The 135130-nt window shown below is 51.4% G+C and overlaps 11 protein-coding genes across 32 annotated transcripts in view; 3 read left to right on the forward strand and 8 right to left on the reverse strand.

The window, feature by feature from the left end:
• UNK (unk zinc finger) overlaps positions 1-640 on the forward strand; it is a 46572-nt gene extending 45932 nt beyond the window's left edge. For all 8 annotated transcript variants that reach the window (XM_027654280.1, XM_027654274.1, XM_027654278.1 and 5 more), the window contains one exon: positions 1-640. This exon is cut by the window's left edge and continues 3624 nt beyond it. The gene's annotated coding sequence lies outside the window, so the exon portion shown is untranslated.
• Positions 641-2665: 2025 nt separating this feature from the next.
• Positions 2666-16876, reverse strand: UNC13D (unc-13 homolog D). Its single transcript, XM_027654532.1, has 32 exons — positions 16820-16876; positions 14352-14384; positions 13977-14084; positions 13529-13588; positions 13251-13317; positions 12990-13167; positions 12818-12862; positions 12386-12454; positions 12118-12187; positions 11703-11807; positions 11310-11402; positions 10954-11057; positions 10605-10722; positions 9948-10072; positions 9586-9676; positions 9246-9302; positions 9062-9159; positions 8822-8873; positions 8421-8551; positions 7933-8053; positions 7224-7367; positions 6976-7074; positions 6399-6605; positions 6159-6227; positions 5882-5961; positions 5553-5658; positions 5407-5478; positions 5213-5296; positions 4810-4930; positions 4052-4175; positions 3500-3705; positions 2666-3397 (listed from the first exon to the last, which is right to left on the reverse strand). The coding sequence occupies exons 1-32, from the start codon at positions 16874-16876 to the stop codon at positions 3279-3281; spliced, it is 3213 nt and encodes a 1070-aa protein (XP_027510333.1). The 3' UTR covers positions 2666-3278.
• Positions 16877-25047: 8171 nt separating this feature from the next.
• Positions 25048-33161, reverse strand: WBP2 (WW domain binding protein 2). Of its 2 annotated transcripts, none has more exons than XM_027654574.1 (8): positions 33026-33161; positions 31156-31264; positions 30483-30618; positions 28857-28949; positions 28451-28567; positions 28110-28232; positions 26868-26944; positions 25048-26705 (listed from the first exon to the last, which is right to left on the reverse strand). In XM_027654574.1, exons 1-8 carry the CDS (start codon positions 33082-33084, stop codon positions 26652-26654), a joined length of 768 nt encoding a protein of 255 aa, XP_027510375.1. In that variant the 5' UTR covers positions 33085-33161; the 3' UTR covers positions 25048-26651. The 2 variants fall into 2 exon arrangements, with proteins under 2 accessions (XP_027510375.1, XP_027510377.1); XM_027654576.1 differs by having other exon boundaries at positions 26584-26705; positions 33021-33154.
• A 1622-nt stretch (positions 33162-34783) lies between these two features.
• On the reverse strand, positions 34784-44676 carry TRIM47 (tripartite motif containing 47). Its single transcript, XM_027654572.1, has 6 exons — positions 43984-44676; positions 42147-42242; positions 41370-41600; positions 40609-40804; positions 39840-39914; positions 34784-38641 (listed from the first exon to the last, which is right to left on the reverse strand). The coding sequence occupies exons 1-6, from the start codon at positions 44674-44676 to the stop codon at positions 38016-38018; spliced, it is 1917 nt and encodes a 638-aa protein (XP_027510373.1). The 3' UTR covers positions 34784-38015.
• A 634-nt stretch (positions 44677-45310) lies between these two features.
• TRIM65 (tripartite motif containing 65) lies at positions 45311-50764 on the reverse strand. Its single transcript, XM_027654573.1, has 6 exons — positions 50169-50764; positions 49492-49587; positions 49184-49417; positions 48733-48904; positions 48336-48416; positions 45311-47229 (listed from the first exon to the last, which is right to left on the reverse strand). Exons 1-6 carry the CDS (start codon positions 50607-50609, stop codon positions 46655-46657), a joined length of 1599 nt encoding a protein of 532 aa, XP_027510374.1. The 5' UTR covers positions 50610-50764; the 3' UTR covers positions 45311-46654.
• Positions 50765-52510: 1746 nt separating this feature from the next.
• MRPL38 (mitochondrial ribosomal protein L38) lies at positions 52511-58008 on the reverse strand. The gene is made up of 9 exons (XM_027654634.1): positions 57917-58008; positions 56348-56527; positions 55631-55759; positions 55341-55549; positions 54933-55005; positions 54342-54387; positions 53842-54000; positions 53378-53514; positions 52511-53109 (listed from the first exon to the last, which is right to left on the reverse strand). The coding sequence occupies exons 1-9, from the start codon at positions 57981-57983 to the stop codon at positions 52973-52975; spliced, it is 1137 nt and encodes a 378-aa protein (XP_027510435.1). The 5' UTR covers positions 57984-58008; the 3' UTR covers positions 52511-52972.
• A 1104-nt stretch (positions 58009-59112) lies between these two features.
• ACOX1 (acyl-CoA oxidase 1) lies at positions 59113-79421 on the reverse strand. Of its 6 annotated transcripts, none has more exons than XM_027654283.1 (15): positions 79354-79421; positions 79177-79323; positions 77876-78035; positions 69566-69726; positions 67743-67850; positions 67114-67233; positions 65894-66009; positions 65535-65704; positions 65071-65233; positions 64214-64404; positions 63811-63990; positions 63072-63177; positions 62842-62985; positions 61858-62064; positions 59113-60877 (listed from the first exon to the last, which is right to left on the reverse strand). In XM_027654283.1, the coding sequence occupies exons 2-15, from the start codon at positions 79289-79291 to the stop codon at positions 60827-60829; spliced, it is 1992 nt and encodes a 663-aa protein (XP_027510084.1). In that variant the 5' UTR covers positions 79292-79323; positions 79354-79421; the 3' UTR covers positions 59113-60826. The 6 variants fall into 6 exon arrangements, with proteins under 6 accessions (XP_027510084.1, XP_027510085.1, XP_027510083.1 ...); XM_027654284.1 differs by having other exon boundaries at positions 79177-79298; positions 79349-79399; XM_027654282.1 differs by lacking the exon at positions 79354-79421 and having other exon boundaries at positions 79177-79353.
• A 16-nt stretch (positions 79422-79437) lies between these two features.
• On the forward strand, positions 79438-82946 carry TEN1 (TEN1, CST complex subunit). Of its 3 annotated transcripts, none has more exons than XR_003529515.1 (5): positions 79438-79620; positions 80738-80841; positions 80977-81134; positions 82322-82522; positions 82745-82859. XR_003529515.1 is itself a non-coding variant. In XM_027654295.1 (5 exons), the coding sequence occupies exons 1-5, from the start codon at positions 79567-79569 to the stop codon at positions 82836-82838; spliced, it is 519 nt and encodes a 172-aa protein (XP_027510096.1). In that variant the 5' UTR covers positions 79438-79566; the 3' UTR covers positions 82839-82946. The 3 variants fall into 3 exon arrangements, 2 of the variants coding, with proteins under 2 accessions (XP_027510096.1, XP_027510097.1); XM_027654295.1 differs by having other exon boundaries at positions 82322-82430; positions 82745-82946; XM_027654296.1 differs by having other exon boundaries at positions 82322-82860.
• A 1218-nt stretch (positions 82947-84164) lies between these two features.
• Positions 84165-89606, forward strand: CDK3 (cyclin dependent kinase 3). 5 transcript variants are annotated; one of them, XM_027654290.1, is made up of 8 exons: positions 84165-84372; positions 84922-85103; positions 85832-85909; positions 86261-86381; positions 86863-87033; positions 87292-87393; positions 88108-88311; positions 88707-89606. In XM_027654290.1, exons 2-8 carry the CDS (start codon positions 84976-84978, stop codon positions 88830-88832), a joined length of 930 nt encoding a protein of 309 aa, XP_027510091.1. In that variant the 5' UTR covers positions 84165-84372; positions 84922-84975; the 3' UTR covers positions 88833-89606. The 5 variants fall into 5 exon arrangements, with proteins under 5 accessions (XP_027510091.1, XP_027510089.1, XP_027510090.1 ...); XM_027654288.1 differs by lacking the exon at positions 84165-84372 and adding an exon at positions 84395-84778; XM_027654289.1 differs by lacking the exon at positions 84165-84372 and adding an exon at positions 84395-84679.
• A 2377-nt stretch (positions 89607-91983) lies between these two features.
• Positions 91984-115877, reverse strand: EVPL (envoplakin). Of its 3 annotated transcripts, XM_027654509.1 has the most exons (24): positions 115813-115877; positions 112921-112954; positions 112392-112393; positions 109745-109844; positions 109093-109247; positions 108285-108408; positions 107565-107690; positions 107240-107278; positions 106332-106493; positions 105634-105741; positions 104935-105030; positions 104570-104695; positions 103519-103665; positions 103219-103373; positions 101776-101873; positions 101000-101181; positions 100103-100281; positions 99536-99674; positions 98776-98969; positions 97894-98044; positions 97340-97423; positions 97144-97254; positions 96454-96546; positions 91984-95682 (listed from the first exon to the last, which is right to left on the reverse strand). In XM_027654509.1, the coding sequence occupies exons 1-24, from the start codon at positions 115875-115877 to the stop codon at positions 92233-92235; spliced, it is 6120 nt and encodes a 2039-aa protein (XP_027510310.1). In that variant the 3' UTR covers positions 91984-92232. The 3 variants fall into 3 exon arrangements, with proteins under 3 accessions (XP_027510310.1, XP_027510309.1, XP_027510308.1); XM_027654508.1 differs by lacking the exons at positions 112392-112393; positions 112921-112954 and adding an exon at positions 110312-110337 and having other exon boundaries at positions 101000-101168; positions 101760-101873; positions 115818-115877; XM_027654507.1 differs by lacking the exons at positions 112392-112393; positions 112921-112954 and having other exon boundaries at positions 115804-115877.
• A 9927-nt stretch (positions 115878-125804) lies between these two features.
• Positions 125805-135130, reverse strand: part of SRP68 (signal recognition particle 68) — a 14114-nt gene continuing 4788 nt past the window's right edge. The window contains exons 6-16 of the mRNA XM_027654309.1: positions 135097-135130; positions 134645-134727; positions 134272-134412; positions 130899-130997; positions 130520-130584; positions 130054-130213; positions 129312-129406; positions 128939-129068; positions 128444-128519; positions 127560-127612; positions 125805-127136 (exon numbers count right to left, since the gene is read on the reverse strand). The exon at positions 135097-135130 is cut by the window's right edge and continues 76 nt beyond it. Of these exons, the coding sequence (XP_027510110.1) occupies positions 126909-127136; positions 127560-127612; positions 128444-128519; positions 128939-129068; positions 129312-129406; positions 130054-130213; positions 130520-130584; positions 130899-130997; positions 134272-134412; positions 134645-134727; positions 135097-135130 (1164 nt within the window). The 3' untranslated portion in view covers positions 125805-126908. The remainder of the gene's footprint in view (positions 127137-127559; positions 127613-128443; positions 128520-128938; positions 129069-129311; positions 129407-130053; positions 130214-130519; positions 130585-130898; positions 130998-134271; positions 134413-134644; positions 134728-135096) is intronic.

The raw sequence follows: 135130 nt of genomic DNA on the forward strand, positions 1-135130 counted from the left end.
CTGATCCCCTGCTGAAGGGTTTTACACTTTCTGTACATCTCTGAAGCTGAACCTGAGCCACTTGCAAGGCTTGTGCAGCTGAGACAATGAAGAGAATTCCTTACCCTGGGAGGAAGCCCATAACACTGAATGGACTCAGTCATCCATTGCTGTTCCACCAGCCTCCAAACCTCCTCTCTTCCTCCTTTTCCCCCATCTGAGAAGGAAGAATATTACCAGTGTTTTCCTCCAGAGTTGTAATAATCCTTGGAGTGATGGCCAACAGCAAAATAGATGTTACTGATGTAAAATCTAGTATTTTAAAGGTGAAATATTCCTGCAAAGTAGTGACTGCATCGGAGAGATTTCTGGGGCTTCCCCACTCCGTAGCTTCCAATGTTAAAACAAAATAAATACAGTATACGTTTTAAAAAAAATAATAATAATACACACTGCAGTATTTCTGGTGGCAATTCTTGCCCAGTCCCTTCCCTGCTTTCCCCAGGAGGAAGGGCACTGGGCAGAAGCGCCCCTAGTCCGTGTAGAAGTTGGCAGAATGGTGATCAGTGGTGTAAAACGTGTTGTTGATTCCATGTATAGAACTGTGATTTCAGCTGTCGTTCTCTCGTACTCTGTAAATATGTGTTTTGGCTGTCGGAAACCTGGTTTAGACTCTTTTCTTGGCAGAGTGAATTTTGCATGTGGGGCTGGAAAGAACTCAATCTGTGTCACAGTTTCCAAGGGCAGGATGGATTTTTTTTTTTTTTTTAGAGGACAATAAATTTTTATTTTTTTGCTAAGAAAAAAAAAATTATAAACCAAAGCGGTGTGTGCGTGTGTGTGTGCGCGTGCCTGCCCAGGTGGATGTGGGGAGGGTGGGGAAGTCTGGGCTGTGGAGCCCTCAAAACACCAGATCCAGGGCCAGTTTTGCCTTTTCCCTTTCGCACAACCAATTTCTCCCTGAGCTCCCTTCTGGATCAAGCCCCTTTTTCAGGGGGTTTCTTTTCACCTTTCTCATCGAGGTGCTGTGGAAAAGGGGGAAAACCAGTGGGGTGCAGGTAGGTTGGTCAGAGATCCCTTTGGAAATGGCAAAACCACAAAAAAAGAGTGGTTTTATCACCCAGATTCTTGAACTGGATGTGGATTTCTGTCCTGGAAGAGCCAGGCTGGGCAGAGGTGAGCCAGTACCTCTGTGCCTGCGCAGGAGATACAAACAAGAGTTTCATGTGTTGGCACCAAAAAGAACATGCCTTACCTATGGATCCAAGAATTACCTTTTAGTTTAGGTCTAATTAATGCTTCAAAGATGTGTCAACCACTTCCCATCAGTCCAATCACAATAATCTGAATCACCCAGTTTATATTAGAGACTATTAGTAACACAATAAAAATCAGTAAATGTGAGTGCCAGTCCCCTTCCCTCTTGTGTTCCAGCAGTCTGTCTGTGTCAGGTTCTTCACCAGGATGAGGATGATGATTTCTTCCTCCTCCTCAATCTTGCATTTACCAGGAGCTGGTTTTTTGTGCTTCAAGCCATATTTTCTCATGCTTGGGCTGTTCTCTGGTCCATGGGGTTAGTGACGCCCTGATTGATTAAGGTTTATTAGTCCTTCTCTGTAAAAAAAGATATGATTTCTTCAGGAGTGGGAGAAGACCCACCCAACTGCCTGGAGCTGAGCGAAAAATTAAGCTGAAAGACCTTGAATAATACAGTGCAAACAACCTCAAAGCAGAGGTCAGCCCGTGGCACCTGCTCGCTGGGACACACCTGGGTGGTGACAGCCCAGGGTGAGTTAGAGCACAGTGATTTTTAAACAAAGAGCTAAAAATTAAGCTAAAAACACATTAAGACCTACAGCCTCATAGAGTTAAGCCTTGTAATAAAGCATGAGGTTGGTTGTTAACAGATGGCAACTCCAAATGAGCTGCAGAGCTCAGGCTTGGGGTGCTGAACCTGGCTGAAATGATGCCCCTCGGGACAGATTCTCCACAATCCCAGACCTGTCTCTGGAATATTATTTCTCTGCAGTGAAACGAGTGATCTAAGCCAGCAAATGGCTTCCTTGGGAGCCTTAATCCCTCCTGCTGTGGGCTCTGTCTGTCACACAGATACCAAAGGAGCTTTTTTTTTTTTTCCCACCCCCGCATCCAGGATTTGACCTGAACTGACCCAGCGGCTGTTCTGCCCACCGAGGGAGCAGCTGCTGCTCAGGCACCCATGAGGGTGATGGTTTTAATACCCTGGCCAGCTCCCAGGGACCCTCTGCAGCTCAAGCACAGCCACCCCCTTGCAGAGTGGGGACAGAGGGAGCTCCAGGTGTGTAATTAGTACTTATTGCAGCTAAAACAAGCACCAAAAAAACCCAACAAATAGTTACAACGACCTGTCCTGCCAGGCGTTTTTGCTGTCACACTGGGTCACCCCACATGGAGGCACCCTGCAGAGCTTCCCAGCACTTCCAGAGGGACCCAGGTCCCTGGCAGAGGTTGGGGGTGACACTGGGGACCTGCCCCCTGTGTCTGCCCTCCGGCAGCCCCAAGTGCCTCCTGGTTTGGCTGCCAGCACTGCGATGCTCTTTATTGCTGCCCAGGCTCCAGCAAGCTCCCAGGCTCCCTCAGCTCCAGCAGATCAATACAATTGGTGGTAAAATAAAATAAAAAAAACCCAAACAGACACAAGACATACCTCAGCAGCTCCCACCACATCCCAAATGCCTTGTCCCACCCTGCTGTGCTGCTGCCACAGCTGCCCCCGGCACAGGGCCACTGCACAGACTCAACCCACGCATCAGCTTTGTGGCTTTTCATTTAAAATAAGAGGCTTATCCACAAGAAAAAAAGGGGAAAAAAGATTTAAAACAGTAAAAAAAAAAAAAAATAAAATGAAGGCAGCTTTGGACGTGGTTGCACTCAGACTGAATCAACTTGGATGTGTTTGCATTACCCTAATGCCTGTTGCAGGCAGGAGGGTTGGGGACAGGGCCAGGAGATGTGGCACAGGCAGTGACAAGCTCCTGAGGAACAGGCAGGGACAGTCAGTCTTTCACATCCCTCTTGTAGTGTTCCTAGTCCAGGCAGGCGAAGAAATCCCCTGAAATCCGTGTGCCCACCCTCCCCAGGCTCATGGGAGTGTTGCTTCCCAAAGGTGGGGGTGAGATGGGTGCTGGGAGGTGATGGGGGGCATGGGGGTCCTCTCTGTCCCCCCTAATCCCTGCGGATGGCTCTTGCTCCAGCACCACAAATCTCCTGGGATCCACTGGCCAGACCCCTCATTTCAGGACCCTCTTCTTCTGCCTCCCTCACTCTGCCTCCTTGGACTGTGTCTCCTTGGACTGCTTGGCTCGTTGCTTACGGAGCTTAACAAAGGCCTGAGCCTCTTTGTCCCCTTTCCTGGACTCCAGCAGCCGGAGGATCTCATCTCCTGCCAGAGAAGAGGGGAATGATGGTGGGAGATGCTCACCACAGCCCCCTCCTCATGCCACAGGGCCAGCAGTGTCTTGGCAGGGCACCACTTACTTACCAGTGGGTTTGGGGTGGGTGAGGGGGAGGCGGGTCTGGGGCACCCGTCCCATGTCAGCCTCATCCTCATCATCATTGAGGCCGGGCAGGTGGCAGAGGGGGAAGAAGGCTTCGCCCTCCAGGTCATTGGACCCCAGCGTGTCGTAGTCGAACACGGTCAGCAGCAGACAGGCCCCCTCCTGCCGGCACTTCTCCGGGGGGATCAAGCTGCAGGGGAACGGGATGCTGGTGCTCATCACATCCCATCCCCTCCATCCCGAAATGCAACCTTCCATGCTCCCTGGGAAGCCACCCCCCCTGCACTGATCCCAGCACCTCAAAGCACAGGGCTCCAGCCCAGCCTTGCACCCACCAACAGCACCCAGGTGTTTGGGGTCACCCCCAGCCCAGCTCCCACCGTGGGACCCCCCGGCTGAGCCCCCGCTGGGGTGCAGGGGGTGAAATCCCCAGACAGGACCCAGTTCCTGGAGCAGCAGCCCCATGGCAGGGGCTCGATTGAAGCCTGAGGGGCTGCAGGGACTGGGGGGGCCAGTGGGTGTCAGCCCCTACGTACAAGTCAAAGGCTTCGTCAAATAGGGGGTGCAGCTCGTTCCTCTTGCACTGTGTGGTCCGGGCCACCACCTCGGGGAACTCGTGCCGGGGCTCCAGGGTGAGCTGGACAAAGGGGTCGCTGGAGCCTGGTGGGGTGCAAACATCAGCCCTGCCCACAACCCCTCTGCCCTGGCACAGCGGGATGAACCCAGATGGGGTGACTTGGACACACTGGGGTGGCTGGGGGCGGGGGGAAAGGGGGGTCAGGGCACCCTCACCACAACCCCCAGCCCAGCCCATGCTCCTGGGAAGATGCAGGAACATCTCTAACCCTGCCCACACGTCCATCGGCCACAGGTGGCTGCAGAAGGAGTGACCTCTCCTGGAGAGCTCCCCGAACGACAGCCAGCCCGGGAGAATGTCCCTCGTCACTCTGGCATCATTTTTTTTGTCTGCAACTGGGTTGCACGATGAAGAAAAGCCACCTGCCCTGGCTGCTGCCTTGTGCCTCAAGGTGAAGGCAGTGGGGTGTAGGCACAGTGTCCTGCCTGGTCCTGCCTGCCACACCCCAGACCACCCTGGATCAGCACAATAACCCTCCCTCTTCCCCAGATCCACTCCTTGGATGCAAAAGCAAATCAAGAGAGTTACTTCAAGCACTGCCAGTATCTCTCCTACCCAGGGGACTGCGGACAGGGGCTCCCCCGGGCAGTGGGGCCCCCCAGCCCACCCACAGGAGGGTCCTGGGTTGGTGGGGCCCCCCAGCCCACCCACACCCACCGTTGGAGTCCAGAGGGATGAGGTTGGCAGCGTTGAGCACTTCCACGCGGAGTTTCTGCTCCGAAGGGCGGTACAGAGCCTTGATCGTCACGGCCCCAAACTTCTCTGAGCTCGTGTCCAGCTGAGCAGTGGGGTACAAGAATAAGGGAGCTGCCCTTCAGCACACCCAGGGAGGGCATGCGTGGGGCCTGAGCAGAAATTTTCGGGTACCCAGGAGGTGATGGAATCCTCTGGAATGCAATTGAGCCCCCCCTGGCTCAGTTGCCACCACTGGGGCAAAACCAGCCCAAACAGCCCCAGGGTGGGGGGAAATTCCACGTTTCCACAGCAGGCTGTGCTGGGCAGGCTCATGAATGCGAGGTGGGATGTGGGAAGGGGCTGGGAGCACCATCCAAACTGCTACCTGCTGCTTGATCCTGTTGCTGAAGTATTTCTGGATGAGCTTGCGGCTGCTGGCGGAGCAGAGGGACAGGTGGGTCTCCAGCGACTGTGGGGAGTGTGAGAGGTGATGGTCGAGCACACGGACAGATCCACAGCCTGGTGTTTCTTCCTCCCAAGGGAACTCTTAGGGAGCCCCCCATCCCCACCCCTCCGTACCAGGAAGGCTGCAGTGTGCAGGATCTCCAGCGGCAGCCCGCAGCCCTCGCCGTAGAAGCACAGCTCCAGGCTCTGGGGAGAAGGATCCTGTCAGCCACCAACCAAACCCCCGTCCCTGCCAGGGACCCTCTGTTCTCCCTGGGTACCTTCAGGGCACAGTGCAGCCTCTTGTAGTGCTGGGCTGAGGGGACCTGTGGTGCTGCTGCTGCTGAGAGCACAGACAGGGTGTGGTGCCAGAGGAGAGTGAGGAGGCTGCAGGGACAAGGGAGGAAGGCTGTGAGCAGGGTCCAGTGGGTGGGTTGAAGGGATGGTCCTCAGCTCAGGGGCTTTGCAAAGCCCCAGAGGGAAGTGACTGATCCTGCTGGGCTGAGCAGCCCAAAGCAGGATGTCCCTGTGCCCCATGGAGCTGGGGGGACACTCCAGCCTGAGGGACGGTGACACTGGTGGCCTCTGCCATCCCCAGTGCCCTGGTCACCTTTTGAAGTTCTCCTGGACCAGATGCTCATTGAGATACTGCAGTTCCGACTCCAGGAACTTCATGAGTGGGATGATGGACTGCAGAGAGAGGAGGGGGGTGTTGAGGAGGGCACGGGGGGTCGTATCCAGCAGGAGAGGATCCCAGAGGGGCTCCTTCCTACAGGACATGGGCAGGCTGTGCCTGATCTGGTCCTGCTGCTAAGACAGGCATCAAGCAAAGCATTATGGATGGCCCTGAAAAAGATGGTCCAGAAGGGGCTGAATCAGGTACTTACATCCTCAGGCTCCTTGGTGTTATTGGAAGATGAGAGCTCCTGGATATGTCTGGCAATGCCCTTTTCCAGCTGCCAGGGAGAAACACAGGAAGGCACTTAAGACTTCGCCCTCTGCACCAGCCTCCCCACACCCAGGTCCACATTGTCTCCATCCCAGGAGCATTATGGGCTCCAGGACGCCTTGGGTGAAGCTGCTCTGGGCCAGGCAAGGGCCAGGGGGGGTCAGTGACTGGTGGTCACCTTGGTGGCCAGGGCCTGCACCACGTCCCGGACCTCGTGGTCCAGGCAGGACACGGTGCTGTCGAGCTGGTGGTGCAGCGTGTGCTGGATCTGCTGCCGGTCGATGACGGCCCCCGTGCGCTGCTCCAGCTGCGCCCAGTCCAGCTGCGTCGGGAGCCTCAGGATCAGCACCCGCAGCTGCTTGATGTTGTTCACCACGATGCAGAGCTGGGGGAGGTGGGTCTCCTTCAGGGTGTCCTCTGGTTCATCCCCATCCCAGCACTACCTCATCTTCATCTCTGTCCCCATCCCAACACCACCTCATATTCATCCCCATCCTCATCCCTAGTCCCATCTCCGTTACTGTCCCCATGTTCATTCCCATCCCCACCCTTATCCATGTCCTCATCTCCATCCCTCTCTCCCCATTCACACCATTTCCCTTCTAATTTTCCAGGACTATGGCTATTGGGGGCCCACTGATCCCTATGAATCCCAAACTGGGGATGTCAGCTGGGTTCTCAGTGGCTCGTCTCCCCCTTTGCCCAGAAACCGCAGGTAAATCCTGCCTGTCTTGGAGCAGTGCCCCCATACCAACCCTGTTGGCTGCTTCGCCTTCATTCTGCTCACTCAGGGACAGAGCCTCAGCCCTCTCCTTGATGAGCCGGCAGTACATCAGGGAGATTTTGCACATATCCTGCAGGAGAGAGAAGAAGCCAACGGGATTGAATCAGGCAGCACCGGGACCACCACAGGGTCAGGGGTGGGACAGGGGCCCTGTCCAGGGAGCCACATCTCCAAGAGCAGGAGAGGAAACTCTGGGTGCTGATGCCCAGGCGTACAAACCTCCACGAGCTTCACCATGATCATGAAGGCTTCCTCGGGGTCCGGCCAGTTGAGCTGCTGCCAGGTCTTCACGATCTGGGCGTAGCAGGTGGACAGGTCAACAGTGGAGGTGCTGTACTTGTTGTGCTCCCCAAAGGGCTTCAGCTGAGGGGCAGAGAAAGCAAATGCAACTTGTACAGAAAGATGCCAGCCCAGAGAGCAGAGCTGCTCCTTTGCTTTGTGGCTCTCTGGCCCATCATCAGCCTCATATGTCCCTATGTCATCACACAGCCACTTTGGAGAGAGGAGGACATGAAGATGGGTGGAGCAGCTCCCTGCTTCCCTCTGTACTCCAACCCAGTGTTGCTGGACCCCAGTGAAGAGGAGAGAGAAGCCTGTGGGCCCGTGGCTGCCTTCCCTCCCCTCTTCCTAGAGGTTGGAAGCAAAGGGGATGCTCATGGCATGGCCCAGATGAAGGCTCCTCAGCTCACATGGGCTGAAAGAGAGCAGCGAGGGAAGGGGCACAGAGACAGTTTGGGGCCAGGGTGGGATCAGCTGGTCCAGGAAACCACATCCTTTGTTATGCATTTGGGTGAGGAACCTGCTGCTGGGCTGCAAGAGACACCTATGTGGTGGTCTCAGTGCTGTGAGCCAGGCACAGGAGGAAGGAATGGAGGAAAGCTGGAGTGTCCCCACAGGGAAGAGGGAGATCTTTTCTTCCCCACATTACCTGGTCCATCTGGACAGCTCTCTGAGCCCTCTCCAGCGCAGTGTTGTAGGCCTTTTGCAGCCACTGGGGCACAGCTTCCTTGAACCACTGGTGGAAATTGCTCAGAGCCAGAGGTCCATCCCTGTGGATGAAGGCACCAGCTTCTCCAACTGCACAGCAACGGCATGGGGCTGTCACCCCTCCTGCTCTCACATCACCCCTCCTGCTCTCACATCACCCCTCACACACAAGCAACTGCCCTGGGGTGGAGGCAGCACTGTAGCAACTGATAAAGAGAAACCTCCCCTTGTCTGGAAGTTGAGGTCTCCATCAACCCACCCAGAGATGAGCCTGAAATCCCTCTGGTGATGCTCCCATCAACACCAGACACCAACAGCCTGGTCTGCCTGGTGTGTAACTGGTGATGTAGGTGAACGGGAAGGATTTGGGATTCCTCTCAACTGCTCGATCCCTCCCTTTGGCATCTCTCCTCTCTCTAGGTTGGATACCTCCTCGGGAGGAAGTCCTTCATCCGATAGAGCTCCTGCAGGTTCATGTAGAGTTGGAAAAGGCTCTCAGCTGTGGGCTTGGACATGCTGCTGTCGACCTCGTGCAGTTGCTCCTGGACATGTTCTGCAACCTGGGAAGAGGGAACTGTCAGTGAGGGTCTGGCTGGGAATGCTCCTTCTGGAGTCACAGGGTGAGGGCCAGCTCAGGGGATTCCTCTTCCTTTTTGGTGGCATTTCAGGAGATTCACTGGGTGAAGTAAGCAGACCATAGGGCACTTATGGGCATGCACAGAGAGATGGGGACTTTCCCTGCCTTGCTGTTTTTCTGTTACCGCCTGAAGAGTGGCCAAAATCTTGGACTGGCTTTAGACCTTAGTCCCATGAGTGCAGAGCTTGCTCACCAGGCTCTCCAGCTCCAGGTAGGCAATGGAGAAGATATTCAACTTGAAGGTGCTGCAAGAGAGAAATGGAGCATCAGGAGGCTGCCAGTCCCAGCCCAGCAAACCCTCCCAGACCACGCCCTTGTCCTGAGGGCAGGGACAATACAGGTCTGAAGGGCAGAGGTGGGACCACAGATGCTACCTGTGGGGCCCAAGGGCCAAGGAATGAGGCATCAAAGTGCCCTGTCGCTTGGAACCTACTTAATGAAGAATTTATTCCAGATTTTGTGGCACTGCTGGAGATCTTCTATCACCTCCAGGAGGAGTCTGGACAAAGCTTTTCCATTCTCCTCCATGCTCTGCAAAGGAAGGAACAGCTTGTTTTGGATGCTTGGACATTTTGAGGTGACTTTACCATGTCAGGGATGCAGAGATGGGAACTGACCTTCACTATGGGCTTGAGGTGCTCCTTCTGCATGTGAAACCATTCTGTCGTGCCTGACTGCAAGAGAGGAGTCCTGATGGGATGTCAAGGAAGCAGGAGGAGCAAAGACAGCTCTGTCACTCCCTTCACTCTCCCTGTCCCCTGGGTGGGGTCAGGACCCAGCTCCGTGTGGTGGGAACCACAGGCTGGGACCACCAGTTTGAAGAGGGGTGGGTATTTCCCCCTCCATGGTGGTCCATGTGGATTTGCTGAGGCATGGGCATTGGGTAGGGGACGTAAGGGAAGGGAGACCCAGAGGATCCCACCTCACTGGGTCTGGGGTGGGTGAGACCCCTGGTACCTTCAGTGCCGTGGAGATCATCTGGGGCAGGTCGGGGCTGAGCGTGCACAACTCATGGAAAGCTTTTGTTTTGCACATCTGGACCAGCACCCTGCAAAGAGAGAACCTCAAGTGAAACCCAGCACCAGCCACCAGAAACAACCACCTCTCTCCCCAGAGACCCTACCCAAACAGACCTTCCCCTCCCAACAACATCCCCCACGGGGAGCCCAGGATAAGGGACAGGACAGGACAAGTGTTACAGCAGCCTAGAAGGAGTCAGGAAGGGCTCACAAAGGTTTTTGCTCAAGCTCACGGGTTTGTCCATCACGGTGGCAAAGTCCTACAATCCCACACTCAGCTGGCACCGGTGCCTGACTCACCGGAGCAGGGACTGGAGCCTCTCCTTGGACCTCGGGACAGAGAGGGGGAAAATGATGCGGTACCTCCGGATGAGGGAGACCCCGTAGGTCAGCAAGGACTGGAAGGACTCGGCCAGCTCTGCTTTCTGGAGAGAAGGAAAGAAACGTCCCCCTCAGTGACAGGCAGATGCCTGCAGGACCACGGCACCACCGCGGAGGGAGCTGGTGGTTCCCATTCCTTTCCAGTCGGCTCCAGGGATGGGAAAACCCCCTGATGCCTCGATTAGCTTCTCCCTGGAGGGGCTGAACTGATCTTTGTTCTTAAATCTCATTGCTATGCATGAACAATTCAGGGTCTCAGCAGGGCGCAGGGATGCTCTGGGAAAACGGGCAGGGAAAAGTAGGAACTGGGTCATATTTAAGTTTTGCGGGGCGTTGTGATCGACTTGATGGCAGGGATGGAGGAGGGGAAGGTTGCACAAAGGGGAAGAGCTTCTCCACGGAGAGGGGGGGAACAAATCACCGGGAAATGTCCTCCAGCTGCCCCGGCACCCCTGTGCCCTTCCTGGAACACCAGGAGTGAAATGGCCCTGGGAGCTGGGAGGAGAGGCTCAGGGTTGGATGCATGAGGCACCTTTCCCTGATCTCTGCCCACCAGCGGTGCCAGAGCCCCCTCACCTGCTCTGGCCTGAGGCGCTCCTGTGCCCACTGGTACTCGATGCTGGTGATCTGGTGCAGGAGGCAGTTGCTGTTGAACTCGATGCTCTGGTAGAGTTTGCTGTATGCCAGCCACTTCCTGGGGAGGAGGGAGGGCTGGGATGAGCCCCCAGAGTCTGGGGGGCATGCAGGGGTCAGTGTGGAGCTCCCCTACCCACAGTCACAGGGGCAGGACCCAGGTCTCCTGGGTGCAGGGGGCAATACCCACCACACTGAGCTCATGGGAGACACCAGCTGCAGCCAGACAGTTCCAGGGAAGGCACTGGGGCCCTTAACCCCCCAGGAGACTCCCTGAGTGTGGGGTACTCACGCCATGACCTGGTGGAAGTCAGAGATATCCTTCTGTGTGGCGTGCAGGTACAGTATGGTGCTGGCGTGGCTGCTCAGCTCCCCATCCCAGGAGATGCTCCCGGCCTGTGAGGATGGAAAAGGGGTGATGTGTCCTGGAGCAACACAGGATGAGCAGGAAGGGGGAGATGTGGGGTGTATTTGCAGGACCATGGGAGGAGTGTGTGTCCCATAAGGATGCCAGGCACAGGCAGGGATCATCCTGACCCTCGTTCCCATCACGTTGCATGATGTGTCAGGGGTGACAGGCTCCAAAGGAAGCCCTCACCCAGCCCAGCTGCTGGAGGGCTGCTACTGGCACTGGTACAGCACCAGTACCTGGTGCTGAAGGATCTCGTAGGACACCAGCTGCTGCAGGAGGTGGCGATGGACGGTGTAGCTTGGCTGTGTCCGGCTGCTCGTGGTGGCCCTCTGGGAAGAGACAAGGTAGAAATAACCATCACCTGCCTGAATATGCAGGGGCACAGTCAGAGTGGGGATATAGGATTCAAAAAGCATGGAGATGGAGAGCCAAGGGGTGCAGGTGCACCAGGAGCAGGGTCCCCGTGCTGGCACAGAGCTCAGGGAAGGGCCCAGCACATGCAAACCCTGGTGCTGGCACCTCTGGTCCTGGGGCAGGGATCTCTGACCCCAAGATAAGCCCCAAGGGGTGGGAAACTTCCTATCCTGCCAAGGTATTGGGAAGGGAAGCCTTTCCCCTCCCTCTCCCACCTTCTTGTGGGTCAGTAGGAACTGCAGGTGACAGTCTCCCCGGTTGGGATATGTCTCCGTCCGTGGCTCCAGCTGGTACCACTGGTCATTCCAGCAGTGCAGGTCCTGGAGGCACAGAGACAAGGATGAGCTTCAAGCAGCCTTCCTGGGGGAAGGATCCCACTCAGGGACCAGGGAATCCTGATCTGCATTCATGGGACAGAAAGATTGTATTTGATTAAAAATACAGGATGTACAGTGACTGTGTTGTAGTGACTGTGGCACCTGCCACCACAGAGAAAGACCTGGCATGTGTCTGTGGCTCTGAGCCAGGATCCTGGTTGTGCTGGGTGCTATCACAGCGCTGGGATCCTGACTGGACCCCTAGAGGTTTAACTGGCGCCTGGAGAAGAGGATGATGCACCCTGGCACTCACCTTCAGGCGAAGGACCACATTTCCCAGGAAATCATCCTGCCCTTTGTCTTTGCAAGCGTCTTTAAAGATCCTGAAAGGCACAGACAAAGGAGGGGGTCAGAAGGTGTCCTGCAGCTGTGACCAAGCCACGGCTGAAGGGAATGAAGGGTGGCACAGACCTGCCGCCCTCCCTCCCTCCTTCCAAAGGTGATTTTTAAAATCCAGCAGACAAACAAGCATTTTCCAAGCCCTCTTCCCTCAGCAGCCTTGGGGCCTCACCAGCACCAACCGTTTGAGGCCGTGGAGGTCTGTCAGCTCCCCCAGCTTGTGCCGCATCGACTCCACCACGTCCGAGTCCCTGCCAGGGGAAAGGGGGAAATTCAGGGAGAAGCAACGGCAGAGAAGGCAAGGTACAGGAGAAGGGAAGTGTCAGGACAGATGCCACCCCTAAAAGCAGCCAAAATCTGCAAGCATGTGGCTTCTTTCCATAAATAGAACCCGGGCTCAGGATTGGCCCTGCCGGGGCTCTCTCTGCTCGTGCAGGTCACATCCTGCACTGAGCACTGCTGCAGCAGAAAGTGATGGGAAAAGGGGTTCCCAGCTGGTTTCTGGGACTTTTTAAAGGGCGCAGCTTGGAGGACCACCTCAGGGACCCTCCTAGGAGGCAGGAATCCCTCAGGGCAGGCTCTTGGGGTCACTGGCCGGGGATGCTGCCACTTACCACATGTCCAGGTGGAAGCTGGCTGTCTCCACGTCTTCAAACTCCCTGCAAGACACCGGCAGGATGCTGTTACTCGAGTAGCATGAAAGTGGTAAAGCCCCTCATCCACCCCCAGGAGCCCTGGTCACCCCATCCAGCCCCCCAACAGCAAAGCCAAGGGGTGTTGGATTACAGGATAAACGTCTCGTCCCACACCGGGCTGAGGGTCTGGCTTATGACTTGAGTGCGATGGATCTGGTCTTCAGGGATGAGGTCTTTGACCACAGCCTTCATCCTCTTCCTGTGGTCGGGGTGGGCTGGCTCCTGGCTCTTGGCCTCGATGCCCAGCAGGCAGTACGGGTCGCTGAAGCCTGTGAGGGCAGAGCCGTGCAAGTCCCAGTCGGGAGCAGCAGCTGCCCCTTTTCCCATGGGACACCCATCCAACCCCACTTACCACTGACATCTTTGCCCAAAATCCCCTTGGCTTCCTTCACAGTTGCTTTCAGGCAGTAAATTGGGCTCTGGAAGAATGAAAAAATAGCTACTGATGTGCGGGGTCACCAACCCTGCGAGGAAGGATGGGGCTCGAGCAGAACCACACCATCAGCTTCTACCCAGGCAGTGACAACCCCAGGGTACCCCAAATCCCAAACACAGGGGCCAGGAGGCATTGCAGCCCCCCAACACCACCCCAATACAGGCCCCCAGCAGCATACTGGGGAGAGGCCATACCTCCAGTTCCATGACCTGCTGCATGATGACACTGTGCTCCTTCGCATCCATGCCGAAAGCCTGTGTGGATATCAGGGTTGGTAATGGATGCTGCCCTCTTAACACGGCTGGAGAACAGCCAGGGGCTTCCCTCCACTCCCTGGGAGCCAGCTGCAGCTCCAGGAGAGAGGAGAGGAGCAAAGAGCCCAGCAGGAGGGCTGGGGACCAGCTGAAAGCTCTTGAGGGAGAGAGCCTTCTTCCCACCATCCCAGGCCTAAGATAAATATTTCTCCCTAGGGCTAACATTTCCCAGCCACAGGCTGTCCCAGCCCTCCAGCTGGATCCTGCTGCTACATCTTTTGAGACACTCGTTAAAAACTCCCTCCAAGTGACCCTCACCATCCCTTCAGCTGGGAGGATGGGCACATCAGGGGACAGGTTTGGGGGACCCCGTCAGGAGGGAACCTACCTTTTGCACGTAGGAGTAGAGCTCCTGGGAGTCTGCAACCTGGTGGGGCTCGGGCTTGCCCAGGCGGTGCCGGATGGTGTAGAGAACCTCCTCATAGAGCTGGTCCAGCTGTGGAGGGACAGTGCTGACACCTCATGTGGGGCCAGGCTAGTGGGGACTTGCTCCATGCGTCCCCCAGGATCAGTGGGGTGTCCCCCTCACACTTCTCAAAGCTCCCACTGGTCCCTGCCACCCCCCTGAATCAAGCCCTGCTCACCCACCACTGCCTGTCCCTGAGGAGGAACTCCAGGAGCTGAGCCATGTCCCCAAGCCCCAGCAGCACTGCCACCCCCTCCAGTGCCACCAAGGGAGACCATGGTGGTGCCTCGCTCATACCTCTGCCTTGGAGAACCGGTGGGACAGATCCATCTAGAGAGAAAAGAGAAGCAGAGAAGTTGCCCGTAAGGTCTTGTGGTACAGGGTGGTTTGGGGAGGAAATCGTGGCCAGACAGGGCAGGGCAGCCAGGAGGGGGTGGGATCATACACAGTCCATAAGGGTGGGATGCCCCAAAGGGTGCTGTGACACCCCACAGGCACCCCTCAGCCAAGGGACCACTTTCTCTGTCACCCCCCAGCAGGGCAGCAGTGGGATGTCACCCCCAATCCCTGTTAATTGAGGAGGGGGCAGCAAGGATGGCAACAGCCATTTCGGGTGACCCTCAGGAGGCTTTAAAGGCCAACTACCCTCCTCTCACCCCACAGAGCTGCTTGCTTCAGCAGGGCCAGGCTGGAGAGCAAAGCAGTTGAGGGAGAGGGCAAGTGGCCAAAGGACAGCAAGGAGCTGCAGGCTGGGCAAGGAGATTCCAAAAAACTTTGGGATTTGATGCACTGCTCCATTCCCTCACTTGAAGGATGACCAGCAATAGCACTGCCTTTCCAAATGGGAATTAAATTAAAAGAACCATGTGATGAGGCACTGCCTGACTCCCATGGCACTCATTCAAGGACTGGCTGGGTGGGTCCTGCTGCCCACGCAGCCCCTGCCATTCCCCACCTAAAATGCCACCTCCCACTCATTCCAGCTCTGTGTGGGTCCAGCAGGGAGATCAAACCACTTCTGCCAACCACCTTTTCCCTAGAAAACCAGCTCTCAGCCCATCCTCACCCCTCTTCCCCTCCCCAAGGCTGAGCTTGTCCTGCATCTGCTTCTCTCACCACGGCCTGGATTCAGACACCACCACAGCCCAGAAACTTATTCCTGCTGCAGAGCCTGGCCAGGTGACAGTGACTTTGCCACTGCCACGAGGTGGGCGATGCCACCAAAGGAAGGGGACCAGTGCTCCTGTGTCATCCGTTATGGATCCCAGAGCTGGAGCCTCTGGGAGTACAAGGGGGTGACACCAGAAAATATAACGGAAATTTTTGAAATGCATTTGGGCCTTTCTGTGTCAAGCAAAGTTCCTGTGCCCGCTCAGCCAGGGCTGGCAGGGCTGCATGAATGGATGCACGAGCCCTACCTGTGGGTCAGCCCAGGCCCCAAAGTGACCTTAGGACACCCCTGATAGAAAAAACCCAACCCCGAGCTGGAAACATTAACATTTGCTTATGGCAAATCTAGGGCTGGCATAATCCCCCAGCCATCTGGACTAAATTCAACTCTTCCATCCTCGACAAATTTAACCCTTGAGCTACTTCTCTCCCATCTGCCTCCTCGTACCTTCTTTCACCTTGCTGATGGGTGCTGGGGGCTGTGGTGGCTCCTGGGAAAGGTCCCTGGGAAGGGCCCCTGGAAAAGGGGGACCCATTGCATGCAGGAGGATCCCAGCCTGCTCTTGCCTGCCCCTGACCAGGGACCATCCACCTTCCACTGCTGCTGGCACTGTTCTGCCTTCACCAAGGAATGGGGGGTGTGGCCCCATCCCAAATCCTTCAGCATCACCAAGGGCAGTGCTGCCCCATAGCAAGGTCATGAGTGCAGAGGGGAGAGAAAAAGGACATCATTCCTCTGCTGCCGTCACTTACCAGCAAGGCACAAGCATCTGCTCCTTGCCCAGCAGTGGGGTAGTATGAGGAGTAAGGCAGGGGGAGGAATTGCTGCTGATTTGGGGGCAGGTCCCTGCTGCTCCCTTCTGCCATTGGGTGCAGTGGCTGCAGGATCTGCTCTGTGTTTGCCCATATGTGCATGGGACCAGTTAAGCTAAAGCTGAGCTGAGCCACCAGGATGTGTTTACTGTTGCTAATCCCCACGCCAAGAGCCCAGCTCAAATCCAGGAGTGTTGCTTAAATCCAGGTCCAGATACAGCCACCAGCATCACCCCACCCCAGTAGCTGCAGCAGCGTCAGCGGTGCAGGAGGCCAGCCTGGCTGTGGAGATGGGGGCATTTGGGAGGGAGGACAAGTCCTGAGGAGGGGTGGGTCATCCCAGGAATCCAGCACAAGGGATCAGGCCCTCATGCTCCCAGCAGCACTGGTCAGAACAGACTCCATCTGTCTGTCCACTGCAGAGGAAGTTGGTTGGCTTGGTCCAGGGCAGGGCTTTAGGGAAGCTGCTGGCAAGAGAGAGCCCAGAGGGGCTGTGAGGCGCTGGGAAGCTGCAGCTGAGCTAACAGGGGACCCTCAGTGCCAGCACAGAGCTGCAGCCAAACCTGCACACACCCTTGGGTGCACATTTACACGGGTTTGGTTCCCCCATCCCTCGGTCGCCCTTGCAAAGCATCACATCCGGGACATGGACTCCATCCCTTTTCTCTCATTCCCCTTTTACAGCCTCAGCACCCAGCTCTGCACCCCAGGGTGTAGATCCCCTCCTGGGGCCATTGCACCCCAAACACACTCCCCAGCTCCCCAGGGTCAAGGCCACCTACCTCGGGGCTCTCGTCCCTGGGGAGGGTCCCCGAGGGGGTCTGGCCAGCAGGATCCATCTCTGGGCGAGGCTGAGCACGGCAGGGGAGTGGCTGCAACTCTGCCTGACGCTGCTGCCTCTCCCACTCACTCTCTTGCTCAAAGGAAACCACAGACCTTATCTCGCCGTGGCCATTTTTGCAAGCGGAAATGCACACAGGGCAGCTTTCCAGCACCCCCTCGGTGACAGGGACCTCATGGAACACATGGGATGGGGGCAAAAGAAAGGTGTCACACCCAGTCTCTGCTGTTATTTATGAGTAAGGAATTGGGAGCAAGTGGACAGAAATAGTCCTGAGATGTCAAAGCCCAGCAGGGAATGGGGGTGATGGGGAGGATTGGTGGAGGCAACATGGAGGATCTGGGCTTCGATGTGTATTTGGGATCTGTCATGCCCTGTGAGCACAGACAGAGACTCTGCAGAAAGCAGAAGGTGTCTTCAGCCCCAAAGGATGGAGGGGATTAAAAACCCCATGCAAAAGTTGCAGGGTGGGAAATCCTTGTGACAGCCAAATGTGTTGGGCTGAGAACTGACGCAGTGAGTGCACGTTCCAGGGACAGCACTGGGAAAGGGCGTGTGGCCTTCTTCCCAAAAAGACTGTCCAGACAGAGCTGGTTACCGAGAAAAAAAAAAAGCAGCAGGAAAAGAAGTTAAACACTCGTGCTTTACCATCAGCTTTCATTGTTGTAAACACTTTATCTGATTGCAGCTCCCCAGGCAGTTGCCTATCACAGACCGGCAGCAGTGCCCTCCCCCGTGCAGATCCCTATCGGAAGCCTGGGCTGGTGGCAGACGGGGGGAAGGCATGGGTGGGCACCAGGAGATGGCCAAGGGAAGAGCAGGTTTGCTCCTGGATGTCTGGCATACCCTACAGGCACATGGAAGAGCAGCATCGCTGGGGGTCCCAGGGGCTGTTGAGCTGCAAAAGCATTTACTGCTTAGCAGCCAGACCCACAGCCCAGGGAAGGACAGGGACAGCAGCCTGTGCTCAGTGTCACTGCTGGGGTTTGGTGTCACTGCCGGGGCTGCTGAGGAGCCACAGGCCCTGTGCAGCAGGGCTGTGACCACGGCTGATGCTGCACCCTCCCTTAAGGGGAGTTTTGTCTTCCCAGCCTTCCCGTTTCTGGCCCATGGACACTCCTGGAAGCCATGAACAAGATGCTTCTGATGCAACACAGGGGGCAGAGGCTCCACGTCGGGATCAGTGGCGCTTTGTAGCCCTTCAGGGATTTCTGCTGAGTCCAAACAGGAAACCATGACCATGGAAACTGCACTGGACAGTTTGTCCCCCTAACTACCATGGAAGGCATCACAGTCCAGCAGCACGGAGCCCGTTGGCTCCAACCAGGGCTGCAGGAGGATGCTGGCAGCAGCATTGCTGTGAGAGGACAGGGGCAGGCAGCCAGTCCCTTTCAGCCTTGCAATCATCTAGTCCTCTAATTAAGGCAGATTGCACTGTTTTAGCTGCTTTAGGAGAGATACAACTTCCCTTTGCCCTGGAACCCTGTAAGAGCAGGCTGTATTGGCAGGAGGGGTTCCCTGAAGCTGGGAGGCCAGGAGATGGAAAAAGGGCTGTGGGCACTGGGGGGATGGTCAGATTTTCTTTGTCCAGGTCAGCCAGCACAGGGCTGAAGCCAAGAGGGGCTGCACAGCACACACACAGTGGGTTGCCAGGGGCAAGGGCATGCCAAGGTATTCTGTGGAATAAAAATCCAGAGATACAGCGAGACACTGAAAAGCTGAAATCCATCCCTGAGATTGTTCAGCCTCATCTCCCAAGGTCTGAAAAAGCTGCTTATTACAGTTCTGCTCTCTCTCATGTTAGGAGGGCTCTGGTATCTGTCCCCAGGCACTCGTGCAGTACCCCAGTACAGAGGAACTGGGCTTCAGCATCCCTTCTGCACTCCCCAGTTTGGCACTGGAGCTGCCTCCTCAGCCCATACCCAGTGAGGATGCCCATCCCCTTTGCTGGCAGAGATGCTCAGAGGTGCTTGCCCAGCCCTGCCAGCCTCAGCCTTGACTTTATCCAGCCTAGTTGGCTTCACCTTGGCAAACAGCTTAAAAGCATCTCCTCCCTGGCAGATGGAGGGGGAGGTGGTGGAGGAGCCTATTCCTACTCCCATGACACACACAAATGCAGTTTAATGATCTGGGACATCAGTGCTCCCCTGCAAAGTGTTGTCAGTGGAAAGTAGAGACATGAAGTGCACGACGGCCTTTGGAAACAATTGCTGTCATCTCTGCTCTTAGCTTTGATTGCAAAAGCAAAATCTGGTCCAGCAAAGAGCAACCACAGACATAAAGGCAGGATGTGGATGCAACATCTCCAAGCTGCTCACACCTTTTGCTGCTTCTTGCCAGCAAAAAATAGCAGAAGTCAAAGAGATGTCTCTTGCCTCAACCAGCACAGAGAGAACAACTTAAAGAGTTTAGTCAACCTTCAAATCCACCTCCCTTCTCCTTGTAATGCTGAAGAAATAAAATCCACTGCACATAAATACTGGTAAGCATCAGGCAGTCATTCTCTAGCCAGGAGCTGGTGGCTGGGCTAGAGTTTTGCAGGCTTTAGAGAGGAAATGTTCACCTTTGGTGTGGAAGTGTCTGTTAAAAAAGAGTTTCCCTACCAGTTCCCCAGCTGGTCACTGCACTGGTTTGCAATGCCTGCTGGAAATGCTTGGGCACAGCCAGCTCTCCCACCAGAGGCCAGCATAGTCCTTAGGAAGGTCTCCGTGCAGGGCTCACATGGATTTGAGCTTCCGTGTGTGCCAATGGAGATCAGGTTTTGTTTGGTGACCAGGTTTCAAGAACAGCAAATATCCTTTTTTCCCCCCTGGATTTTACCAGCAGCCACCTGCTCCACAAAACACCAGTGACAAAAATCACTGAGCTCCCATATCTCATATTTGCACCTTGAATTAATCCTTGCCCAGGAAACAACAAGAAAAGCCATAAAAACAGCTCCACAATGAGCACAGATTTCTGGTTAGTAGAGACAATCCCAATAACCTCTGTGCCCCAGACTGGCAGACACCTAGCAAGACATCCCAGGTCAGGACTCTCCAAAGGGAGTGGGTCAGCATTCCCCAAACCAGCCCTGCCTCCCCACACCATCAGTCTGCCTCCTAAAATAACTATGATAAACACACACAACATAGAGCGAAGCCTTACATTCATTTTAAAAACAACTCATCCCAAAGGAAGAAACCCTTTATACCTGTCCCTGGTATAAGTAAAATCCAGAGTTCACTATAACCAAGAGGATTATAGGTGCTGCTGAGAAAACAGATCTCCAAAGAACAAGCATTATCACCCTCTTTAAAGGGAATCATCTTCCCTTTTAAGGAAGGCTTGGGAGGAAAGGACCCTCTGCCGGCGTTAACAGCAGTTTATCTCCTACCTCTTGGCTTGATGGTCCTGGAGCTGCAGCCTGGCCTCACCCTTATCTCTCAGATGGAAACGGGCAAATAGTCAAAAAATTGATTTCAACATGTCCCTCCCTCACTTCTCCTTTTAAACACGGGGTCCGATGACTCTGCAAAACCCGGCTGCGCCTGCCCGAGGTTGGCAAGGCGGCCAGTGCAGGAACAGGACAGAGGAGAGAAAGGTGGTTTCGAAATGAGAAGAGGGACATCCCTGTTCCCCCCCTTCGGGACTGCCCAGATGGGGTTTCTGCCCAGGATCTCTGCTCTGGGATCAGTGATTCCATACCCAGGAGGAATGTCAGCCATTCCCCCTTCCTTGTTTACTGGGGAGTCTTCCAGTTACTGCTGCCCCAGCTCCACATCTCTCCTGCCACAGGCTCTCCTGAGAGCTTTGAGGGCACCTCACAAAAACTGATGGCAGCTGGCAAGGAGTGAGGGAACACACAGCACCTCCCACATCATTTGGGCCATCTTAGGACGATGTCAAGGCAAGCTCCATCCTTCTGGGAAGAGCAAAGGGGACTTCCAGCCACCCACATGGGACAGACAGGGCAGTTGTGAAAGCTCTGTTCCCCCCGGGAGCCCCATGTAGGAGAACAAGACCTGCCAGATCCATGGCAGGGATGTGCAAGGATGACTCCAAGGAGGTCACAAACTTCATGTGTAGTCCCCACTCATTTGCCTCACAGCACCTTGGAAGTATTTTCACCATCACTGTCATGTGCTCTGTGCGTGCAGCAAGTATTTCTTCCACTTCCCTCTCCTAGTGAGATGAATTCAGTGTCGGACACTGGATTTATCACCCCCTCACTGCAGGGCTGGGGCAGTGGCTGCTCTCACTGTAGGGACAGGGAAGAGGGGACAAAGATTTCAAGGCCATTTTATGTGCTGGTTTGGGGACTGAGTTGAGAGCAGGTGGAAGAACTTGGGGCTGAATCCCAGACACCCTCCATGCCCCGTGGTGCCCAGTAACCAGCTTATCCTGGAGCACACATGCCAAATTATCGACCACCTTGAGCACCAGAGTGCTTCCCCCACGGGTTTTCCACCAACAGTTCTCTCCCCGTACATATTTCAAAGCCCCTGAGGAGCCTTCCAAGCCCTGTGAAGCCACAGGCTTTGGTGATGGGAGGAGGCTGCAGGGCTGAACCCCTCCTACCACCCCCAGATTCCAGACATACCAAAACATGGAATATTATTGCAGTCAATCCATGCCATGGGGAGCGTGACTGTGTCCCAGCCAGGGCCCAGCCTTTATGGAGCAAAGTAGGTGAAGGAGGAGGAGAAGAGACGACTTGAGCAAGGGAAAGGAAAGGTTTAGAAAGATGGGATTTGCTGAACAGAGCTCGCAAATGGAGCCAAGCTGATACCTTCTGCTCCAGTATCCAGAGATCATAGGAAATGTCAGGCAGGCTGGGAGGAGGCAGCAGAGATGGATCCTGGATCATTTACACCCCAAGGTGTGAGATCCAGCAGCCCCCATCAGCGCGTACAAGTCCCTGCTCCTGCTCTCTGTGACCTGGGTCCTTTCACATCCCACTGGGGCCTCTTGGGGTGGCTCAGTGCTGGCCCCTAAGCAAGGAGGGTGCTGAAATACCGGTTTCCAGTTCAGTCTCATGGTGGCAGCTCTTGGAGCTGACTCACTCAGGAGAGCAGACGGGTGAGTAACACCCACGACGGCTGCAGAGAGAGCCCTTGACTAAAATAAAGATCCCCACCCTGCGCCTTCTGGCATTTCACACCAACCCACAAACCCCCACGTTTGTCACTCGGGCTTAGCTGTGCAGCTTTAACCTGAAACCGCCCCCTGGTCACAGCCTGCCTTGGTTAAACCCACCCCCACCACACACCTGGCAGTTCTTCACAGCTGGAGGAGCCTGTGATCCGACCGCATCAGCCAACACGAGCCACTCCCCAACCAGGGCTGGCCTTGCTCCCGGCTGCTCTGGGAACAGCTGGATCCAAACTTCACCCCACGCCTCCTGCCACCTCCAGCAGCACTTGAGAAAGGAGACAGTGCTGTGAGCCAGAGCTCATAAATCACGGTGTCCATCACGTGGCAGAGACGCAATTTGACCGTCTGCAGTTCGGAGAGTGGCTTGAAGTCCTCACAAACCTCAAAGGAGGGCACACACAGAGGGCAGGGAGGTGCTGGCCAGGTTGAGTTAACCCCAGGCCCTTTGACTGCTCAGTGCATCCCCCCAGCTAGGAAAAAAATAATGCAAAATAATGATTTATATGCAGTAAATTGCACTAAGCTGGAGCAATTGAGGTAAAATCGGGGTAGAACAGTGTGGAGGAAGAGGAGGGCTCTGTCTCTTCCTTCATCTGCAGGCAATCCTGGGCAAGCACACACAGGATGGGGTAATCCTCACAGGGTGAGGATCCTTAATCCTTAAGGATGGGGTAATCCTTCCAGGGTAAAGACCTTCCCCAGCCCCCAGGGACAGCACTAAGATTTCAGGCCAACAGTAGGAAACCTCTAAGTAGCACCCGCAGTTCCTGCAGCAACAGTTTTTTTGCATAAGATCTCAAAGCACTTTGGAAATACCCAGTTACACCACTCTCCTCAAAGGAGGGAAACAGCCACCTTTTCAGTATGGGGAGCAGACACAAGGGGCAGGGAGAGACTTCTCAGGTGAAGAGCCTGAGTCACACCAAGGAGACAGAACTGCACATGGTGGTGGAAAATCTCTCTGCCAAAGGATTCTGCACTAACTGTTCCCTATGGCCCCTCTTTTCCTTCAGTAGTATAATACCATCCAAATACTGGAATTTAATGGTACCAATCTGGCTTTCACATGACATCCTTCTGCTGCTCAGCTGGTTAATCATTTAAGCAGGGTCCAGACCTGGAGACGTGTTAATGCACAACATTTCCTGCTGCCCTACTCCCACCCCACTCCAGAGCAGCAGCAGACTTTCAATTGCACTTCCCTGCTTTAATATTTAAAACCTTTTATGTGGGCAGCAGGACCAGCTGACCCTTCCATGCTTCCTAAGCCCTTTCCCAAGCAGAGAACAGCTCCCAGTTCCCGTTAGGGAGATGGCACCAAGTGCTGAATATCTAAGCCAAATTTGGGGTTTCAGGCAGGGATTCTCACCAGCATCTAGAATTGTGCTGCTCCACTCAGCCCAACACCTGCATGAGCCGTGCTTGACTGTGTGACTTGCCCCAGCCTTTTGGCCCCACAGCTTTGGCATTCCCAAAATGTGCTTCACTTCCCATCAGCACACTCCAAACACGCAAGAACACCATGCTCAGTCTCTTTGTTTCGCTCCTCCTCCCCTCCCCGCAGACCATGACCAGCTCCAGCCCCGGAGAATGGGAACATTCAACCCCAAACCACTGTGAAAACCCCACAGTTCAAAAGCCAGATTTAGCTCAGTGACACCCGTGCTGAGGAAAGGAATATTTCATTTATTCCAGCCTGACTCATCCTCTAAATATATTTCCCTTTTTCCAAACAGCAAACCTCATGGTGTCTCTGCAGGTCTTGCCCCTTGTCCACACTGAGGGAAGAGACTCAGCTTGAACCATGGAGCCCAGTTCCCATGGGAGCAGGGATCTAAATGTTTCTCTCCCAAGCACCTTTAGCTGAGGAAAGATTTTTAAAAAGTCTCTTGATTTGTTCTGGTTGCTGGACTAAGAGCTGCACAGGGAGCTGGGCTGGGCAAGAGACCTGGAAAGTCCGTGCAATCTGTGTTTTCTAGGATTCTCTGTCTGGGAGTAGAGGGTAACTGGGACAGAGCCAGTACAGAGAGGTTTCTGCAGCGTCTTACAGTTGAATGGATGTGATTGAGGAAACCTTGATGTGATTTAATTCACAAAACAGGATTTATTCCGTTCCTAGTGGACTGTAGCGTTTTATCTCTCAAATGTTTTCCTGCTCCACCCACCTCTTCTACAGAAAACCAACCCAAGTGGCTCAGCCAGCCTTAAAATGCAGTAAAACAGCCACGTGGGAGGACAGGAGAGTCAAAAGGGATGTAAAAAAGAACGGAATCTGGAAGATGTCCACCCTGGCTGGTCAAGGAACTCGAGAGAATGAAGGCAGCCAGCGGCAGCTGGGAAGAGGAATGAACCAAGGGAGATTTGGATGTTACCTGGAGAGCAGCTTCTGAGTAACTCCTGCTTGACAGGTGCCAGAGGAACCAGAAAGGATCTGATCCCACGTGGAACACACCTCTCCTGCCCTGCCCAGAGACACTCACACGCCTCGTTCGGCTCAGAGGGAGGAACACACCCGGGAGGAAGGAGCAACAACTCCTCACTTTTCCAGGGAGAAGAGACACCAGGAGCACATCTGAGGGAGCTCCAGCTAACTGGGCAGAACTACCCAGGCATCTCAGCACACTCACAGGGGAAAACACCCAAAATTATGGATTGCTCCTAATTAGAGACATTTTAGAGGCATTAATTATGGTGTGTCCCTCAGCTACCTCCTGCAAAGTAAAACAGTAAAGAGGTTGCAACTTTTTCAGGGACAATTGGTCTGGAAAAAACACCCGGGTGACACATCTGGGTAAAGTGTAAAGCAGTCACTGCACCAGCTTCCAAGAGGAATTGTGAAATAGGCTTTTGTTGAAAGATTTTAACATCTTATTTTCATTTCACAAAGTCAGCCAAGACAAATCAAGCCACTGATGTCAGCAATGAACAGCCAAGAACAAAATCCAAGTGATTTTCCTGTTTAATTCTCCCTCTCCCCATCCAAAGCTACCAAGTCACCATCAAGTTTCCCCACTCACACACAGATGCCACAAGTTTTGAGCTGATTTCTGTTTATTTCACAGTCTTGGCAAAACAAATCTGCATTCAAAAGTTCATTTAACATTAATATATTAATCAAACATTTTCAAAATAAATACTTTTTTTAAAATAACCATTTCTTTACATCACTGCAGTAGCAATTCTAGAAAAGTCAGTGCACAGATAGTAGCAATTTCATTAATCAGCTAAACTCAAACAAAAAGAAAACAAGAGGTGGACCTTTTTTCTCTCCAAGCAGGCTGCATGCAGCAAGTCTCAGCAGTTCCCTAGCACAGGGATCTTTCATCACACTTGCTGGGAAGGATTTTCTCTCTCATCTGTCAGAAGTCAGTGAAGTGTGACTTGTGCAAAGCTTTGTACAACACAAAAGTTTCACAACCCAGATTCTGGTCAGTCCTGCAGAGGTTCTGCACTGGAGTTGTTGCTAATGAGACCAAGGAGTCAATGCTATGGAAGGAAAATGCTGGAACCCTCTGAGGAGTCCGTATTCAAGTGATTGGGAAGTAAATTCACAGCTGGAACAGGAACACTAACAGCAATAAACAACATTCAAACCAGCAGCTCAGTTGTACCTTACAGCTTATTCCAAAGTTTTGCATACTCTCTCAAGTGCTTCCAGGGCAGAAGTAGTAAAGCAACTACTTTCTCCTCCTTAGCTGTTAATTCACCAGGTAAATCCCAGCAGCAAGATGCTTCACTGGCCAAAAAGTATAACTCGTGTTACAACAAAGAAAAAACAAAAGTGCATTGTAGACTATAAAGGGAATATTCAGGACTTAGTGAGTCACATAACTGGAAAAAAGAGAACAGAAACATTCATGTTCCCACGGGATCTAAACTAGTCAGATGCTACTAAAGAACCCTGTAAAGAGCAGTGCTTTGTCTGAGGAAGGGAAGCTCAAAAATGTTGTCATACACAGCATGCAGCAGGAGAATTTGGAGGGCTACCAGATTACTCACTATGATTGTCAGGAATGATTTAGCTAAAAAAAAAAAAAAAGAAAAAAAAAAGAAACCAAGGAAGTTGAATACATATCTGAAAAATGTCATAGGTCTATCTCCTTTGAGATGCCAAAGGTTCCCTTTGAAGCCCTTTCTTGGTAGCAGAGGGAAGAGTTGGATGTGAGACTCCGGGTTGACAGGAATTACCAGAGACATCCCTGTGTCCAGAGGTGCTCTTGGATACACACTAAGGTAAAATCAAGACACCTCCCACCCCCCAAGAGCCTCGTTTCCATGTTATGGGCATATTAATCAGCAGGTTGGAGCAGTTGCTTACTCTAAAGAGGTATAAATTAAGTATCAAAAGAAACAGAGCTGAGGGAAGCAATCACAGATGAAGAGAACCTCCAGTTGCAGCGATGCCGCGCACAGGGAGGAGGGAATGCTGCAGGACAGCAAACTCCCAGAGCTCCAGAGGTGAGCCAGACTGCTGAAATCCCTCCCCTTGCTCTGCACAGACCTACTACTAGAGCCCCTGAAAGCCATGTGCCTTGGGGGAAGGCTCTACTCCCTCAGTGCTATGGACTGTGCCCCAGAATTCTGCCAAAATGGGAAAAAAAAAAAGAAAGCATCGAGTAGTGAAGTTCTGTGTCAGCTTATTGGTTTTTCTTGTCCTCTGGTGGGAAGTATGGAGGAGGGGGTGGCTGGTCCTGGAATAAAGAGGATAAAAGATCATCAGAAAAAATAAACCCCCCCAGAAACCCCAAGACAGCAAAATGAATTCGGACAAATTCTGCTGTGCCACTGAGAGAAGGATTGTCAGACACACCCTTGGGCTCACCCTGCAAACCCAGAAGGACACAGGAACTCACCGTGGGCATGTAGACGTTGTGTGGGTTGCCTGGGCTGTAGTAAGCACTGGCAGCAGCCTCAGCAGCCTTTGCTTCAGCTGTCACAGAGAGAGAAGTGATAGGTTTAGGGACACAGAGAACTCTTACAATCAAACAAAAACTCCACATGTTCCTGGCCATCAAGTGTTACTAATAAGGCATGATATAACCAGTGCTCCAGTTGCAAAATAGCTACAACACACATTATCTCTTCCAGAGCATTATCTCTTCCAGTTACCACAGGACTGTCAATTCCCAGTGAGAGAGACCAAGATTTGGTTTGGAAATGTCAGCTGGGCCCTGCCTGCCACCCATAAAATGCTAACTGCTGCCTTGCCTGAATACAGGCAGTGCCCTTTAAACAGGCAGTGAACAAACCACCCTTCCTGGGAGTGAAAACACGAGGCAAAACAAAAATCAGCACAAGTTTATAGCAGCTCAGGGGATTCGTGTTTTAAAGATGGAAATTTATGAGGATAAGCCAGATTCTCTGTTTCTGCAGAACACAAAAATCTTGTACAACCCTCTGGAGCAGTGCCACTTTCCAAATAATAATTCAAGGGTGAATAGTTGTTTATTTAAACCTAAGAGAAGTTAAACCCTTATCTAGAAAAATATCCTTATCTACAGGAGATCTATGGCTGTGTCCAATCACAAAAGCTCTTCCCCTCCCCAAAATGCAGACCTATGAAGAACATGTTCAAAATCATTTTAATAAATCCCAAAGAGTGAAAAATGAGACTGGTATTTCCCCAGCTCCTCTCCATCATCTAGTTCTCTGTTCCATATCATTTAAACAAAAGTAATCAGGTTAGAGTGAAACAGGGGAAGAGGGAGCAAATATCATCCAAGACACATTTACAAACTAAAATGGGCTAGAAACACATTTCACCATCAATTTATTTGTGTTCATCCATTAGGGCAAGATTACCACCACAGGAGAACCACAAACTGTATTTTTTCTGTCAAAAGAAGAATAAATCCAGCTGTGAAATACCCACTAATGGTGTCTACCCTGGAGACAATCAGGCTGGCCTCCAGACTGAGCTGGATAGAGAAGGCTGGAGACAGAGGAAGGGCTGCTTCCTAATCCCTCTCCTAAACAACTTTAACTTCTAAAGTGGAGCTTTTAAGTTCCCCAAAAGAAAAAAGACAAGAAGCAATGTCTGTCTTATTGGTAACAAAAGTGTCGTGAGCTAATTCACCTGGACACCCTTTCCTTACCTGCAGGAGTGGAGGGCAGGTCTGGACCACTGACAGGGGGTTCCATGGGCCCTGGATATGGTGGGGGTGGAAGCTGCATGTAGCCCCTGTCTCCATCAGCCATAGGAGGACCAGGATAAAAGTCTGTCAGGAAAGGAAATCACACAGCAAAAGACTTAAGTCCTTTGGGTGGAGTTACACAGCCAAAAGAAGCCAAGGCAAACATAATTAAACTCAAGAACAGAAGTTGTATAAAGTCATCAAATCCAATCTAAAATACTGTGTGAAATTTGTGTTCTCCTTTTTACCTATTTTAACTCTTACCAACTGGAACAATCCCCATCCTCAACTCCCAGACTTACCAGGAGGAGGGGGTGGGTATGGATAGCCCCCGTTGGCTGCAGGTGGTGCAAAAGCATAGGATCCATTTGGCATGTAGGAATAGCCATAAGCTCCACTGGGTATTTCACCTCTGGAGACTGGAAAAGTGAAGACAAGACCTCATGAAAACATCAAGCCTGCATCAAATGAACTCCAACAAACTTAGGGAGTCCTTATGGGAAAAACAAACAAGTGTCACCCCAATAAATCTGCTGTTCACTGGATGGGAAAATGGTATTTTTAAAAGCAAGCAAATTTCAGGTAAAGCCTGAAACTCACACATATTTGAATCCAACCTGCTGCAACCTAGAGCTGCCCTTGCTGTGTGAGGAAGGCAAGGCCTCCTGAAACCACAAAACCCTGGCACAGACCAGCAGACTCCCATACCTTGTGATGCCACGTGCAGCATCCTCTGCCCGAACTCGATCGCACCCCCGGCTGAAAAGGTCATCTTGAACGTGGCAGATCCTTCCCAGCCACCTGAGGGAGGAAAGACAAGAGTTCAGAAGCCAGGAGAAGCTGTTTCCGTGCTATTTAGCTTCCATGCTGTAACTACAGATGCCCTGCATATAATTCTTTAAAGAGCTTATCCCAAAAATCCAAGGAAAAATAAAATGCAGGTGAAGTGGCAGAATTACGCTGCCATCACAAAAATTCACAGTGTGGTACTGTCAGGTCAAGAGACACCTGCAGAAGAAACACCCATGAGGGAGACCTTCAAAAGCTTTCTGGAGTTGTGGCTGTTGCCACACCAGCTGCCACAGCTATCAGGAGCACTGGATTTGCTCCTGCTTTGGATAAGATTAGTACAGAAGACGGGGATTGTGTTAATCCCGTTTGCTAAAAAGCCTTTGCAACTACACCTGTCAGCCACAAATTAGTTTGGGAGTTTGAGTGTCCAACGAAGCAAAGAGCTTAATGAAGAACACGGTCCACATAAATCCATTAGGAGTCCACAGAAGATATTTCAAGTCAGGATAATAATAATAATTAAAAAAAAAAAAGGAGAGAATTTGTGACATCTCACATTACAGAATAAAAAAGGAAAACATGCACAGAGTTACAACAAAGCATCAAAGCAGAAGCTGTGGCAGAGCTGAAACAGAAACAAGGAGATTAAAGAGCCTTTTTGAGCTAAACCAGACTCTCATGGCTGTTAAGGCAACATCATCATTAGAAGAGAGGGCCTCTGGGGAAAATTCACAAAGATTTAGCAAAGCCCTTTGCCTTCACACAGTTTAGTTTGTCTTTACTGCCTCTCACGCTGGATGGTCCCACTCTGCTCCCACACAGAGGTTCCAATGCTGATTTCAGGGTTACAGCTGAAGGCTCCTAAACCCTGAGCTGTGATTTCTGTGCCACAACTAACAGACTGAACAAAGCTGAGGATGAAAGTTTGCTGAACTCTGTGCCTTTGGTAAAAACAATGGTCAAACCCAAAATCACTCTTGAAACATCTGCCACAGCCTTCTCATTGAACATAATGTGAAACAGCCCCTTGAAGATTCCCCCTAATTTCAAGAGAGTCCATTCTCTTCAAAGTGCCATTTTCACTGCCAGGATGCACCACAGCAACAGCACAAGAAACACGATGGAGGACAGTGCTCTGGGGATCTGCACCTGAGAACACAAACAAATCCAGGAAGGATCCAAGTCCTTGGCACAAGAGGACCTGGATGCAGGTGAGACAGGTGACCCCAAGTGACCAAAGCAAAATCACACCTCACTGGCTGACTCCACTCTGATGTTTATTTGCTGAGATCACTTGGTTGAGTGAACTCAGTATTTTGCAGAGGGCAGGAATGAGGTGGGTTGCAGAGCAGACCTGGTCACTGTAACTGAACAGGGAGCTGATAAGGGGAATGTTTTTAGCTGCCAGTTTCAAAGAAAGAAACACATTTTATCAGGACTGTGAAAACCCATTTGGTCAGTGTTCAGTTTTGGTTACCCAGGACTCTTCCAGGAATTGAGCAGCTGAACTGAGACACAGAACATACCCTGTCCCATACATACCTCCTGCCTCTGCTTTCACTGTGCCCTTGATATAATTTGCTCCAAACACTGGCTGCTTAATCTCACAATCCTTCAACAAATAAAAGGGCATCACGAAAGACTGCATTGCATCCTTCCCCTTGGACACAAAGATAACCTGAAAAGGGAAGAACATTACAAAAGCTCCTCAAAACAAGCAGGAAGCACAGCCCCGAGTTATTACCTGAAGAGACTTTTGATGGACTGAAACTCCCTCCCACATCATCAGTCCTGCAAGCCAAAAGCTACACAGAACAGCCACAGGGGTAAACCAAAGCCTCAAGGTAATAAGGCCTTCCAAGAAGTGCCTTGCTCAGATAATACTCCTCCCAGCTTCCAGAGAACCACTGCTCCACACAGCTATGATTTAGTAGCTGTGCTGTTGCACTCACCATTTCCAGACCATTGCTAATTTCCAATTTGAAGATGCCTGATGGACTAAACAGCTGCCTGTACATGGACTAATCAGATTTATTATCTTTTGACAAATAGGTGGGATATGCAATGAATTCCTAATGCTTCCCAGAGGCAGAGGGATGAGCCCCACTTCAAGCAGGAGTAGATTATCCCGACTTTCATGCATTGAGGACGTTTAAATACAGAATGGCAGAGAGCCTTTATCTCCTTACCCAGGACAAAGCCTTTCACCACTTACCCGGTAGGGAGTCAGGAAAACACTCCCTTTCTTGGTCCCTTTGAAGGCCTCTGGCATCGGTTCCATATCACTGAAGGTAATTTCTACATGGTCATAGGTCATCAGAACACTGCCAACCACGAGAGAACAGACAAGAGTTAAGGCCCAAGGCAGAAATGCAACATGCACACAAAGTTTACTGACCTACCAAAGCTGCCTGTTCCCTCAGGCCCGTGCTGAGCAGACAACATCAGTCTGGTTTGCTTTTTTATTCTGTTGGCAGCAGCAACTGAAGGAGCACTGGCTGCTTGTTCCCTCCTCGGTGTGCTGACACAGCTGCTGCTGTTTGTGTAGCCAGGCAGGGAATCCACTCAATTGAGCTGATCAAGACCTCAAGACATTTCCTTATTTATTTATTTATTTATCTATATATCTGTCTATCTGTTTGTTTATTTATTTATTTATTTTTGAAGTTGTGTTGCATTTCTGCTGGGATCTATCTATCTATCTATTTATTTATTTGTTTATTTATTTATTTATTTATTTTTGAAGTTGTGTTGCATTTCTGCTGGGTCAGTTCCCTAATTCAGTTCCCACATGACAGGGGAAGGGCTGCAGGAGCAGGAGCTGCTCAGCCTGGCTTATGCAACGCTGGTTTTTGAAGGTCTCACCACAGCTCAAGCACGTCTGTCACAAAAATGTGACCAAAAGGAACTCCCCCTTCCTTTCCACAAGACCTCATTAACCCGTGTTGCCTGCACCGATTCCTTAATTCTCAGTTAGGAACTGACCTGATTAAAACCTTGCACGGACACAGCAGGTAACTGGTATGGACACAACAGCACCCACATTAGGGACTGTAATCCCTAAAGCTGCAGAAACCTCCACCACCTCTATCTTTGGCAGCTGGCGTGTTTCCATCCTCAGTCACTCGCCTTTCCCTTCTGCCAGCAAGTACCTGCCCCTCCAGGAAAAGCTCTGGAAGTACAGAGGGGCCAGCTCTGCCCAGGCTGCAGCATTCCAGCTGGATCAGCCTAGGCTGCCACAGGACAGGCAGCACCCGATCCAGGGCAGGCTCACAGCTGGGAACAGCAACACTTTTAAGCTGCTGCATTTTTTTCACCAAATGCAAATTCAAGCACCAGAGTCGATCTTACGAAATTCTTCCAAGAAAGGCCACATCCCAAGGGGAAGTCGGGCGCAGAATTCCTACGCCCGACGCTTAAGTGGCCCCACGGAAAGAAGCCCTGAAGGATGAAGCCCTGAAGGATGAAGCCCTGAAGGATGAAGCCCTCCCTCCTTTGCCCCCGAGGCAGAGGACTCCTGTGACTGCCACGTCAGACCCAGACGGAGGGTGCGGGCAGCCCTTGGCCGCGCACACAGAGGCAGCTCTGTGCAGGCTTGCCGTTTCCATGGTTATATCCCAGCACCTTTCTCCAGCACTGCTGCTCCTTCCCCAACACGCGGGGCCAGGAACCAGCAAACCACGCCGGGCCTCTGAACCGGGACACGATGCAGGTGCAGCAGGCGAGAGCATCCCCGAGGGGGGATCCCAGACCGCCCGGGTGGGAGCTGGGCTCTGCCAGCCCTCCCTGGGCACTGGGGATGGCGGCGGGAGACTGCTGAGGCCCAGCACAGCTCCCCCCAGGAAGGCCCTGGGGCAGGGGAGTGCGAACGACCCGCAACCCGCAGGGAGACGAGGGGAGGACGAGCAACGCCGGCACCGAGAGGTTTAAACCGCCCCTTTTCATCCCCTCACCACCCCTCTGCCCACAGACAGCTGCTCCCGCTGAGGGGGAAGGCAGGAGGAGGGCGAGGGGGGCAGAAGGCAACTCCGCGCTACCCCCCGGCCGCCGCGGCCGGAGGAAGGGAGAAGGGGATAGCACCTCACTTCTCGCTGTTGTTAACGATGACGCCGCCACCCTCCGAGTGGTTCTTGTTCAGCGCCATCGCCGCCTCCTCCTCCTCCTCCCCACAGCATCCACCGCGCTCTGCGCCTGCGCGGGAAAGGGGTGACGTCACTGGGCGCGCGGGACACACTGGGAATTGTAGTCCGTTCAAAACATGCAGCAACGCATTCCTCTTTTTCTGCGCGGTGCACGCTGGGAGTTGTAGTCCGTACCCTCCCCGCTAAGAGCCTTCTGGTTTGGCCGCGCGGTGCGTTCTGGGAGTTGTAGTCCGCCCGCCGGCCGCCATGACATCCACACCCCGCCCCTCGGGGAGCAGAGTGTCATGGCGCCCGGCGGCCCGCCCGGGTACTTGCCCGCTGTGTATAAATAATTGCGATGTCTTGTGGAGTAAAATAAAAATAATCTCGCATAGCCGGTGGTTCTGCACACAGAATGAGGTTTAGCCCCTTTAAACAGCGAAGAGGCTCCACTTCCAATAAATTCTTTTTGTCATTCACGTTTAAGGCTCTGCTCATGTTTCGCACACTTGCAAACGGATTTTTGAGCCTGATGCTGGGATGGTTTCCGTGCTGGCATCGAGCACATCCGAAAATTACCCCTTTATATTGGGTAAACTGGAAGGACTAGCCAGATGCCCGATAAACAAGCAAGGACTGTGTGTGTGTGTCTGTCCCTTTGTCTGTCTGTTGGGAATCTGGGAGCAGCGAAATACCTGTGGCATTTGCAGAGCTGCAGGGAGGGTCTAATCTCCTTCCTCCAGGTGTGCAAGTAGGAGGAACTCCTAAAAAATTAATGACTGCATAGTTTCATTAAATACAGGAGCCCTGCAAAACTATTCAACTGTTTTGAAGGGCTCCCTCAGATCAATAACTGACAACTGTATATCAATAATACACAAATAAGAACGTATATTACCCTAAATTATATCTTTTTCTATGGGTTTGAGCTTCTCCCTGCAGGGTTTGTAGTCCAGCCCCGAGTGCCTGAGAACCAGATGCGAGGTAGGGGGGAAAAGCAGAGAAACTAAATAATGGAAACAAGATTTAAATAAATACAGTGACATAATCTGTACAGTTCTTGGCAAGAAAAGAACAAGTTTGTGCTTTTCATATCCGCTTCTTCAGTAAGCAGTAAGTTTCCCTTTTAAGAAACAGCTCTAACAAACAGTCCTGATTCTTCTCCTATTAAAGTCAGGAGCAGAATCCACTCGGCTGCCACCGAAGTGCCCAGCTGAGGCATTGCTGCTTCGCACGAAATATCAAATAACAATCAAATAACTCACCAATTAACATTTTTCTCCTAGCTGCAGCTGGCATTTGGTATTAAGAAATGCAGTCTTCACTTAAAAAAGGATGCTGGTGTAATTGCCAGTGTGTGGGGGAAGCTCTAGACCTCCTCATAGCAAAGAAAACCTTGAAAATTTATACTCTAAAACTTGAAAACACGAAGGAAAAAAAACACCTAATCTGTTCATCTTTGTTGTTTCTAAGCTGAGGACAGACACAGAAGAGAAGACTGAGACAATTCATTGTTTTGAATTGCCCAGGGCTGACAATATTGTTATTGGATTTTATTATTCTTCCGCTCCTTTTGCAGCCAAGCAATAAAGATGTGTATTTGGCACAATTCCCTTAGACAAACTTGGAAAATAAAATCTGCGTACAGGACACAGAAAAATAAGCACGAGATAATGGGACAACTCGAATGGTTTGGTAATTAAAGGAAAGACAACCCAGAGCGATATCTGTATGGTATTTAATGGCAAATCATAATCTCTAACATCATTATATTATTCTGTTACCATTTATTCACACACTGTAAAATACTCTACAGTAGCTATATTTAAAAAATCCTAATTAAAAAGAGGAACACTCTGTGACAGCAGAAATAACTCAAGGGAACACGGAAAGGCTGTTTAAGTTGCCAAGTGCTATCAATCCATCTAAACTCATCTCACACCGCATTTAGCCCTTTGTTTACACCAAAATCAGGGATCCAGAGCTGGCGTTGTGCACGTTTCCCAGTCATTCCAGTTTACACCCCAAATTATTGGCAGCACGGAGCAAACTCCGATCCAGCTCCCAGAGGGATTGCTCCTGTCTTAAATCGGTCCGAATTTGCTGCATGCCCTAAACCAGGAGAGTTTATAGCACTTCCAACCAGGACAAAAGCAAGCAGCAGGAAGGAGAGGGTTGGATAGCACTTCCCAACTGCAGCACACACACAGGAACCCCCCAAACGCTCTGTGGAGCTGCATCCCAGCACCCCAACTCCCGAGGCAGGGATGAGTTCAGCCAAAACAGCAGCACAACCAGGCACAAAGCCTGAACACCAGATGCGTCCTCCTGAGCTGCTCCCACGTGGTGACAGGATGGAAAGAGACAGGATGGAATCACCCCAAACCTCCTAAACCCTGAAGGAGTTCAGAGGTTTGTGCATGTGCATTGGGCAACACGGGGAAGGGCGGGATGTGCGGCTCCAGCGTGGGTTTCCCCTCGGAGCAATCAATGCAAACGAAACAGGGCAAAGACCCAGATCTGCTGTGTTTACTCTGGCAAAACTCCTCGCCGCAAACGGTGGGAGTATTGCCTGAATAAATGAGATTTAGGGCTCAGATAGAGCCGAGATGGGGGCCCTCATGTGACATCCCTTCCTGCAGGCGAGCGGCAGAGAGGAAGGTTACCTTCCTCCTCCTCCCAGGACGTGACCACGAGCGAGCTGCTGCATGCCTCTACCTTTCTTATCCAGTAAGGAATTTCCGATCCCAAGTTCCCCTCGGTGTTCACAAAGCAGCAGCGACGCCTGCACTGTGTCACCGCTGACATCTCGTGCAAGGGCTGAGCTCTGCAGGAGCGCTGTCGGTGCCAGCCAAACAGAGCGGGTTTGGAGCTCAGGGCACAGGGAATGAATTCCCATCTGGACAGAAGTCTGGGCCGCATTCCCACCAGCCAGGAAAGGCCAAGATTTCAGCTGAAGATTTTACCCTGGAAGCCCTACTGCTCCTTTCCCCACTGCTTGCAGCATTTTAGGAGTCACCGCACGTGGAGGAGGAGGAGAAAGAATTTCCAGACAGATCCCAGCAAGCCCCTGCCCTGGCAAAGGGTTGCCTGCATTCAGACCCTTCGTCCACTCAGATGTCCCAATTTTCTGGGGACTGGCACCTCTTCCTATGCCAGCAGGAATTGGCAGCGCTGGCAAAGGAGTCACAGTGAAGGAGCTCTTTAAGCCTCAGTGTGTAAACGTGGCTTTACATGAAAACGTGGCTCTAACTTCAAACCTCTTGGCTTTGTGCCTGCCTTTTATTCATGTTCACTTTTTTCCCTTGGCTCCCCTTGAATATACCACTATGATTTCCAGCTTATCCTTTGGGGAAAATATATATATATTTCATATATTTAGCTAAAAGGGCCATTTTCCACCCCTGCTGACTGTTGCTGCGTCGTCACTGACTCGCTCATGCCAGCAAAGAGCCCAACCCTCTCTATATTTTCTCTCTAGGAGTATATTACACAGCACTACAATTCTGTAAAGCAAGCTTTGGGAGGTAGGTAGCAAAATAATCCCAGAAAAAATAAACTTGTAGAAAGGTACACTGTGCTGAGACAGGGGCTGCTCTGTGCCACCCATACAGGCAGTATTTCTGTTTTTCTTCTGAAAAAGCTCCCTTAGGACACATGAACTGGCACTTTTGGCTCTCAGCTTCAAGTTTCCACCTTTCCTGAAGGGAATAGTATTCTCTCTTGCTTGAGAGTAGTTTTTGTTAATTGTTACTTATTTCCAGAGCCTAAAGGGTCATTTAGTAACTGACTGATGCTGCATCTTTTATTGATGCACTCACAGCTATCCCTAAAAACAGACCATTCGTCCCTGGGACATATTCACAGCACCTCTGTCACTTAAAAAACTCTCTAAGCTAAGGGGCACATTTGCAGCTCAAGTGTACCCAGGATTCTTGAAGAGCTGGGAGTTTAACAGCATTAAAATCCTTTAAAATAGTAGGGTCAACAAAAATGAAGGGGGAAATTGGCTGTAAAGCTTCGGGAAGCAGTTCCCAAGGAATGCGTCTACTGAAAGCACATCCTCAAAATTTGGTTTGTGCTGCTCCCCTCACCATCTCCAGACAGGAAGTTTCTCCCTTTCCCAGCTGGGATTTTCAGCTGTGGTGGGGATCAGACCTGTGGCCACAGGGCTCCAACACACGCCAGACCACGGCTTTTCCAAACCAGCCTGGCCACAGAGCAGCATCCAAAGCACCCACTGGCTGCAGTGCAAGGAAGGGCACAGATCTTTGTTTCATGTTTGCAGTACTAGTGGGTGGCCAGCCCTGCAAGGAGTGGTGATGCATCACCACAGCATCACCCAGCACCCTGCCAGGCTCCTCCATATCCCTCTCACCCACGACAAGGCACGGCGGTGATGTGGGCACTGCTTTGGGGTTTCACCTGGTCCACACTGGGCTTGCTGGGTCAAAGGCACTTCATAAGGAGCATGTGAAAGGTGTCAGTGAGCCAGCACTTAAAAAAGCATCAGTGACACAGAGCCCGAGATAAGGCACAAAGCAGAGCATCTGTGCAAGTCGCCAGGGCAGTGTGAGCACATGGGAAGGAGGGGGACTGGGCAGCTGGCCAAGGGCACAGCTTCAAACCCATGTGGCACTTCTCCCAAGCAGCACACTTTACCAAGAAAGGCTTGTCACAGTCCCTGATGTCCAGAAAGGGAAGCTGAGGGGCAGGGAGCAGCACAGAGACTCACCCAAGTTCACTCAGCAGCCCAGCGGCAGAGCCGGCGCTTGGATCCAGCCCCATCCTGGCTCCCAGCCCGTGTCTCTGCCCGCCAGACAGCTTCATCTAGCCCTGGGTCACCAACAGCACAGAGAGGAGAGAGGGCTGCTACAAAGACAGACAAAGGGAGGCCGTAATGGTGGCAGGAGAGACTTTTCTGGGCCTTCCCGCACTCCCGCTGTCCGGGCAGTTACCGGCGCTTTAGCACCGAGACACAGTCCTTCTTCAGCGGCCCGATCTGCAGGTGGGCATCGACACTCTCCAGGAAGAAGGCTGGTTTCAGCTTGCACGAGAAAAGAGAGCCAAAGTGGTGGTTGATCTTGTTCTGGAACGGGTCAGCCTTCCCCTTGGTGAAAGGGGAGACCTTGAGCTGCTGCAGGCAGGTCATCTTGGAGTCCTTGACTCCGTAGAAGGTTAAGGCCTTTTCCGAATACTCCAGGAAGACCCCGATCGTTTGGAAGAACGGCTGCTGGATGACAGACTCAAAGCCCCCAAACCAGGCCACGTAGTTCTGCCCGTTCCACTGGAGGCAGCAGGACCTGTCGTTGCGGCCCAGGCGGCCCCGGTTGTAGGCCTCCCGCGGGTCGAAGTCCTCGGCGATGACCCCGATGCTGACCCAGCCGTCGATGAGCTCCACCTCCCAGTAGTAGTTGCCCCTGTTCATGAGGTTCAAACCCAGCACCTGCTCACAGTTGATGAAGCGGGTCGGGCTCTCCGGGTAGGGGATGGGGCACAGCACCCGCTTGGCCCCTTTGGTGCCGAACAGCTGGATGAACTTGTCAGCCGTGTCGCTGTCCAGGTCAATGATGAAGGCAACTGGGTGGGGCAAGAAGGAGAAATGAGGATGAGGAGGGAAATCCTCCCAGCCCTCCCTGCTCTGATCCCTCTGCCGCAGCCTTTGACAAACAGCGTGATCCTTTCTGACTTGTCCTGTCACTCCCTTTGCTTTTAAATTCCGTGTCAAATTTCAGTCAATGAGGATCAGAGACTGAAAGAGCTGATACTCCCATAAGCAGGATGAATACAGGGCAGAGGAAGGAATAGAGGGGCTGCTCAGTGAGCTCAGCTATGATACCATGACATCAGAGCATCCACCTGACAGAGTTGGGGTAGGAAAATCCCATATAAAAGCAGATTTCCAGTAACCACAGACAAACCTGGCAGGGAGGGACCCTGAGAAGACAGGAGACCAACCAGGCACATCACAGCCACAAACTGACTGCTCCTTGTGCTCAGCTTGCAGTGCACTGGTAGCTCCCACAGGAGCAGATGCAGCCCCCAACATGCAAGGCCATATGAGAACCACCACTGGATCACAAACAGAGGGGATCTCCAGTGGGAACAGCCCTGAATATTTGTTGCTATTGATTGTATTGCATGTCTGAACCACGGTGTGTCCCAATCCAACAGCAGCAGCAGAGCACACCAAGCTGAGCACAGATCCCAGTGGGCTGCACTGTGCCACCAAGGCAGATCTTGTCCCCTGTGGACATCCCTGTGGTGACCCCATAACCCCTGTAAGGCTGGGGGGACACACACGTGGAGTGGGGGAGCTCAAGCCCAGCCCAGCACCCTCCAGCCTCAGCCCCTTGTGCCCCACCCTGCTCAGCCACTGAACGATCCCTATCATGCTGCAGCTGACCCTCACCAGCCCAGTGCTCTGCAGCAAACAAGGCAGATACACAAACTCTGATCTAATTTAGCGGAGGATCCAATTTTGTCAAGGGCTGGAAGGCGGCAGGAATTACACAGGATGCCTGCAGCCCCCCCTGGGGAAGCTGGGCCAGCAGAACCACAGACAAGGGAAAAAAAGTATCACCAGTATAACCAGATTATGACTGTTGTCAAGAAAGCAAGGAGGCTTCCTTGTTTGCCAAGCAATATTCCTCTGGTGGTGGCAGTGCTCCTGCCAGCCATCGGCTCGGGATCAGCAGTGGCCGGGCATGTGGGAAGGAGAGAGGAAAGGGAAGGTGGACCTTAGCAACAACTGTCAAAGCAGAAGTCCCTCGCTTACATTTCAGGAAATAATCACGGCTCTCCAGGCAGGCGGGATTGTTTGACTTGTCTGGAAATCGGGATTCAGCCAACACTGCAGAGACAGGGACGGAAGGGTTTGCATCAGCAAAGGAACCAAACCAACAGGGGTGTTACTGGAGCATGACCCCCTGCCCAGCACCCTGCTGGTACCCAGCTGACGTGGTCCCTGTGCCTCCTGCATCTCCACTCCCCCTGCACATCCCTGATGGCTCCCACACACAAAAGGACAGACACCACCTTTGCCACCCCAGGGAGACGGGCAGGGGGGCAAGGAACTGGCTGCAATTCCCATGGGAATCTGAGCAAATGAGTGAGGAGAGAGCTCAGGTTAAATGAGAGAGCACGGGAGAGAGCTGCCACATTGGCTTTCTTTCCTTGGCAGGTTTAGGAGATCACAGCCTGCCCCATAAGAGGATCATCTATCCTGGGAAGAAGAGTCTCCTTTCACAGGAGGCCACTTTGGCCACTTGCCCTCTCCCTCAGGGCCCTGCCTAACTCCCAGGCTGTTTGTTGCCTCTCCAGCCTCCGGTCTCTGTGGAAAAATTCACAAAACCTCAAAGAGGCGTAAGCCCAGACAGGGATTGTGCAACGTGCAGGGAACCCGTGCTGAGCAGCCTCCAGGGCTGGAGGGAGAGGGGCCAGTGCTCGTGGGGGACATTGAGCCCACAGACATCTCCCAGCTATGCAGGGAGGAGGGGGAGGGTGATGGGGAGACCTCCAGGCAGAGGCACTGGGTGAGCACAAACCTTCCTCCATCTCTTGGTAGTTCAGCCCATCAATTCCTTTCCCCTGCAAGTGGTTCCACTGGTTTTTGCAGGCAGTGGACAGCACATCCTTCACAGCACCCACAACTTGGGTGCACTTGGTGAAGTTCAGCTCGTTCTGGAAGCTCGGAGCTGGGGAGAGCTTTTCTTCCATGGCTACTTTTAAGGCCTGAAATTCCTGAGCCAAAAAAGACGGAGTTTCAGGAGTTTTCAAACAAGCCAAAGTTGTCTCTTGTTCCGCAACCCCACCCAGCCCTGGAGGATTTGGGAACTGGCAGCTCTGATGGACTTGGCCCAAGGACAGCCTTCACAAGGGAGGAGAGCTCTTTCCCAGCCACATGTTCCTGGAACCTGCTCTTAGCTCCCTTTCAAACCTGGACCCAGACCATGCCCATCTCACATGGAGCAGCATCTCCTCCCGAAAAGGTCTCCTCTTGCTGGGCTGTCAGGGAGGAGGGAAGGCTAGAGGGGGGCAGTGGGGCACCCCAATCTCTTGTTCTCTGCCCCTCATGCCCAGGTACCCAGCCTGGGCAGCACATCAGCTTCCCCTGAGTCACAGACAAGATGGAGGAGAAAGTCTTGGCTGCCTGGTCCTCCTGGGAGTGGGGAGGGGAGAGGACTGTGCCAACAGCAGTGAGACGACTACAGCCCACATATCCCAGGGCTCCTGGCCCCCAGCTCCTCAGGAAATGGGATAAAACCCCAGAAGACAATACTACTGACTCCTTCTTGCCCCATCCCACCTGGAGGAAGTAGATGGTGTCAGTGCTGGTGACGTTCTCCAGGTTTTGCTTGCCCTGGGCCAGCTTGGCTCGTCTCTCCTCCTTCCAATGGAGATCAGCCTCAGCCTCCCCCAGCATGGAGCGCTCCCCGGCCTCGATGAAACCTGTCACCTCCTTCTGGAAGGTTGCCAGGACCTCAGAGGCTTCTGCAAAGAGCCTCTCAACCCTTTCCTTCTCCTTCGTGGCAGCACCCTGAGTGCAGTGAGAGAGAGGTCAGGTCCCACAGGCGAAGGTGCAGGAGGGCACCCTTGTCCCCTGCCCAGCACCCACCTCTCAGCTCTCTGGGGTCCCCCTGACACCCCTTTCATCCAAGAGCTCAGATCATTTCACAGCTCAGCTATCAAGGGATCTGGCTGGGCACAGCCACTTAACTGCTGCACCCCGCCTGGTGTCCCCAAGCAGTGAAGTGACGTGGTGGCACAAGGGCCAAAGGGGACCAAACCCCTGTGAGCCCGAGGAGAAAAGGTGCAAGAGCCAGAGGATGCCCTGGCATAGTCCTTGCCCTGTTCCTTCTTCCAGGTTGCAAACAAAAGCAACCAGAGATGCCGTGAGGGTTAGCAGAGATGAGGAGCAAAGAATCTTCAGGGGTCCGTGCCAGGGTCACTGTGGTTTTATGGAGCACGTTGCCCTGTGAGCACCAATTCTACACCCCACACACCCCAAAAGCTCACAGCCCCTTCCCCTTGCTCCCCAGCCCAACAGAGCTGCACTGACAGAGCAAAGCCATGGCACAGTCACCTTAATGAGCTCCACCAACTTCTTGGCCTGTGCGATGGTGACTGCCAGCTCCTCCAGCTCGTTCTCCACATCGCTGAGGAATTTGGCTTGTTGGGCCTGTGGACACAAGGGACAAACACTGAGCTTTGCCCCTGATTCCACAGGGAGCTGCAGGACACCCAGCCTCTCCCTAAGTTCAACCCTCTCTGACCACAACCTTGCTGTCAGGCTTTGGGTGAAGGACGCAGGGGGAACCATGAGTTGTTTTCCTGTTTTCCTTCCCTGCAACGTCCAACCTGCAAACATCCTTCTCCCTGGGCTGGGAAACTAAAGGAGCAGCCGGGCTACAAAGGGTCATGTCCAGTTCCATGCTCCCCACCCTGGTCCCAGCGGAAACCAAACAAACAGGAATTTGAAAGCAAACCCATCGGGCAGTGATTGCAGCAAGCGCAGCTAAGCTGTGTGCTCTCAGTGTGTATCCCAAGGCTGGGGAAAATCCACCTGGGACTGGTGGAGAAGCTGAAAGGCAGAACTGGACCACTCAGAAACACAGCACAGAGTCCCCTGGGGGTTTCTCTTAGGAGCAAAGCAAACCAGCTCTGGAGCACAGAGGTGCTGCATGGCTGCAAAGGAAGCACCTTCCAAACACGTAGTTTCCTGGCTGCTATTGTTGGCGTCAGCCATTGCCCATCACGAGCTCCCTGGGGAGCCAGGAGGGCACTGCACTTCCCAACTGGGCAGATCCCCGCTAATGCTCGGCCTCCTGGCCCTGCTCTCTGCAGTGCTTGTCCCCAGTGAGGGGATACAGGTGCTTTCCCCGTCCATCCTTCCCAGCCTGCAGCCCAAGGGCAGTGGCAGAGGCCATCTAGGAGACGTTAAGCAGTGTCTGCTGAGGTCTGACAGCTCCCCCGGGCTGCGATCACGCTCACTTTCTATTTTAAGGCACCTGATGACTAATAATGCCGACAAAAGGGTTTTCCTGCAATCCCAAGAACCCGCGAGAGAGTGGGAGCTGGCTTGGGGCTGTTTCTGTGCTCCCTGCCAGCATGTCCACAGCCCCTGGGCTCTTCCTTGGAAAAAGCAAACCCTACCAAGGTCTCAGAATGCCTCATCCCGATGCAGGGTGTCACCACACCGCAAGCCTTAAAGACTCCCATCTGCCTGCAGCCCACAGAGGCCCCACACATTTGAGGCACCAGCATCCAGGAACGCAGCACCACTTCGGGCTTGGAGCCCCGACTCCCGGGGAGGCTCGTGGGTGTGAATTTAGGAGGTGACTCAGTCACATCTGGGAATGGGAGTGATGGAAAAAACCCCGCTGCCAAAACGCCGGGATACAAAGGGCTGGGGGAGCGGGAGCGGCGGCCGGGCAGGCTGCCAGGAGTCGGGAAAAACCGCCTCGACGGAGCTGTGGGAACAAGACGGGGGAGGCGGGTGCCCCGTGACCGCGGGGGCGGCCATTGCAGGGTGTCCCAGGCACCCCCACCCCAGCCCTACACCCACGAGATTTCCACAGTGGGAAAAATCCCCAGGGGCTGGCTGGCAGCGGGTCCCCAGCTGCCCATCCTGTCCCCACCTCACGGGGTTCCCCGACGGCACAGCACCCTGTCCATACGGCGTGGGGTCCCCCGAGGTGTGTGGGCTACAGCACCACCCCACACACGCCATCCCACCAGCGCGGCACCTGCACACACCCCACATGGCGATTCAGGCTCCCCGCTGGGGACACGGGTGCGGCATGAAACCCTCCAAGGGACGCTGCACCTCACCCCACCCAGGACACCCCCACACCAGGGTCCCACCCACGCGGGGGACCTCCGCGCACCCCCCACCCACACACACACCCACCCGCACGCACCTCCTTGTGCTCCCGCTCCTGCTCGAGGGGCACCACGTCGTGGGCGCGATGCTCGTGGGCGCGGCAGCGGGCGCACACGCAGGTCTGCTCGGCGCGGCAGAAGCCGTCGAGGGGCTGCAGGTGGCGGGGGCACAGCCCCTCCTCCAGCCGGCGCAGCGGGGCCACGAGGCGGTGGGCGCGGAAGGCGGGGGCGCGGCGGTGCGGCTCCAGGTGGGCTCCGCAGAACGACGCCAGGCACACCAGGCACGACCGCGCCGCCGCCGCCCGCGACCCCGGCGGGCACACGTCGCACAGCACCGCCGCTCCCGCCTCCCCTCCGCCATCCTCCTCCTCGGCTCCCGGGGCCATCGGCGACGGCGGGGACGAGCCGCCGGTGGCGGCCGCCAGCAGCGGCAGGAGCTCGCAGAGGGCGCGGTTCTTGCGGAGCCGCAGGGACGCGGGGACGGGCTCCTGGCAGAGCGGGCAGCGGGCGGCCCCGCCCGCCCCGCCGCCGTCGGGGGGGCCCGGCTGCTGGCGGAGCGCCCGCAGGCAGCCCTGGCAGAAGTTGTGCCCGCACGGCACCGTCACCGGGTCCCGCAGCACGTCCAGGCAGATGGGGCAGCCGAGGGGACCCTCGGGCAGCCCCGGAGCCGCCAGCGCCAGCCGCAACGCCGCGGCGGAGGACGGCGGGGCACTCCCGGGCGCAGCATCCATCCCTGAACGCCCCGAGCGGCCCCGGCCCCGGTCCCAGCCCCGGCGGGGGCGGGCGGCTGCCGCGCCCCGCCCGCCCGCTCCGCCTCCCCGCGCCCCAGCTGGGGCTCCGCTCGCCGCGGGGGCTGGGGGCTGACCCGCACCATCACCCCCTGGACCTGGTCCCTAGGCACCCGCGTTCCTGGGGGTGTCTCACCCCCTGGACCTGCTTCCCAGTCACTCGTCTTCCTGGCGAGTTCTCACCCCTGGGATTTACCCCCACCGGGCATCTGCTTCCTCTCCCCGACATCTGCTGCCTTCAGGGAGATCTGCCCCCCAGCCCTCCGGAGGATGCCACCCCGATAAAGATGTACTGTCCCCCCAGCCTCTGGGGAAGGCCTGCCACCTCCTAAAGGATCTGCTCCACTGGGATCTGGACTCTTCTCAGGATTCTGCTGCTCCCAGGGGAAGCTGCTGCCTCTCCCCAAATCTCCCATCCTGGGAAGCTGTAGCCAGCCCATTCGAAACCCACCCCAAAAGGTCTGCTGTCCTCTGTGAGCATCCCCTTACCCCCAGGACCTGCTGCCACCCCACTGCTCCCCAGGAGCTGCTCCCCACCTTGAGGCCATATGGGAGGTCCTGGCCCCCCCCCAGTGCATAAGTGCAGATGCTTTCCTGCCAGCCCCTTGCCCTTGGACCCACATCAGCCATTTCCATGGAAAAAAGGGCTGGCTCAGTCTCTGTCCCCTCTTCCTCCAGGGCCCATAAGACACCAAGCAGAGATGGGGAGACACCAAAGTGCTTTGAATGTGAGGATCTGCCTTATAAGTATGGTGTCTCCAGACCCCTCCTGTGCAGACCATTTTTTGACTTGGATAAGTTCCCAGGTCCACGCTGGCCCAAGGACAGGGCTGGGAGGGTGGGGAGGTGTGGAGTGAAGGAGGAAACATGGCAAGAAAAATCCCATCTGTTCTTGCAGAAGGGGTTTGATCTTTTTAAGCCTTTTGTCCCCAAAGGAAACAATGATGTTATTCATTCCCCATGCATTCACCTGCACGTCCCCAGCACCTTTGATCCCAGTGCCCAGTTTCACCCCGTTATCCCTCACCAGCATTCCTGAGGGAGTGAGAGGAGGCGCCGGACCTGCAGTCTCGCCCTTGGAAAAGCTTCAATCAAAACTTCAGAATTTTCTTCTGTGCCAGATCAGCCTTGGGGCAGAGCCATAGGAAACCAGGTTTCCTTATCACAGTGCTGCGGTAAATAAAGGACCTTTTGGTTCTTCCGCCAGCTGGTCCCTCCAAGGGGCTGGTCACCAACCCCTCAAGGACACGGAGGGGCAGGATGGGACCCTGCAGGGATGGGTGCAGGAACAGGGGCACCCAGCTTCCCTCCCCTTTCCCCTATGCTGCTTGGTCCTGTATCTCCCACCAGCACTAAGGTCAAACCTGTAGGGAAATAGAGCTTTATTGAGAAAAGCAGCATTGTACAAAGAACTGCAGAGTAGAATCAAGAACAGTTCCTCTGCCATGTCCGAGAGTGGCAAGAGGGGACTGGGAGGGGTTGGGGGAGCAGGACCTGCCTGCATGTGAGGCTGGGGGAGCACAGGGCTCCCTCTGCATTGCTCCACAGCACCCTGTGGCAGCAGCACCCTTTCTACGCTCTCCCTCACCCCAAATATTCTCCAGGCTTGGGAGGTTTGGCAGGGATAGGAGAAAGAGGAAAACTTAATTCTTTTACTCCCTGTTTCCCCCTTCCTTGCTCCGTCTGCAGGGACAGGCACCCACATGTGCCCCCACACACAGTGACCAGGGGCTTCGCCCCCAGGGTGAGCTCCAGCCCTGCCTCCTTCCCCTACCCTTCATCAGCAGCGTGATATTTGCATATGCAAATTAAATCGGTTAATTTTCATGTCTGTCCTCATCAGCTCTCGTTAAAATATTGCACCACATGCCTGCCTCGGCATCGAGGTCCCTCCTGCACTGTGACAGGTCCTGGCTGTGGGTTAGCTGTGGCACCAGCCCGGCCGATGGATCAGTGTAGCGGCTCTAGCTGGGTCCCTCCAGCACAGCGTCACCTCTCGGCCCTCACACAGCCAAAACACGGGGTACAGGGGCTTTGTGAAGACATCGTGGAAGGAGTGGATGAGCTGCATCCTCTCCCCGAGGCCGTAGAAGGAGAGGAGCCCCTTGCCATAATCCAGGCTGACCCCCAGGTTCTTGTACAGCTGCTCCTGGATTTTCTCCGCCTGGCCGTTATGCCAGGCCAGGTAACAATCCTCCCGCACCTGCAGCCCCCACGAGCCCCTGTCCAGCCCGATGTTGAACTTGTGGCCCCGCTGCTGCTCCCAGGGGAGGCCCCAGTAGGTCACCCCCAGGATGACGGAGTGGCTGGAGATCTCCACCTCCCAGTAGTGGTGTCCTGGGCCGTAGCTCTGCGTGCACAGCACCTGCCAGGGCTCGAAGCGGGGTCCCTGTCCCCTGTACATGGGGGTGGTCCAGTGCTTGGCTTTCCGGGCACCTCTCGACAGCTCCAGGTACTTGTTGGCTGTCTCGGGATCGAAGGTCAGGTTGCGGTGGTCTGGGAAGAGCAACAGCATGGATGGGGCTGAAAAGCTTCATCAGATCTTTATGCCCCTGGTGTGACACCCCCCACCCCCCCAGCAGTGATGGGGTTTAAACTGTGTAGGGCTGGCTCCCAAAACAGAAGGGAACAAGTTTGTTTGGAGGGGAAGGTGAGCGAGGTGAGATGAGATACCTGCCCTGGAAGGGAGAGAAGCAGCCCAGAGAGAGCTGGCAAGGCACTGAGACACAGTCCTTGCACAGCCCAGCTCACAGCCAGCAAGTACCAGTGGCTCCATGGCCATTTTGGAAGAGATCTTGGTTTCATGAGCAAAAAATACGAGCGTGGGTGGCGAGGGGGGGAGAAAACCAGGCAAATAAATATAGTATTGCAGGGAGTTACTCTTTTGTGCATGGGCTGTTGTAACTCCTGCCATGGGCATTCACTGGTCACCAGCACATCACCTTCCTCCCACAACAACCTGGCCCACAGCTCACTGGGCTCCTGCCTTCTGCCCATAAATAACGGGGGTTTTCCTATTAATAACCCTAAAAACATTTTTTGTGGGACTAATAAAAGGAATTAAAGGTCCCATAGGCAGTGATTGCCTCGCCGGCAAGAGTGACGTGACCAACGTTCCCTGAACTTTGCCCAACCCTCTTCCCAACAGGGCGGAGATGGGAAAAGGAGCAGTGAGGAAATCCCTAAGGAACTGGAGCAGGATGGGCCTGGGAAGGGAAGGGGATATGAAGGACTGTGACAGGGAATGCTGAGGCCATATCCCTGGATGGAGAGCAATGACTGCAGGTAGGGCACTGGACTAGGGCTGTGCTGTGCAGGGCAGTGACTGATCCAATACCAGGCAGCTCCAGTTTCCAGGGGAAAGCACTCCCTGGTGCTGCTAATCCCCCTAATGAGCCCTTTCACACACACACAATGTCCCCCAGCCCATCCATCCTGTCCCGCATTTAGGGAGAGAGATTGGCAGAACCGTGGAAGGAACCCCTGTCCCCACAGCCACAACCATCCTTCTCCCAGGGAGGAGCCCAGCTTGGTGACATCTCTGCCTGCTGGGGACCCCAGCTGGGTCCCGCTGTCCCTCCAGGCCCTCCTGTGTTCCTCACCTTTCAGGAGCTCAGCTCGGAGCTGGCACTGGGGGAGAGGATTCAAGACTTTCACTGCTGGTGCCTGGGGATGCACTGGGCCTGTGGAGGATGGGAACAAGGTATTTTGAGTGATGCCACCCAAAAAACTTGTTTCTTCCTGGCTTCATGGGAGGGGGGGGAGGAAGAGGAAGTCCGTCATATCCAAGCCTGGGAGCAGGCATGTGCCCACTTGTTTCAGCATTCCCAGCAAGGAGGGGACATGGGGAAGCCACCCAGTTCATCCCACCCCATCTGCTGAACAGTAGATGTGTCCCCATCCCAACCCCCTGAGCCTGACAGCCGAGTCCCTGTCACCATGATGTGGGCCAGGCTGGGATTCAAGATGACTCAGTGGCCCTGAGAGCAGTAGGACTACCTTGGCCAGCAGGACTGGGGGTTTTGGGGGCCACAGAGCCAGGCAGGTCCTCCAGCAGGAGCCTGGAGATGCTGGTGAGGATGTCAGAGATGGGCTTGATCACATGAGCCACATCAAACTCCACAGGGACCAGCGCCACTGGGCTCTCCAGAGGTGGGAGAAGGGGGAACTCCTGTGAACAGACACACAGACAGCCATGCACCAGCCTGGGGAGGACTGTGCGAATCCATGTGCACACACTGTGACTCCCCAGTGGGTGACAGCGGGATCACAGCACTGCCCACACAAGTCCCATCAGAGCAGCTCTTCCCCACAGCCCCATCACATCCCTGAGCTGGGCTGAGGATGTGTTCCCCCTGGGAAAGGGGCTGAACACACCTCTGCCCTCACTGAAAGGGTGCAGGGCTGGCAGTGCCCAGGCACAGAGAGTGACACAGCATCAGGATGGTACCTGGAGGAAGGTCCTGTGGTCAGGACAGGCCAGCAGGCTCTGAGCCCTCTCCTTGTGCTGGCCAAGGACATCCAGCCTGTCCTTCAGGAGGCTCCAGTTCTCCTCCATGCGCCCCAGTGCCACCACCTGCTCTTCCTCGATCCTGGCCACTGACTGACCCTCGAAATCCTCCAGAGTTTTCTTCAGGTGGGCCAATTTGCTCTGGATCCGAGATTTGAGCTCCTCAGAGGAGTCCTGGGTAGGGAAGAGCCATGAGAGCCAGTGTGCTCCCACCCACGTGCCCAGCACAGAGGTGGCCACAGCACTACCTTGATGCTGCGTGTTTGCTCCTCCAGTTCCCGCATCGCCCGCTCAATCCGCTCTGACTCCTCCTGGGCTTTTTCCAGGGACCCTTTTAAAATGATCTGTGAAGAGAGGCACCAACAAAGAATCAAAAGACCCCCAAGGTCATCAAGTCCAACCTTTGGCTGAACACCACCAACTAATCCACAGCACTCAGTGCTACGTCCAGTCCTTTCTTCCAGTTGTGTCCCGTTGCACATCCTGCAGTACAGCACTGCTGCCCACCTGGCCCCCAGGAGCCATCTCAGGGCTGCAGGACAAGGCTAATGGGGAGGGAGAAGCCTTGGGAAGGGGACACTGCATCAGGGTCACCAAGAAGTGATTTTCTGTGCTGTCTTTCACCTCTTTTTTATCTGTTTTCTCTAGATCAGAGGATCATAAACACATATATCACCGTTCATCCAGCGCTGCTGGATTTACCCAGCTCGTTGCTGCTCCTGACAGCATCTGGTTTCTCAGGGAGCAGCAGGACACTGGTGGCACCTCCTGGCAAACCCCCTATTCAGCTGAGGCCGAGCACAGCCTGGCACCCAGAGGCACATCACATCCCCCCAGCAGGGCACGGGGCAGTGAATGCCCGAGCTGCTGTGACTCCCCTTGCTCGCTCTCCCATCGCCCCATCCCTGCCGCCCATCGTCCCCACCTGCTTTTTGGACCGTTCGTTCTCGAAGAGCACCAGCCGGTGCCCCTGGCACTGCCGGACGATGCAGACGCAGCAGATGCAGCGCCGCTCGTCCTCGCAGTACAGCTCCAACGGGCGCCCGTGCTGCGGGCACAGCTCGCCCGGGGCCACCTCGCACCTCCCCGCGCCCCGCGCGTCCCCGTCCCTCGCCAGCTCCACCACGCTGTAGAGGGTGACGTTCTTCTCCAGCTCCGGGCACTGCTCGAAGTCCCTGCGGCACTCGGGGCATGTATAGCCCGTCTCGGCCCCGGCAGGCGCCCGCTCTCGCTTGTGCCAGTGGTCGCTGATGCAGCGCTTGCAGAAGTTGTGGCCGCAGGGCAAAGTCACGGGCACCCTGAACAGGTCCAGGCAGATGGAGCACACCAGCTTCTCCTCCAGCTTCTGCGACACGAAGGATGCCATCCTGCCTGTGCCGGGTATCGGGGCGAGGAGCCGGGGAAATAGAAACTCAGCTGTGCAGGGGAGGAGAAGATGGTGACGCTGTGCCCAGAGGCGGGTCAGGGCTCCCAGCCGGACGTGCTCTTAAAGAGACACCCAGTGGGTGCCCGCTGGCCACGCTGGGTGTGCCACACGCTGGGGAGACGAGGTGACAGGGAAGGTTGGAGCTGCTCCCCTCGGGGAGAGGGAGGGCTGTGAAGCAGAGCAGGAGGCTCTGGAGAGGATGGAATGCTGCAGTGGCAGCACAGGGACACACGCAGGAGGCTGACAGGGATCAGAGTTCACGGAGCAATGTGTACCTCCGTGAATGTGCTTACACAGGTACACATCGATGTGCAGCTGCATTTCATTCCTTTATTGCCCTTTCAGGGAACTCCCAGGCATCCTCACCTCTGCCAGGGCTGGATCCCCGAGCAGAGCATGGCAGCTCCCCCTGGCACAGAGACCTCGGTACAGTGAGAACCAGCAGAGAGGCACCCACCGCTGCTGCAGCCACGTGTCACCTCCCTCTGCAGCGACACGGCTGTGACACGCACCAGCACCAACCAGGGCCAAATTCCACCCTTGCACCGTTCCATTTTGAACTCCAGCTCCTGCTGTTTGCGCATGTCCCCGTGCACACCCACCACACCTTTTCCTATGAACTTCCTTGCAACACCCAAGCGCATCAGCACCCTGAAACACAACAAAGATGTCACCTGGGCCACCAGTCCCTGCTCAGGGGGCAGGTGGAGCCTTCTGTGTGAGTGTCTGTGCACTGCACACCTTCACCTTGTCACACAGTTCAGTTTCAGGAGGAGCACCACCCAAAATCCCCACCCAACCCTTATCTCTGTACCCGCTGCTGTGCTACTGCTTGCACACACTCCCAGGCTGTTGACACTGCAGGATGGCCTCAGTTGGCAGCAGCTCTGCAGCCTCCCCTCATGAACAGCTTCACTTTCACCTGCACAGGTGAGGGGAAGCAGGGAGCAGGTCTGTGGTGCAGCCAGGGTGCTCATCAGCAGGCTCTTGGATTGTTGGAGCAGCTTCTGTACCACAGGTAGGCTCAGAGCCACCCCCCAGACCACCCCTGGGACCTGTCACAACTCCCTGCACGTTCCAGCAGAGCTTCAGTCCCCAAGACATTTCTTTGGGCTGGATCTACAAATTCTGACCAAATGTTCAAAGCTCAGAAAAGGGCATAACACGACCTGTGGGCACCCCTCCAACACCCTCCCCCAGGCTTAAACCAGACCCCAGAACCCTTCAGGGTGGGAGGGGAGTTCAGGGAGCTCCAGGGAAGCTGTAACAACCTAGAGTACCAACAGTAAGGGGACACTTCAGCCCCATCTCAGGTGTTTGCTGGAGGCTCTCATTTCCTGAGGAAAGGGGGACCTGCAGGGAAAGTCACTGGGAAGCAGAGCTGGGAACAGGCAGCTCTAACAGCAGGAGCATGTCAGTATTTTGGGGATTAAACATGTGAACAGGGAGAGCCCTGGAGAGCACATTAGAAAGCAGAGGAACTCCACAGCTTCGGAACAGGACCAGCAGCAGCAGTGCCAGGACACCACCACAGGTCTGCCCCAACCCCAGCAGCTGTGCTTGTGCTCCACCTGTCCACACCAGGTACATCCTGTCCAGGGAGTGAGGGGAAGGACACTGAGGTCCGTGTCCTTGGGCAGCTGAAGCCAGATCCACAAACACTGACTTTGTGCAGGTTTACCATCTGTGTAGCCAAACACTTCCCAACCTACAACATCCAAGAGGGAAAGTGGTCCCAGCCAGGTGAAGGGCTGCCCTCCTCCCCTGCACCCTGCTGAGCTCCCCAACTCCATGCCAGCTGGCTGGGATAACAGGCTCTTCCCAATAAAGACAGCTCTGCCAACACTTCTCAGAGTGTGTTTAATCAGGCTCATCTCTCCAAGGGGACTGCACAAATAAAGGCTGACACAGCCCTGAACTGCAGCGCTGTTAAGAGGAGGAAATCCAGGCTGGCCCGGCTCTGTTTGTTCCCTAAACAGGCAAAAAGAGAACTGTGATCCATGCAGAGAAGCAAGGCAGGGCATCTCTGGGGGGACTCTACCCTGCCAGCCACTGATCAGCTCTGCTGCAGAATCAGGAGCAAGATTTCAACCTGGATTCACTTCGAATGTCCTCATTAAGCAGCCTCTTGACCATGCAGCTCCAGCACTGTGAGCACCTGCTGCCCTTGGCTGCCTTTCCCAGGGGACCTGGGAGCTGAGGGGCTGAGACTTTGTCCCCTCCCTCCAGAGGCACTGAGGGAGTGCACAAAAGCTGGGAGGCAGCATCCCAGCAGACACAGAGCACTGGGAGGGGGCCAGCTCCTAGTAAATGCCGTAGGTGGGCTCCTCCGTGTCCCGGTACCTGTCCAGGTACCTCAGGGGCTGCTGGCGCGGGAACTTCAGCTGGCGAGGGTGGTACACGGGCGGGCGCACGAACTCGAATATCGGCTCCCTCATGTCTGCAAAGGAGGGACCCACAACCTCAGCACAAGGGCTCAGATCCCAACCCAGGCCCCCTTCCACCCCCATGGGAACAGGGCTGCTCATTCCAAGCAGCCTTTTAGTGGTTGTTCCCTCAGATTGCCGTTTGGAGGAGGGTGGCTCAGGGAGGACCCAGTCCATGCCGATCCCAGACACATCCCAGGACCGAGCGAGAGCCAGCAGCCACATGGGATTGTGTCCCATCCACCCCCTCCAGCATCCCCACACACTGCATTCATTCCTTACTGAGCAGCTGATGGAAGATGGAAGTGACAGAGCTGTCCCACCGGCACTGGAAGAAGGCCAGTCCTGCCGGGGTCATGGCGTCCTCGTGCTTTCTGTAGAAGTCAAACGTGCTGAAGGTTCTCATCTTGAGGCTGTAGCTGGAAACAAGACACAAGCACAAGGGCTGAGGTGAACCTCTCCCTGCAGCAGCACCCTGGGAAGGCAACTGCTCCACATCACCCCAGAGCCTATGAAACAGAGGGAAAATGGAGCCAGCAAAGGGAAATCTCCCAGTGTCTCCAGCTCTGTGCACATTTCTGCCCCAGTCCAGTTCCATAGCAACAAGACTCTGTAGGGCTGGGATTGTGGCTGCAGGGGACACACAAAGCCAAAGCAGCCCTGGAGAACCCTGTGGAGTGATAGGAACTGCCCTCCTACCACAGTGACAGGCCGGTGAACACAACAAGCAGTAACAGCAGAATTACCAGGGCGTCGGCCGAGTGTCCTCGCGGAAGTCGATGGGATGGTCTTGCTTGAAGAGAAGGAAGATGAAGCGATGGTAGCCAGTCCCCATGGCAGGGAAGGGGGGCAGGTAGTGGCAGATCTCCTTTCCTGACTTGATGTCATTGCCTGGGATGTTGGTTCTGAACACAAAGACATTTACTTTGCTGTGTATCCACTCGTTTCACTCCAGCAGATTCACCCAGGGTTGCGAATCACTCTGCCACATTTTGAGGTGACTTCTGCCCCATTTGATAAGGGAACAGATAGCAGAGGCTGCTTTTACTGGAGGAAAAATCCCATCCAGTGATTGGAATGCCAAACAGCAGCAACACCTGGAACTCCTGCATCTTCAGCAGGACCCAGAACAGGGGGCTACAGGAGCTCATGGCAGGGGCACCAGGGAAAGCCACGTATTCCCGAGCTGTTGGGGGAGTTCCTGCCCATGCCCTGAGCACAGGGCACATGGCTCTGTTGTACTCACACCAGCCAGTGCAGGTACTCCGAGTCTGTGTCCCTCAGATGTCCATCTGCCAACACACAACAGAGAAAGGTGACTTAGGGACCCCCTAAATTTACATCGACCCCAAAGTGAGAATGCTCAGACCTGCTTTGATCAGAGGGAGCACCCCGAGACCTCCCAGCATTCCTTTCCTATCACAAAAGGAGCTCATTCCTATAGGATTGAGTTTAAAATGAGGAGCAAAGAACTCTGCAGATCTAATTCTGAGATTCTTGGAATCTTCTTGGTCAGCTGCTTCCCTTCACTGTGCCTTGGTTTCTCAGGGTGAACAGTGTCAGCAAACCTGCATTCCAGGCAGACTGACAAGGGAGAGGAGTTTTGGGATGGGAGTCAGGGAATTGTTGGTGTGACACAGGTCCTGTTGTGTCACTGTTCTCTCTCTCAACTGCTACAGATCTGGGGAGGCTACAGTCTTTCCTACATGTTACACGTCCCTCCCTAGCAGATATCACATCACCTTTGACTATGCAGCCAAAAGAAACAAGAGTTAACCAAAAGCAGAGTGAAACAACCCAGTTTAAATGTGTTTTTTTTAAAGAACTCTCTGCTTACCTGGATTTGTGAGCAACAAAGTCCAGAGGGAGCCTTTATCTGCCTCGTACGACACTGCAGGGGGACTGGAAGCCTAAAAGAGCAACATAAAGAGAAGATAAATCACTCACACAACAGGTTCCATGAATTTGTCACAGGCAAGGCTGGAACACAACAAAGACTGGGCACAGCCAGGCCACTGGAATCCAGCTCCACCTAGATTGCCCCCAGAGCATTAATAACCATCAGCCTGCTAACAGACAACCATCCTGCTGCAAATACCTGTCCTTATCAGGTCGATCAAATACATTTCCTTCAGCACAGAGGAAATGCTGCAGTAAAAGGAACACTGGAAGCATCTGACAGAAACAGACAGACAGGAACAGGCTTCCCATGGAGTCCAGGCTGTTCCCAGCCCCTCTCACACACCTCTGATGGAGTCACCATATTCCCATAGTAGACTGGCACGAGGTGCTCGTCCTCTTGGCTGTAGTGCACCCTCAGGGCCACCCACGGGGTGAAGGTGGCCCCCTTGAACAGGTCCCTGAACACCCCGCAGTGCTCGGCCACACGCTGCTTGTGGAAGGGGCCGCTGGTCCTCTCCCACTCTGCCCTCACCTCACCGAGGGGAATGAGCACTGCAAGGAGACAGGAAGGCTGCAGAGGCACAGCTGGGCACTGAGCCAGGCAGGGCAGGGAGGGGGTGGTGGGGCACTGACCTGTCTGAAGCCGCGCTGCTCTTTCCATCTCAGCGTTCTGGCGGTTCCCCCTCAGGATCGCCTTTCTTTCCCTGATCTCCTTGGCCCGTGACACTCTCTTATGTGGCAGGCTGATGTCTGTCTGTGGCTCTTCAGACAGGGGTGAAAAGATCGCACAGGTGAAACGTGAGCACCCAAAACACCCAAACACAACACTCTGAAACGTCTGAGAGTGTGGGAAAGAGGCACAAACTTCCAGACATCAGGATCATGGAATCACAGAATGGTCTGGGTTGGGAGGGACATTAGAGACCACAGAGTTCCAAACCCTGCCATGGGCAGGGACACCTTTCACTAGAAAAGACTTGAAAGGACGATCAGGACTCGATTCTGCACCTCCAGGCTCCTCCTCCTTCCCCAGCTCATCACCCTCCCATTCCCAGCTTTGGGACTGGGAGCAGCCCAACCTGCAGTCATTTGCTGCAGGTCTGGAACTCTGCATCCTGCTCTGCTCTCCGTGGCACTACTGAGGCTCCAAGGAATCATTTCTTTGCTTTGTGGCTTTTGGCAGGTCCTGGCCAGCCTCCCTCCTGGAAAACTGCCACCCCTTTCCCCAGGAGACATTTGCACTGTGCAAGGACCGACCTTGTCCCAGAGCTCCTCACAGGGCAGGTCCGGGGGCAACCCCATGTCCCCCAGAGCAGCTTCCCAGCCCTCCAGCAGCCCCTCCCAGGGTACCTTTGGGGGGGTTGGTGTGCTGATGGTACGTCTTCCACCACCGGGGCTTCCTGCTCTCCTTCTCCGCCAGCCGGAAGTACCGGGTGAAGCTCCGGTATTTCTCCAGGGCATCCAAGTTACTGACGTCGATGTCCTCGTTGGGCATCGGCCCCAGGGGGGCTGCCCTCTTCCAGAGCACGGCTGCAGGGGAACAGAGAGAGAGGAATGAATGTGGAACAGCAGCATGACCCAGGCTGTGCCACCCCCACCTCCCACAGCCACATTCCCAGAATCATAGAATCAACCAGGTTGGAAAAGACCTCTGAGATCATCAACCTTGATCCAACCCTGCTGTGGTTACCAGACCATGGCATTGATGACACATCCAGTTTCTTCTTAAAAGCCTCCAGGGGTGGTGATTCCATCACCTCCCTGGGCAGCCCATTCCAATGTCTGATCACTCTTTTTGGAAGAAATTTCTTCCCAATTTCCAACCTAAACCTGCCCTGGCACAGCTTAAGACCGTGCCCTCTTGTCCTACTGCTGGTTGCCCAGGAGAACAGACCGACACCCAGGATCACAGGATGGGACACCTTGGAAGGGACCACAGTGTCCCATCTGGTCCCACCTCCCTGCTCCAGCAGGGCCATCCCAGAGCACACAGCACAGGGTTGTGTCCAGATGGTTCTGGGATATCCCCAGGGAGGAGACTCCACACCCTTTCTGGTCTCTGTTCAGGGCTGGGTCACTGCACAAGGAAGATCTTCCTCATGTCCAGATGGAGCCTCCTGGGCATCAGTTCCTGCCATTCCTCTTGTGCCATTGCGGGGCCCCCCCAGCAGAACCTGGTCCATCCTCTGCCTTCTCCCTGCAGATCCTGGCACACACTGGGGAGTGTCTCAGTGTCTCCTCTGGAGACTGAACAGCCCCAGCTCCCTCAGCCTTTCCTAGTCAGGGAGATGCTCCAGTCCCCAAATCACCTCAGTCACCCTCCATGGGACTCTCTCCAGGAGCTCCAAGTCTCTCTCATCCCGAAAAGCTCAGAACTGGACATAGGCTCCAGGTGAGGCCTCGCCAGGGCTGAGTTCCTTGCCAGGGAACACTCCTCCTCCTCCAGCCCAGTGTCCTTCTTGTGCCCCCCAGGCATTGCTGAGGCAGGGACAGCTCGCTGTCCACCAGGACTGCCAGCTCCATCTCCACAGAGCTGCTTTTCCAGCCGGTCAGCCCCGGCCTGTGCTGGAGTCTGGGGTTATTTCTTCCCAGGTGCAGGACCCTGCACTTGCCTTTGTTGAACTTCAGACAGTTCCCCTCTGCCCACCCAACCTACCTGTCGAAGTCCTTCTGAAGGGCTGCACAGCCCTCTGCGGTATCGGTCACTCCTCCCAGCTTTGTGTCAGCGAACTTGCTGAGGAGGCACCGACCCCTCATCCAAGTCACTGATGAACAAGTTAAACGACACTGGGCCCAGCACTGAACCCTGGGGGACACCGCTGGTGACAGGGCCTGGCGTTCGGGACCCAGGCGTCCGGGAGCGCTCCCCCCGCCTCTCCAGTCCCCTCCAGACCGGTCCCAGCCCCCTGTCCCCCTCACCGGCCGTTCCGAAGCTCCGTCCGCCCCGGGCCCCGCGCAGGGCCACGCTCAGCAAGGGCGCCGCCATCTTGTGCGCCAGGCTGGAGGAAGGACCCCGTTACCATGGCGACGGGCGCTGCGTCGCGCAGCCCTGACTTGGAAGGCCCCGCTGCTACGGGGCTGCCCCTCGCAGCGCCTGCTGCCCCGCTGACTCGGGCCGTCCCCGCGGGCATCGCGGCGGGGCTGCCCCTTGCGGCGCCTGATTAGAAACGACCCACAGCCTCCGGGCTCCCCATCCCCGCCCTTTCCCCCCTGAGGGAACTATCCCAGACCCTCCTTCATGCCATGGGCAGGGCACATACCAAAGCTGGGTACAGGACAAGGCCCTGCTCCTGCCTCATTTTGTACTTCAGTTCCTGCTTCCATAAAATCCCCAGGGAAACGTCTGCCTCTGGTATTTTATACCTTGCAGACCCTGCCTTTCACCACACACGCTGCCAGTCCCTCTGGGACCACGGGTCCTTGTAAAGTCTCCTCCAAAAGGTGGCATTTGTAGGAGTCCATCGCTCCAAGCAGAACCCACAGTCACAGACTAGTGAAGTGTCACAAGTGTCACTGTTTGGCACTGAAACTGCTCCTACTCCAGCAGAAGAGGCTCAGCACTTGTGGAAATGGCACCACCACGTGCTGTCAGAAGGTGGATGAGTCCCAAGGAGGCTGCAGGGGCTCTGACAGAGCCCGAGACACAGCAAACCACACCAGGCTGTGGCACTTGGGGGTCACCACCAACAGCAGCAAAGGGGACAAAGAAATGCATAGTTTGCCAATACATCACTGCCAACCCCAAAAACCAACGGACAAGAGCTTCTGTGGATTAAAGATCCTGCTGCCCAACATCATGGTTAAATCCTGGATGTTGACAGTGACCAGCTTTTGATGGTTTTTGAGCCATAATGACACCAAGGAACTGCCACAGCCAGCTCTGCCCTCTGCCAGGGGTATTTCTCCTGTAGTTGTGAGCAGGAGAGGCTGGGATCACTGTGGGATGGGACAGGGATCACTGCCCTGCAACACAGAAGAGCAAAGCCAGAAAGCTCAGACTACATAAAACACCAAAATCCAACTAAATTAAAGGTCTTCTGAATACTTCATTCTACTTCCTCCACTACTTTACACAAGATCCACTGAAGGCAATGCATGAAAAGAGAGACATCTCATCTGAAAACACATTTTTGTAATTTATTAGATCTGTACATAGTTAACTAGTACTGTTCTCATTAGCATATTTTTAACCTGCTCCTCCATCCTCCCTCCCCAGGTCAGCAGGCTGTTCCACTGGACACATGGAAGGCAGAGGTCCTCTGGAATCCTGAACAGCAGTGCTTCCACAGGACCTGGAACACTCGGCAGCTCACAGGCAAGTTTGATTAGTTTATTCAAAATTAAACATTTCATTCTGTTCAGCCACTGCACGTGGAGCCAAACATTGTGTCTGATCATTGTTAGTGCCAGGAAAAAAACTCATCCATGAAAACTGATCCAAAATTAGAGACTAACAGATACCAAAAGCTGCAGAGAAGCATCTTCTCAGATGTTGCCTCAGAACTGCAGGATTTGGGTTTTTGCTGAAGCTTTTTGCCATTTTAAGCTCAAAGCTGCCCTTATATCTGGTTTTATGGTTACTGGACAGAGTTATTGGTGTGGAAAAGCCCAAATGATTTTGCTTATTTGTAGCTGCGCTGATTTCATGGGGCAGCAGGAGGTTCTCTTACAAGATAAATCCTTCCTGTTCAGTCAAAGCACCATGGCAAGGCCCAAGTCAATATAAAAACAAAATCAAGCAAATCAGAGAAAGCTCCTTGGAAATGCACAGTTAGGAAAAAAAAAAAATCTGGACACTTCATTTGGGATTGTCGTTTTCTTGACAAATGCCTTTAAAAACCAGGACAAGATCCCAGAACAATCTGAAGACCCGAGGACCTTGGTCAACCGATTTCTGCCCTCCAATACTGGCTTCATCATTCCAGGTCAAATTTGCAGTTTTTACCACTACATGTGGGGTTTTTTCCCACCAAATCAAACATAAGTAACATTTGTAAAGTGCTTTGAGATAGTGCTAGAAAATACTAACAGTGAAAAAAGGGGCAGAACATCTGCTATCAGCACCCAGCTGATTCCTACCGGTTGTTTTTTATCCTCAGAGCAGCATCACTATGTTCTCCTTTGACTTCTTATTAACCAGGAGCAAGGTGCCAGTGCTGGAGGTGGCACACAGGGAAAAGGAGGTTCTGCAAGGCAGTGAAAGGATGTATTGGAAAACAAAGGACACATGAATATTTCTTCTGGAAAGATTCCTGAAGCAGAGCTCAGCAGAGAAGGATGGGAATTTACTTCCCAGGTACATCAGGAAAACAGTGCCACACACAGACTCACATGCACAAGGCTATGCAGGAGGCTCCAGACAGCACAAATATTTGCCAAACAAGGAGAGAGGTGGTGCTAATTTAAAAAAAAAAAAAAAAAATCAAGACACTTTTTTTGGAGGGGGAGGACATAACTGCTCATCAGAAGCTACTGCCTGAGGGCTGTCAACTACTTCATAGTAAAGTCCTGCCCCCTCTCCAGTTGACAGGAACTTCTCTCTAGTTAGCAGCTTCACAAAAGCAATTCTTGTATAAATCCATAAAGCTTTCCCAGATTTTTAAAAGGTTAATTTTTACCATTATAATTGCACTTTAAAAACAGGCATCAGTCCCTACTCACTCTCCCCAAACACCTCCTCCATTTACAAAAGTGGAAAAGAAAGGCTACAATTATTCACTGTCCTACAGCTACAGGATTTGAAAGGTTTGATTCAGGTGCCTGAAGGAAGGATGCAAACACCCAGTTTTCAGGGCAGGACAAGAGTGCATTTTGAAAACCCTGCAGGCTTCACAGCTTGGCTTGCATCGGCTTCAGGTGCTTGTGGAAAGATTCATGAACCTGCAAGAGGACAAGACAGTGGTCACAAGGTCTGGTCTTTGAAACAGTTTTAGCTCCTCACATCTTGCAGTGTGTTTCTTTCCTAAGGAAATTTGAATCAGAGGCGGTTTGGAGATTTAAGAACAGCTAGATAATTTCTATATTGGAGTGTCTACATGACACAAAACATGAGAATATAAAAAACATCCTGCCCACTGCCTTTCTTCTAAGAAAAGAAAGTAAGATACCTTATATCCATACAATTATTTGGCATTCTAATTAAAAGAAAACTGGTAGAGGTCTCCTAAGGGGACTGTAATGAAGCTCCTAAGCCCCACTGACTTCAGAATTACAAAACATTGAGCAAGTTGTGGTGGGATTTAACTCCAGCTGCAGTCTCTGGCAGCCCATTGCAGGAGATACAGTCTGTCCTAATTAAATAAAGGCACCTCCAAGACAGGATTCAGTTTGGCTGATGGAACAGGGACACTGACTCTTCCCAGCACTGTTTATTTTATTAGCTCAGCTGCAGCTCCAGTCTTAGGGCAGATGTGCAACAACTGACACCTAAATACTACACAGGAGCAATTTATTTTCATCTCCAGTCACTGCTACTGCCTGAACACTGGAAGATTTGCCAGAAAACAGGTAAAGCTTTCACAGTTACTGTCACTAAGCAGAATCAACAGCAAGTGATAATTGCTTTTAAATTCAGTGAGATGATTCAGTTGTTCCTCTATGGAGTGTATCATCTCCTCCCTCAACTGAGAACCCCAAAAGCATCCCACAGGGATGCACATGAGGTACACGTGGGAGAGTAACTACAGAAAGCAAACTCAAAGTAGGTTGCTAGTTTTGGTCCATTACTACCAGTGACTTTTCTCCCCCCTTCATCAATTACCTGCTGAGATCACTGGAGCATAATTAACAACCCTAAATGGAGTTATTTCTCTGGGCACGTGTGAGGAAGAGGAAAAGAGGATGAAATAAGGTTTCCTTACCTGTGTTTTGTTCAGTGGGGATTTCTTTGCCCACTCGAACATGTTCTCGTAGACGTTGCCGTCGTAGCGGCCAAGCACAGATCCCAGATGGACATCATGGAAGTCAAAGGAGTCCACCAGGGCCACTGCATTGGGGCGAATCACAGCCAGGAGCTCCTTCACGTGCTGGTTCACTTGGGTGATTTGGGCACTGGTCAAGATACCCGCCTTGGAGGGGGGAAAAAGGGATTGTAGAAGCCAAAAGAACCTTCCCTTTCCCGTGGTCTAACACAGCTCAGCCTTCCCACACAAAAATGCAGCAGTTCATAAAACACCAGGGTTTTTTTAGTTTACTAAGTAATTAAATTGGCAATTAGCCATAGTGTACAAGCAAATGGAGATGCCCAGCACAGCCTACCATACCACCCAGCTATGTAATCTTGGATGGGAGACTCACTCCTTAGAGGCCCTGTGTGCAAGTTTACTTGAAGAATGTGTATATTAAATTGCTCCTGGTTTCAGGGAATTTTTTAGGAAGCAGCAAAGAGGAAAAATGGGAAGACAAAACATACCATGTCTGCCTGAAGACCACTGCTGCACAACTACGTTCTCAAACTGACAGAATGAGGAGAAAAGCAATGCCTGACAATTTAAACCCATTCACTGAAGTAAGAGTTGAGATTTGAAGTGCAAGACCCCCTTTGAGAGATCCAGCTCTTGGAGCATGTCTAACGTGCACCTCCTTGTTTTTTAACACGCAACACCTGGTCACCAACTGGAAACCATTTCAGCTAAACCTGGCACATGCCTGGTTTCCATTTATCACCCAAATCTCCATTCTGGCAGATCACAAGGGAAACCTGACAAGAGCCTTCCACCAGACCCGCCCTGCTAATGGCCTTCTGGAAGTCAAGAATTTATACCTAAAATAGTCATACATTTGGCATTTAAAGCATCTTTGCAAACAGTGATTCTGGCTCTAAAGTGTTGGGGAAAGACACCCACCTGCAAGAAATCCCCTGTGTTCTTGCTGATGCCGAACAGGGCGTAGAGGAGGCACAGGTCGGTCAGCACAGCGCGGACAGCAGCGTTAGTGACCTCAGACAGCTTTGCTGCAAACAGCTTCACCACCACATAGTGGCAGTGTGCCTGCACAGACACAGGAAAGCCAGTCAGGATCACAAAGAGATGAGAAGCTCTTACAGCACATTTTCTGTAGCAGGCACATCACTCACCTCTGATGCCCGCACCAGGTCAACAGAAGTTCTGTTCCAGGCGTCCTCCTTGCTCTTTCTGTGGTTCAGCTCAGCTTGCAAATTCTTTGCTGCAGCTTCTACAAGTCTGTTTTATAAAAGGAAGTTTACACAATAGCACCACATTCACTAGATGACATACACTGAATTCATACGGATTTCAGTCATGGCACATGAGCTCTGAATTATTCTGATGTGCTGTGACTGAATATATTGCCTGGACTGAAAAGTTGTGCCTTTGAAACATCAGTTACCCCTGCTGCAGCTACAATACAGCTACAGGGGGGTAAAGCACATCTGACAGCACCCATGTGGTGCTTCAATACCTATTCACATGCAGGTATCTGCTCTACTCTCGCATTTCCTTCATAACAGGCTTGAATATCAGGATTGTTTCTCTCCAGAGAGATCTCTGAGCAGTCTCAGAGCAAATACAACATTGGTATTTGTACACGTGAATATACTTTACATGTAAATATTTCCCAATGGAAAGGGGAGCAGAGTAACCAGGCTATGAGCAGGCTGTGAGTAGCCTCTTGTAACCACAAAGCACTTAACACCGACCCCAACCCCCTGAAGTGTGTCACTTCCTGAAAGCAACACACAGATCAAAGCTCTGCCAACCACGCCTTGAATTTCCAGCATTAACAGGGCAGTGCATCACCACCACCTCCCAGGACACCCAGTTTGGCTTGGCTCAGGCTGGTAACTGTGAACTCACCGGGCAGCACGTGCCTTGTAAGCCTCCACCAAGCTGACAGGGTCGTTGATCCGCACGGTCACGGTCCTGGCAGCCACGTGCTGTGGCTGAATGCGCTGCCTGGAGAGGTCATTCAGGTAGGACACCATGCCAGTGACCTGCTGCCCAGAGCTAACCTGGGTGTAGCTTTTGACAAGGAATCTGAAAACACAGACAGCAGACGGCAACTCTTACAAACTGTTTGAGCAGAGAAAAGTCAGGCTCAGGCCAGAAAGAACACTATATGTAGGCATATAATTTTCTGTCAAAAACAGGGCAAGGGACAGAAACATGACACCGGTTTCACGGTAGTACAGAACACTCTTCTGCTACAAATACCACAACACTGAGGCAGGAGCACCCCTGTGCAGAGCTCCCACCACACCTGGCTGTCTGCAGCATCATGACCGTGTTTTCTCCCTCGTAGGTGCAGGACGGGGTGAAGGTGACGTAGATGTCAGGAATGCCACTGCAGCGGGAGTAGCCGTGCCCACCACAGGCCATCCGACATTCCTCAATGCCAGCATTGGCAGTCCAGGAAGTGAAGGCCTTCAGCCCCGCTGTCAGCGCGTGGAGCTGAGGGACAAAGCAAAGCCAGTTTAGATTTATTTCCCGCTCTTGGCTTGCACATGTACACGCAGCTCCCAGAAAAACACCAATCCTGCCTGTCCCACAGGGTCCTATTTTTATTGCAAGAACTCTTTCCTGAGCCAAACTATTTATAGGAAAACCTCTGTACATGGAAAGTCCACTTTTGAGTCTGCCACTCTTTCTGTGCCTACGCATTGTATGTACAAGTCTGTCTTCAACTGCCTGTTGTCACACCAGGTTCTCAGACAGAAACCCTAACAGAAAAAAAACATTTTACAACCCTGGCCCCTCAGTATGGTATTGATACCTTTGATCAACACACCTGTTCTACCCCAGTCACTTGGAAGAACAATTCAGAAGCTACAGCACAAGCATAAGACTAGTCTCAACTCCCAAGTGATATGCCATCATTCCTGGAAAGTCACTTTTTGATAAAATATATTCCCAGTAGCTTTCTCACTTTGCATTACTCCCTGTTTTTTATAAAGTGCTAAATGAATAGTGCAAATAAAGAAGTAAAGGTTACCAGCACATACTGGGATTGGGGGCTTTTGAAACTACAGAAGTACAAGACATCTCACAAGTGAAAATTGTAAAGAAACCTCACATGAATTCAACAAACACCCCTCTGGTTCCCAGAGGACACAGTACCTCTGGCAGCTCACTCAGGTCCCCTTCATTGATGTCCCCACTAATACGATGGTAGGTGTCTTTTATGTAGGCTCCCACAAAATGGAAAGCATATGCTGTTGCCAGGAGAGGAAAGAGTTTGTATTGTTGGGTCTGATAATCCAGGATCTGGGGTTCTGGTTCCCTAGAGCAAAACACAGATGAATCAGCATGCCAAGGGCCAGCAATCTGCTGCTGCAGAAACCCCATTCATAGCACAAGCTACACCCATATCAAGCTGGAGTATCTAAGAGTACCTAAGACCAGTAAGAGCCCCTGGCAGGGGAGGACATTTTGGCAATCAAGAATGAAAGATTTTTTGAAGTTTGAGTGTTTTGAAACAGTATCAAGTGCCAAAACAAACATCAACCACAGCCCCTCTTCCCTCCAGTAATTGAGAATTTTCCCCCAGCACTAAGGCTGCTCCTGGGTGTCCCTGCACTCACCCTGGCTTCAGCTCAGACTGGTGTCTCACGGCGCTGTAGCGGATGGCGATGGTACAGGCGCGGGACAGCGAGCGAGCAGAGTCACCCACGATGAGGGAGCGGATGAACACCATGGTCCCATAGGTCAGCTTGTCACTGACAGGCTTCACATAGGTACCATCTGGCTCAACCTACCAAAAAAACACCCAAAAAAAACAGCTTGTTGAAGTTTCCTCCCTTTAACATATTGACACGTCAAGCTCAAAACTCATCAAGCAGCACTTAAGCAACCCACGATCCTTTTGGTGCATTTATTCAGCCACCCAAGAGCATTCAGTGTGTCCATGTCTAACAGCAGGTGCTGAAATCCACTGCTTTACCTGAGCATATTTCATCAGCATGTTCTCCCGAGGAATTCGGAAGTTGTCCATTTTCAGGTAGCCGTTATCCATTTCATCATAGCCAAATTTCGGGCCAATGTCACCCACTGTAATACCTGCCACAGACAAAGCCACTTGCATTAAGAAACAGGAACTAAACACCACCTGAGAGGTTCAAGCTTTCTCCAGTAAGAAGATTGTTTAGTTTTCTAGCAAGTCCCAGCAGTGTTATGAGCAACAGCTTTGATGGAAAAGTGGTGTCCTGGTTTTGGCTGGGATAGAGTTAATTTTCTTTCCAGTAGCTGGTACAGTGCTGTGCCTTGGATTCAGGATGAGAAGTGTTGATTACACACTGATGGTTCAGTTGTTGCTGAGCAGTGCTTGCACCAAATCAAGGATTTTTCAGTTTCCACACTGTGATGCCAGTGAGGAGGCTGGGGGGCACAACAGGCTGAGAGGGGACACAGCCAGGCCAGCTGACCCCAGGTGGCCACAGGGATATTCCACTTCATATGGCATCATGCTGAACAATAAAACTGAGGGAATTGGGTGGTGTGGCAGCCCACTGCTCAGGGACTGTCTGGGCATCAGTCAATGGGCGGTGAGCAATCACATTTTGCATCACTTGTTTTGCATATTCTCTTATCATTATTATTATTAATTTCTCTTCCTTTTCTGTCCTATTAAATTGTCTTTATCTCAGCCCATAAGTTTTACCTTTTTCCAATTCTCTCCCCTATTCCACTGTGGGAGGGCAATGGCTGTGTGTTTAGCTGCCTGATGGGTTAAACCACAAGTGGACATCAAAACATGGGAAACTTCCTAACTTCCATACAGTCCTACTATCCACTCACTGCAGGAGCTGCCTCTGAAGTTCACCCAGCTCACTTGCACCTAAACAATGATGAAAGCTCTTCTTTCCCTTTCAGAAAGCGGGACATGCTGTGCTAAGAATGCATAGGAGACACTGGGAGACAGTGGGAGACAGTGGGATAGAATAAAATCCCAAACTGCACTTCACATTGAAGGCATGATAGGAAAGGTGATTTAGAGTAGTTCAGTCACAAGAAAGTCTCATTTAAGCCCTGTGATCTAATCACTGAAATCAGCTAGGGAAGTAAGCCATGGACATCAACAAGAGAGCAGCTGTGTATAGTCAGAGAGAAACAGCTCTAACTTATTCCATGACATGGATTTTAACCCTTAACATGGATTTTTACCTGGTAGAGGTTCATGGGTGCCCAGCTGCCTGATGGGAACAATGAAGGCGTGCAGCCCTTTGCACTGGCCCTGGGTATAGAGCTGGGCCAGAACGATGGCGTGGTTTGACGTCTTCCCAACTGCAACAGGAGTGGGAGTCAGAAGGAAAAACACAGTCAAACATACTTACACACACAGAGTCTTTCCTTAAAGCAGGATCTGAGATTACCTGAACCACATCATGCAGTAGAAAACCAGATTTACAACACTGGTTATCACCCCAACTGTACAGCTCTAGACAGTGTTGCTCAAGTCAGTGGAAGTTGCATAACACAGTTCTCTCGACTACACAACACCAAGTCCTTGGCAAACCTACCAGTGAAGCTGAAGGAAATATAAACTTTGATACAACCAAAAATTACATCACATTCATACAGTGTGACTGGTTGTGAACAACAGTCCAGAACACACAGAGGATGTTTTAGCAGGCTCTGGTAAGTTTGTTTCTTGGTGTTCAAGAGTAACTGCCTTTCAGCCAACTCTTTGGGTCAGCTTTCAACCATCACTCTGCAAATGCAACACACATGACATCACCTCCCCAAGTTATTCCATACATCTTCCAGCTTTAGACACACAGTGATGCACTTACGTCCACCTGGCCACCACTTAATGGAGGTGACAGTGGGGCTGTTGAGAATGAACTCCTGCGTGGCAGGGTCGTAAGTGGCTGTAGTCTCTAGACCCCGAAGGTGAGTCCCTGAAAACAAGCAAACACATTGTTTTGGCAGAAAGTCAGTCAGAAAACAGAGACAAGGATAGAACTGGACAATGGAAAGTGGAACTCCAGTAGTAATGTTTAAATTTTAACTTTGCTTTTAGGCTACATGAATTTCAACCGATTAAGGAAGAACAAGTGATAGCCAGACCACAATCTGAGACCTGAAGCCAATTCTCAGAAAATGTGTCAATTTTTTTCCCCCAGTGGTCTGAGACTAGTTTTCCAAGCACCTCCAATCTGACACCTTTTTGTTATCACACACCAGAAGCCCTTTCTCAGTTAAGGCATTCCACAAAACCACGTTCACCTCAATTTCACTAAAATGCAATCTGATTAAATTGCAAAATAAAATCATACCCTTCTCAGCCACAAGATGAAACAAGCAGTGCCCATCACCTCTTTATTCCCTCTCAGGCCTACGTTCTCCTCACTTAATGGAGCTGATCTCCCAAACGAGATCATCCATAGCTCCAAGACAGCAAGTAACGGCACGTGAATGCCAGGGGACTGATGCAGGCAGATGAAGAGACTGAAAAAAGATGGAGGTAATTCCAGGAACAGCCTTTGTCTTCTGCCCCCAACTCTTCACACACACCTGTCTTAGAGCAGTGGCACTGTCCCTGCACGCCTTAAAAAACCAAAAATCACCAGGCCTACTTGCTTAAACTAGGCAAGCTGTGAACACTCCTGAGAGTCTGGACTGAGAGAGCAGAACAAGAGCTCCAACATGAAAAAGGGGATCACCTTGATGCAACCACATTCCCAAAACATGGAGGTAATGGCAGACTTCCACAGGCAGCTCAACACAGACTTACTTTGCTGGTAAAGGATCTTCAAACCTCACTAGTTGCAAGAGATTCTCCTCAGACTTGCAGTTACTTTATGCTTCATACAGTCTCTACATTTCACTTCAGCACAAATGTGAATCCTGCTCATTCTTAGAAAATAATTCTCATCTGCAACTCTCAGATGTCAAAATCAAAGTTTCCCAAGGCACAGTATGCTCCCTTTGAAACTTGGATTAAAAGTGTTGCAATCACAATACTGCTGGAGTTAACAAAATCCATTTCAAAGCTTGAAAGCAAAGGAATAGCAACAAAAACCAAAGTCTAGTTCAGACAGAAAATTAAAAACACATCGAAACATTTCACAGTCCAATTAAAAAGAACACATGGGAGTTAACAAAGGGGGAATAAAACTCCACACAAAACATGAGTATTGGAACAAAGTCATCCGCATGTTCTCTGACCACAGGTCAGTCCAAGGTGACAAGCAACTCTTTAAAGTTTTTGGCATCTCTTTCAGTACCTTAAAAGTTCTGTCCTTTTGTCTTCACACTGGACATTAATCACAGCAAAGCAGAAATCAAACTGGAAAGAATGATGAACAGATGCCACCAAACCGACAGACAGTCAGAGAGGCACTAATGACACTGGTTTGAATGGCACGAGGAGCACTCATGGTGCTCACATATAGAGCTACAGACACCAAACCCTCCTGTAGGGGGAAAAAGGAGGAAGCAGCTCGTGGCAATAATGCCCTGTTAAACACTTCAGAGGCTGCCCACTTCTCCCTACAGCCACAGCTGCACGTGTGAAGTCTCTGGGGATACACACACACCATTCTCCCCAGGCAGGGGAACGCTCTGTACACAAAGCCATTCTTAGAAATAGCATTTAGTGAATGTACTGTACCATGGCCCATTTCAGTCTGGGCATAAGTGCCAATGATCTCCAGGTTCCAGGCAGGCATGAAGAAGCGATCCTGCTGCTCTGGGGTTGCCTGGGTGAGAAGGGTGGGGAGGAACATGCCCAGATGAAGGTCCAGAGGCTCAGGCCGTCCACGGTGAACAAAGCTGTGAAGAATTGTCATGGGATGGGAGCGTGAAGGGAATGTTATGGGAGGGAAGCAAGCATGAGGATTCGTGGTGCAGATTCAGGAAGAGACAAAAAGAAAAAAAAAATGATTCATGTGTAAATCCGAGTTCATCCAGTGTATTTTAGAAAGACAGAGCACTGTCCTTTTCTCAGGCCTGAATAATAAATTACACTCACTTCGAAATAAACCTGCTGCAATGCATTTCTTTCTTATCATACATAAAATGCATCTGCAACATTCACCTATTTTTGATACACCATGATTGATTAAAAAAAAGGGATTGTGAACCTTCACTCTGGTTCACAAATCAGAGCATCCCTAAGCTAAATGGGCTGAGGCAGAATGCCAGTTTGATGAAGATGTGACCTGGCTGGATGCAGGGAGCCTTTACCCAGACATAGGAAGTCCACTTTTTTTTCCTCTTCATTTTCTGAAGGCAGAATCTGGTAGAAATCCTTGTTTATCCAGCTGAACAAGCTAAGTTTTAACCAAATTTTGTTTTTTTAAAAAAGGTAAATCATAACTGTCTGCACTACTTACTTCATTTTTTTTTTAAATTAAAGATCAGACACTACTAGTGTACATGGCATTCCAAACCAACCCCTTCAACTTCTGCTATTTTTGAAAACTCTCTTAAAAGGACAGTGCTCTGCATGTGTAAGTCAATGTTGTGAACACGAACAACTCAGCAAGAAAGCCAACATTTTTCAATCTGCAAATCACCAGCACAAATTATCTCCAATTAAACATGTTTCATTAGAACGACTCTTCCTCCAAGTTCTGTCAAACACCACTGTGAAGCAGTTAAGTGGTCTGTTAAGTTCTTCAATATGAAGAATTAAATGCTTATTAAATCTTTAAATATTGACAGATTTGACTGTTAAAATAGTGGGGATAAATTGAGGATCAGTACCTGCATCTGGCCCATTTATGTATGAAATAATTTCTTTCACAGAAATATATATATATATATTTAAGTTATATGCATTATGGAAAGAGCACTGGTCTGAGTTTGGCTCAAACTCATTTGATTCTCATCAAAGTGGGAACAATGCACCCTTGTGTTCTCTAAACACACATTAATATGAACTAGCTCTATCCCTGGGACTTCCCAAGAACTGCAGTTCTGTTCTTTGATATTCTCAGGCACCTATAAATAAATTCAACCATCTAACAAACCCAGCAGAAATATTTTCAAAGCTTTTTGACTGCACAGTGACGAAGCCCAAGAGGGGCCTAATGGGTTACCAAGAATACTGGATTATAAGTGAGTTCAGTACTGTGAGAAGTACCCAGCTAACAGTCAATGAGGGAAAGGAAATCCTTATTTACCAGCAGTAGTTATAAACCAGACAGAAACAGCACAGTATTTTCACTGCTCCTTCTCATTTCCTGTTCAGTCTTATTAAGTGCTATTTGTGCTTTTTCTTTCTTTGATTTTTTTTGAGAGACTTCTTCACCATGGAACAGGTTGAAATCAACACAGGCTATCACACAGGTAGTCACTAAAATAAAACTGAGCAACTACCCATCCAGGCTGGGGTTCAACTCAATAATCAGTGGTCTATTTCCCCATCACCAGTTTCTAAACATCAGGATTAAATTAAGCAAAGTTCAGTGACAATTACTGCAGCAGCTTTATAGGTGGAGTAGTCAGATGCTCGACATTCACAAAAGTTTGCATTTTAATTATTCAGCAGAGAATATAATAGTTCTATTTAGTGTCAAATTACCATCAAACAGCATGAGAACTATCAGCAAACCAGACCATCACCAGGCAAGAAAGTGCAATCATGTAATGTAAAATTGCAAGGAAAAACCAATCACTTCAGTGTGGGTGTGACTGATTTAAAGCAGCTGTTGTAGGAAAACAAACAAGGACAGCAGGCATTGATTGTTGCCATCCAGTTATCCCTCAGTTTCCAGTGTCGAGCTGGGTTTGCCAACTCCATCTCTCCCAGGCAGGGCAGAGGACAGGATTTCTTTCATTGAATCTTCTACAAACGTTTCAGCAGCTGTAAATGAACAACCAGGCAACTGGCATTGCCATCCAGCTTCTGCAGTGTCCAGACTTGTACACCTCATGCTTTCCCAGTTCAGATGCCAGCACAAGCACTGGAGTCTTTGGTTTGTTAACCATTCTTGCTGGTATTTAACAGCCATAATTCCAGGTTCTGGGCTAAAAGATTGTTTTCTGATGCATAAAATGTTTTTTCCTTTGAAGCAGTGGAAGTTTTCAACAACAGCAGGAGTAAGATGGTTTTTTTCCTCATAACCAAGAACCTTTCCATGAAGTTGTACAGCTGCAGTGAAGAAGCATCTGGAAGAAAAGTGCCTGGGGCAAAGCATACCTGACTTTCAAACCAAACTGCAGTCTCACTGTGCTCCACTGCACCTAAAGGAATGCTCCTGACCTGTTTCTGCAGGCCAACCTTGCACCGAGAACTCTGAGAGACACGTGCCCCAAATGCAGGCAAAAATAAAACCCACAAAACTGTTGGCTGACACTTTCCAACCAGTTCAAGTGAAATTCAGACTCTGAGGGCTTAGAACAATCTCCTCACCGTAAACAACCACAGAGGCAGTGATCAGCTAAGAGGTGCATTCTGGAAAAGACCAAAAAGAACTCTGGGATTGTCAGGATGTAAAAACAGGTGGCTCTCTGGCTACAGGGCAAGAAACATCAACCATTAAGCAAGGTATTTTACCTTTCCCCTTTTAGAGTTACCCAGGGAACATCATAAACTTACACACTGGAGTTACAGAAGAGAGGTTACCCATTGATGCCTGAAGGGAACTAACCATGTCCCAACTCGGTTTGGGCGTAGGTGCCAATTATCTTGACTCCACGGGCCAGGGGCAGCCACTTCTCCTTCTGAGCAGCAGTCGTTTGGGTCTCTATGGTTTTTTGAAACATGCTGAAGTGGAGACCCATTGGTTCAGGCACATTGCCAATGCATGTTCTACAGGAGAGAAATAGAGGGATCTGGATCTCAGTCTTACTGTGATTGTGAACCTGAAAGGCTTTTCTCCAACTAGAGAAAAATAATCTCTTGGCCTATTTCAACCCTTTTTTTTTGTCACACAACCAAACTTAGGCATTAGAAGCAATGCTAATGGGGAAATAAATGTTTCTTCCAGACATTTGCATCTCCCCATGAATCCTGCTGTTGCTATGTAACTGTATAATAAAACATTATTCTACAAAGATCTAGGGGGAACTTAAAACTAAGGACATGAAAATTAAATCAACTACTTTCTCCCCCATCTCTCAATCCCACTGCTGCTGGTAGCCTACAACTAGGCCTTTATTAGCTACAAGCAGTATGTACTGAAAAGGAAAAGGCTTCTTAGGTGACCGAGTGCTTTTCAGAAGGGCTTTGTATTACCTGTAGCTGCTCCTATCAGTTGTGAGATCAGGAACTCACCTTTAATTAAAATTACCATTACAGTCTAGTGCTGGAGGGAATGGAAGGAAAAATCAGACATTTTAGGTGTCCTTTATCTAAGCAGAAGTTATTTCATGAGAGAAAATTCTAATTATGTAGTAGCCACGATGGCAGGCAAAGTGCATTCCCAAGTACAACAAGCTCTGTAACACAAGCATGCTAGAAAGTGTCACTGTGGAGTACATGACTCCACAACATCTTCCCTTCTGATTTTTCCAGGACCAAAACTATTGCAATCAAGTAATCTGATGCTGGTGATTAATGCATGAACTGTGCTTTAAGCTGGTGTGAGTGCAGCTAGAGTGTCTCAAGTTCTTGGAATAGAGGCAGATGGTTCTCTTACCAGAAGACACTTGCCTACAGCAGCACAAGTTCACAAAGCTGATGCTTTCAGGGAGACCAAGGGCCTAAAAATGCTGCAAGGACAGCAAGACAGAATACCTTCAGCATTCTTGTGGTTTCCTAAGTGGGTTATTCTCTTAGCCCAGGACCCATATAGCAACAGCAGCACCCTTTATTTCCTCACTGCCTGCAGCACAGTTATTGTGCATCTGCTCCTCGGGCCCAAAAGGACAAATCTACAGAGAGAAACCGAGTGCTGACTTCAAAATGCACAATTTCTGGGCAGCTTGGGAAGAGCTTGAATGGTTCTTTGGGTATTTTCAGAAGCTATTGAAGGAATTTGTGAAAAAGTTGCAGCACGTGCTTTGCTGTCAGAAAAATCACGTCAGACACTGCTTCTCTGAAGGTAATGCTTCAGAAAAAACAAGAATATTAAAGGCCACAGCTGCAACTTTCACTGCCTATGAGTAAGTTTAATCACAAGTGCCAGGTATCTTGTGCTTAACTAGCACCTTCTCTGACAGGAGTAAGACAACAGACATTTTGCAAGTGGATGCTTTAACACCCCTGTGTCAGAAGGTCATGGTGTTTCACTAACTAAACATGCAGCATTTTAACAGCTTCTCCCATTAACGAAGCTGAAAGCTAAATTACAGCAGAAACTGTTCATCTCTGCATACTCCACACTGAATATTTAGGATTTCCTTTTAACAACCTGAACCACAAGAAGACAGAAACCTGTTTTCCTCCAGAAGAGGAGGAACAGTTGTGAAGGGAGGAACAAAAGGCTTTCTTCTCTTCTTTTCCTTTCTGTGAACTCTTACTGCTTCCCATCAGAATTTCTACATTCCCACTGGGTTGTTCCCCAAAGGCTGCAGTGTGTGCCATCATCAAGACTGACTGTGGCACTGGCCATTTGTTCAATGACCAACAATCACCTTGGTGGCCTGAGGTCAGATTTGCTGGGACAACCAGTGTCATGAGGAGGCTGCAGCTCCAAATCCACTGATGGGAGATGGATGTGTAGTAACCCATGCTTTGGCAATATAGATCTTTCCAAATTTCACAGCAACCAGTGCCACCCACACAGCAGAAGGCACCTGTATGACAGGTAAGTCATTGTCTCTCAGTGCACAGAGCATGACAGAAGCAGAGTCTGCCTCTTCAGAGGCTCTAAAGCTACATAAACAACTGCAAAGCCACTCTCAGGCTGCAGAGCTGGGTCACAGAACAGGGTTAAAGCAAAGTCTGCATGCAAACTTTTCTGCTTTTTGCAGGAGTCCTTGAAGTAACTCTCTCAAGGAAGAGCACGAAGGGTCATCCCAGAGGAGGAGGAGCAGGAGCTATGTCTGCACTGTGCTTACTGGGCCTCAGAGCTGACAAATCCTATGGGAATAAACTCCTATTCCAGCTGTATCAAAAAAAGCAAGTCAGACTCATCCACTTCAAATTAATTTAGCAGTGGCCCCTAGTACAGTTTTTCTGGTTTGATTCCTCAAAGCTACACCAGGTTCTAATTTAGTGTCAAAAGGAGACGTAAGGACAAATTCCCACAGGGAAAGTGCACGTTCACACAATGCCCATGAACACAGGGATTGCTTGGTGACCAGCAGCTCTTGGATCTTCTCCTCTTCAGTGACCCAGTTTCTCCCAACTGTTTTTCACTTCTTCATTTAATCCCATTTTCCTCACTGAAGGTTAATTAAACTTGAAGGTGAATTAAAACTGGCCAGATTGCTCTCTTCCAAGAGCTCTGTAGCATCACACATCAGAACCACTTCCCACTTCTCATGCTCACTTACATTTTCCTGTAGTTAGGACTGTCAAAGAAATCTGAAATACTGGCACTTTTAGGCTGCTGGCCTTCAAAGCTGTATCACAGCAGCAACTGCAGTGTGGACATAAAAGAACTGACTACATGAAAAGCAATTAAAATGGATTCTAGATATATTTAATAGATCCTCTTACGGTTTGGAGTCCAACAAAGCTCTCTGGAAACAGAGGAGGAGCATTCATTCACTTGGGCATGTCACAGCAGCAACAACTGTTTATGTGTATCTTCAGGGCAGCTGAAGGAAGCAGCATTTCTCCTCACCTATTCATAAATCAAGCTATAAAGTCAGTGAGTCATGTGCCAAGCTCCTTAGTGCTGTTCAGGGAATATAGGAAAGCTACAGGAAAACTACTGGCTCAAAATTCTCCAAAAATTGCATATGTAAATCTGTCCCTGCTGTTTGGGGATGATTGAAAGAACTTCTTAGGCTTCCATATGTAAAAATCTGATGGTCAATCACAATAAATACAACTTGACATCTGAATCAAGGGCTTCAATCTCTTTCATAAACTTCATTCAAGGCATGTTGCAACACCACATCCACTCAATTTTCCAGTTTGGAAAAATGCATGAATACAAACACAGTTCCTCCAGGTCAGCTTTTGCACTCATGAAGTTTCTTCTAGTTAGCACCAATTAGCATGTTTGGATACGGGATAGAAATAAACTTCATTTTGCCAGCTGGGTGGAGTTCACTGAGTTTAACAAATATTTGACACTCAGCAGGTGAGAGAGTGGAGACAGATGTTAAAATGCAAATGAAATCAAAGGATGAAAAAATAATCCTTTCATTTCTTCCATTTATTAAGCAGCAGTAAGCCCACATCCTCCCTTGCCAACACCAGACATTACAGTAAAGAAGTCAAATCAGGAATAGTAAGTGTATAGTTCTCAGAGCAAGCACACTGCACTTGTAGGCAAGAAGTTCATGTACTGCTCTTCATTCTGTTACATGTCATTGTATGTTATTCTACATGTTTATGCAGAATAAATATGGTCAAAAAACGGTAAAAGCAGTCAGTCTAAAGTAATTGCATTTATAGTTTAAAATCCTGAATGCCTGCAATTAGAATTGACTCTGAAAAAAGTCTTCCTCATTGTTTCAGTTGATTTTGGATCATGAATTCTGACTCATTACACCTGACTATTCCTATCACATAAAATATAGAGGTATTATTTGGTGTCTATATGAAATGTTACACTTTCATCCATTTAAAGTTAAGAACTGCTGACTCCCACACAAGTTTATGGAAATACAAAACTAGAATCTCTCACTTGGCTACTTCTGAAAAGTCTGTTTTCATATGATATTGTCAGTAATGCTACCAAAGACAGTATTTACATTGCAAACTCCACTGAAATTTGCCAGCTGGTAGATTGGATAGACTTCTCTGAATTTTCTCCATACAAATAAATGAAGAAACTTCCCTCTCACTTCCAATAATCCTTGTGGAGGAAAAAAAATTAATCATTAACTTTTACTATGCAGCACTGGAATAATCCAATACTGTCACTGAACTTGTTCTTTTTAAAGTTGGCATTGGTGGACAATGAGAGCAAAAACATTTACTTTACTTCCACGAGAACTTTCATGACACAGGTCAGTGCGGACCAATTTCTTGGAAATTAAAACCACAGTGATTTCAACTACCTGCTCCCAATATTCATGCCCTAAGGCCCATGCCAGATTTGCTACAAAACCAGTCAGAGGGGGCTTGTGATTCATTAAATACTGTGCCAGAGGATATATCCATGGTGTTACCATAGATTTCTAGGTCTGTGTAGTCTGTTAACAGCCTCTGTTTGATTAAATCAGAATGAGTTTAACAGAACTAAGGGGAAAAATACATCAAAATCAGGAACTAAGTTCTGATTCCTCCTGGAAGGGATGAAAACTCAGATGTAAAGACGGTCTTATTTTTATTAACTTAACCCAAGGGTCATATCAGATAAACCAAAGGTCTGATAGAACAAAAAGCCTCTGGGTCAAAGGGAACCACTGTAGCACCAGGAGCGTGGAGGAGGGAGATAGGACAGGCAGTGATAAACAAGAACTTCTAAGCCATCCTGGAACATTTTCAAGTATGCCTGCAATGTTACTTTATTAGGTCTAAGTGCAAAGTGAAGTAATCGGATTTAAGATATTTCATTAGAAGCTGCAAACTCATCAGATCTATTCAGGCTGAAAATATTTTAGTGTATTTTTTTACTTCTTTTGTGGAAAAAAAAAATCAAGCTACAAGTCCCATTTTTTACTTTCTGCACCACATATAAGAAATAGGGTGTAATTGTTAATGGTGCATCTCTAGTCAATAATCTAAGAAAACATAACATTCATGAAATCGAGGTTTCATCTGAAATTCACTAAAGCCAAGACTTCAGTGGACTTTTGCACAGGTTTTGAGCTTCCCCTGGACAGCAAACATAGGGAAAAAGCACAACTCTGATGTCCTTGGTGATGATCACAGTACATACAAAAAGCAAATGCTGGATGTAGGTACCTTTTAAACCAGAAGATCTCTTCAGGATCTGCAATTCCATATTCCCTTAACTTCATCACCATCAAGGAGCTCTTCCTGATGGCTTGCTCATAGCGTTGGCTACGGGACAGGAAGTTCAAATCCTCATGCTGGAAGTCAGGGTCATTAAGAACTAAGGCCTCTGGGGACAGAACAGAAGAGGAAAACAAGCTCAGTTTCCACAAACCTCAACAAACAGTGGGTGAGAAATGACCCAGCTTTTTACCTGCTGTACCTCAAGGCACAGGTACCAGAAAAATAAAAATAAAACTGGAAGTTAATGAAATCAGAAAAAAGTCAAAGCCCTTTTAGAGAGCACTCTCATTTTACACATAAACCCCATGCTTAGTTCAGAGCACTCTGGACTTGGCAGGAGGGCAACTCACTGACGTAAGACCTGCAGGTCCCCCAGCAACAGCCTCAGAAGCTCAGGCTGCTGTACCTCAGCCTCCTGAACTCTGATCCCCTCATAACTCCCTCCCTGCAGAAGGGCACAGCGACTATTCCCACTGTGCCAACCGGAAAACAAGGCACCCTGAGGCCACAGACCTCCTGTGGCCCCCTCTTTGGCACAGAAGTTACACAACAGCAGCCCCTGACAGTCCCACCCCAGGGAAGAGAATGGAAGCAGCTCATTAATCTCTCATACCACAGTGGTGGCAGGTGACAAACAGGTGACATTTGTACTGTTGGGCAAGTGCGTGGCAGGAAGGAAACAGGAGAGGAGAGGGCCCGAGTGAAATGGCCGTGAGAGGCTGCCTCTTACTCTCCAGAGGAAGGGGAAACAGAAGTAAAAGGACATTGCTCTATCAGGGTCAGCCCAGAGCCTTCCTGGAAAGGGGACGAGAGGGAGACCAGGGACGTAACGCAGCTCCTGTTCCAGTCTAAACCATCAGAGAGCTCCTCTCCTGTCTAGCCCTAAACTTCCTTTAGGCTGTGACCATCTGTCTGCAAATCCTCTCTTTACAGCTCTCCCCTCTCCTTGGAGTCCCCCCTCTCCCCAAAAGCTCCTCCACACATCCTTCCCCCCCCCCAAGTGTCCCCCCCCCCCCAACCTCGTTCCCTCCTCACCTTCCCGAGGGTCCCCACCCCGTTTCCCCGTCCCCATATCCCGGTCTCCCTCGCCCTGGGGGTCCCCTCTTGGGTGTCCCTCACTCCACACCATCTCCCCTCCCCACCGCCGCGTCTCCTTCTCCTAAAACCTCCTTCCCCAAGCCCTCACCAGGGCTGTCTCTGCCCCTCCTCACCCTCCCCAGCCCGGTCCCCGCCGGGCCCTCCCTCACCGATCTCCTTGCGGCGGCGGGTGCGCTCGGGGCCGCCGTCCAGGATGTGCGTGAGCAGCAGGGGCTGGAAGGTGGCGGCGGCGCGTTCCCTCCGCAGGTCCGCGTTCATCGTCATCGCGGCGGCGGCGGCGGTTCCGCTCCGTCCCGATCCCAGTCCCGATCCCAGTCCCGATCCCAGTCCCGATCCCAGTCCCGATCCCAAACCCGGCCCCGATTCCGGCCCCGCTCCGCCGGCGACGCCCCCGCGTGACGTCACTCCCGCGACGACACGTGGGTCCCGACCACGTGGGCGCCGTTCCCACGGGATGCGGGGCTGGAGCGGTGAGCGGCGCGTTAGACCGAGCTTGGAGCGGCGCCTTAGCGCTAAAACGGGCCGCAGCCGGGGCTGGGATGCGGTGCGGTGTGCGTGGGGGACGCGCACATCGCCTCCCGCATCGGCACTGGGTAGTTAATTAAATAAACGGCTCGTTAAATGCCTTTGGCGGGGCGCGTTCGGCCACGCGTTAAACGCGGGGCTGGGCAGTGCTCTGGATGTGCATATAAAGTGCTGCGGTGGAGGTGGCGCGGGCATTAAATAGCGCATTGGGCGGGCACAGGGGGTGTGGCGGTCGGGGTGCGGCTTCTGCAACATAAACGGTTCTGTACCCGAAAAATGCACACCGAGCACCTTGCACACCTGGCTAATCCCACCCGCCCGCGCAGCGCCATTCGGGAGCAAAACCCACGCCGTGCAGAACAGCCTTTGCCCTTCAGGAGGTGCAGAATTGGCCCTGCTTGTCCAGTTTTAGGTGAGGCGGGGGTGGAGGGAGCTGCGGAGTGCAGGGAGGTGGGTCTGCACCTCCGTGGCCAGGTTGAGACCGTGCCTGGGGGATTTTGCCGCCCGCCGTGTGTGTGCCCAGCCTTACACGGGGCAGCCAGACAGCGTGAGGCATGTGCAGAGACGGGCTGAGCCAGGATTGCCCTGGTTTCAGCAGCCTCCCACGGACTCCTCCGTGGGGCATTTTGCAAGCCCCGTGAGCAGTGCTTTAGAATGAATCCTTTTCACTCATCGCTGTCTCCTAAACCCTACTAGACTGCTGATGAAACCAGGCTGACTTGTGTCCAAGTAATTGTTCTCCAGCTGCAGGATCAGACACTGCCAGAATTTCTTATCCTGCAGTAAGAGAACAAGTTCAGGATAATTCCTTAAATCTTGCTGCATAGTAACCCATCACCCCAGCAGCTGAGGCTACTCCTGCATCTCAGACCCTCACACTCTCTGAATTTCTCAATCACCATTTTTCCCACTTCTTAACCTTTCTTCACCTATCCATATTCTGGGCCAGTCCTGGAGGATCTGGTGGGCTGCCTGTTGTTTGTGCTGGGTTGTGTGGGAGTAGACAGTGCCCGTTTATGCCAGAATACCCCGGGCTTGACACCGAGCTGCAAACAGGACTCATCAGGGAAGCTGTGAAGCTCCTGCAGCCCCCTGGATGGTGGTACCTGGGCAAAGAAGGGGTTTTCGGGCAGTGTCACTTATAACTTGGAACAACATGGACTCAGATGTTTTGCTTTCCTGCAGGCCCAGCAGTTGTGCGAGATGCTGCCGAGTGCTGGTGTCTATTACTTCCCATGGGAGATCAACAACTCAGTCCCTGAGGGGGAGGCCCTGAGGACGTTTGGCAGGTGAGAAGGGTACCCTGCTCTCCTTGTGGGCCAGGGGATTCCATAGACGTGCCTTTCCTTCACTGGTTCACTCCCCTCACTTGGTTTGTAATTGTATTTCTGCACCACTGAGCTTCCCAAATCCATCATTCCCAGGTTATGCTGCTATGACCTGGCCCGATCCGAAGCCGTTCTCACCGCTCAGCACAGCTCAGCTCAGTACCAGGTCTGTGTCGACACCAAGTTTGTGGAGCCATTCCAAGCCCAGCTGGGATCTTTCTACATCGTCCTGGGAGAGGCTGAATACAGGGAAGGTAAATGCTCCAGGAACCAGTGCCTTTTGCTGCTCCTGGGTCACTGAGGGCAGTGTGGGCCAAGGCAGCTCGTGTCGTGCAGCTGCCTCCGGCTGATCCAAGGAGCAGCCTGTCTGTCCCTGTTGACCATGAGAAGAGCCACCCTTATCTTGGTGAAAATCTGATGCTCTGGCACAGATTTTGTTAGAGACAAGAAGCACCACTGCTGGGCTTGTGAGACCTGTGCTAAAGCCTTCTGGCATCACCGGCAGCCACCACACCAACCGTCTTCGTTCCGAACGTGGCTGATTGCAGCAATACCTCATTGCAAGCTCGCTGGGTTGGTCTTTGCCATCCTTGAAAGGCTCTAATTATCATCCCTGCCCTCAGACATGTGAGGAATTCAGGCAGGCTCTGTCATGCAGTGCACCCTGTTGTCCTTTCCTGGGGTGCCCTGTGCTCCAGCTGCTTTGCTTGGGGAGTTGATCTGAGCTGGGCTGAGACGGTGAAGCAAATCCTTTGTTGTCTTGGCCACACCTGGTAACAAGCATTCACGTTTGTGCCACTGAAATCCTCAGAATGTGGAAAGCCATGCTGCACGTGGCCTCTAGAGAGCGACCTGCTACACCACTGCCACGAAATTCCTCTAGAAAGATGGTATTTTGGTCATCACAGGCTGGGAGTGAGTTGGGCCCCTTTTGCAGGGATGGAAGGGGAGCAGGCTGAGATGGTGGCTGTGTCACCAAGGTTTGGTCCCTCTGTGCAGCTCCATGTTACCATTTGAATGCTACCAATGAACTGCTGGTTACAGTCAGCTTTGAGCCTCTTCTAAGCCCAGCTTTGTTCTGTCCTGTTGTCTGCACAGGAGCATTCAGAAATGAGATTAGACCTGTCCCTGCTGCTTTTTAGACAGGAAAAACCAAACTCCATGCAGCCATGAAGTAGACAGATGCTGTATGGGAGGCACTGGCACCGTTCCCCAGTGCAAGGAGACCGCAGTGTCAGTCACCTGCATTTTGTAGCCATCAGGGCAGAGGGGAAACATGTCACTGAATTAACCTGCTCCCAGGCCTGCTGCTCCCTTCAGTGGCCAGTGGCCAATCCAGTCTCCTGGCACTTAGGCTGTGGTTACTTGTCTAGCTGGAGCCATATGCTGCCTCAGGGAACTCTCTGTCTCCAGGCTGCTTTGTCTGTTTTTCTTTCTACAGAAACTTCCAGTCCCGTGGTAAAAGCACGAATATTGACCTGCGTGGAAGGGATGAACGTGCCCTTGCTGGAACAAGCCATACAGGAGCAGAGGAAGTACTTCAAGGAGAGGCAGGAGCAGAGGGAAAGCAGCACATCCTGACAGCTCCGAGACCTGCCATACGCTGGTCCTTGCACTGCCATTTGCAACAAATATATTAAAAGTAAATTAGGATGTGGGTTTGCTACATGGGTTTTGCTGTGGCAAAGAGCAAAGTCACTGAGCAGGGAAGCACTTAAGACTGTGAGTCAGTCTGTGACTGGGTTATCCATTCATGCCATGTGTCATCACTGAAAATAGCTCAGGGGAGGTTTGTTGTTTGTTTTTTGAAAAGGTGAATAAGGAAAGGGGACACTTGGGTTATACTGGTCCTTTTGTAAAACAGGGCCTGGAGAAGTCGGGAAAAGGAGAAGTCTCCGAATCTGGAGTTAAGCAGCTCATTGTTGGCAGATTGGAGGAAAGAGGAAAGAGTGTCCTGACTCAGTTGCCACACAGGAACATTCCTGGCAAAACACTCACTTACTTGGATTGACCAACAAAGAAACAAGAAGAACAAAGAGTCCCTATTTTCAGTAGCAGCTGCCTCTTCAGGCTTTCAGTAGTTGGTGTTCAAGGGGAGGATTGATTTTACCTCTAAGATAAATATTTGCAGTGCCTTCCCAACCATCACTTGACTTTCTTCCTTGACACAATTAAGTTTAAGAGATCTTAAATCCCTTTTGAGAGATTTTTTTTTTTATTGATATTTTCCTAAATAAAGATGAAAAGAGAAGGCAGCCTGTCTTTTATTGATTAAAATTCTCTTTCTTGCCAAGTTAAATGCATTAGACCCTGCACAAACCCTGTGGATGATGTAAGAAAATTCAGTGGTACACATTTTTCCTCCTTCTCCTAAGTACTGGCTGTGTAAGGAATTGGTTTGGTTTGAAAAAGTTGCAAGAAAAGGAGATGAAGTTTACATCAGAGCCACTCTGGTTTAAGAACATGGCGCCAGGCCCACCCAGCAGAATTAAACCACTGACAGAAGGACAGAAAATCACTAATGTCAAGTGAGAATAAAATGGTTTTTTTGTTGAAATGTGCAGAAAATAAGGACTGAAGCTGTCCAGTGCATAGCAGCAGATAAAATACAACAGATGTTGGCACAATCCCGTTGCAGGCAGGCTTGATTCAAGGGCCTGAGATGACAATTACAGTACTTGCATTAATCTTTAATCATAATTTAGTCTTATGTTTTTCTTCACCCAGTCACAGAAATAGAAAAGCTGTGACTGAGCACACTCTGTTGAGCCCAAATCCAAACCCATGATTTCAAGAGGCAAGATTATAACCTGGTTTTGTGTAAGGCAACAGCGAGTCTGTCATGATGCATTTATGTTTACACCACATCTCCTATCTGTTCTACCTTCCTCCCCGTGCTTAAATTTTATCCAAATGGCCAAGTTTGCCAGAGGTGGGATTATCCAAGATGCCAGGACTGAGAACATCCAAAATACCAGGTTTCTACAAGTGTTATGATAAAAAAATCAACCCACAAATCCTACCAGTAAAGAACAGATCAAATTTGGCAATGACTTCAGACGGAGATTTCAGTGCAAACTCAACCTTCATAAGCCACCAGAGAACCCACACAAGAGTTTGCCATGGCCGTGTGGATCCCACTTCTGCCACAGAGCAACTAATGCTTTGTTTTTTTCAAATTAGCAAAATCAGGATTAATTAAAAAAAAAAAAAAAAGAAAAAAACAGAAATTAAGCTGCTGGCTCAGCAATAGGCTAAATCAGCCCTAAAAGTTGGAGTCTTCCCTGTGGATTCACTCAGCTGCTATGTCCATGACCACCCAGAGATGTGAAGCCTCCAAGCCCTCCAGACAACATTCCCTTTGGCTTTGCCTTTCCTGGTGCCACAATACATGAAATTATATTAATCATGTCTTCCGTCAGCTGTCAAGTCAATGATTAATCCCTCCTCAAGGGCATCTTCCAAAAGGCTGACCAAGCGGCACAGCCCACGGTGAGGAGGTTAAAGGGACAATTGTGCAAGAGACACATAAAAAAGGAAATATAAAAAGGAAAAAAAAAACAATAAAAAGACATCCTGCTGGGTCTTTGACCTCAGCGTGTCCCAGGGAACATTAATCACGAACTTGATTATCCCCTTGATGCCAAAAACTGTACAAATGGAGCGGGAGAGCTTCCCCTGGCCCTGTGCAGTTCTTGCTGCCTTTCCCCGGGCCCCAAAGCGCCTCTGTACATCCATTTTCCTCAATTTTTGGCTTTAGCCAGCACACTGCACAACCCAGGTGGAACAACCAGCCCTGGTAAACCAGGGTGTGATTCTCTGGGTCTGCCAGAAGCCCCCCGACACCCCCAGACCCCCAGAGTGCCCAGGCAGCCCTGTCCACCCACAGCTGCCCCAGGCAGGTCCCTGAGGGGGTCCCTCAAGGCTGAGGGGGCAGCAAGCAGGGACTCAGACACAGCAGCACCTCAGGGGACACCCAGGGAGACCAAACCCCTTCTCCACATTCACCTTTTTGTTTCCCGCCTTGTTTTTTCCCCTCAGAGCACAGCGCCGGCCGGCCACCCCCCACTGCCATCGCCAAGCAGAGGCAGCCCCATGGAGGCCATCCAGGAGTCATTCCAGAAGGTGGAGAAGATCGGGGAGGGCACTTACGGTGTGGTGTACAAGGCTCGCAACAAGCGCACGGGGCAGCTGGTGGCCCTCAAGAAGATCCGCTTGGACGCGTGAGTGGGGCAAAGCCCTGGGCCCACCATGGTGCCAGGCTCACATCCAAAATGGTGCAAGAGGCTCAAAAAAGCCTGACATGAGGGAAAAAAGTGTCTCTATCAGCTCGTGGGAGTGGTTAGAGCCTTACCCAGTGACACCAGGCCCTGGGCTCAAGGCACGGGGCAGGGGGAAGCAGCTGCCATTTTGGGAGGTGGTCTCTTCCTCAGGGCTGTGGTGTGGGGGTCTGTTGAAGTTCAGCCTCCCAGCAGGGTCAGCCTCAGCCCCTCCTAGGTGGGACTGAGCAGGTAAAAGCTCATTGCTCTTCCCCTGGATCAGCCCTGGGCTGTCTGCACAGTGAGGGGTGTCTGTGGGCTGGGGGGCAATTGTGGTGGGACTACAACCCCATGGTGGCCCCTCAGGATTGGGGGAGGCAGCTGCCTGAGAGACATAGAGCTTTTATCTCCCACCACCTCCAAAAATCAAGACCTAGGCATTTAAACCATTATTGCCTCTCTAAGTGCACCCTGAGGCGCTTCCAAACAACCTCTGCCCTGGGACTTGAACTGTCTGGGTCACTTCCTCCGTCTCCTTGCCCACAACTCCATTGGCCCCTGCCTCGCCCCTGGCACTGCTCCATCCTAAACGCTCCCCTGGGCAGGTGATGGGGTACAGTGGAAGAGGGAAGGGACACAGGACCCCAATGGGCTGTGGGATCCTCCTCAGTTACAGGGTTTCTCTGCCACAGGGAGTCAGAGGGTGTCCCCAGCACTGCGATCCGAGAAATCTCACTGCTGAAGGAGCTGAAGCACCCCAACATAGTCAGGTAAGACAAACCCTCCCCAACAGCTCATCGATGAGTTCCTGCTACAGGAGCTCTGGGTACAAGCAGCAAGAGGAATTTTCTATCCTTTCCCAACTGCACAGACAGGAGAAAAATAAACAGGAAAATGCAGGAATCACTTGCACTTTCCTAACTCTCAGCAATACCTCACTCCAGCAACACACGCTGGTCTAAGCCATTGCTGCTCCGTAATAGCTGCATCCTTTAAATCTGCCTCTCTCTGCTCCAAAGGGCTCACAGAGCAGAGGCATCTGTGGGATGAAGGATGTTTGGATATTCATAAAGTTCTAGGAGAAGGTACTGAAGGGAGAATCTCCACTTCTTCTTTTGCAGGCTGCTGGATGTCATACACAGCCAGAAGAAGCTCTATATAGTGTTTGAGTATCTGAGTCAGGACCTGAAGAAATACATGGACTCATGCCAATCTGGAGCTCTCCCTTTAAGCTTGGTCAAGGTACAGTGTAGAAGGAGTGCCAACAGGCAGGGCAGAGAGCATGTATCCCTGCTGCCTTCTGCTGGGCAGACTGCACCTGGAAGAGATTCCTCAGCCTCTCAGATCTCAAACATTTCAGCTGGGAAACCCTCGTGGCACTATTGCTCAGTACATTTATTTCCCAGCTGTTTCCAGGCTCTCCAGCCCATCTCTGCTGCAGAACAAACTCAGGGATCTATTGCTCATTGCCTTTGCAGAGAGTAATGGATGAGTGGAAGGGACTAACATTAGATCCATTGCCTGGATTAGAGTCCTGACCCCATGCAGGGTGCGAGCAGGTTGTGTGTGTCTCTGAGTAGTAGCCCAGAAGCCTGATGTTGCATTGTAGCAAGGTCTTTTTTCCCATTCAGATCTATAAGTAATCCAAAGTTTGTTGGTTCACACAATCCAGCATTCAAAGTGTTTTCATCATGGCCTTATCTGAAATCTCTTCTCTCCTTAGAACTACCTTTTCCAGCTGCTGCAGGGTGTGAGCTTCTGCCACTCTCACAGGGTCATCCACAGGGACTTGAAGCCGCAGAACTTGCTCATTAACGAAGCAGGAGCAATCAAGTTGGCTGATTTTGGACTGGCAAGAGCTTTTGGAGTCCCCCTGCGCACATACACTCATGAGGTAGTGTTGAGGCTCCCACAGTGGGGTACACAATCCACAGTGGGTGAACAGTAGCAGCAGCATCACCACAAGTTACTCATCCATAACGGAGGCACAGCCATAGCCAGGAACACGCTCTTATCCTAACCTGCACCTAAAAAGTTACCTCATGTCCCCACGAAGTCTTCTGTCTCTAGCCTGGCTGCAAGCTGGGTTCCCACCTTCTCTGTACAGGGTATATTTATTTGTTCCAGAGCTTGTTTGTTGGTTCCTTTCCAGGTGGTGACTCTGTGGTACCGAGCCCCCGAGATACTGCTGGGATGCAGGTACTACTCAACCCCTGTGGATATCTGGAGCATCGGCTGCATCTTTGCAGAAATGGTAGGATGGGTTTAAATAGTGTCTTTAATGGGCAGGGAGGAGGCAGCTGCAGTGGGAAGATGGGATGAGGTGCAAAACATCTGTGATACTGTGTTCCCACCCTGTTATGGAAAGTCCACCCTGAGGGTTAGCTGATCCTTATCTCAGAGGGAAATCTGCCACCCTCAGGGACCTGGCAGAGGGCTGCAGTTCCAGGTGCATGGGGCCATGGTGCCTCTCCTCGAAGAAGGGGTAAATTCTGTCTTGCTGTTGCAGCATTTTGATCCTGGGAGGAGATAACTATGTCTCCACAGTGGGCTGCAGAGAACTAGCACTGTTGTAGCGTGGCAGAGTGGATCTCATAGGGGCCTGTACTCCCCTTGGAAGAGCTCTGGTTATCCCTGCAATATAATAGCACTATCCCTCATTCCCAAAGTCCTTGAGCTGCAGAGTAGGCGAGAGGGAGCGAGCCAGGAGTGGGTGTTAGAAGCTGGAGACAAAGAGGGATAAGGGACTGGCTGAAAGAGGGACAGCCCCAGGATAGCATGGATCAACAGAGAGGAGCTGGAGACAAGCAGTCAGACACTTGTGACTTTCCCAACCACTGCCTGGCATGGCAAGTGCCCTGTTCTGTGCAGTTGTTTGCACCTGCTGGGACAAAGGGCTGCCTGCAGCAGGAAATAGGGCACACAGCTGATGGAGAGGTAGGAACTGCCTTCTTCTCTTCTCCACCAGATGACCAGGAAGGCCCTGTTTCCAGGGGATTCTGAGATCGACCAGCTCTTCCAGATCTTTCGCACCCTGGGCACTCCCACCGAGGTGACCTGGCCTGGTGTGACCCAGCTGCCTGACTACAAGGGGAGCTTTCCCCGGTGGCCAAAGAAGGAGATGAAGGACATTGTTCCCAACTTGGATCGAGATGGGAGAGACTTACTGACGGTGAGTGAGGGCTCAGAATAAGACCTGGGGACAGACAGAACCTTTTCAAACTGGGCAAAGAACAGGGATATTTGAGACTGATTTACCTGGAAGTGTAAATCTGATCTGGGCCTAAAGCTCACCTCTGCCATTGCAGAAGCATCAAATCACAGAACAGGGCTCAGTCCTGCTCTGAAGCAGGACAGTCACTGCAGGTTCCTGTAGTAACCACTGCACTGGGAGTCAAGGAATTCTTCTAACATAATCCCCACAGTAATTTGAGTTGTGGGTGACCCCTGAAGCCCAGAGAAGGGAAAAGGCAGGACCAACACCTGCAAGTGGGCCCAGCCATGTGTGGGTGCAACTGATCATTTAATTTTTAAAATCCTAACTCTGCTGGGTTTTTCTCCCGGCAGCAATTGCTCCTGTACGATCCCAGCAAGCGCATCTCAGCCAAGGCAGCCCTCAACCACCAGTACTTCCTCAGCAGGAGCTCCGGGACCCCTGAACAGCGACACACACTGCGGAGAGAATGCAGATGAGAGGACACAGCTCTCCCCAAGCTCCTGCACCTCCAGGTAGCACTGCAGGTCTGGTTTGGGGCCCAGCTGGGACTCGGGATCTTGCTTCTCCTGAGGAGCCTGGAAGGGGACATTCTTGGCATTTAGAGACTCTCAGCCTGTTGCTGGGGGAACGTTTGTGTTGCAGCCAGAGAGTGGTTTGAAGAGGTCACGTGCAAAAAGGGTGGGAGTCATTTATCAGCATAAAACACCGAAATGTAGAGAAGAGAGCATCTCTCAGAGGTTTGTCCTTGCATTAGTGAGCTAAGATGACACACAGTGAGTTCTGCCTCCAGCACTGCAGCATCCCTAGCTCTGGCAGTGGCAGTTGCTGGCACCAGGGCGTGCTGGAGCTCCACTTTGGGAAAAGGAGCTCAACCCTTTACTGCTGTTACCACACCGGGCTTGTCAGCACGTTGTTTAGTCTGAGCTGTTTAACAGAGCTCACATCCTGCTCTTCCACAAGCTGAAGAGCACTATCAGCAGTCTTAATTTGTGCGTTAGCTGGGACCAAGAAGCCAAAAGACCCAGTTATCATAAAGCAGATCCAGTTAGGATAAAGCACTTACTGGATATGACTGGAAACAGGAACAGCTAAACCACCAACTTTCCATCATCATTCCAGATGTAATGCTGTTTCCTCTGTATTGGAAATGTTTTTGCAGTTCAAATGTTTGGAGAATTGTCACTGACTCTTGGTGTGGTTTTGTAATTTTCATTTTTCTCTTTCAGTATAGAATAAAATATATACTCGTAGTTTGTCCAGAAACCTTGGTGTTTATTATTTGGAACAGCCCATCGGGCTGCTGACGCAGGACAACCTGGCTGGTCCTTTTTTCCACAGAGCTGCTCTTCCTTCTTCATCTCCTACATTCCTTCTTTTATCCTTTCCAGCCCAAATCCTTGGCAGCTGAAGAGATGTGCTCTCAATTCTGTTGTGGAGCGAGCAGCTGATGGTTCTGCAGCCCAGTGTCTCAGTGGGGTAAGCTGGGCTTGTTTTCCATCAGATCTCACCACAAACTAGATCATAGTTATGTTCTGCTTATTTAAATACTCAAAAGACAGATTTAACTCATGGAAGCCAAACTTCTGCACTCCTGTTTTTCATGCACGTGCACACATGTGCCCTCCTAATAACTGTGATCCCAAAAACTGGTTTCAGCACAACCTGACATCTGTGCTCCTGCAGCATCTTGTGGCCTCTGTTTGGTGACAGCCAACAGGGGCACATTTGTGGATGAATCCATGGAGACATGGATTAATTCTGCTATGGGAATCATTTCCCTGCCTTTGCATACACCTTGTAAAGTCAATTCATTTCATACAATGTTCCACTGTTTGCTCTATGCAAACAATGCTCACCTGACAAACCGAGAGTTTCATTTCTATTTTGTTTTTAAAAGATCTGCATTAAGAAATAAATACCAAGGACATTCATCCAGTCCAGAAACATAAACAAAAACACTACAGCACATCTAGCCCAACAAAATGAAGCAACAGGCTGAATTTTAAATGTTTGGGACCCAACTCCACTGCCAGCAAAGGGAATCAACAACAGCTGTGTTGAAATAACTGCTCTGGGAAGACCACGGTTCATCACCCTGTGCTTGGAAAGGGAGGAGAAGTCCTACCTGGCTTTTCCTGAGCAACTGACAACCCTGCCAGACAGCCAGGCCCTGGGGAAAGCCCCATGGCTGGCTGGTGCTTCCTATGGACTCATTAGGACATGACATGAGCTGTTTTCTGCAGATGAGGGGCTCTTGGTAGCAAAGAAAAAGATTTTTTAGTGAGGTTTTTTTCAGACTAGACTGCTCAGCCACCTAATAATTTCTTAACACCTTCACCCAGCCCCAGGTAAACACCTCCCACCACACAGTTAGGGAACACTTTGTCCAAAATGATTAACTGACTGCCTAATCACCAGAACTCCAAAGTCCCTGTAGTTAGAGAGCATTCCCCCAAATCGTTTCATCACCCCACAGAGCCAAGTGAGGGGAAGCCTGGCAGCAAACTCACCTGTTGGGCAGAGCTGAGCTGCAGGAAAGGCAACAGTCCCGTTGCCAACAGATCTTCCCTGCTTTCAGAAAGCTGAGGGAAGCAAAGCCAAGGCACTGCAAGGAGCAAAGCCAAAGCAAGGCTGTTCTCAGCAGCTTTGAAGAGTTGGGACCCAGGGACTGCTGGGAACTGCACTGGTCCAGGGCTCCTGGGTTGTGCTGGGACATGATCCTCACCTGGCCATACCCCTGTGCTCCGAGGGCTGTTGGACTTGCCCTGGCAGGCCAGAGTTTCTCTCCTGATCCATCACAGCCCAGCTCCAGCCCTTGCTGCTGGTCCAGAGCAGCAGTGCCAGCAGTGCTCTACTGAGAGGAAGGAGGCTGGGAATGGATGCTTCAAATTCCAGTTAGACTATATGGAAATAGAGGCTATGCTGCTGCTCTGGTGAGGAAAGGAGGGGGCAGAAACCTCTGTCCTTATGGATTATTTGGGTTTATTGGAGTTACCGAACAGCATCATGTAAAAGAGCCCTTGGGAGAGGGAGAAGAGCAGCTGACATCAGTAGAAAGTAATTTTTCTCATCCAACAAAGCCAGGGGGTGCTCCACCATGGGGTAGATAATAAGGGAGAACATTTGGGATATGAGACTTGCTTGTTTCAGCATGGACTGAGTGGTGGAGGTCACACAGAGGAGTAACATCCTTTTAGTTCACCTAAAGAAATAGCAAGTACGGATTTCCCAGTACTGCTGGGTGGAACTGCACCCTTTGGTGACCTAGTCCCTCTTTCAGAGGTGTCCAAATGACCAGGGAGCAAAGTCCCATTGGTTTTCAGTTTTAAAGACAAATATAACAAAATCTTTAAAAATATGGACTCACATGCAGAAAGACATTTAGAGGGTTCAGTGCTGTGAGATCACGGGGAGCAAGAGCCTACAAACCCCCTGTAGATTGGGCTGCAGGGCCTGGGATTGCATGGGGGGAAGAGTAGCTGTGCCTTCAGCCATTTGGCAGCCGCAGCCTGCAGAGACAACACAGCCACAGAGACACACTTGCTATGTTTATTGCATGCAGAATGACCCAGCTAGAAAACACTCTGGCTCTCTCCCCTTTCTGAGCATAACCACGTTTACCCTACAGTGGAGTTTTCACAATCAACCCCTCTTCGGTGTCACAGCAGCACCCGGGGGACTGTGGGGACCCTCCGTGTCAGGTTCATGGTCATGCCTTCTCCCGTGCACGGCCGAGCTGTGTGGGGAAGCAGATAGCTAAGAGAGAAGAGTGTGCAGCCCTAAATGCTCGATGGTCCATTCCTGTGATCGCTGCTGCCTCCGTGGGGAGAGCTGTTTTGAAGGGATGAACTCCTGAAGGAACCAGCCCCAGTACATTCAATGCCTGAACCGTGAGAGCCTGGGGGAGCGGCTCGCCTGGTGGTACCGCTGATACCCCTCAGATGCGGCCGGGAGGAGCAGGAGGTGGCTCAGCGAATCCTTCTGGCAGAGGGCCATGGCCTCCTTGTAATTTATCTTCTCCTTAGTGACAGGGTCAATGAGATCTTTCTCATAGTTGGACTCATCCTGGAGCCTGTTGGCCAGGTTGCTTGTTATCATCCCGGTCTGGACAGCTTCCAGCACAGGGATGCGACCGGTTTTCTTGGGATCAATGAGCCCTCCAGTTAGATGCTGGACTTGCAGGTAGGGGAAAGCACTGTCCTTGGTCATCCAACCCTTCTGAACTGCTTCCCCCACAGACAGCCTTCGCTTGGTCACCGGGTCCTCAATCCCTGTGAAAGCTTTCTGGGCATTGAGCAGTCTCTGCATGTAGGTCCTGTCAATCAGCCCCCTCTCAATCGCCTTATGGACTGAGAACCGGTCCCGAGAAATGAGGTCTATGATGCCCCCTGTGGCAGCCTGAGCTTCCAGCAGCTTCTGAGCTGTCATGGGATCAAGCAGCTTCTTTGCAAGAGCAGTTTTGACACTGTACTTGGTGTCGGTGGTGGTGTCATACACCCCGGCGATGGGGGATGTGTCATCACCTATGCCCTTCTGTGAGGCTGGGGGGAAGAAAGTTTGGGTTTGGTGGGTGGTGGGTGATGTGAGTGGGGATTTGGAGATGATGGAGCCAATCGAGAGGGACGAGGGAGGCTTGGTTTCCCCAGCCACCAGCAAGGCGAATTCAGAGATGGGAATCTTGCCATCCCGGTACAGCTGGTACTCCTCCTTTGTGATCCTCCTCAGCCTTAGTGCATCATCGATGGAATACTGCTTCCCACTTTTCTTGTCAAGGAGAAGTGAGATTTCCCCATTTGGGCCCAGGGTAGTGACTTCCTCCCAGTCACACTCCAGCTCTTGCAGCTGGATGTACTGGCCTCTGTCTATGATACCTCGCTTATAGGCCTCGTAAGGGGACATGTCCTTCCCTGTCTCGGGGTCCAAGATAGAGATCTTGGTGGAGAGGTTTGTCTCTCTCATCTGGGTCTCGTGATTGATTTCTTCCCGGTTGACCTTCGACTGGAGATCCCGAATGAACCTCTCCTTGTTGTAGATCTGGTCCTTCTCCCTAAGGATGTCTGCCTCCAGCAGGGAAAACTCATGTTCCCGCTGCTTCTTCTTCTGCCTGTCATTCTCAGTCCGCTGGTTGAGCAGTTTGGACTCCTCCCGAAGGAAAAGGACTTTCTGCTGCTTCTGCCTCTCCAGGTCCCGCAGTTCACTCTCCAAGTTGGCTCTCTCCTGGATGGCCAGGTTCCTGGCTTTCTGCAGCTCCGTCTCTTCACGAGCCCATGTCCTCTTCATGCCTTCAGCTCTCTCGATCTTATCCCTGAGCCGCCGTACCTCCTCTTCTGCCTTTTGCTTGGCTCCTCTCTCCCTGCTCAGCAGCTCCCAGATTCGTGCACGTTCGCTCTCCAGCGCTCTGTCCTTTTCCACTCGAATCACCTCCTTGTAGATGGTCTTCTCCTGGGATTTTGTTTTCTGCAGGACATCGACTTGCACCTGCAGGTTCTTGCATTCTCTCTGCAAGCTCAGCACCTCCATCTTCTCCCGGTCCAGCTCCAAGCGCAGGTTGCTGGCAGACTGTTCCAGGACTGGATCCTTCTCCAGCTTCACCACTTCTTCCATAATGATCTTCTCTTGCACTGGGGCCGGGCTCTCCTCCAGCTCCTTTATTCTCAGCGTAATTTGTCTCATCTCCTTCTCCAGTGCAAGCCTCTTGCTTCGATCCTCCTGAAAGTTGAGCAACTTCTCTTGCTCCTTCACCAGCGCACGAACCTGCTGCACATCGCGTTCCAGGCGGCGCCTGTTGCTCACCTCCTCATCCAGACTCCGGCTCAGCCTGGTGTGCTCATCTCGGAGCTTTGGGTCCTTTTGAGTCAGTATCACCTCTTGAACAACTACCTTCTCCTCTGGTTTCCTCCTCTCCAGGAGCATGTATTTGTTCTGCAAGTCATAGATTGCATCCTCTGCAGCTCTCCTCTTCTGAGACATGTTACGCACCTCTTGACGGAGGCGATCGGCTTCCTTTTCCAAGAGTGGATCATTCTCATATCGAATGACTTCCTTGTTGACCAGCTTGGTTTCCACCTTGGATCTCTCCCTCCTCCATTCATCCCTTTCACCCTGCAGCCGAATGAGCTGCTCTTGGGTCCTGCCATTGGTATTCACCAGCTCATTGAGCTGCTCTTTCAGCCTGTCAATCTCTCTAAGAATCTCTGGACTCTTTTCATGTTTCACCACCTCCTCTATGACCTCCTTGAACTCCACCACTGGTTTCTGTGACCTGAGGACATTGAGCTCTGCTAAGGCCTCTTCCACTTCACTGTCAATCTTTGTCCTTTTCAGAGTGACTTCCTGCAGCTCCCTTTTCAGGTGTGCAATCTGCCGCTCCGTTTCAGGATCCACCAGGAAAATCTCATTGACCCTCTCTTTCACCTCTATCCTTGGTTTTTGCTTCTCTGCGATGCTGTACTGGCTCTGCAGCTCTCCCAGCTCACCCGTAAGCATCAAGTTTTTGCTCCTCTCTTCTTCAATCAGAGTTTTAAGCTTGGAAGTCTCTTTCAATAACTCTGGGTCCTGCTCTACCTGCTTCACCTCCTTAACAATAATTTTGGGTTCTGCCGTTTCAATTAGTCTTTCTACCTCCTCAATCTTGTTCTTCACTTTCTCTATCGCCTCTTCCACTGACTTCCTCTTGAAGGATTCCTCATCAATTTGTAGCTGCAGGGTCCTAACAGACTTCAGCATTTCTGGGTTTTTCTCCAGTTTGATCAGCTCCTTCACCACCACTTTCTCTCGGATGTTGGGCTGCTTTCGCTCCAGCATGTGCAGCTCCCTTTTGTGCTGCTCAAGTTCGGAAGCAGCAGCCAAGCTTTCCTCCTGGAGACGTTTGATCTCCTGACGAAGACTGGCTGCTTCGCCATCCAGGCTTGGATCCTTCTCAATTTTTGTGATCTCTTTGGTGAGGAGCTGGGCAGGAGCAACCTTCTTCTCGCTCTCCACCTGGGCAAGTTTACGGCTCATCACTTCGATGTTTTCTTGAAGGCTCTGCCTTTTTTTGCCTTCCTCTTCAATTTGCTTTACCAGCTTAGAGAGGTTACTCTCCACCTGCGGGTCTCTGTAATATTCTATCACCTCCTTTTCTTCCACTCTTTCAACAGGCTTCTGAGTCTTCAACATCAGCAGCTTGTTTCTGTGTTCTTCCAGGTCCTCTTCAATCCTGGAAACTTTCCTCCTTTCCTCCTCCAGCTGCGATTTCAACCCCTCAGATTCCCTGCTTGTTGCAGCTTTGTTTTCAGATTTCTGGGTTTGCTCGTGTACAGCTTCAATGTCCTCATGCACTTCCTTCTGCAAGGGAGAAACCAAAAAGAATTTAAAAAAAAAAAAAAAGGCAGTGAAACGGAGTCATTCTTCTTTTTTAGGGTGGCACAGAGACCTTTTAAATGCCATGGCATGGCGGGAGATAGAGCTGGCACACAATCCCCAGGGACTCTCCAAATCTGGCTGTTTGTAAATGGAAAATGAGGACACGCTCTCATCAGTTCAAGCAACTGACTTGGTGTGTTTTCCCCTTGTTCTGGAGGTGCTGCAGCAGCTCACAAAGGTGCTTTGTGCTGCCTTGTACCTGCAGTTGAGGGAGAGTAACTGGGCCAGGCCCCAGTTTAATCTCTTGTCCTTCCTGAGCACACTGAAAGTCATCCAGACCACAGGCCTTTCCTACAGATGGTTCAAACCCTAGAAAGGTCTAAAAATCCTGTTGCTTTGAAGTGTTTCCAGAAGGCTGTGAGCACTGAATTCCAGCCACATCCACAAACAAATCTGACATTCTCAGCCTGTGTATGTTGATGAGATATAGCTGAGGACAGGCCTTAAGAGGCCTAATCTCTTTTCCTAGCATACACTACAGCTTCAGTAAAGAGCTGAGGGTCCACACAAGTGAGAGAGTCACAGCCTAAGATAAGTGTCAGTAAACTGTGATTACTTGTGGTCTTTTTATCAGAGGGTTTTCATTCCTTCCTTCCTCACACTTGGATGTGAAGACTCAGGAAGGGGGAACCCCAGGCTGAGCAGATTTGAACCCCCAACCTAGAGTACCCCAATCTTGCTGTGAGCTGGTACCTTCTCAACAATCTTCTTGGCAAACTCCAGCCGGCTGAGCTGCTGTTTATTTTCTGCTGCCAGCTCCATGTAGAGCTTGGTTACATCACTTTCCTAAAAAAGAAACAGCGGTGAGAGCCTTGTCCCCTCACCCTGACACAGCTCTGTTGGGTGGGACGCTCTGCCACCCCTCCTTTCACCTGGATGCACTTTGTGTACTGAACAATTTCAGGGATTAGTGTCTTCACATCTGACTCCATAGAGACACACAGAGTCTAAGGACTCATGCAGGAGATCCTCTCCCCATTATCTGAGTGCCTGTTAGATGCCTGCAGGTCTACACAAAGTCCAGACTTCCAAATTCACCTTGGGCCACACATGGGTGGCAGTTGGTGAACAGCCCAAGGTGATGCAGAACTGGGGTGCAACTAGGAGCAGCACAGAGGAGCTCTGGCTCCTTCCTGCCCTCACACAACTACCCTGTAAGTCTTATCTTCACACACAACATGGTAAGGAGGCAGCATCAGCAATCACAAGGCACCAGGCACAACCCTAATTCTGGACCTCATGTGCTGCTTTCCCCCATAGACAAAGAGATCCTTGATGACTTTGACCTTGGGATGTAAGAGTGGATTAAGGCCTTGCAGAGGACATTGGGGCACGAGTAAGGAGATAGACAATGGTTTCCATGCCTTCATCTGAACATTTTACCTGGGCCTGGATGCTTTCCTGCAGGGGGGTCACACGCAGCCTCTTTGCAGCGGAGTCAGTCAGGGAAGGGTCCAGAGAAGAGCTGTATTTGCCTGCTTCAAGTTCATAGTCCTGTCCAGAGCAGAAACAGGAGAATCAGGTGGGATCTCTCATGTGAGACACTAAGGGAATGATAAATGGGAAAACCCAGCCATACATTGAGCGTGGACTGCACGTTCCGGGACAGTCTGACCACAGCATTCTTCTCAGGCTCCTTGCTTTCAATCTCCTCCACCAGCCTCTGCAGGAGACACATGTGGTGTTAAGGACAGGTTGAAATACAGCAACACAGTGACACTCTTGCAGCCTAGAGAATTAGCTCAGCTGAGGGAATGATGGGAATGGGAAGATATTTAGGAAGAGTCTCAAGGCATTAGAGGATCTCAGCAGCACTATCACTTGCCCAGGACCTGCTACATTGATTTATCACATATGAGATAAATAGCAGCCAACACAGAGACCTCCACAACTCATCATCTGAACTCCTGAGCTTAGGATCTGCTAAAGGAGAGAAAGATGCAGGACCCAGTGGGTCTCAGCCCAAGGTACAATCTTTCAGGATTGTAGATACACCATCTGTGGGCTGCAATCACAGTTATTCACTGTGACAATGGGAGCACTCATCCAGGAGCTGATGGTACAATTTTTTATGCAAGCCAATTCCCACATCCCTGTAACATTACAGGTTATGATGCTTGCCCTGGAACACACCTTCTGTGCCTGCAGCTTGTAGTTGATCTGGCTTGGCCCATCAGTGGTCTTCACTTGGTGCTTGGGTAGGTTGTTCATCCAGAACATCAGGTTCTCATTGGAGTTTTGGAACTGCTGGTAGGTGAGGCTGATGTTTCTGAGGGTCTTCTCTCTGCACAGGACAGAGGTGAACAGGAACATTAATGGGAAGGGCAAAGATTTATCTGCAAGTTCCTAAAAAGACACTATGGTGAGAATGTCACAACACACACCAAGATAACAAAAAACAAGGCAGTGACAATTGATCCCCGAGTAGGGAGCCTAACTGCACACATCAGGTTTGCTACTGCAGCATGAACATTACTTGGGAGATGAGAGAAGGAAAAAGGCAGACAACCAGCAGCAATCCCCGGGAGAAGTGTCTAAAAGGGTCTGTGTGTAAGGTCCCTGTGTCAGGCAGAGGCCAGTAGTCAAAAACTGCCTTATCTGAGGTATCTGGAAGCTCAAAGCCTGTGCTGTGCATAGGAAGGTGGCAACTACATAGCAGGACAGACCCAGTCCTCAGTATTACAGGATAGTGGTCAGGATCAGGGTCCTGCAGTCAGGGGAGGTTTAGGTTGGGTATCAGAAAAAGGTTCTTCACCCAGAGGGTGGTTGGGCACTGAAAGAGGCTCCCCAGGGCAGTGGTCACAGCACCAAGGCTGACAGAGCTCAAGAAGCATTTGGATGACACTCTCAGGCACATGGTGTGACTCTTGGGGATGGTCCTGTGCAGGGCCAGAGGTTGGACTCGATGATCCTTATGGGTCCCTTTCAACTTGGCATATTCTGTGATTCTGTGACTCTGACTAACACTGGTCCACGTCAGCCAAGAGGAGCAGAGATGATCCCACAGCCCCTCACCGCTGATCCAGCTGGTCGGCAACGGCGTGGTAGCGATCATTGAGGAGCTGCACCTCCCGCTTCTGCCGCGGCAGGTCGGGACAGAACTCCTGGAAATTGTTCTGCACGGCACTGCAGCTGTGCTCAGCATCCTTCAGCCCCCGGTTCAGCTTCAGCACACAGTCCTCTTGGGCCACCAGGTCCCGCCTCATCTTCTGCAGGGGGAGAGAAAAGACACCTCCAGGTTTGTAGCAGTCAATGCACCAACCAAACACCCTCCTTAACCTGTCACCACTAACTGTGCAGTACCTGGGGGCTGGTCAGGCTCTCCAAGGGATGTGCAAAGTGGAAGAGGTGGAGCATTGAGACTTACTCAGTAAACAATGTGGGAAGCAAGGTGGGCTGGACAGTGGATGGAGCAGCATGCAGAAGTTTGGGAGAAGGTAAAAAAGGGTCCCTGTGAGTGTTAAGGATGGAGCAGGGAGATTGGAAGCAGGAAAGATTAGGGATGAGTGTGAGGCAGAGCAACAGAGATTAGATGCTAAGGTGGTCATCATTTTAGGGACTCAAAGGTAGCCTGAGAGGGACAGAGCTTTTTGCTGGCCAGTGAAAGCAGGTCAGCCTGCAGTACCAACATTAAACCTTAAAGGAACAAGTCCTTTAAAAGGCTTCATTGCTGGCACCTCGAGGTGCTCAAATTAGCAAAGTCCAGCTCCTCCCACCATTGCTACCTGAGCTCAGAGATGTCCCTTCCTTAAGGAAGAGCCTGATGTTCCCCTACCTGCAGGTCATTGGCCCGATCCTGCAGGGCATTGGGGGATGCAGGAATGATGCTGTCCTGAGCCAGCTTGGCCTCAAATGTGCTGACAATCTTGTCTGTGTTCTCAATCTGAGTCTCCAGGTTGAGGGCAGCCTTGGCCCTGGGAAAGGGAAAGATAACAGGACAAGATTAGCTACAGGAGACCCCATTCTTCTCCTCTGCTCTCTGATTTTGTGTGTTTAAGCTTATTTAACATCGGAGCTTCTCCAACATGACAGGGAACAAGCACTGTGCACTCACAACCCTGTAGTGCTGCCCAGAAGTCAGATACGTTGCATTTCACAACAACAGAGCTAGGACACACACCCGTTGTGGTGGATTTTCCAGTGGGGGGGATCTGAGCACAAAATACACACAGAAACTCTTTCAGAGGTCGCTTTGGTGATGGATAGGAGGTTTCCAACCTGTGCTGGACCTCAACAAACACCCATGTAGACTAAAAGCATTTTCTGTCATGCTTCTGTGTTGACACCTCTGTACAAGGACTTCCTTCCCTCAGCCCCATCAGGCCTTGCCACCATCACTCACTTCTCGTTGTACAGGCTGGAGAGCATATTGACATCATTGTACTTGCTCCTGAGGGCGTTCAGCGTGACAGGGAGCTGGGAAGCCGAGGTGCTGGTGGGTTTCTTGGAAAGGTAGGTCTCACACTCCTTCTGCAAGGCATCCTTGGCTGCCCCCAGGTTCTCCAGCTTCTTTGTTGTTTCCTGGCACATCAGATGGGAGCAGAGTCACACAACACAGTCATAACAGTGCTGCAGTGGAAACTTGTCTCCCCCAGGGGCGGATTTGGCTGTGGGGCTCAGGGTGTGGTACCCCTCTCATAAGGAGCTGCCCCTTGGGGCACAGGCCCATCCAGACTGTGGCTGTCTGGCAATGGCAGGGTGTGGGAAAGAGATGGAAAAAACCTGCCTGAGCCCATCCTTCTGCCAGGGCTGGATAAATACCCACAGATGAAGATGTAACAAGCTGAGCTGCTACAGACCCAGACCTTATCCCAGAGGAAAGAGGAGGGCTCCAGGGCACTGCCTCTTTTCCTGTGCCACTGACATCTACCAGTCTGTACTTCCCATCAGGTGAGCCAAAGCTGGTCTTTGGATTAATTCCCTCTATCTCTTCATTTTTTTGCTACAGACTTGAGAGTGCAGGGTGACAGTGTCCCTACCACCAGGTTGAGGACTGACTTCCCAAGACCTGGACCACAGCTTTGAAACAAACGTACGGATTGGTACAGAGCCAAGGGAAGGACTGGTGTTTCCTGAGGGTTTGGCTTAACCTGTCCCATTTTAAGGAATCAAGCCAGCCTGAAACTCTTCCAACTGTAGCTTCTTTGAAGCACCAGCTGCCACCTCTCATGTAATTTCTATGTCAACTTGTTTTGGGCCAAGGACACAGAGCCACCAAACTCCTCCTGCTCCAACTCACCTGCTGCTGTTTGATCCTCCTGGCAAGGTCATCCGTGGGGTCATTGTAGTTCACAGGAGACCTCACTCGGTTCAAGACCTCCTTCTCTACCTGAACCAGGTCCTTGCCAACACGATCCAGGCTACTGAGGAGCCGGTCAGCTTGGGGATCATCCTGGACTGCTGGAGGGCTCCTGGACAGAGCTGCAGCAAGACACAGCTTAGGTTAATCCCCAGCTTTTAGCTCTGCCCTGGCCAGCCAGAGCTCAAGTCCAAAGGAGGGACAAAGACAGCCAAGTGCTGCCATGCAGACACATCCCTGCTCAGCTTTGCTGGGAGCCTTTGAATTATAGCTGTGGGAATAACACGGCTAGGCAGGGGTTGGGATTTAGCCCTGGCTGCCTGCTTATTCCACAGCCCCCAGCTAGGGAAGAGAACTGCAAGGCACTCAGATTACAAAGCAGGTTTAATTAAGGTTTCTGGATAGGCACATCCCTCTGCAACCCTAAATACCCTGCAGCTGTTGATGGAGCTGAAGGTCAATCACAGACTTTTGAGAAGGGCAACAGATTTTAAGTGAATTGATATCACATAGTGAGTCCTTGGCAGCACCAGGAGTCAGGTTATCCTGTGCCTGTTCTTTTCCACAGAGCAGAAAGCAACCTCCCACAGGGACCTGTGTGTGTATTGCAGGTACCTCTGCTGACCCCAGGTGGGTGCTTTGCTTCCGGTCTGCTTTGGGAGCTCTGGAAGGAAGGTGCTGGCTTTGGAGAGGGCTGGACTATCCAGCTGACATACCTTGCTGGCTGGGCTGGACCTGCTCCTTTTGGCTGCGTCTCAGGGTGCTCTGAGCTGCCGCTCGCTTCTGCTTCACCGTGTTCAGTTCCCCTTCCAGCCTGTGAGCAGAGAGGAGCATCCTCAGCCAGCAGGATGGGACACAGCCCTGAGCGTGGCCTGACAGAGCCCTGCATGGCAGCAGCTCTGTGGCTCCTGCTGGGAAGGTGTCCCCAAAGGTAGGGGAAGGTGTCCCCAAGGGCAGGGGCAGTCTGGGAGCCTGCAGCCTGCTATAACTCAGAGACATCCCTCAGGAAAGGGAAGAGCAGCAAAAGCAGCTGGTTGGCTTGAGCAGCTGACTTCTGCCAATGGAGCCAGCGTTTCCAACCCTCAGCAGAAGCTGTCAAAGCTGGAAGTTGATTTCATATGGTGTCAGTGCTTTGCAGCTTCACAGGAAGGGAGCACAAGGAGCTGCTGCTGTGGTTGCTGCACTAGAAATGCCAAGTCTCAATCGAAAGGATGGTTCCTGTCTAATGAAACTAGAGCTGGGATCTGTAAAACTGGAAGGAACAAAATGTATCTCTGGGAGAAAAAAGCCTAATGGAACTAGGAGGGAGAGAATCAGAAAAGACCAGGCCAGTTCTGATCCCTGCTATGGACTGCTCCAGCTAAACACTGTGTACTAAAACCTGCAATTCCCAGCTTGCCTGGCTCCTGTCAGACAAGGGCTGTCTGGGGGGCCAGGGCACAGCTCCATGCAGAGGAACTAAATTTCTGTTTTAAAGCACACGTGAAACCCATAAATCCAAAGGACTCAGTAATCTGGGATGTGTGAAGAGGGGTAGGCACCGAGGAAGAGCAACACAATGCAGCAATCTTGGCCATTGTGCCTGGGGACCCAGGCTCCCACCACGGACATGCCCACGTAGCTCTGAGTCGGGGCTGTGGCCTTTCCATGGCACTTGAGCTGCACTGATTTATCCAAAGACCTGGGGACATGATTAAAAAGGTAATGCCAACCTCCCTGCACCACCGCCCCGTCCTGTGGGAACGGCAGGAGCTGATGGAGCAGGCAGGCAGCAGAACTACACAGTGGTTCAAGGAGCATTTCTCAGTCTCCAGCTGGGGCTGGCTGAGAGGAGATACCACAGATAACTCTGTCCTGTTTGGCAAGTCCCAAGCTCCAGACTGATTCTGCAATGAATTTAGTCAGACCTGTGCGAGTCACATGTTTGGGTGAAGAAATCAAGCCTGACTGCCAGAAAACTCTTTGACAGTGAGGTCTGTGCAGTGTGCAGGGCTGTTGAGGAATGGAAGGAACCTGGATAAGGTACCTCTCCAGGAGAGAGATTTCGTACTAGTGATAATCATGAGTCTGTCCCCAGCTGCAGGTGAGGTGGTCAGGCTGGTTATGACCTGAGTGAGTCTAAATGTCTCTCTGGGTCAGGCTCTGCACTGCAGACTCACCTATTGACCTTGTCTATGGACTCAGGGTCAGGTGGAGGGATGGAGAAGCAAGCAGAAGGTGCCTCCTGGACCACACCAGCGCTGTTCTGCACCACCCACATCTCAGGGTTGCTGTTGTCCTTCAGGGTGTACTTGTCCCCTCTGGTCAACTGCACCTGGGACAGAGACACAAAACCCAGTGAAAGGCTTGGCTTTCTGGCACTAGGATAGTTCCTCCCACCACAGAGCCAAGATCTGGAGCAAGCAAAGAAGAATCCAGCTCCCTACTTCCTCTGAGGGTGCTGCCAGTCAAGCCCTCACCTCCCCAGCATCCCAGTCACAGAGGGTGTCCAAGGTGAGGGGCTGAGAGGGACGTGTCCTGCGCAGTTTCAGGGGGCTGATCTCTTTGCTCCTTCTCTTCAGGTCAGTGATGCTCTTCTCTGCCTGCTTCAACACCTTCTCCTCGTTCTAGACAAAACAGAGAAGACAGTGATTGTGACCAGGCTTGGATGAGAAGGAAGGGGAGGGTCACACTACAGTGACTATGCTGGGACCAGTTGCCCACCCTTGTGGAGCAGAGTCAGGAGGTTCTCCATTCTTGATCCCTCCATGTCCCTTCTTCCCCTTTTCATTATCAACACTCTCCTCAGTTTCCTTTGCTCACAGCAGGTCTCCCTTTCAAGGCACAGCCTGAGTTAACCTCAGGTGAACCCACACTGTTGTATTAAAATCTCCTGAAGAAGTTTTCTTTTTCAGAAATGGGACAGAGGCCTGCCAAGAGGTGGCTGCATTCCAGTGTCAGAAAGTACCGAGATCCAAGCACCTCTTGAGAGTGAAATGTGTTGCATGCTTGGGAAGATACCATGTTGAATGTGTCCCTTCCCTCTCTCCCGGGCAAATGTTCCTTTCTTATCTGCATCTCGCCCCTGAGGTCAGATTTCTTTATTCCCTCCCTTGCCTTTGGCTCATGGGAGTGCTGAGGAGATGGGAGGACCTTTCCCTTCTGCTCGGATGCCAGTGGCTCACACTCTGTGGGCCCTCTAATCCAAGTGTCTCCTATTAAGGACAACACAAGGCTCCTCCCTGCCCTTCTCCTTCACTCTGATGGTGACCTGGGGCCTGGCTGTGTGTCACTGATGGGGACAGTGCTGTCCCAGGGGTCACTGCCCTGCAGTCTGGGATGCAGGGACTCAGCACTCAGAGCACAGTATTGCCAGGGGCTTCCCTCTCCTGAGCACAGAGCTGTGGTGAGCTGTCCCCATGGGGTTATTTACCCACCTCCTCCTCTTCCCCACTGTTATTTATTGGGGAGGTTACAACTTTGGATTTGCCCCTTAGGTCTGGCTGGTTCCACCCACCCTGAAGATCTCACCTCCAGCTGAAGCAGAAGATCTGACACCACCCCAGGGCTGTCTTTGTTGAACTTGCTGTATTTGGTGTCCAGGTCAGAGCTCATCTTCTTCAGAGAGCGGCTCACAGCCTCAGCATCATCCTGGAACTGGAGGTGTGGGTAGGAAAACAGTCAGGCACGGGGGGACCTTACTACCTCCAAGTCCAGTGGGGTCTCTCAGTTCCCAGCATCTCTAAAAGATTAGGTTTTGAGGGGTGTTTCCCCCAAATGCCCTGGGCTAGGTACCAGCAGAGGATCTCCCATCCTCATGCCTCTACTTTCTCTCTTCCCAGCCTGCCCACTCTGGCCTGACCTGTAGACCCATGGCCCATGAATTTGCTTTTTACCTTCTTGTAGCTCTCCACACTGTTCAGTTGGCTCTCTTGGCAAATGCAGAGATTCAGGAAATTTTGCCACTCATTCTTCAAGGCTTCCTGGTGAGCCTGTGGTGGGACAGAGCACAGCTCAGTGGGCTCCAGATGGTCCTACCTCCCCCAGCACTGGTCTCCCTTCCCCAGAAGCCCCAGAGACCAGAGGCAGAGCAGAGACAGAGCTGTGCCCAGGCACTGCCTGACGCTGAACCTGGGCGAGGACACTCCTTGAGAAGGACTTGGCTCATACAGAGCAGCCACCATTCCCCAAGGGATCTCAACTCTGGTGGTGCTGGGGACTGAGAGCCCACTACAGCCTGACACTGCATCTCCAGGCTTGGAAATACAACCTGGGCAGCTGGAAGCTGGTTTCACTCGGGAGAAGTCACCCCATGTCATAGCTCCCTGCAGCACCAACATATCTGAGCAGCTGGTCCCAGCACACAGATGGTGGCCACCATCTCCTGGAGATTTTGAAAGGGGTGAAGACCCTGCACTGCCCTCAGCTTCCCCATAAGGTAGAAAGGTGCTGCAGTACAGCCAGTGCAGTGTGGGAGGAAAGAGTAACAACTGCAGAAAGATGTGAAGAGGTCTCCTCCAACCCTCCTCCTGGTTCTTGATGCACAGGCACTCTGGTTCTCCTACAGTGTTTGGGAAGAGACCCCCTCTCCCTACCTGGATAGGCTTGATGGCTGGATGCTTTAGCTCAATCATCCTGTCCCCATCGTCCTGAAGATGGTTCACAAACTCCTCCTGGCTGAGCAGCTCATTGGACTTAAAATCCTGGAGGGGAAGAGAAACTTCATGACCTTGGGAGCGTGCAAGGAGCACAGAGAGCACCAAACCCCAACATAACAGAGACAAGGCTCCCAAAGCATAGACATCTTTGTTTGTTTGTTTTTTAAAAACAGAAAAGACTAGGCAAAGCTAAAACAAATTAGACACACTCGGGCCTCAGAAGGCATCAGGGCATTCATTCAAAGAGCATTTTCCTAAGCAATTATCCCTCTATTCTTCCTGGTCCCAGCAAGTAGCAGTCACTGGGTTCTATATGTTGGCCATTGAGGCTGATGTGATACTGAGTCCTTCCCTTCTCTCTGCCTCACTGACAGCTCTCTAACATATGATCCCACATTCCAGCTCAGGGGACTGGCGGGGACACACAGAGTGGCTCATCCCTAGTTCCTCAATGGATCCAGAGGATCTCTTCCACCTCTGTTTCAGTGCCCAGCACTATTGTGCTGCCCTGGGAAAGCCCCAGGCTCAGGGCTGGTGGAGGATGTCCAGCAGGTTGGGATCCATCCTGCAAATCTCACATGCCAGGCTTGGCCAGCCTCCCAAGCCAGGACCCACTGCCACCCCCCAAAGCTCACCTCGTACTCCCGACGCACGCTCTGCACATCCATCATTTGGTCACTCCAGTCCCGCTTCAGGATCTTGGTCTGCTGCTCTGTCAGGTAGCCCAGCTCCTTGGTGCAGCCCTGGAGGTGGTGGTAGAGGCTGCCCAGGCTCTGCCCTCGCCAGATGGAGGCTTTCTGCCCACACACACGGGAGAGAGACAGTGTTGGTGCTCAGCCTGGGGAGCCCCTTTCCCCTCCTCCCCAGGACCCTGCTCCTGTTGCACATCCATGAGGAGATTCCCAGAGACCTCAGTGAGAAATCTGCCACCGCTGGCTCTTATCTGATGGGGCTGCCATTCCCCTTCCCTCCCCACAGACAGGATATGTTTGTCTAACCAGAATCCCAGGTGTGGGCTGGTGCCTCAAGCACTCTCAGAGCTGGCCCAGCTCTGCTGTATTTCTTACAAATCCCATTTTCAACATTAAACCTTCACGGGCTCAGCTGGCTAAAACCAGGACCTTCTTCCCAGCCACCTCCTTTGCTCCTGCTGCTCATTTCCTCTTTGGAGCCCTTGATAGGGATCAGGTTGAGCCTCAGCATTTGCAATCCTGATTAGGAACAGTGTGTGGGCTGGGATGGATTTCTTGCTGCTTCTGTATCCCTGTGCTCGTGGACACACATGGGCAGCTCCAGATCCATGACCCACGAAGAAGAGAGACATGGATCTCACCCACAGCATTGCCCTGAGGGCAGCAAGAGTGCTCTCAATTTACACCCATCCCAAGCTGGGAAGGAAATGAGGAAAGAAGAAGAGGGACATGACTTCACTGAGCAAGCCCAGAGGTAGCTCCTGCTTTGAGCTGGGCATTCCCAGTCCATGAGGGATGATGTTACTCCGCTGTATGACCCCATCTGCACAGAAAACCACTGAGAAGCTTACCAGCAAGTCCTTGTACTGGCTTTTTAAATCTGCCACATCCTGGGTTACAACACAGCCCAGACCAAGGGAGGGGTGGGGGAAGAAAAAAAGAGAAAAAAAAAAAAAGCTGTTATCAAAACATGTGGCAGATACTGATGAGCTGATTTATGGAATGTGCTTTAGAAACCATCCAAGAATCAATCACCTCCCCAGCCCCTGAAAGGCTCCATCTGTCCCAGCTCAGGCCCCCTATGCCCTCTGCAAAACAAGGATGAACATTCACCATGCAGAGGACCAGATGGGACATGGGCCTGAGTGAAGCAACAAGAACTACTTCATGCCCTACCCCAGAATGGAGGTTCTTGATCTGGAGCCCGTAGGCTTCGATCTCCTTCTGCAGGATGTTGTGCTCAGCTATTTGCTTCTCCAGCTCTGACATGCCAGGGCCGTACTGTCCTGCGTTGACTTGTTTCTGTGCAAAAGGAATTAGGCAGAGATTAAAGCAAAAGGTTTTATTTCAAGGAGAAACCCCAGTGAGTGCTGGCAGGGCATGAAAAGATCTGGAATCTGATAGCAGGCTGGGAGCAAGGGAAGGGATCTTGTTTATTCCTGTGACTGCTGCTGATTGCCTTTTCCCCAGCCATACACAGGGAAAAAGACAACCAGGGCATGTTACCCTGGTGTAGAAACCTAAGCTGCACCAGCTCCCTGCCTATGGTGACATGCTTTGGATGCACTTAGTTACCATCCAGCTTTCAAGGGAATCCAAACTGACTCCAATTGGGCCACTCCAAATACCCAGACCTTGCAGTGTGAAACTCTCAAAGGAAGGGCTGTCAAGTTCTAGGAGACATCACCTTCTGCATCCCTCCATCCCACAGCAGAGCTCTCTACCTGATCCCTTCTGGTAGCTCTTAATCTGAAGGGGTCAGTCCAGAGCGTTTTAAGAGGTGGGAGGAGAGTCTTTCTTCCACCCAGAGCAACTGAATTATTTCCACCACCCTGCAACATCCCTGCATGATGCTGAGCACAGTCTGGAGATGCATCCAAACCCAGCTGCTGTTACCATCTTTTGGTCCAGAATCCTGGCCCAGTCCACCCTGGGCCCCACGTCGGGGATGTTCAACTGCTCGTAGAGGGCCCGGTACTCGGCACACAGCTGTGTCACACGGTCATGGAGCTGCTGGATGCTGCCAAGGGGAAAGGGCACATGTCTCTGTGTCAGCTGGGAAGGGGGACAGCCAAAGTGGGGTTTGTGGAGCCCAGATTTCACTTGCAAGACCCGGGTTACTTTGCTGCCCCTTTGTGGCACTGCCCTCCTTCAGCAGTGGAGGCACTTGTCCTGCTGTTCTCTATCTCCAGGGATGTCTCAGGAATTACAACCCAGGAGGACACTGCAGGGAGATCAGGGCTGTGCCTTCCCAGCTAGAAAACTACCATTCCCTCCTGATTTCCACCTAGAAGTGCTGGAAGTGAAGGGGAACAAAGCACCAGAAGCCAACTGAAGCTCTTCTCCCATTCCAACACCCACATCTGACTCTGTGCTTGCCTGAACCAAAGGCATTCATTTTAGGAAATGCAGAGGAAAAGGGGATTTGCCCTGAGAGTGGGGCCACATTTTATCTCTGCGTTTTTCTGGTACCTTTTACAAGAGCTCCCAAAAGACTGGGGCCTCTTGGGCACTCACCCTGGCAGCCACTCTGTACATTCCTATCTCTATAATATATTGGCAGAAAATCTGATTTTAAGGCTAAACTCTGTGGGAAGAAGAGTGACACTACCTCTCATGGAAATGACTGGAACTCAGTCTAGATCATAGAGGGGTTCCCAACTGCTCAGTGCCCCCATCACATCAATCCCCTCACTGCACTCACTCTTTCTCTATCTCAGAAGCCTGCGGGTGTTTTAGCCGCTTGGCACGATCCACATCCAGGAAGAGATCCTTCAGCAGGGTCTCTGCTTCCTTCAGGTTCCTGGCATTCTCTGTCTGGAACTCAAAAGCCTTGTTCTTCTGCTGATTGCTGGAATCCTGGAGGCCAAGGGAGACAGAGGAAAACAGCCTGGTTGGACCACAAAGACCTCACAACACCTTCCTTGGCCAGTGCAGAGCCTCTGGATCCTCAACATGTCAACCACAGAGGATTCCTGGTAAAAGGGTTGAGCTGGGGAGCCCAGCCCAGCCCAGCTGCTGTTCCAGTGTCCCTCCCACCCAGGTACTGGTGTGGGTCAGACTGGCTGCCTCTGGGGTTGCTGGGAGGCACAGGGCTGTGCTGCCATAGGTGAGACAGCCTTGGCTGTGGGAAGCATGAGGCATCGAGCAGAAAAGCACAAGACTGGAATTTGGGAGGCCCTGGGATGCAGCCTCAGGGGCTGGGAGGCTCTGTGGGGTGTCTGTTCCTCCCCAGCCTCCAGTCAGCCCCCAAACCTGCACCAACACGCACAGAGCAGACACCTGACCTGTCATCCCAGACACTGCATTTGGAGGCAAAGACTTTCACCTTCCCACCACCCTCTGCCACAGCTCACCTGCTTGAGCCTGGACTGTGTCTCCAGGATGTCCTTCTCCACCTGGTCGGCGTTTGTCTGCATGCGGGAGATGAGCACGGCCAGCTCATTTGTGGAGGACCTGAGGGAGGGAACAGCAGAGCAGAGGGGTGGGTGAAGGCAACTCCCACCCTCTTCATCACCGCCCAGGACCTGCCCCAGGTGTGGTCCTTCAGGCCTTTCCCCATATCCTCCTGGTCTCCAAGGAGAGGGTTATGAGCCGTGGCCAAGGGCACAGACACACACAAGTGGTTGATGCCTGGCTGTTGCCTTCAGCCAAGAGAAGGTAAGAGCTGGTGTGTTTAGAGTGAGCAGGTTTTCACACCATGCAGCTCAGCTGCACAACTCCCAGCTGCAGATGCCCAAAAGTTCATGTGGATTCAAAAAGCATTGGAGGAAAAAAAAATTTAAAAAAAGATAAAAAGAAAAAACACCCAACAACAAATCACTGTAGGGCTCCCAAAGGCACTGACACCACATCTGGGCTGGGAAAACCTGAAGCCACAGACGGCTGGAGGCCAGGAGAGCACCCTGCAGAGGCAGCACAACATGCTCACCCTGTTTGGAGACACTTCCTTAGGTGCCTGCCCTTGGCTACTGGCAGAGGTGGCCCTTCAGCCTGACCCAGAGCTGCCATCCTGCTGTCTTGTTCCATGTGAAGTGCTCCACAGATGAGCCCATTGAGTCACTGGAGAGCCCAGTGCCACTCCAGGGCCAGGCTGCAGAGGACACAGACTTGCACCCTCTGGGTGCTGCACAGGCTGTTGCATTTGTGCTATTTTCAGAGCTTGGGGAATAGCACAAAACTGAGCCAGGGGAGGTTTAGGTTGAATATCAGGAAAAGATTTATCACCCAGAGGGTGGTTGAGCACTGGAACAGGCTCCCCAGGGCAGTGGTCAGGGCACTAAGCCTGTCTGTGTTTAGGAAGTGTTTGGACAATGCTCTCAGGCACATGGTGGGGTTGTCGGGGTGTCCTGTGCAGGGCCAGGAGTTGGACTCGATGATCCTGATGGGTTCCTTCCAACTCAGGGTACTCTGTGATTCTATAATTTTAATTTCCCAAGGCCATTGCACACCTACCAGCTCTCCTTGCCCCAGTGAGGCTTCACTGAAGGTTCCCAACAGACCATTCCCTATTGCCTGTCACCCCAGGGCCATCACACAGCCAATGGTGCCATCACAGCCCTTACTCCATCACCAGGATTGGGAATGAGCTGCTGAAACAGCTGGATCCAAAGCCTGCAGCAAGGCACGGGATGGCTCCCAAAGCTCCCTGCGGACAGGGAAGCACAAACCTTGGTACCACCTTCATCCTCATTGTCCTGTTGTTTCTAACAGCATCTGCCCTTGAGGACAGTGCCAGCCCTACCCTGCAGGCAGGGAGAGCACGGTGTGGGCAGAGGCAGGAGGGTGTGGAGCACTAACATCATGCAGAGCCCTCGGAATGCTGCTGATGGGACAAAGTTCAGTGAGGTTACGTGTCAATGCTGGGGTCTGAGACCAGGAGGAAAGAGTTGAGCAGCAGCAATGTGACACTGCATGGGGGTCTGGGTGGGGGACACTTCTTCAGGGCAGGTTGGTACCTCTGGTGGAAGAAGAAGGTGGGAGAAAGGTGATGTCCTGCAGCAGAGCCGCCACATCTGCCCTAGAGCCATGTGCTTTCCTTCCAGGTCCCTGAATCCAGCAAAGGACAGAGGGAAGTGGTTCCCTTAATGGCTCTGTCATTGCTCCAGCTCCTCAGCATGGCTCCAGTTGTTCCGCCATCCATTCCAAAGGCTGTAGCAGATGCTGGGATGTTCATTTGTTACAGCCCCAAGTGACTGTAACGTGCCAGTGAGTGTCATGGTCACCCCAAGCCAAGGACTCAGATGCCACAGTTCCTGTTTCAAGTGAGCCCAGCCCACTCTGACTGTAGCCTGTGTAACTCCAGTGGAGGCACAGCCCCGGCACTCCTGCTCTCAGCATCCTCCTGTCTCCTTTCTCCACTTCCTCCCTTGTTTTTGATTTCCCAAGAGGGCAGCAGCAGCTCTCAGCTGCCCTGGGGGATTTTGGATGGCAGCATCTCCTGGCAATGCCTCTGCTTCCCTGCCTGGAATGCAGTGAGCAAAGTAAACAGGGACTGCTGTGCTCCAGCAGGGCCCCCTCTACAGGGTCTAATTCCAGGGATCACGGAGGCAAAGAGCCCAAGCAGAGCGTTCATCATCATCATCATCCCCATCCAAGCATTGCTGTCTGCTACAACCTGTCTTTTACATACCATTAATCATCCCTCCCACCCAATCTGTGCCCCACGGATGCCTTTCTGAGATAAGCTCAGGGAGATGAACGCTGGCCCCAAGCCCCAGCACAAAGGGGTGGGTGGGAGCAGCACAGAGCCAGGATTTGGCCCCTGTGAGCCTGAGTGTGCAGCGGGACGGAAGCTCTCAGAGGTCTCCCCTCCCCAGGAGGTTACACAATCTCCCACTCATCCCTGACACGCCTGGAATGAGGTGGTGTCCCATGAGCAAATACTCAAGCACCACCCAAATTTCCTGCCCGGGCTCTCTGTGCAGGGAGGAGAGTGTGAGTCATGGGCTGGGCTGGGCCCTGTCCCAGGGGATGGATGCAGCAGTCCCAGGGGATGGACACCTCTCCCACTGGGCAGGGAGAGCATTGTGCCACCAAGAGGTCTGACCAAATTCAGCTCCCACTTGGGAAGAGTGGGAATGGGGTGTCCAGTTTGAGCCCATCCCAGCTTGTCATGTGACTGTGGATACCTCCGTGCCATTCCAAGAGGGGAGAAGTGAGGATCCATCCTTCCCAGGAAGGGTAGATCCCCAACAAAATCCTGCTTATTCCTGCTGGCACCCCCTTTCTGGCTGAAGGAAACACTGGGACATCCCATCTCTTGGTTTACAAGGCTGGACACAGGAATCAGCTTTGTTTAGGCTGAGCCACAAGAAAAGTATGGACTGAAAAGACGTGAGAAACCTCCTGGTCGTGGGGACTGAGCCCATCCCAGCCTGTGGTGCACAGGGCACTGGAGGTTAGAGACCAGGATGCTGCTGCAAAAATGCTTCCTGGAGAGCATCACCTCAGGAGCAGAGGGGGTCTGCCCTGTGCTGAGTGTGAGCTTCTCCTGTCAGTGCAAACACCCATCCACACAGCCTGCAGTGACGTGGTGCCTCACCATCCTTCCTCGGGGTGTCCCCCTGCCCCATCCCCACTGCTCCTGGGTAGGAGCCCTCACTCAGCCCAGCTGGGCCGCACATCTCAGGATGAACATACTGACATTTGGGCTGCAGAGAGGCAGCCTGGCATCAGGTGGGATACAATGAGCCACGAGGTCATGTTGTGCACCCCTCAGCCTCCCAGAGCTCAGGCCCAGCTCCCTGCACAGTGTATGGTACAGCCACAGCACCAGGATGGCCAAGGGCAAGGCTCAGCACAGCTCCTCTTGCTCCTCCTCCTCCAGAGCCAGGGCAGCCTCCTCCCTAGGACCATCTCATGCCTGGGAGAGGCAGAGCACTATTATTATCATTATTAATTGGTTCATTTCTCATACCACTTTCTGCCTCCTGGACAGTCCAGCCACACACAAGGGACAGTATCGATAAGCAGGGGCAGGACTGTCCCCACTCCTGGTCACTCCTGCCAGGGCACATTTGGGCAGGACCACAGCACCCACCTGCTGCAGTCCCTGATCCCTCCATCCCTTCCTCACAGGGGACTTAGTTTTATGGCAGATCCCAAAGCTGGGTCTGTTCTCCCTGACATGTAGAAGTCCTTGCACATTTTGATCTGCCAGCAGATCATAGCACAGCACCACTGACCCCCTGCCAGTGCTGAGTTAGTGCCTGAGCCTGTGTCCTCCGGGGTCCACCCTGCTCTAGACTGATCAAGGAGAAGAAGGAGGCGGCAGCAGCAAAAGCAGCAATCCCAGGAGATGATTAAACCAGGAGGTGACTTCCCATCCACCTCCAAAACCACCCACAGCCTTTGTTAAAAATCACACCCAGGCAGCCAGTCCAGCCAGATCCAATTCAATTCCACCTTCACATGAGTTTTCCCTTTCAGCCCTGCAGTACCTCCTCCTAGAGCAGGGCACATCCAGGATGCTCCCTGGGGACAATCCTCCACTTGCTGCTGCCTCTCTGGGATGCATCCACCAAATGGAGGCAGAAAAGGACCCTAAGAGCTGCGATGCTCAGCACCATCATCCCAAGGACCAAGACAAGGTACCTCTGTAGGGGTCCAATCACTAATTGTGAACCCCAGAGACAGGGAACCTCAGCTGCTGCCAACGTTCTGGCCTTGGGGCCACCAAGAGCAGCCTTGGGCCACCAACATTTTCTCAGGGCCATCTGCAGAGCGTGTGCTGGTGGCTGCTCCCGAGACAACTCATCCACCTTCATTTTCTCAGCTCCTTTGGGCGCTGACCAAGCCCCAGGCCATGGCCAAGCGAATTAGGCTGTGTCTGATGGTTGGTGCCTCCTAAAACAAGCACAACTAGCTCAGTAATTGCTGCACTCCTGGCTCCAGCCTCCGTCCTGCACAGGGAAGAGGTGTGAGGTCTCGCTGGGATGCAACTCCAGTTATCCCAAGAGGCTCATGGTGGGGGAGAACCCAGCCCAAAACCTCTGCAGCATGGCAGGGGCTGCAGCAAGCTGACATGAGAAATCCCCAGCCTGGTTTGGAAGCCGGCTGGGGAGGTGGATAGATTGCATTAACAAGGCTAAAAGACCCAGAGCCTGACACAGCTCCAGGGCTGCTGGGGAGGTGGCTCACTGCTGCCAGGCCCCAGCAAATGCTTGGTGTTCAGAGAGCCCCCAGACCTGCCTTCAAGATGAGTCTGTGAGTGCTCAGCTCCACTGAAGCTTCCTGTGGCAGGGGTCCAGCTCCTGACACCCACTCAGGGCAGCCCCAGCCTTTGCAGGGGCCACCTTCTCCCCAGGTCCTGCTGCCCTGCCCAGCAGCACCAGCCACCCCCCTCCTCAATGGCTGTTTGCTGACCTGGGGTTTGGACCCCCAAAACAGAGCAGTTGGGTGCCAGCACCATGTTGTGACCCCACAGGTGTCCACATACACCCCCCTCTGGACTGCTGGTGGTGGTCCCAGGAGAGGGGGCCAGCACCCTCCTCCCCCTGCAGGTTCCCTCCTCTTCAGCACAACCCCCCTTGCAATTTCCTCAGCCTCCAACCCTGGCAGGGTACAGAGATCCCCACAGAATTAGTCCACCAACACCACAAACTGCAAAATTGCTGGGGAAGGTGGAAAATAACCCTGAGTTAACAACAGCAGCTGCAGGGAGGGATGAGCACTCTCTCTGCCAGAGCACCCCCTCCCAGAAACATCCCGGTCCCATCACATATCTCACTCCCCACAGCTTAGGGAATCTCCTCACAGAATGGTTTGGGTTGGAAGGGACCTTAAAGACCACCCAGTTCCAAGCCCCTGCCATGGGAGGGACACTTCCCACCAGACCAGGTTGCTCCAAGCAGCTCCAAAAGAGGCAAACTCAGCGATTTGACCTGCAGAGACTCAGCCTGTCCCCGGGATGGGTTAGAGCAAACCCACTCCCCACCCCTCTCCTCCACTTCAGCAGCACCAGACTGAGCATCCCTCTCCAGGGATCCCAGGGCAGCATCACACCAACTCCATGGAACCAATGAATCCCGGGATCTCAGACCCGGGCTGGGATCTGCTTCACCACCGAGCAAATCTCGCTCCACCCAAGCACAGGGGTTGTGTTTATCCTGCCTACTCCTTCCTGCCCAAAAGGGGCTTTTTGCACCTCCCTGCTCAATGATCGCACTCTGAGCACATCGTCAGGCACTGGGGCTGCACAGGGACTTCTGGGAGGGAGCACAAAGCCCACCAAAGACAAGGACGAAGGCTGGGGCAGCAAGTCTTGACATCAGCTCCCAGCAAGCCCAAACCTTCTGCTGCTCCACAAAGAGACACAGTTCTTAAGGGGACTTAGTAAACACGGGTCACGCATCCCTCATCTTCCCCCAGGGTCACAGGATGGGGAGAGAGAGAGGAGAGGGGTCACACTTACTTGCTGGGCTTGACAGGGGAGCCTCTGTTGGGGGAACTTCTGCTCGGGGAGCCTTTGCCCACCCCCTTGAACATGTTGGCCAGGTCTCAGCGGGTCTCCCGGAGCCTGCAGAGTCCTCGTGGGCGCCGGCTCTCCGCTCCGGTCTGTCGGGGTGGAACAAGACTCAGCGGGGGAAGGTCGGCGGAGCACTAAAGAGCAGTTTCTGGGAGGCTCCTCCCCGAACGCAGGTGAGCAGCAGCAGCAGCAGCAGGGATGGAGGAGGCACATATGAAAAAATGACTCGAAAAACCAGTTTAGGGTGGAAAGAGCAGAGCCCCAGAGGGAGAACGGGAGACCCCGCCCTGGCTCGGAGAGTGCTTTGGCACACACAGGCATGGCCGTGCAGCAGCTTCACGGCAGAGGGGCAGAGAGCACGGCCTTTGCAGGGAGGAAAAACCTGCAAATGCAACTTGGAAGGGGTGCACTGCAGCTACTGAAACGTACTTTAAAGCATCTTCTTGTAGCAGCTGTTTAAAATGCTAGGGAACAGCACAACTTCAACAGACAAAGCCAACCAAGAGTTTTCCAAGGTGGCAGCAGCAGTTTGGGAACCACCAATCTGCAGGACTTGATGTTATTTTGCAGTTCAGCAAACTTTTGGCCCAGTCTTAGCACAAGGTGGCCCTGGCTCCCAGGAAAACAAGGAAGGCTAATGGCAGAGGGAAGATCAGCAGCTCCAGTGCAGCATCACAGGAGCCTCAGCCAGGGGGACTGAGGCTCTGGGACAAACTTGGGTACCAAAACCCCAAAATCTGGGTCTGAGGCTCTGCCTGGACACCTTGTCTAGGGAAGATCTCTGAGCAACTCTTTCCCTTGTGGAGCAAAGGTTCAGAGTCCCATCTGGTTCCCAGTACAGCCCAACAACACCCTGGCATCTCCGTGGCTCCTGGGGATCCCTGTCCAGGCAGTGCTGCTGGCGGGGCTGCCCAGCCCCATGGCTCTCCTAAGCCCCAGCAAGGACTGGCTATGTGTTGGTTTCAGCCAAAGCCAAGCTCAAAGCTCCCCACAAACCAGGAACCCTGTGTTTCAGGCTGATCCGGCACAGATCCCACAGCAACAGGGGATCCTTAACCCAGGAAGGAACAGGGAGAGAGGGCAGAGGATGGAGGAGGAAGAGGACAGGAGCAGATGGAGGTCACAGCCACCATGTGATGCCAGCACAAATTCGTGGCTGTTCTTCCCCATTCCACGTGGCCCAAGGACAACCCAGGACCAGAGACAAAGGCCTGGGGTCCATCATCCCCTCCTGGGTGACTTCTTTGTCCTCTTTAAGTTGACACAAAACAAATCATGCTCACCTCAGGAGAGAGGGAAAGACACAGACAGGATGGAAAGTGGTTGCTGAGAGATCACCCCTTTGCCATTGACATCCCACTGACCAAGGACAGCAGTGATGCTCTTTGACTGGAGCTGCTGGAGGGCCCCATGAGGAGGAACCAGCCCAGCACATCACCTGTAGCCCACAGGGCCAGATCCTGCTGCACTGGCATACAAAGGCTTTAAGTAAGCTGAAGCTTTGACAGGGATGAGAGTGGAGAGCATTTGAGGCCAAGTAGACCTTCATATATACCCAGACAAAACAGGAGCATGAGACAACCCCTTCTGTGTGGGGCTGCTGTTTGCATGGGCCAGGAGGAAACTAAATTGAACAAGATCCACTGCCTGTAGTCTGCCTGTCATACCCTGGAAAACAGTGTGTTCACACGAGGAGGAAGTTCTAAGAATGAACACAAAAAGCAAACCAGGCACGTACCAGCACACCACCCTGGACAACCTGCTTCCCAAGCCATCCATCACCCGCAGCCTGGAGCTGAGGGCTGGAGCTCCTCACCTGCAAAGCTCTGAGACAGCACCTTCCTCTCCTGTGTTGAACAAGACAGAGGTGTGATCCTTCCCCCAGCCAAGTCTCTGCCTGGCAAGGATCCCTTGGAAAGACAGAGTGTTCCAAAGCCAGCAGTCTCTGATCTCAGCCCTGTGCACACACAGGCACACGCTCTGGCAGGCAGTGCAGCCTCTGTGCCACACACAGACGGGACAGACAAAAACAGGGATAATCTCTGGGCTAATGGGAGGAGAGCAGTGCTTGGCAGGGTGTAAGGATGCAGATGGTGTGAGACACAAGCAAGAGAGCCAGGCCAGATCCTGCCTGGTCCTGAACCCTGCTCCAGGAGCGGTGCTGAGCATCCAGCCGAGGTGAAGGGACCTGCCTCTCGCTTGCTCAGCCAGACACTGGGAGGAGAAGAGGCAGAATCCATGCAGGGGGGCAGCTCTTTGCTGCCTGCTCACCCTTGAAGGAGCAGGGCTCACCCAGCCCCCAGTAAAGCCCCAAGGGGTCTGTCACCATCCCAGCCTCTGGAAACAAGAATGGCAGGGGGAGCCATGGGAAGAGCCAAGGATGGCTCCTGGATGACAGGTCTTGCCAGCCCAGAAGTTTGTGCTGCAGCCCGACCCCTGTGCACACAAGGAGTGCTCTGTTGCTGCCAGCCCAGGCTCCCCCACACTGCCATGGCCACCACGACCTGCACAGGTGAAGGGGATGTCACTGCAGGAATCCTCAGGAAAGCACTTGTGACAGGCTCTGCTGGATTCAGCCCAGGTCACTTCCAGATCCTCAGCGGGTTTTGTTCAGACCAGCTCAAGCTGTGCCAGGGCAGAGCACAGTGGTTAACCCAGACCCTGCAAGAAGCAACAGGCAAGGAGACCAGTTCAACCAGTTCTCCACCACAGCCACCCACACAGCTGTGCCTGGCACTTGGACCTGAGCCCAGGATCCCGGGCAGGACTGCCCCCAGACCTACCTGCCCCTCTGCAGCTGGAAACCCGCTCACAGGCCTCCGAGAAGACCATCCAAACAGCATTCCCAGGGGTCTCCCAACTCCTGACCACCCCAGACAGGCAGCCCCCACCCCAGCTCTATCTCAGATGGGATCAGTGCTGCAACAGGGACTAAGCTCCCTCCTGCCACAGCTGCCAGAGCTGCCCTGCCCGGGGGAGATGGGTTGGGGTGGGAAGCCTTCATTTCATCCCAGGTGGATCAGCCTTAAAATGCTGTTGTTGATCCACAGGCAAAGCCAATCCCAGAGCAGGTTGTGTCTTGCCCAGACTCGTCCCCAGCTGGGCTCATTCTGGGGGCTGAGACATCCCTCCTGGGGGTATAGACCTGGGGCTGGCTGCTCCAGCAGGGCTCCAGACACAACAGGAGATGGATTGGGAAGTCACATCATAATAATTTCATTCGTTTTCCAGACCAGGATTTATCCCAGTAGCCGGGAGCTGTGCCAGGATGCAGATGCCTGGTTTTACAGGGCAGTCACACAACCAGATGCCTCTTGCTGCTCACACGGCTGAGTAGGTCGCCTGCAGGGACAGATAGCAGAGGCACAGCTGCATGGAGGACCTTGGTGAGCAGGTAACATTTTAGGGAAGGAAGATTTCAGGAACCATCCTGGGCTAATCCTCAATGAGAGACTGGCAGAGGCGGAGGTTGGAGGATGGCGTGCCTTTGTTATCAGGCTGGTCTCTCTGTTAAGCTTTTACAGAGGAGATGTCAGTTAAATATGACCCATAAATGATTTACTATGACCTGTGAAGAACATTTGCCCTCCTGGATGACAACATACCCACCTTCTCTGCACCCCTCCCTTCCCCTCCTGAACACCCTCTGCACACCAGTTCTCCAAATGAGTTTTCTTTCCACTTCACCTCCTTGCTTTTGAAATTCTTTGTTCTTGGAATCATCCTCCTGGGAAGAGATGTAACAAAATCAAAGCACTGCACTCCCATGTCACACCACTTAGAGCTGCTCCCGCTCAGACACTGCAGGGAAAACTCCACTGTCCTAAATGACTCTCCAGAGTGGTGGGTGCCACAGCAGAGCAATGGAAGGACCTTTACAACAAATTGAACCATTGGGAGGCAGGAAGAGAAACACAGGAACCGTCAGTGAGCACAGGAGCAGAGGGTGGTTGGGGTTTGATCTTCAATGCACCTGGAAACAGCCTGGAGTTGTTCATGAAGCACCCACGAAGAGCAGTTCATGCACCTCCTCACCAACTGCCCTGTCCTGCAACACCCACCACCCCATCCCTGAGGAGCCCTCTGCATCCCTGACGGATACTCTGCTGTGTGGAGATGCTGCTTGTTTGGCAGCAGGACCAGCAGGAACAGCCAGCCCAGACCAAGACTTACAAAGGACACATGGTCTTTGCAATTGGAGACAGAGGCTGTAGAATTGAGCTGACCTCAGAAACAGGGAAACCCTCCTGAGTGTCTCCAAAGCCATGGAGAACAGTGGAGCATGAACAGCTGCCAGAGGAGTCAGGAGCCAGGGGCCCCCACTCACCACCTTGAGAGGTATCAGAACTTTGTCCCACAACTCACACATCAGCCCCCTTTCACCTTGCAGACACCAGGGACAGCATCTTTTCATACAATTCTTATCCCAACTCTTTTTCCTCCCTGTGGAGCAGTTTTCATACAGTCCAAAGTGAAACTCCAGAGCCTTGAAACGGCCTGTTTGAAAAAACTGCCCTCCCACTGGGAAAATAGGACACCTGATTTTCTTAAGTCTAAAATTACTCAGTCCTCAAACATTGTTTTGCTTTGCCTTATCTTTACCAACTGATAAGCAGAGGGGAAGAACAAAGGCTCCCAGCACTTCTCCCTGCAGGTCTGATTAAGAGCCATTAAAAAGCTTCCCTGGGTCAGAGCTGGGCTCAAGGATCCCGACAGGGTCTGCAGAGGTCAGGGGGCTCTGGATGCAGAGCCAGCTCAGCACCAAGGGACCTTTCCCCAGAAACCACAAGTGGCCAAATCCAGCATGGCACAAATGGGAATTCCTTGTCCTGCTCCTTTGTATCTCTCTAAATACAGAGGACGTTTGCACCACGCCATCTCCTTAACAGCTCAGTCCCAGGGCTGTTATGGACTACTCATCCCTAGACCCTTCAGACATCAAAAGGACCTGCCTGCTTCCCATCCCATGGCCTCTCCAGGCTCATTGCAGCATCCTGCAGCTTCTTCTGAGTTCAAGCCCTAGAGCCACAGAGCAGGACATCACGGCAATTCCCCACAGCAGCTAACGCATTAGCCTCATTTTCCTCTCCCCAGAGGATTAGCAAGGCTGTAATAGCATGAAATAAATTCACTAATGGCAGATTCTCAAGACACTTTGTCTGGAAAACTTGTTTATAACTTACAGGATGCAGCCTGCAAATTTGGCTTTATTATCCAGTGACACGGCTGAAGGGAGCTGCTCCCAAACGGGGCGATTGGATCTGAACAAGATGTGTCCCAGATCGTTAACCAGGCAATGAGGTAATTAAACACCTGGCTGGAAAGGCAGCCTTCACACACATGGTGCAGCTGGAGAAGCACCCCATGGAATCAGGGTGGGAAATCAGAGCTTTTGGGGTGTTTCTTTCATGTCTCCTAAAAAAAGCTGTTTTGCCCAAATGGGAGTGCCCTGGAGGAGGGACCATCCCCTGGAAACACTGGGATAAAGCACCAGGCAACCAGCCCGTGTTGGGATGATGGAAAGTTAAACATGAGGACAGGTTTGCTCTCCCCTGTGCCTCCACACTCAGGTGCAACACCAAGTAACATGCAAAAATACCTGCAGGATGGTGTAGTGCGGGTGGTGGCCACCTGAAACACCCACCCTGGAACAGCTCCCAGGAGTACCTGCTTGGGGGAAAAACCCCTGGCCTCGACACAAAGAGCTGACTGAAGGAGCAGGCTTTCAGAAAAGAGGGGTCCAGGCTGGAGCACCACATTTGGCAAGACCTGAAGATCCTCAGGGAGGAGGATGCACACATCAACTAGGAGGGATCACCTTTCAAGGATCAGCTTTCGGATACCCTCCAAACCACAGAGCCTGTGGAAGGGCTCTGCTTGCACAACAGGGCTATCAGGGAGAGGAGTCAAACCTTTCCTGGGTGACCAAGGCAGAGGACAGAGTAGTGACAGGCCCTGCAAACCACCTCCCAGCCTGTCTGCAAGGACAGAGGGCAACCAGCTGGGACAATTTGAGCCGGTGCAGCTCACAGCCCCAGCCTCCCAGCAATCACACATAAGCCTCCTGCAAAGCTCAATCTTTGAGCTGCTATTGCCTGATTCAGCAGCGAGTGCCTCTGTGTCACAGGCAGGGAACAGGGCAGGATGAATCTGTCTGCCACGGCTAATTCTGCACGGCCAGACCTCACCTTCCCCGACTTAATTTGATGCTCTGAGAAAATTAGACGTTCTCTTGCTTCTGTGGAAAAAGGCAAGCACTGAAGGTAATTCAGAGGCTTTGATGCTGCTCTTTAGTCATTCGGGCACCACAGCCCCGGCATCGCTCCCTGGACTGACCACGGGCTGGGATGAGAGTCACTAATCCTCGTTCACAGCGTGTGAGCCTCGGGCAAAGTGCCGTGTCTGTGCCGTGCATGGACAGCGCCGTCCCCAGCCCGGCAGGGCAGGGACAAGACTATTTCCAGAGCAAGAATTTTAACTTTAATAACCCCAACACCTTGGGTGCCCAGCAGCGGAGGAGTTTGCCAAAGATCCCAGTGTGGCAGTGCCTGGAAATGCCAAATACACGCTCGGACCTGGGTCTGGATTTGAATGCACTGGCAGTGGGGAACATGAAAGCTGCGCCCAGGGCCACCTGCGCACAGCAGACACCTTTGAAAGTGGTTTTAAACCTTCCCCTCTGAGACACTGCTGCTTTTTAGGCCAGAGGTGGGAAGGTTTTCACCCCGGGTTCCTTGCAGCAGCCCGGGGAAGGGCTGGGGACAGACACAGCCGCCTCCCTCCCACACACAGTTTGCACTTGGGCTCAGCTCTAACCCGAACACTGTCATGCGGCGCTCAGCGCTGGGCAAGGCGCTCTCGATCGCTCTGCACTGCACAAAGTAAATCTCCAATGCAAACAAACACAAACAACTGAGGACCCTCGAGGGATTTGGGCTGGATGCTCCGGAGCAAGGATTCCCCTGCTCTGTCCCCACCCAAATCCCACCATGACCCACTTCCCGAAGTGATCAGTGGCAGCAGCAGTCACCCGACCGGCACTTCGGGCGGCTCTGCAGCAGGACAGCGGAGCTCTGAGCCTCTCCTCAGACACAAAGCAGCACAGTCAGGCCCAGGAGACCTCACCCAAAGGGAGAGGGTCAGGGAGGGGCTGCATTTCTCAAACCTGCTCACCCTCGGCACGGTTTGGGTGAGCCCGAGACGCCAGAGCCCTGCACAAACCTCGGCTGTAGGCGCGTCCCTCGGAACCGCTGCGGGATCAGCTCCCGGTGGAGTCACCCCACACCAAACCCTGCGAGTGCCAGGGCTGGAGGGGCGGAGGGGCAGGTCCCAGGAAGAGCAGGGACTCGAGCAGCAACCCCGGTTTCGAGCTGGGCTGAATAGGCAGCTGCAGCCCCATCACTTCCTCTACCCGGAGCAGGGGAGGGAGGGAAGGCAGCGCAGCCGGGAGAGCTGCTGCTGCTCCTGCCCCAGCCCCGGGACAGCTCGGAGCACACAGCTCAGCTCTGCTGAGCGGCTGCTGGGATCACTGTCTGCTTTTTCTACTACATCTTTCCTCTTGGAACTTCCCTTTATGCACTGGGGGCACCCACCACACGTTCCTCCTGCCCGGAGCAGAAAGGGCTTTTTCTTTGGCAGGAAAGCTGACCTCCAGCTGTTCTGGTTTGAAAACAGCAATCCCACCTGAAGAAACAAAGGAGCAGCCGTAGAGAGTCAGTATCACATCAAATCACTCCTCAAGTGAGCAAACCCCACTTACAGGGTCCCTGTGGCAACAGGGCTGTGTGGGAGCACAGACATCTCTCAGCAGGTGTATCTTCTCCCAAGAACGAGTTCTACTCCCACTGCAGTTGGACAGGAACTTCCCACAACTAAACTTAGGGAACTGTAGCCCTGCCAGCTGAACCTACAACCTGCTGCTCAACAGACACAACCACAAAACCCCCAGAGAACTCCTGGCAATGCCCACCTGGGAAGTGGGCTTGGATTAGGCAGCAACAATTCTAACACAATCCTTCAGTTTAAAATACGCCCACCTTGTTTTATAGGAGGCAGACACTGTTATTGTGGAGCTCCCAGGCCAAACTGTTACAATCCCATGTGCCAGTTCTCCCTAATTGCCCATTTTGCCTCATGCTCATCACTTCTGTGTTCCATCAGTCCCTCAAGAACCATCCACTGTCACCAGACCCCTTGGAATGCACAACCAGAAGTGAACACTGTCCAGGACACAGGGCTGTCTCTGAAGGTGGGACCAAGGGCCACAATGTACCTCTCATTTCTATTTTAATAGATGCAATGGTACCAGGCATGGCTAGCTCGGCCTGTAATTAAAATTCCAGTGCTAATCCCAAAGATACTCCATAGGAAAACTTGATTGAAAGCAATCCTCTTGACCATTCTGCTGGAGTTTCCTGTTTTGAGGGCAATCATGTGGCCTAGCTGCCAATTAATTCATGGAAAGAGAGCAAACACTTTAAACAAACAGTGATCAAAGAGCAGCACAATAAGGAAGCAGGTTTGCCAGGAAGGTTTCCAAGCCCCAAAAGCCAGTGCTCTGCACCTTGCCCTGGCTGTTCCAGGCACAACATACTCGTGGCAGCTCCAAGGAAGTCGGTTTGTTCTGCACAGCACATCAGACACTTCACCTGCCTCAGCCTCACCTTCACCATCCCAACTCCACTGCAGGGCTAAAATCCTCAATATTCTTTGAGTCTGGTCTGCCTTATACAGGTGACTTAAATGATTTTTTTTTCCTTTTTTACATTTTGAAGTTTTTTCCTAGTGCCTCCCACATGATTTAAACCACACCACTCCTAACAAATCCCATTCTACTCGCTTTCCATTAACACTACACCAAAACAAACAAGCCAAGTTACCTCTGAGTGGTGTTATCTGAGCCTTGGGGGAGAAGATCCTCCTCCAGAGCTAAGTGGCCATTCTCCAGGGGTTCAGTAGCCCCAGGACCGTGATCCTCTGAGTGCTTGGGAGGCAGAGTGCTCGGTGTTCTCAACACAAACTCCACGCCTCGGAGGTCAGGAATAAAACTTTATTGTTTTCAAATTTCTTATCTGCCTCCAACTAATCAGTTACTTGTCAAAAGATGTTTGGCATAAAGAGGTAAAATTGCTCTTCGGTTTTTGTAACAGTAACGATCTAGAAAGTGGCTGCAGTACAAGTTTTCCTGGAGTCAATCCAGGCACCACACGGATCCGTGGTAGGAAAGCAGGAGTTTGGTGTGCAAACCAAACGGGAGCTCTCAGTGATCTGATACAAAAGTTGAGAGGGAAAGAGCAGCTCAGGTGGATTTACACAGGAGGAGATACCCTGAAACAGAGCAGGTGATGCCTGTGCTGGCTATTCCCTGGCCTTTCCTTGCCTAAAAGGAAATAGGCTTTAGAGGGACATCTGTCATTCAAGACCATGTTTTCTAGAAATTGCAATCTGATGAAAAAAGTCCTTTATGTTTCTTTTAGCTCCACTTTCCCTTTCTCCTGTAAAATCCCCCTGGCATCCAGACACAAAAGGAATTAGCTATAATACCAGAAATTTCCATTTTGTTTCCATGTTGCAAAAATTAAAACACAAACAAGAAGTTCCTCCTCCTCCTCGTCTTACCTCTCTCTGAGCACGGAGTCCTTCTGTACTTTGAGAACTCACAAATCAAATCAACTTGGAACAGAAAAGGCAAACATTTGTGGGAAATAATAATGGGGGCAAAAATAATGGGAATTGTTAATTACCCCCATTCATCTCACAAGCACCTTGCATAGAAAATTTCTATGGAAAAATTCGACCATTTAAAACAGTTCTTCTGTTTCCGACCCCAATACCTAAAAATGGAGAAACAACACAAAGTTCAGACAACTGAGTGCAGGAGTTCAGGCAGAACAAGCTGCTACCTCACCTTCCAGCCACATGCTGAGTGAAAACCCACACAGTGCTGGTGGAAACTTCCAAATACTTTATTTAGGAACAGTTCTGCCCATGTGCTGTGGGGTTTTTTCCTGTTTAAGTCATCGCAATTACGAAATTATCTGCATTTTCAAAGTGCCTGTCACGGTGGCACCTGGGTGCTTTATAAAAAAAGCTGTCTGGCACGACAGAGATGATTTATCACTCACAAACCTCCTGGTCTCCTGTTCCTTATCCCTCATTTCAGGTGTAGCTACTGACCAAGGATGAAGAACAAAGCAACAAATGAACTCCAGAAAAAGATCATCTTGTTTTCAGGCAAGGTTTAGATCAGAGACAAAATGAACAATGAGAGACCCAACTTCCCATGAAGAGCAAGTAGCTATTTCCAAAGCCACCCATGAAGCTAGTTTCCCAGGAAAATCCTTGTAGGAATAGGTTCTATACTGTATTCAGGTATTTAACAAAAGGTGTGCATGAATAAAGAAGGATACTATTGGCCCAGAGTACAAATTCACCCACCACAGCTGGGGTAACCATTAACATTTCTTATCTGCCATCCTTATCAATAAGGAAAGAGGCTCTATTTTATCAGTTCTGTTACATTTTTAAAAAATACAGAGACTTCTGGGATTCAAAAGCGAAAGAGAAGTAGCCCCCTTGGCTACTGTTCCACAGCCATCATGTGGGAGCCTCACCTTGCTGGTTTAGTTCTCATGTACTTTTACCTCTGTTTCCCCATCACACCCCAATTTCTAGACCAAAATACCAAATTATAGTGTCAAATAATGGGGCAGAGGGAAGAGTCAAATTATACCTATGCCCTGGTCCTTGCTAAGTAGATGTGTACTGGCCCTGAACAGGCCACTGGTCACAGAACTTCTCCAACCAAAATGGAATTTCTCTGTGCTCCAGATTATTTTCAGCTATTTATAGTGTGTGTTTGTTTCTGAATAATTGCTTGTCTTTAATACACTGGGAGAGAATGTGAGTGCACAGACATACACACAGGACACAGGAGAGAAGGTGGTAAAACTTCCCTCTGTTGGTTTCAGGTGCAGGTATTGGTGTCCTAGAACCTCTTGGAGCTTTTCCTTCAATACAGAATAAAACCTCTGTTTCTCTGGGGGTCCTGGTTAACTTTTGAATCCAAAAATGCCCTTTATATATCCTGTGAGGCCACTCTTGGCCTTCTGCTCCACCTTGTCCTCCAGAGGTGGGAAAGCAACATGATTAAGGGCCAGGTCAAAGAACAAGGGTTTGCATGGAATGGGCTGGAATCCTGGTGGGAAGTGCACGAGGTTGACTTGCTTGCTGACAAGAGAAGGATCCAGGCAGAAAGTCTCAAACCGTTCTGAGAGTGGCTGAAAGAGAAGGAGGCAGAAACAAATTAGACACATCAAAGCTGATGGGGTCAAACAAGCAAAGAGGACTGAGCAGCAACTGAGACAGAAGAAGCCAAAGTTCCCTTGTGTGGCATCTTGGGCCCTGTCAAAGATCTCTGGAAAACCTTCCCACGTGCAGAGAGAAAGCTAAATAAAGAAAAAGGCCACCCTAGAAGCTGCAAGCAGCTGCCCAGCTCCTGGCCAAGGAACTCCACTGTGCCAGGGACCTTCTGCACATGCAGAAGGAAAACAAGCTTAATAAAATCTCCCAAATAAACCAGTCACAACCAAATCCCGACCAGTGTGACATTTCTTGAGTTGTGAGAGTCACTCAGGTGAACAGGTTAAAAGTGATGTTTTTTAAGAGCACCACTGGAATCTGCCTGAGCTCTCAGCTCTTACCTTGCCATCCTTGACCTGAGATGGAGACTCAGACTCATGAGGATCATTTGCATCTGCAAAATTGAAGAAGAAGTGGTAAGAATAACAGGCTTGACCCCAGTGTAAAGTAGGATTGTCTCAGGAACCAGCTGCCTCTAAGCTCAGCTATGATCCTTGCTCTCTGCAAGACTATTTTCAGTAGAATCGACTTGCTTTCTAGACTAAGAGGAGCACAAACACTCAGCTATGGCCCACATAGCTCTGCAGTTGTGGAGAGCTGCTCCTTCACATTGTCATGGGAATTTCCAAAGCACAAAGCAGCAGATGATGAGAACAGCCCCAGGGGGGTCTGTTAAAGCAACATTAAAGCAATAAGAGACCAGGCAATCCATTCCTTATCCTGGGTTTCCAGCAGCAGGTACAGCAAAAACAGCGGCCCAAGAAATCACAGAGTTCACTCAGTTCCCAAAAGTTCCACTGACCAGACTGACACTGACAAAGGGCAGAACATCACTGCTCTCCCCAGCAGTTCTCCCACCCAGGCAAAACTGGCATGTGTAAGGACATTCTGTGTGCAGCAAAAAAAAAAAAAATTAAACACTAAACTGTTCTGTGCAGGTTTCTAAAAAGGCCCATCCCCATGAAGGGTTTTCACATCCCTGGGCAGGGAGCAAGATGCCAAGTGTGCAGTCACTGCCTGCCTGCATTACACACAGCTAGAGGCAGCTAGAACTGGGGGGGGGAATTAGTTTTCCAGAGCCTGCATGAATCAGAGTGAAGTGGAAAAACATTTGGAACTTCAGAAATTAAATAAAATGAAAATAAAAGGAATGAAATAGCTGCAGGGGCATTATTTAAGACACAGTAGAGCAGAGCTGTAGTATAGTCTGTAGTATATTACTCACCTAATATAGCTGCTGCTTGCAAGGAGTATTTCTCTGCATTAACTTGAGTGATCAGATCCTGAACATCAGGCAGCTCCTAGGGCATTAAAGAAAATCATTTAAAAGCCTGAAATGTGCCAGTCTAAGAGTCAGAGCAAAGGGAAAACCTGACAAAGAACTAACTCCTACTGCTGATAAGCTTTCCCAGAAGGTGAAAAGCTATAGTGTCATGCTTCAGGCACTACAGAAGTTGTATAGGAAAAAATGCACAGGTGAGGAAAAGAGGCAAATTGTTGTGGAGTTGTTACAGGAAGTCTGCCTCTCCTCCAAGGTGAGGGCCTGTTGAAGAGTTCCCACATCACTAGAAAGTCTCTGCTATAATGAGTATTACTCCTCTCCCTACTTAAAGATCAGTCTTGAATTGTAATGGCCTGGGCACCTAATTAACAATAAATACTGGGACAGAGCTTCTTCATAAACTTCAGCTCCCTTCTACACACAGGACTGGGTTCCTACCTTCAAGCTGTTCCTATGAGCTCCAGCTCCTGACTGAACTTCCCAGGCGTATTTCAGCACCCGTTCATATAACACGAGAGCTTCACTCCACTTCTTTACCAGGACGTAGGACTGGGCAATGAAGAAACACCTGCAGCAGTAAAGAGTGGATTCCTGACATGTTTGTTATCCACACCTTTTGCCAACTCAAAGGACTGGTAACAGGGAATATCCTTAGAGTAGCACTGGCCGGTTTCCCCTCAGCATCCAGTCTCCATTTCACAAAAGGGCAGAGGGAACTGCATCAAAGGCCTGTACAGCACACAGAGCTTTGGAGTTACAACCTTTGAGGATGTCATGTGTGCTAAAGAAAACCTGGCTGTTTCTCAGTCACCTGTAAGCTTTGTACACGAGTGTCTTCAATCCAATCTCTTTTTGGAAGTTCTTGTCCTCCTCTAGGCCTGGAAGTTGCGTCAGTTCCACGAGGTTCTGTGCAAAGGAGAGTCAGAATAACAAATGCAGGCACTGTTTTCCTCTGGAATCTGCTGCAGTAGGAGAAAGCTGCCCCTTCTGACAAGTCAACAGTACACTCCCATGGAAATACTTTCCATCCAGTTTTCTAATTATCAGTTTTCTAACCTTGTGAAGGACTCTCATTGAAACTTGTGCAAGTTGCCCTCAGGACAGATTTCCTGACACAAACAGGAATTAGGACAAAGACTCCTTAGATTTCACATGAACTAATTCTTTCATAAGGCATTTCCCTTTCCCATTCACAACTGCTTCAGCCACAGGCTCCCACAGTTAATAGAAAAATGATGGGAGAAACTGAAAAACTGCTTATGAAGAACAAGTATTTTTAGCTGCTACTTTCCCTGGCCAGCAGAAATTAAGGCAGCTCTGAGGGTGCTGCATAAAAGAGTCAGAAAGACTATTTTAAAACTGTTTTAAAGTGCACAACCAAGGACACCCGTTCCAGCAGCACGTTCTGCTCACAGTTAGAAGGGTTTTTTTGTGTTTCATGTAAATGTTGAACATCTCCAAGGTATCTGCAGGTACTTCAGACTTCACAGGCAGTTCAACTGCACTGCTGTCTATTCCCCATTAGGTTTTTGTGCCAAAGGACAAAGAATTACCTGCAGAATGATGTCGTAGAGGCGGATGAGGTCCTGTGGCCGGGGCGTGCGCTTGCCGTCCTCGTCCGAGCGCTGCTGCTGCAGCAGGGCCTTCTGCAGGGACTTGGCCATGCTCTCGTTGCGCTTGATGGCCGTGGAGAGCTTGATGTAGGTCAGGTAACTACCAAGAAAACAGAGAAAACACCATCAGAGACTTACTCAAACGTTACTCTTTGTTCCGAAAAACGCCTTCCTCCCCCAGTCTGAGCTGGTACTAGTGGGGGAAAAACACAGGGAAGGTCAACTTGAGAGTCTTGAGGGAAATGTTTTCGAAGCTGCACGGATCAGATCCTTATCTGTACAGTCATCCTTCGAGATGAGAGAGGCCCAGAACAAAATCCCCATAAAACAAAAATCAAACAAAAGTAAAATCCTGACATAAGAACACGACTGCTTCACGCCAGCACACAGCAACGTTTGCTTTTACCTGTGTAAGTACTGGATGTTGGACACCTTCCCAGAATCATTTTCCAGAGAGTGCTCTCGCTGTTTCTGTGGACATTGGAGACAAAACACTGCATGATTTACTTAAAACTGGCAGACAAGGGAAGAAAAATACAGAAGCAACTCAAGGTTTGGGTAAACCATAGAAGCTGTAACAGACTTTCAGGCAAAAGAGAGAAGGCTTCTACACTGCTGCTTCCTCAGTTCAGTTCTGAAGAGAATAAGTTCAAAGGTAACTCTTATGCAGCTCTTTATTAAAGAAACCTCAGCCCTTTTTTACTGTTAAGCAAGTTTAACACTAACAAATCAGCCCCAAAGAAATACTGTGTTGCTGGAAACAGAAGCTGATGTTTGCTGCTTACCTGGTCTGGTTTCAATTCTTCCCGGACTGCCTGAATGGCATCTCTGCACTCACTGAGCAAAGACTCAAACAAACGCTCCTTTGTCTCCTCATTTTCTGCCTGAGAGCAAAGGAGATTCAAGACAGCTTAGAAATTAGAAATTTTTGTATGATGCACCAATTAACTGGGGAGAGTAAACAAAGCTTTTCCCAAATTATGACTTTAACATTCATGGGTATTTAGAACCCCAACCTGTGCCTGTCTGCAACACATTCCTGGGAGCAAACTACCAGAAACCATGGGGAATGTGGTCAGTGCTGAGGATTCAGCAGCACTGAAGGCCTGGCACACACAGCTCATGGCCTCATCCCTGCACCAGCTACCTTCCTTCCCAGCAACTCCCTTCCCTTCCTGGATGGCACCTGCACTGCTCCCAGAGCAGCTGAGGCTGGACTGCACTGTGGGAAAGGCCCAGCAACTGAAGAGCTGAGCAGCACCAAACTGGCAAACTACCAATGTAGACAGCTCTTGTTATGCTGATTTAATTTTTCTCATGTGGTAAGAACATGTAGATGATTATCTTTTCTCCACTCCCACTCTAGCAATGCTCACTGTGGCAACAACTTGCTTGTTTGACGCATTTTTTACAGTAACCCTGTATTTTAGCAGCAGGAATGACCAAGTGCTTTTCTGCTGTCGCCACAGGTTTTGTCAAAAAAGTGAAGCAGCTTTTGGCCTTCTGCCCCAACACCAGAACTTGAAAACAACTTTAAAAAAACAAGTTGAAGCCTGATCTCTGCCTAATTTACTGGCATATCATGTACCTAATTAAACAAGCTCCCAAACTCAACTTCATTTGGTAACCAGGTGGGGACTGCAAGACTTACTGATACAAAACTGCCCAAAAACAAACTTCAACCTTAGCAAATGAAGGAAGATCAAAGAGCACCAGCACTGTGTTATACCGCTTCCAAGTAACAGCATAAAATGAGCAACAAATTTGTTGCAACAAATTTGCAATTGTCCAAATGAATAAAAAACTGTCTAAAAACAGGCTCACTTGTTTATCTTCCACAGAGCTCTACAGTCTCTGCCTCTCCACTTCCCACATTTGCAAACCCAATAAGGAATGTTATTTTTACTCCCTCACAAACCCTCGGGTATCCTGAGATGAAGGCGGGTTTTTTGGGTTTGGTTTTTTTTTGCTTTTAATTTAAGATTTGCTGCAAGAATTTTTTTAAGGTGGGACTGACTCCTGAGAATAACCAGAGACGAGTCTGACTGCATTCTCAACCTCACCCAGAGCAGCACAGCAATTTCACTGTACGCACAAAAATGAAAACACACGGCCAGATCATCAGTCAGGCACAAACAGGGAAAGGGCTGGGCCCTGCCATGAAACAAAGGGTTTCCTTTCGAAGCAAAAACTCCTTGAGCTGATGATTCTATGCATAAATGCACATATGTTCTGATTTGGGAGAGATCAGATCACAAAACTGAGATACAAGTGCTACAGCTGGTGATTCAAGTGCCCTGACAGAACAGCACAGGTTCATCTTAAAGGGCATCACGGGAACTGATGCCACTGAACCCACTTCCAGAAGTGCTCAATCCTCCTTTTAAATTTGTTCTAAACCACTGTGTAACACCTCTGACAGTTATTTTTTGCTGCAGTCCAGAGATGAGCACAGAATCCTTGAGGCAATGCCATGTAGGAGCACACTTCTGTCATGCTGCCCTGCAGCCTTCTCACTTCTACCTGGTTACAGCCAATGGGCCCTCAAAGTCAAACCTTCAAACCCACAAAAGGGCTGCCATAAGCAATTTTAAACTTCAATTTGTATTTCAGTTTGGCTTATTTGTTCTGTTTCTCCCATTACCAATAGGATATTGAAGGCAACGGTGTAATTGTGCTGAGAAAAACTTCATTTTTATCCACAACAGATTGGTTTTACTTCTAATTAAACCCTGCAGAGCACTGATGTTATGTCAGGGTTTTAACTCAGTCTGCTCAGATGAGCAGAAAGGTGCCAAAGATCCCAGGAACCACAATGCATTCAGCTGAAGATGGACTGCCTGTCACAACTACAGAACTGCTTCCAAGTTTTAGCCCTCTGGAAATATAAACAGTGCTGCTGCATGCTCAGCTCTCACCAGAACTACCTGTGATTCTGAACCACAAAACTCCCCTGTTTAGTCACAGCTCCCAAGGAAAACAAAGTAAGATGAAAACCAGTTCAGCCCACTGTTCTGCCACTGCTTTAGAGGGCAACTACACTGAAAAAGCCCAGCTGTCAGCCTGGCAGGATGGAAATTAAAGGAAGGAACTCTGAGCTGCACTTCCACCTGCTGGCCATGTGTATGTGCTTCCTAAAAACAAACACATTCAGCACCCTTCGATTCATAATATTTTGACAAGAGTGGGTAACACTCATGTTTCCTACCCAGACACATCCTGTTTATCCTACTCACACTCTCCTTAACACTATCCCCTGTTCCTGCCTTATCCCTTTGTAGGGTTTTCATTTTACCATTTTTATTTATCATCATTATTCTCCTGGTGACAAAAGGTTTTTTTATGCTGCAACAAGCCCATCTTTAGTTGTAACAGTTGTTACTGAAGACCCTTTCACTGCCTTTTCAAACTGCAAGTGGGTATGCAGCCACTGAAAAGCAGGATACACCATCTGGTCACCATTTCCAAGGAAAAAGCCACATGTGAAAAACCTGACTACAATATTAAAGACCTGCATAGTATGTGCCACTACAAGTTCCAGAGAGCTGGACTTCAATGATCCTTGTCTAACTCAGGGTATTCTATGATTCTGTGAAGTGTTTCAGAATCACTGTATGTGAGATTGATTTATATCCTCACATTTATTAATCCTCTTCCTGCTTTTGAGGATTTCCATAAGTCAGTAAGAGAATGGAATAAAACTCATAGCACCTGCTTTACCTGGCAAATTGCTTTCTGTTGCTGAAAATAATGTGTTTAGTATGTATCCTTTTTCTTTCAGCTGCCCTGAAATTGGAGCATTTGAGCAAGATGCTTAAAGAAATTAAAACAGTAATTAAAAACCAGTTGCTCTTAAAAATGTAACCTTCACTCCCAAGTGACAGACAAATAATGGCCATCATCCTGCTGCTGAAAGGCAGCACACTGTTTCAAAGAGCAGGAATACTCAGAACAGATCTCCCAGACTAATACTTAGCACACTGTGAGAGCTATTCCAAATGACACTTCAGCTTTGGGTTACAGTCAGTATTCCCACTTTTACTCTTAGCCTTCCAACCCCAACCCTGAAAAAAATAAGATTATTCAAAAGCTTTTAGTCCAGGTATCAGGCACTGCTCTGAAGGAAAGAGGATGGTCAGAAGGCCAGTGCTGGGTTACCTGAGCAATCGCTGCCTCGTTGTCAGCCAGGCCCAGCAGGAAGATCCTCACTTTGTCTATTTTCACTGGAACAGTTCTCCCTCTCCACTCCACCTCGCTCATCGTGGCTGCCTGCTTTGCTCGAGTCTGGGTGATCAGAGCCTGCACAGAACAGACTCACATCATGAGCTTGAACTTAAAGGGATCCAGGACTTCTTAAATTCACATTACATTTAACTATTTTGAAATCAAAGGGTGTTTTGGCTTCCCACAGAGCCCAGGCTTGCTTGCTCGCTTCTGTTATATTCTGGCTCTTGAATGGTTTGCTGCAGCAATATTCATGCTCAACAGATTCTCAATGAATGTTTCAAGTTGAAGTGTGCAAATAAGTTACCTCCAGTTTTTCTGCAAGAAGACCTTCAGTGCCACCAGACCTCAGTCTCATCTGCATCAACTCATTCATGGCAGATTGGTCACCTGAGAGAATCCACAAATCCAGATCACATTTACATTCCACTTCAAAAACTATTTTCATACACAACAGCTAATCAATAGATTTTATACTGGCAGTCTGGGGACAAAGGAGAGAAACTTGCAATTTCATTCTGACTTCATAGGTAAACCACCACAAACTGTTATTTTGTCTTTCTACACAAAACCACAGGTGCTGTTGCAAAATGAGTCTATTTCTCCACTGCTGAACTGTCCCAGAAGGTGTTCAGAATTTGCCCGAAATATTACAGCTTTGCTGCAATGTCACTTAGAGTAGTATTTAACTAAATCAACATCCCTTCCATGTGAGCAAGCCTTGCTCTTTGCTGGAGATCAGGCACCCCCTTCCCTTACCAATGTTATAGGCACAGTAGCGGATGTTGGGCGA

Source organism: Corapipo altera, unplaced genomic scaffold (genome assembly GCF_003945725.1).
Source record: "Corapipo altera isolate COAL_440 unplaced genomic scaffold, ASM394572v1 343, whole genome shotgun sequence".
Classification (NCBI taxonomy): domain Eukaryota; kingdom Metazoa; phylum Chordata; class Aves; order Passeriformes; family Pipridae; genus Corapipo; species Corapipo altera.

Excerpts from the sequence above, each read along its gene's own strand:
- TRIM65 (XM_027654573.1), bottom strand. The coding sequence starts at position 50,609 with ATGGCATCCTTCGTGTCGCAGAAGCTGGAGGAGAAGCTGGTGTGCTCC. Across the intron at positions 49,588-50,168 it reads ACGAACGGTCCAAAAAGCAG|ATCATTTTAAAAGGGTCCCT; the intron begins GTGGGGACGATG and ends CTCTCTTCACAG. Across the intron at positions 48,905-49,183 it reads ACCACAGGACCTTCCTCCAG|GAGTTCCCCCTTCTCCCACC; the intron begins GTACCATCCTGA and ends GTCTGTTCACAG.
- ACOX1 (XM_027654283.1), bottom strand. The coding sequence starts at position 79,291 with ATGACGATGAACGCGGACCTGCGGAGGGAACGCGCCGCCGCCACCTTC. Across the intron at positions 65,705-65,893 it reads TGCTGATGAAATATGCTCAG|GTTGAGCCAGATGGTACCTA; the intron begins GTAAAGCAGTGG and ends TTTTTTTGGTAG. Across the intron at positions 64,405-65,070 it reads ACCTGAGTGAGCTGCCAGAG|CTCCACGCGCTGACAGCGGG; the intron begins GTACTGTGTCCT and ends TTTGTCCCTCAG.
- UNC13D (XM_027654532.1), bottom strand. The coding sequence starts at position 16,876 with ATGGATCCTGCTGGCCAGACCCCCTCGGGGACCCTCCCCAGGGACGAG. Across the intron at positions 8,874-9,061 it reads TGGAATAAATTCTTCATTAA|CACCTTCAAGTTGAATATCT; the intron begins GTAGGTTCCAAG and ends TCTCTCTTGCAG. Across the intron at positions 5,297-5,406 it reads TGCACACTGCAGCCTTCCTG|TCGCTGGAGACCCACCTGTC; the intron begins GTACGGAGGGGT and ends CACTCCCCACAG.
- WBP2 (XM_027654574.1), bottom strand. The coding sequence starts at position 33,084 with ATGGCGCTGAACAAGAACCACTCGGAGGGTGGCGGCGTCATCGTTAAC. Across the intron at positions 31,265-33,025 it reads ATCGTTAACAACAGCGAGAA|TGTTCTGATGACCTATGACC; the intron begins GTGAGGTGCTAT and ends CGTGGTTGGCAG. Across the intron at positions 28,233-28,450 it reads ATACCCACCCCCTCCTCCTG|ACTTTTATCCTGGTCCTCCT; the intron begins GTAAGTCTGGGA and ends CTTTCCTGACAG.
- TEN1 (XM_027654295.1), top strand. The coding sequence starts at position 79,567 with ATGCGGTGCGGTGTGCGTGGGGGACGCGCACATCGCCTCCCGCATCGG. Across the intron at positions 79,621-80,737 it reads GCCTCCCGCATCGGCACTGG|GCCCAGCAGTTGTGCGAGAT; the intron begins GTAGTTAATTAA and ends GCTTTCCTGCAG. Across the intron at positions 80,842-80,976 it reads GCCCTGAGGACGTTTGGCAG|GTTATGCTGCTATGACCTGG; the intron begins GTGAGAAGGGTA and ends CATCATTCCCAG.
- TRIM47 (XM_027654572.1), bottom strand. The coding sequence starts at position 44,676 with ATGGATGCTGCGCCCGGGAGTGCCCCGCCGTCCTCCGCCGCGGCGTTG. Across the intron at positions 41,601-42,146 it reads AGTTGGTGGAGCTCATTAAG|GGTGCTGCCACGAAGGAGAA; the intron begins GTGACTGTGCCA and ends CACTGCACTCAG. Across the intron at positions 40,805-41,369 it reads ACACCATCTACTTCCTCCAG|GAATTTCAGGCCTTAAAAGT; the intron begins GTGGGATGGGGC and ends TTTTTGGCTCAG.
- EVPL (XM_027654509.1), bottom strand. The coding sequence starts at position 115,877 with ATGTTCAAGGGGGTGGGCAAAGGCTCCCCGAGCAGAAGTTCCCCCAAC. Across the intron at positions 97,424-97,893 it reads ACAAGCTGCAGGCACAGAAG|AGGCTGGTGGAGGAGATTGA; the intron begins GTGTGTTCCAGG and ends TGTCTCCTGCAG. Across the intron at positions 95,683-96,453 it reads CCAAGAAGATTGTTGAGAAG|AAGGAAGTGCATGAGGACAT; the intron begins GTACCAGCTCAC and ends TCTCCCTTGCAG.
- CDK3 (XM_027654290.1), top strand. The coding sequence starts at position 84,976 with ATGGAGGCCATCCAGGAGTCATTCCAGAAGGTGGAGAAGATCGGGGAG. Across the intron at positions 85,910-86,260 it reads AAGCACCCCAACATAGTCAG|GCTGCTGGATGTCATACACA; the intron begins GTAAGACAAACC and ends CTTCTTTTGCAG. Across the intron at positions 87,394-88,107 it reads GCTGCATCTTTGCAGAAATG|ATGACCAGGAAGGCCCTGTT; the intron begins GTAGGATGGGTT and ends CTTCTCCACCAG.
- MRPL38 (XM_027654634.1), bottom strand. The coding sequence starts at position 57,983 with ATGGCGGCGCCCTTGCTGAGCGTGGCCCTGCGCGGGGCCCGGGGCGGA. Across the intron at positions 55,760-56,347 it reads GCACACCAACCCCCCCAAAG|AGCCACAGACAGACATCAGC; the intron begins GTACCCTGGGAG and ends CCCTGTCTGAAG. Across the intron at positions 55,006-55,340 it reads ATATGGTGACTCCATCAGAG|GCTTCCAGTCCCCCTGCAGT; the intron begins GTGTGTGAGAGG and ends TTGCTCTTTTAG.